The sequence below is a fragment of the Telopea speciosissima genome, chromosome 11 (genome assembly GCF_018873765.1).
Source record: "Telopea speciosissima isolate NSW1024214 ecotype Mountain lineage chromosome 11, Tspe_v1, whole genome shotgun sequence".
NCBI lineage: Eukaryota > Viridiplantae > Streptophyta > Magnoliopsida > Proteales > Proteaceae > Telopea > Telopea speciosissima.
Genome location: NC_057926.1, coordinates 46,133,344 through 46,254,936, shown reverse-complemented (window position 1 = coordinate 46,254,936; position 121,593 = coordinate 46,133,344). Strand labels below are relative to the sequence as shown.

General features: G+C 37.9%; 5 protein-coding genes across 13 annotated transcripts; 4 read left to right on the top strand and 1 right to left on the bottom strand.

Annotated features, from left to right (window-relative positions):
• The first annotated feature begins 41 nt into the window (after window positions 1–41).
• LOC122645217 (MDIS1-interacting receptor like kinase 2-like) lies at window positions 42–4,118 on the top strand. The gene is made up of 3 exons (XM_043838549.1): window positions 42–1,251; window positions 1,345–1,446; window positions 3,706–4,118. The coding sequence occupies exons 1-3, from the start codon at window positions 42–44 to the stop codon at window positions 4,116–4,118; spliced, it is 1,725 nt and encodes a 574-aa protein (XP_043694484.1).
• Window positions 4,119–7,215: 3,097 nt separating this feature from the next.
• LOC122646872 (tobamovirus multiplication protein 3-like) lies at window positions 7,216–41,011 on the bottom strand. 2 transcript variants are annotated; one of them, XM_043840502.1, is made up of 12 exons: window positions 40,996–41,011; window positions 22,115–22,299; window positions 21,522–21,612; window positions 21,384–21,436; window positions 21,191–21,283; window positions 21,042–21,113; window positions 16,948–17,020; window positions 16,823–16,868; window positions 8,810–8,873; window positions 8,667–8,720; window positions 8,332–8,409; window positions 7,216–7,654 (listed from the first exon to the last, which is right to left on the bottom strand). In XM_043840502.1, exons 2-12 carry the CDS (start codon window positions 22,265–22,267, stop codon window positions 7,562–7,564), a joined length of 870 nt encoding a protein of 289 aa, XP_043696437.1. In that variant the 5' UTR covers window positions 22,268–22,299; window positions 40,996–41,011; the 3' UTR covers window positions 7,216–7,561. The 2 variants fall into 2 exon arrangements, with proteins under 2 accessions (XP_043696437.1, XP_043696436.1); XM_043840501.1 differs by lacking the exon at window positions 40,996–41,011 and having other exon boundaries at window positions 22,115–22,504.
• LOC122646870 (probable disease resistance RPP8-like protein 4) lies at window positions 29,015–52,993 on the top strand. 4 transcript variants are annotated; one of them, XM_043840495.1, is made up of 3 exons: window positions 29,015–29,231; window positions 39,927–40,217; window positions 51,778–52,993. In XM_043840495.1, exons 1-3 carry the CDS (start codon window positions 29,087–29,089, stop codon window positions 52,770–52,772), a joined length of 1,431 nt encoding a protein of 476 aa, XP_043696430.1. In that variant the 5' UTR covers window positions 29,015–29,086; the 3' UTR covers window positions 52,773–52,993. The 4 variants fall into 4 exon arrangements, with proteins under 4 accessions (XP_043696430.1, XP_043696428.1, XP_043696427.1 ...); XM_043840496.1 differs by lacking the exons at window positions 29,015–29,231; window positions 39,927–40,217; window positions 51,778–52,993 and adding exons at window positions 29,396–29,522; window positions 29,615–29,817; window positions 40,524–41,773; XM_043840493.1 differs by lacking the exon at window positions 39,927–40,217 and having other exon boundaries at window positions 29,015–29,522.
• On the top strand, window positions 37,414–66,996 carry LOC122646871. 4 transcript variants are annotated; one of them, XM_043840498.1, is made up of 7 exons: window positions 37,414–37,421; window positions 49,920–49,924; window positions 56,929–57,055; window positions 57,220–57,834; window positions 59,694–60,189; window positions 60,400–60,481; window positions 66,677–66,996. In XM_043840498.1, exons 2-7 carry the CDS (start codon window positions 49,922–49,924, stop codon window positions 66,878–66,880), a joined length of 1,527 nt encoding a protein of 508 aa, XP_043696433.1. In that variant the 5' UTR covers window positions 37,414–37,421; window positions 49,920–49,921; the 3' UTR covers window positions 66,881–66,996. The 4 variants fall into 4 exon arrangements, with proteins under 4 accessions (XP_043696433.1, XP_043696432.1, XP_043696434.1 ...); XM_043840497.1 differs by lacking the exons at window positions 37,414–37,421; window positions 49,920–49,924 and adding an exon at window positions 56,470–56,578; XM_043840499.1 differs by lacking the exons at window positions 37,414–37,421; window positions 49,920–49,924 and adding an exon at window positions 56,634–56,815 and having other exon boundaries at window positions 56,927–57,055.
• Window positions 66,997–82,875: 15,879 nt separating this feature from the next.
• On the top strand, window positions 82,876–115,987 carry LOC122646033 (auxin response factor 12-like). Of its 2 annotated transcripts, none has more exons than XR_006330554.1 (15): window positions 82,876–83,649; window positions 83,772–83,884; window positions 83,963–84,061; window positions 84,151–84,207; window positions 84,306–84,461; window positions 84,556–84,640; window positions 87,758–87,848; window positions 87,956–88,120; window positions 88,204–88,326; window positions 88,913–88,988; window positions 95,818–95,965; window positions 112,787–113,793; window positions 113,872–114,062; window positions 114,487–114,658; window positions 115,689–115,987. XR_006330554.1 is itself a non-coding variant. In XM_043839487.1 (15 exons), exons 1-14 carry the CDS (start codon window positions 83,604–83,606, stop codon window positions 114,593–114,595), a joined length of 2,466 nt encoding a protein of 821 aa, XP_043695422.1. In that variant the 5' UTR covers window positions 82,876–83,603; the 3' UTR covers window positions 114,596–114,610; window positions 115,689–115,987. The 2 variants fall into 2 exon arrangements, 1 of the variants encoding a protein (XP_043695422.1); XM_043839487.1 differs by having other exon boundaries at window positions 114,487–114,610.
• Window positions 115,988–121,593: the final 5,606 nt, after the last annotated feature.

Here is a 121,593-nt window from a genome sequence, read left to right as displayed (position 1 = left end):
CATCAAATTGGAGAAAGTGCCCAAATCTTACAAGCCTACGGATGTCAAACAATGACATTACTGGTAGGATACCTCTAGAGCTTGCAAGGAAGTCATCTCCACTACAACGACTTGACCTTTCTTCCAACCGTTTAATTGGAGAGATTCCAAAGGAATTATGGAGAATGAAGGCTTTGTCAATCCTGAATTTGAGTCATAACCATTTGTCAGGTAGGTTGTCATCGGAATTTGGAAAGTTGTCTAACTTAGAATATCTTGACCTGTCAACCAACAATCTAACCGGACCTATTCCGGAGCAGCTAGGAGATTGCTTCAAAATGATTTACCTACACTTGGGTAAGAATAGATTTAATGGAAGCATTCCAAGACAAATGGGTAACTTGATTTCACTACAAATTCTAATGGATCTTAGTCATAATCAACTCTTGGGTGAGATACCATCAGAGATTGGGCAATTGCGTAGTCTGGAAACTTTAAATCTCTCATACAATATGCTCTCGGGTTTCATTCCCTCATCTTTGGAACAAATGTTGAGTTTGACATCCATTGACATATCATACAATGAATTGGAAGGTCCGATTCCCAAAATTAAAGCCTTCGAAAATGCTCCTAGAGAGGCTTTCACAAACAATAAAGCATTGTGTGGCAATGCTTCAAAAGGTTTGCCCTCTTGCAATTCCTCAATGATAGAAAAGAGGAATACTGGAAAGAAACACGCGCTTATCATTTGTATCTTACTTCCTATTTTGAGTGCAATGTTTCTATTATCCATAGTTATAGGAATTGCTTTTGTTTTTCAAAAAAAAGCAAAGAAAAAGATAGAAATGGGACAAACAGAAAGAACTGATCATGGAAATCTATTTGCCATATGTAGCTATGATGGTAGAATTGTGCATGAAAATATCGTTGAAGCCACTGAAAACTTTGATGACAAGCATTGCATTGGGAAGGGAGGATATGGAAGTGTTTACAAAGCAACTTTATCAACTGGTCAAGTGGTAGATGTGAAGAAGCTTCATCCATTACCAGAAGATGCTGAAAAGGTCAATAAAAAACATTTTACAAATGAAGTCCGTGCATTAACTGAAATACGACACCGGAACATTGTGAAATTTTATGGTTTTTGTTCACATGCGCGGCACTCATTTTTGGTTTATGAGTATTTGGAAAGGGGAAGTTTGGCGAATATCCTAGGAGATGTGGAGAGGGCAACAAAGTTGGATTGGAGCAAGAGAATAAGTGTAATTAAAGGTGTAGCCGACGCGCTATCTTACATGCACCATGATTGTTCACCACCAATTATTCATAGAGATATATCAGGTAGCAATATTTTGTTGGATTTAGAGTATGAGGCTCGTGTGTCAGACTTTGGCATTGCAAGGCTTCTAATGCCTGATTCAAGTAATTGGACTTCTCTTGCAGGCACTTATGGCTATCTTGCTCCAAGTAATACATTTCTTTCCTTTACTTACAGCACAAAACATTGTATGTCTCAATAATGAGCTCTTAATTAATAGTGTTATAGTTGTATTCCTTGGTTTTCTTTACTAAGGTTATCATAATTTAATCAATTATGAAAAAATAGAACTTTTATTTTAAATTTATCTATATGAATAGTTTTATTGAGAAATTTAACATTGATATGTTATAACACATTGTTTTTAAAACAACTTTTATTATTTATCTGAATTTTTTTTGTAATACTTTTTTTTAATGTGCACATTTTTTATAGAAAAATGTTTGAGTTAAAATAAAACAACAAGCGTACGGGTCAATCGTAGCTACGGGTCGAACACGAGGAGATATACGCCACTCTATTTAACTAATCTTAAAAGTAATGCAAAGTGAACCAAATTACTTAAATTACTAAATTAATGGTAATTAAATTAACGGATCCTAACTCACAAGGATCTAACAAATTACGCATCTATAGGATTAAGTTGGCGTCCTAACACATGAACATCTAACCTATCAAACTAACGCAAATTGGGAGTAATTAAAAATAAAATCCTTTACTACCAAGTTGGAAGTAATAAAAATGCAGCCACACATCCACATCCACATAAACAAAATAACCACATAAACAAAGTAATCCATAAGAAAAATAAAAGAAATAGAGGGAGAAGAAGAGACTGAGAGTGAGAGTTTAGAGAATGCAAACCTAGGTGTGCTTGAACCGGATTAATTGAAGAAGCTTGAATGAATACTTGCATGAACTTACCATGGCCTCCTCTTCTAAATCTCCTAGTCTTGTCATCAATATAGAAGCTTAGACTAGGAAGCTTTACACTAAAACTATTACAATCATATTAAAGACATTAAAGCATAAACTAATCCTATTACAACCATTAACTAATCTTTTGAAAGCAAAATTAAGAACTTGAAAGAGCTAATCTTATGAGATCAAACTAAGAACTAAAGCAAAAAATAGGAGTAGAAGAGAAAATTTCACTAAGTGAATGAACAATTTTTACAAGAGAGGTAGGGGGTATTTATAGGGGGGAGAGAAGAGAAGAGAGAAAATGGAAGTGCAGGAGAAATATTCCCTAAGAAAAGAGAATAATTCTCTTCTCTTTACTTTACAATGCCTTGAATCCTAAGAAAAAGAAAAAAATAGAAAGAAGAAGAAGAGAAGATTGTTTCATAGGCACCTTCATTTACAGAAAAGTAAACTTCGATTCTAACAAGTCTTCCTTTTCTTTGTAGATATCTTTTCAAGCAATAAAATCAAAGCATCTTTGATTTTTCAACCTTTCATAGATGAGAAAATATAAATCTATCCCAAGTAGAATTTCAGAAGTGCCCTTGAGAAGTTGGAGGAGAGAGAGAGTAAGGGTGATGACTAGGATTCCTTCAAGAATAAATAAAATACCCATTCTATCCTTCAGAAAACGTGGAGCATGGGATGCTTATATATGCCTCACCATTGTGTTCCTTGTGAAAAATCACCCAAAATAGACCCAATTTTTGTCCAATTCGGAGTTGGGGAGCCCAAGGTATCTCAAGTTGAAGTTGGACTGTCCAGAGCCTTCCAAATGGAATCTTTCAGGTATAGTAAAGTAACTTCTGATAATTGCATTAAGGCCCCTGGAATCCGAACTTCCGCTTCACTTTGTTCCCATCCGATTGTCAATAATTATAAATAAACCCCTATAGACCATTTTCGCGCGTCGTTACGGAAACGGCCATAACTTCTTCGTTTCAACTCGAAATCAAGTGTCGTTTGAACCGTTGCGAAGCTGACTCGATGGGCTATGCATCCATACTATTAACACCTCTAAAAAGCTTAAAGTCATCTTCTTAGCATCATCTCCTCCATTTGCACAATAATTCACCTAAACCCTGAAAAGCACAAGAATGCACCGAGTAACTCTGTCCAATGTGATAAAATGTATGTTTTATGTCCGAAGATTTCACACATAAATGTGCTCATCAAAAAGATTTAGCATTGATTTATTATAATACTAGTTTTTTTTTTTTTTTTTTTTTTTTTTTTAGTGTTATAATGATATAAGATATCTTGTAATTTTTGTAGTTTATTTTCAAAAGGTTCATCGATGTATTACAAGTCTAACAAATGTGACTATCTTCAATCATTTATTCCAAGTAATCAACTAATGTACTCTCCAAAAATGTATTTTACAATTCAAATATAATGTCTAAGAAACATCCACAACAAAGCTGACGAACTCTATTTTTTTGCAGAATTCGCTTATACAATGAGGGTGACAGAAAAGTGTGATGTGTATAGCTTTGGCATGGTAACAATAGAAACATTAATGGGAAGGCACCCTGGTGAGCTCCTTTCATCTTTATCACTATCATCCTCATCATCGTTGGCATCATCGTCATCATTGACATCATCATCATCAGTTGTACAAAGTATGATGTTGAAAGATGTTTTAGATCAACGACTCCCTCCTCTCACAGCTGAAGCTTATGGAGCAGTGGTTGCAATTTTTAAAATGGCATTTACATGCTTGAATGTTAATCCCCAATCTCGGCCATCCACGAAACAAGTGTCTCAAGAGCTGTCATCTCACAAGCCATTTTCTATTGAGGCATTTCATACAGTCACATTAGGAGAATTTTTGCATGGAGGGAGAGTACTCAGGTAGATGCAAGCTCGTGTATTTTTGTTCCAATACCGAAGTAGAGTTGAGGGCTCTCCTCGATGGCCTTCGTCTATGTGCTAGCAAGGGCCACATGGTTTGCCATGTTAACTCGAATTCCAAAACAACTGTTCGGCTTATCTCTTTGCGAGTGTGCCCGTTATGGAACTGTTGGTGGTGGTCCCATGAAGCTGTTTAGTTGATTGATAACCTGGAAGTGAACATGTTTTTATCATATAGAGAGAGTAACTGCATTGCTGATTTTCTGGGCCTGCAAGTCAGAGCGTAGTACATTATTCCGGTTGCAAAGGGAGCTTCCTACTGATCTTTCCCGAATCCTCAGAGAAGATAAGGCTGGCTTACCAATGTTTTGTTTTTAGTTGTTTTTTTCCTATTTGGGGTTTGGGTTACAGGTTTTTTGGAAAAGCTTGAGCAGTGAGAGTGTTCTGTTTGTCTCCTTGGGTAGAGGTAAGGCGGGTTATGTCCCCCCCTTGTATTTTGATATTTTTTTTTTTTTTTATGTTTAATAAAGCTTTAGGGGCTTCCCCGGGTCCTAGATAATATTCGGGTTTAAAAAAAAAAAGATTAATATATCAAATATAATCTCAGTTATGTTTTTGCTTTTTTTTTTAATCCTATAATCTTAGCATATTTTTCATGAAGTTATGTGCTAAGTGGATTTAAGTTCTTGTTGTTTTCTTTATAATTTCACATGCTACTGATAAAAAAGTTGCAAAATCTTTCCAATGAGTCTTTTATATTCATTCATTTTGTTTCTTTTTCCCTCTTCATGTAATGTTTCATATCATTGAAGTGTTTTTGTTTTTCCATTTGGTATTGGACTTGGGAGTTGCCAATTGGCACAGATGGAAAATCTTCTGTCATCTCCTCTATTTGGACTGAGGGAGAATGGAAAATGCAATAACTAATTTTCCTTTTCCCTTTTAAATAAAGTCTTTATTAATTTCTCTGTCTTGCTTTGATCATGTAGGCTCTATATGGATGATAACATTATTCGCATTTTCCATTGACATGGTGTACAAATTCCTCCCCATGCTAGCATTGTAGGGAACACTCTCCGGCCACCTCGAGCTTCAAATAGAACTGCTCATCAAACTTGCTTACAATAGTTAATATTTCAATATTAACTTTCAAAAGAAGAGTTTAGCTTAGCAGAAGACTCAATTCTTAGAAGTCAGTTGTCCATATGATGCCATGTTAAGCACACCCAGTGTGATTTGTTGTGGCGGACCCAAAATGAATTATTGGAGTCTCCTTTGGTAGCCATGTTTTTATTTGATGTTCGTAGTCTAGTAATGTTGCATATCCATATAGGTATGTGGCCGGATCAGCTTCCCGTATGTGGAGTGTAAGGACTCTTCACATATAATTCTATCACAACATGTCCTTTTTCTTCTATAAATGCCCTTTTAAACACTCCTAATGGCAGTACGGAGTGACATTTATGGAACCAAAAGAATGTGTGTCACCAGAAAACTTCATGTACGGGGAGTCGATCCAACCTTTGTTGTTGGCTTAAGGTAGCTTACCAGGACCCTTATCAATGTGTCCGTCGCCGCATGATATGAAGTGAACCGACCTAATCTGGCTTTATCATGCGTCACCAAAACCCCAAATTTATTAACTCAGCCATCAAAGCCATGAATAAGTGGGCTTGGATGTGGGTGTGTGTGTGAGAAAAACAACTCTCTGTCAGCCCAGCCCAATTTATAAGAGCAATCAAAAACATTACGCACAACTACTAAGACATCCTTCGGTTAACCTTTTGGGTTTGGTGTGTGGTTTGTGTGATTATACTTTCATAAAAAGAAAAAACTACTAAGACATCCTTTATTTATTGAGGAAAGACATCTCTTGAAAAAATCTGTCCAAAATGGGTCGAAAGATCCAACTCTCTTTTAGATAAAAAAAAAAACATAAAACTAGTCGTTAGCAACATCTACCAAATTTTATTCGACGTTCAATGAAATCTGCCGATGTCGGATACCCATCAGAGGAGAAAATTATCCTCTCAAGTACAATAAACTGTCTAGTACACCTACGTGACGCATCAGACGGTGCACCACACAAAAAAAGTGATATAAATGGCAGGGCCTACAGCTTATACGTGTATTGTTTGAAAATCCGTTATAAAAAAAATTACTGTTTGAAAATCATATAAAAATAAAGTATCTATAACCAATTTAAGGAAAAAGCTATCAAGCCATGCGTCTGCCTCTCTCTCTCCCCCTCTTGGTGAAAACCCCCCTTCCCATAGCTGTCCCCCCTCACTTGTATCTGCCACACGCTAGCTTACCTAGAGCGAGCAACGTTCTCAACGCTCTCCCATTAATTAAACATGAATTGCTCCACACTTCCATGACAAGATACAGGGTCAATCTAAGTCAATACCGACTCTGCTGTAATTGCATTAGGAAAGTTGATCAAGTACCAAAAAAAAAAATTTGAAAATGAAATAAAAGCTACCATTCAAGAACACGGGGAGAATGTTAGGTAAACGAAGACTGGTAGAATAGGAGAAGATCCAAACCAGTGTATTTCCTCAACCATCTATCTCCCTCTCCCCACTCCATCCTCCCTATCTCTATTAAGCCGGTTCTTCCTCTGATTTGATTTGCCTGGAAAACTACACAGATCAGTGAATCAGCGAGACCCTTTTCTGTAAAGCAGGTCTTTCTCCATCTCTGTCCTTCGTTTTACCTAAAAAATTGCAAAGGGGGGGGAGCTAGGAGAGGAAAGAGAATCAACCCTAAACAGATGACATCCTCATTCTGTTTAACTAACAAAGCACAAGGTATGAATCTTCTTTCTGCCTATTATCATAGCTGCAACCATTTGATTATGCACGCTCTGACTATGATTAAAGTTGCAATTCCTCAGTAATATTATGTTGCATGGCATAGAATTCCTCTTTTTTTTCCTGGCCTTTTGGATTGCTCGGTTTTTGTTTACAAAAGACATTTAAAGAATACTTTGAAATGATTTCAAGAAGCATTGATTATTGACTATTATGCTGTATTTAAACGCGGTTTAACAAGAGGAAAACATCTTGCTGGTTTGTATCATTGCATAGAACAAAAGATTAGCAGAATATATAGGGACCCAACACAGTATGCCATCGTATAACATCTATTATATAAACAAAAACCAAGCAACAGTTACACTAAAATGGGTCATCAGAATTCACAACACTTCTTACCAAGATATTTCTTTTTCACAAATCTACAGTGCTTAAAAGAAACAGACCAGACCCCTTGTTTAGATGCTAGAAGTTGAGCACGGTGTCTGATATATGCACAGAAGTTATGTCTTGATACCCTTAATTGCATCTCCATTTTAGAGGACAGATGAGCTTTTCCAAGACCAAGCCATCCATTAGTCCCTGCTTCGCAGGTTCTCCCATGTATCAAATAACCTCTTCAATCATGTCAGCGGATGGGGTGATACTGAGTGATACCGCGCTTGGGAGGAAGCTTCCTCAAAATGAAGAGGACCAGAATAGAGGGTAGAATCTCCACCAACTGTAGACAGTGGCACAGAAAAAAGAAAAAAAAATCCCTCTTTAATCCTGCTGCCAACAAAGTTGCAAAGAGCAAGGTCATATCCATAACCTAGGAAGAGTCTGCATCATATGTTTTCAACTATTCAACCTCCCTCAAGAGGAATAAATGACAGCTACATATTCCTCCAAGGATAAATTGTACTCCAAAAACATTTTGAAAAAGAATGGGTTAATTAATGTTACCAACTAACATAAGCATCAGTTACTTGACAAATCCTAGCACCTATTTCCTAGAGAAACAAAATAGGAGATTTCCTTCCAGAATAACAAATCTGCTCATATAGTTGACATAAGCCATTAAGGAGTCATGTTTGTTATTCTAATTTTTTCAGAAAATGAATATTAAATTGAAAATAAGAGAGAGAACAAAGCTAGTTTTGGAGCCCACCAATCCACAGTTCCATTGCTCTTCTAGTAACCTGACCTGACCTGATCTGATCTGAAGATTCACTAACTAGTTCAAGGGCTTTCATTTTTTTTCATATTTTCAAGGGCAAGTTTGCCAATATGGAAGCTTGCCACTAGTTGACAGCCTGCGTAAGGGGTTAAGAAGTCACATTTCCTAATCTCAACCTTCCCAATGCTACTTTAACATCATTTCACATAACCAATTGTCCAAAGATAAACCAAACTTACGAGGTAGTATATGAAGTTTAGTACTGGATGATTCAAAACATCAAGATCAGCAGCTTTATCGAATGCACTGAAGCATACCTGTCACATATGAAGATTGGAATCAGTGTGCAAGTTAGATACATTCATTGGTACCGTACTTAATGGTATTGATATGTTGCCATAGCCATTGATCAGTTGAAATCAAAGCATGCGAGATGGTTTCAACTAATCAGAAGCAATAGATACCGTCTTTTTTGTACAACACCAAAAACCATTCCTATCATGAGTGAGTCATTAAAAATAGTAAGCATTATACAATACTACTGAAAAATGCCAGTAGAACACAGAACACTCACCACGATACATCTTACTACGAAACATGTGAAACATATGGTGGTCACATAGCCAACCTGTACAAACCAGAAAACAAAGAATAAATAAATAAATGGGTAGCTAGAAGATATAGAGTGCCTGCAAAAGTTAAACAGTCTAAAAATACCTCCTGTAACTTCTTTCTTCGACCTTTTGACTCAACAGGGAAGCGTTGAAGCATTAAGAAGAGTCTGGCAGAATGCGAAAGCCAAAAATTCAAGGGCCATCAGTACAATGCAGGACAATGTAAGTAGAAAATTTAAACACAAATTAAGTCAGCTAAGGGAGGCAATTCTCAGCTTGGCCAGCTAATAAAAAGCCTGCTATTAGGTGTGGCCCGCCAGCTCCATTATTAAATAGTCACAAACACCCACACCCTATTCATGTTTCAACACTAATAACATGTTGACCTTCATATAATATTAGGTTAAAATATTATTCACTACTCAGGATTATGCTAAGCTGATGCTCTGTCAGATGATGCACAGCTAGGATCTCCACCGTGCAGTGGGCCAAATGTCCCAATTTTTCTATTGGCATGGGGCCAACTGCACAGCTGAGATCCGTGGCACGCCTCATCAGTGTGCACATCGAGGTAGGAATTCCTTTACTTCTTATTTTAAAAAATCCATGCAGGCCCAAAACCCACACTACCACTCACATGGGCTTGGGCATGCCTATCCCTTCCCATTTAATAACTGAGTGGACTCAGGATTCAAGTCAAACTTATTGCCCAAGGCACCCAACTTAAACCATCAAAACCTACCTGATTGTCACCCATAGCCCAAAAAGAACGCTAGCATAATCAAACAATATACAATTGGGAGTGAAATATGTCAGTAGCCTAATAAATATGGTATGCTTGGGGAGAATTAGCTGTGTCCAGTGTATACCAGAATTCCTGTCTAGGGCCCCCTTGAAAATTGTATGTGTCCAACTCTCTGATCAGCCTAGAAAATAAACATGTGAATCTTTTGTACAGATCTGGACATGTGGCAGCTCCAAATAGGACATGGTCATCTCTACACTACCCACTTAACAATGGAAATTAAGGACCTATTTCTCCCACTCGTATTCACTAGACATGTTAAAGGTTAAGCAAATTGAAGGACCATTCACCATTCATTCTTCAAATGTACCAAGCACAATGGCATCTGGCCTTGCATGAACAAGAGCTTCAGTGCAAGTTGCTATTGTACAGAGTACATCACAAGGACACTTTGGAATCAAGATGTGTCATGTCAATAATAGTCAAGATGACACATATCAAAATTCCATAACCAATCTCAACTCTCTCAGATTTCACCTTATTCCTCGTAATTTCAGCCATCAATATATTACTTTTTGGGTAGTTATCCATGTAACAATGGAAGGTGATTTTTCCGAAAATCACAAGATAAATATGAGCCATCAATTTTTTATGATTTTTTATAATCTAAACCGTCTATTCCCACTCAAAGTTGGGAGAGTGCACAGTAACATCTAGAGTACTGGTACACATGCCTGAACACACACAGAATGTGTGCCAATACAAAAGGGAATATTGATTGAATTAGAGTCTGAAATTTGACATGTGGCTAATCTAGACCATGTCCTCTCTATCCAACGGTTGGAATGGACATATCATCTTATCCACGTGACAGAATAGATGCCTAGTGACAGTTGGAAAAATAACAGACCTCTATGATAATAATAATAAGGGGGAAGTTTTCATACACGGCCGTGTAAGCATATGCATGGCCCCTCTCACAAAGAGTTGTAATAGTCATAAACCCCCAACCATTAATTAATGCCTTGAAACTCCCACCCTCTCACATACATGGCTTACACAGCCGTGTATGAAAACTTTTCCCTAATAATAATAATAATTCTCCTATTTCTTTTTAGGTCAAACAGACTCAAAACAGTGTCAAAAAGAGGGCTTTATTTTCACCATGTGGCAATACTTACCATGAGAATAGATGATGGCAAGGGCAATATGGGGACCTTTCAGGATTCCACAAAAGCTGCCATGTACATATATCAATCTATTCAACAAGCTTAATTTGGCACCCCAAGAAGTGTCATGCACGAAAAAAAATTTGGTGATTCACCCTAAAATTGCAAAATTTTTTTAGAGCTAAAATTGAAAGGGTAAACATGGTAAGGGCATATAGCTAAGTTGGCCCACAAAATTGGACATGAACATACCATTGGGTCCCTATTATCCAGCAAATAGAATGGATAAAATCATCCTTCCATGTGCCTCAAATCAAGGGGTAACACACACATAGAAAGGAACCATCTGTGCCAAAGCCAAACGCCCTTCTGCTAATATCAATTTACTTGCTACATGGTAGTGTAAGTTGGTGCTCAAATTACAAGGACTTCTTGTTCACATTATAATCTAGTAGTCGTGGATCTTTTCTCCATATAGTCAAAAATGATTTTACCACATGCCACCACAACAACTACTCAGCCTTATCCCAAATAAATGGGGTCGGCTACATGGATCCCAGTAGAAACAGAATATTAATATAAAAAGGAATGGCGAAGGGGAACACAACAACGACACAAACTCTAGGGCATCAACCCAACTTAACTACGAATCACATCTTAACTCCTCAACATCCTGCTCCTGACCTCAAGAAACGTGTGTATTACAACAACAGCGTCCCAACATTATAGCCCAACTAAATGGGGTCAGCCACGTGGATCTTTGCTCTCCAATCAGCTCTATTTGAAGTCATAGAAGGAGCAGGTCTAAGCTAAGCATGTCTTTCTTCACTTCTTCTATGGTTATCTTAGGCCTGCCTCTAACTCTTTTGGTTCCTCAATCTGAATCAGGTCGTTCCTTCGAACTGGGGCATCCGAAGGCCTCCATTGAACCTGGCCGTGCCACCTCAACCGACCCTCTCTAAGCTTATCATGAATCAGAGCTACTCCCAGCCAGATCTAATAGGGTCATTCCTTACTTTATCCTTCCTAGTTATCCCAAAGATCCATCTCAACATCCTCATCTTTGCAACGCCAAGTTTATTTATATGACACTTCTTCGTAGCCCAGCATTCTGCACCATACATCATAGCTGCTCTAAGCTTTAAAGGGATACGCTGATCACACACAACTCCGATGCACTTCTCCACTTCATCTACCCTATTTTAATCCTCTAGGCGACGTCGTCTTCAATGTCATCATCCTTAGTTACGATTGATCCCAGATATTTGATGTAGTCACTTTGCAGGATCTCCCTCTCACCAATAATCACCGCCTCATTATATGTCCTAGATTTGCTAAAGTTGCACACCATATATTTGGTGTTAGTTCTACTTATCTTCAGACCTTTTGATTCCAAGGTTGATCTCCATAGTTCCACTTTGGCATTAATCCCTGCTTGTGTCTCATCCACCAAAACAATATCATCTGCAAAGATCATACATCAAGGGACCTCATCTTGCATGTTTCTGGTTAAGTGGTCTATGATAAGAGCAAACAAATATGGGCTTAAGGCTGATCCTTGGTGTAACCAAATTGAAATTGGGAATTCACTGCCTTGGAACCCCTGCTATTCTAACACTATTCACCATATCAGCATACATATCTTTAGTTATGTCTTTTTCTAGGTCAATGAAGACAATAAGGAGATCCTTTTTGCCCTGGCTATATCTTTCCATTAGTCTCCTAAGTAAGAAAATTGCCTCCATCGAGGATCTTCCAAGCATAAAACCGAATTGGTTTTCCAAAATAGTAGTTTCCTTTCTCAAGTGGGTTTCAATAACCCTCTCCCATAACTTCATTATATGACTCATCAACTTTATGCCTCTATACTTATTATAGATTGAATATCTCCTTTGTTTTTATAAATTGGGACCACAATGCTTCTCCTCCATTCATCAGGCATTTTCCCAGTGGTCATAATCTTGTTAAACAGCTTGGTTAGCCAAGATAGAACACAAAAGCTTGCGTTCTTCCACACCTCAATTGGGATCTCGTCTGGGCCTGGAGCCTTGCCTACTTTCATCTTTCTTTTTACTTCTTTTACTTCAGACATTTTAACTGCGTATTATATTCTACACGAAGAGGTGTCCCTATGAATAATGTCATTTTCCGCAGCCTACATCACAGCTTTACTACGCATCACCAAAGAAGCTTTCACTAAGAAAACCGTAGAAGTACCCTTTCCACCTCTCTTCAATGTCCTCATCCTTTATTAGTACTCAGCAATCCTCACTTTTAATACATCTAACATGGTATAAATCTCTGTTCATCCTTTCTCTCACTTTAGCTATCTTATAGATAGCTTTTCACCCATCCTTTGAATTCAGATTGTTATAGAGATCGTCATATTTCTTCGCCCTTGCTTTCACAACAATCTTTTTAGTTACGTTTCTAGCAAGCTTGTATCTTGTTAGATCCTCTACCTCTTTAGACCTTTGCCATGATTTAAAACAAGCTTGCTTGGTCTTAATGGCCTCTAGGACCTCATCATCTCACCACTAAGTTTCCCTAGGAGCATGCCATATACCTTTCGTTTCCCCTAGAACCTCTTTAGCAACCTTCTTTATACATGCCAACATCTCATCCCACATCGTACTGGGGTCTCCCTCAAGGTCCCACTTACATTGTTTGACCACTTTATCTGTAAATGCGATCAAGGACTCTCCTTTTATTCTTCACCACTTTATCTTAAGGTGAATAGGCCCACATATTCTACACTTCACTACTTGAGTAGTAAAGCACATGTCTAGGACCGCCATTCTATGTTGAGTAGTTAGGCTCTCCCTAGGAAGAACCTTACAATCTTTACAGAACCGTCTGTCGGACCTTTTGTTAGAAAGAAATCTATTTGGCCGGTATGATGCCCACTTTTGTAGGTAACTAGGTGTTCCTCTCTCTTTTTGAAGAGAGTTACAACGGAAAGATCAAGGTTACTGCGAAGTCTAAAACTGAAACTCCCTCTTCATGCCTTCTCCAAGCCCATAGCCTCCATGCACAACTTCATATCCTCTACGATCTCTCCCAACATGCCCATTAGAATCACCCCCATACCACATGCCACTATAATGCTTAGGAAATTGTTCAAAAAGTAAATTTTATTCAAAGCATAGTTGTCATGGCGTCTAGGCACCCAAGGCATTGGAGGAGCCTAGACACAAGGCGACACCAACCAAGCTGAACAACCCCATCAATTGTAGGCAAAATTTGAGGTTGACCACGAAATCTGACATGTGTCCTATCCAGAACGGAATCTCCAACCATCCAATAGTCAGAATGACCAACTCATCACACCAAGTTGCAGAAATAGGCACCAAGCTAGACAAGCTTCCAGAAGTGCCTCACATATTTAATCATGAAAAGCTAAATGTGTCTCCCAGGTGAGTGACCTTATTGTTAACTAATAAATAGACCTAGGTGGGTCCATGTAATAGAGGATAAAAGGCAAATCTCCTTAACAAAGTTCCAGGTTCCAATTTCTAAGTCCCAATCAATAGGAAAGATGGCTCGACTTAAGTCCAAAGTTTCATAAAATGTTGTTTCTTTGTAATGAAATCCATTTTTTAAATTGTAGTTAGTCTGCACTCACTTTTGAGCCACTTACCCTGCTTACAGGAGATTGAAACTTTAGTGAAATGATTTTGTATCATCTACCACATGGGCATCAGCCCATATGTTGGGTGGTGAAAATAAATCCACGAGTGTGAAATTTAACAAAAATATTTAATACTTCATTTTTTGTTTTTTGTTTTTTTTTTTAATACATATGAAAGAAGAAATAAAAAGGATATGACCTAGAATCACCACTAGACCTGCGGGAAGGGCATCAGCACCAATCCCAACCTATTGGTTCACCGCAACAGGGCTGGAGTTGCATCACCACAGTCCAAAGAACATCATCACCACTACTAACCCAAAGAGGTAAATGCCAAAGTTTCTCAATCACTCAAAATTGTTGGAGGCTGTAACTGCTTTGATTTATTTATAATATGTGTTGTATTACAAAATAAGTAAATCTTGCTCTTACACTTTTTTTTTTAACATACGAAAGAAGAAATAAAAGGGATATGACCTAGAATCCCCACTATGACTGCATGAAGGTGATGAAGATAAGCCACTTAGGGCTTATTTTAGTGGAAATAAGCCTTGGGATGGGTTATGTATGTATTGGGCCTTTGATTCTATGTGTTTACTTTGTAATTGGTCAATTTAATGAGCCTAAAATATGGGTAGAAAGTAGAAACTAGGAAAACAGGATTTACTTCATCAGTTTAGTTAGAGTCCTATTTTGAATCTGTTTTCTTCATTATTTCACTTTCCTAATAAATTTAGGATACCTTATTAGTTAAGGATTGGGTTAGGCCTTTCCTTTTTAGTGTCTCAAGTCTATTTTTGAGTCTTCTATATAAGTTTGTAAGGGAGGTCAGCATTGTACACGAATTTGAATGAATAGAAAAGTTGCTTACGCAATGTTGAAATTCTGAGATAGGATAGGTGAGATGCCCATTCTGTTCCCCCATCCCCTTCATCGGTTCTTGATTCCAACCCCTAATTCAGTCCAGTCGATCTCAAGAAGTCCTTCAAGTTTGCTGGAAATTCTCTGCAAGTTGTTCACATCAATCATCAATTTCAAGTTGCTGCCAAGTCCGAATTCGATTCTTGGATGGAATCTTGGGTTTCAAAACCCTAAAGTGCTGATCGGTCTTCTTTTCTTTCTACCGATTGTGATCTTCTGATTTGAGGTTTCATTCCACAACTTTATGATCTTCAACTCCAATTGCAGCTTCAACAGGTTATTAACTTTGTGGGATTATTTCTCTTTGGTTATCCTTTTGAAGTCTCATCATTCTTCTCCCACCAATTTGAGATCCCATTGTTCCCTTTGGGATCACCACAAACCCAAAGAGGCAAAAGCCAAGCTTCTCAATAGCTCAAAATCGTTGGAGCTTGTGCCTGCTTTACTTTATTTACAATATGTGCTGTATTACAAAATAAGTCACTCTAAAAACCAACAACTCTTCTAGAAAGAAGATCTAATTGCTATTATACAAAATAAAACCAAAGTAATAAGTCCTACATTGCTATTGACTAAGCAACTAACAGAGGAGATCGTCCCAGTGCACAAGGCTCCCGCTACTGCAGGGTCTGGGAGGGGCAAATGTATGCAGCCTACAGTTACCCACGCAAATCACATGGAGACCACGCAATCTTCTAGATAATGCAATTCTTGATTCGATCTTCAAGAATAACCTCCATGCAATTCTCCTCCAAATCTTCTAAAACAAAAAAATAAACACCAAAACAGAAACTAACCATATAATCCCGCATAGGACTCAAATCCCTAATATTTGGGCTTATATGATTGGCACATTACAATAGTAAACCCAAAAATATTAAGCCCATGGCCCATATAACCCATTGGGCACTCAATTTAAGCCTAACTTACACAAAACTTAAACCATAGGTTCAGTTGGACCCAAAACAAGAAGCCCATCTTCTCTTGTTGTTGGATGTCTGCATCAATGGATATGGTACACTAGCCACTTGTCCAATCTCTTGGCTCACCATGTACTTACTTTTTCAATTCTCTTTCCATAACAACATTATGTCTGCATAATTGTTGGCTTTTCAACAATTTCCTGAATTCTTGTACAGCCACACGGTGAAATACATCTGCGATGACATCTCCCACAAGTAGATTACCATGTGGATCACATCCCACCAATATAGGAGCGCCAACCAAACAACCATTTGGCAGATATTAAGCCCCGATGGAAAACTTGTGTAGGTAGGATGTCATTTTGCCAAGGAAAAAAATGCATTATTTGCAGTCTTAGAAGTCCTTAATTTTAGCCTAGGTTTCTCAATTATTCAGTATCTTATGTGCGCTTGCGAGCTAGAGCCTGGATCAACAATGGACCAAAGGGCCTGCTTTATAGGATGAAATTGATATCACATGTCATGCGTAACATGTGTGGAGTTTCTCTCCAGAATGTACATGTTCAATGCCCGTTGTGTGTGCGTGAAATCTTCTTTCAAAGAGTGAAGTTTCCATAAATAGGGTGTGCATGCAAGCTCCAATAAACAAGCCTCAAAATATGCATGCTATCTATGCATTTTCAAATATAGTAAAAGTAGTTGAGTCTCCAAGAAAAAAAACCCTCACCTTCCTCCATAGAGAAGAAACCCAAGGGCTGCAAACAATGAGACACCTGCAAAACACATGTTAGTAAGAATTAGAATTGAGTTAGAAATGCTACTGAATTAATCACTATTGTGATACTGGCAAACCTGCAAAGAAGATCTTGGACAGGACGAGGACAAGACGGATGGGCTTCAACCACAAAATTAACCATAACACTATCTGTAATAAATTCAAAGAAAAAAAGGTTAACAAACTAATTTATTTCACACTCGGCAACAACCACAATTTTTTTCTTAATATTAATAGCCATGTCTGTCCAACAAATTTATTTGTACAAGCAGTATGACAATGACATTATAAAATCCCCACACACACACCCCCCCCCTTCCCACAAACACAAAAGAAAATCAAAACAAAAAGTGTTGATAATTGCATTGTTCTAGCTTGTATTCAGAATTTACATGAACCTTAGTTAAATTACACATATTAGACTAAACATATGCCTAAATATGTCAACAAGAACCAAGAAGTGATTAGTCTTATTAGTCAGGGCACTGCAAGCTGTGAAGTGGCTCTGTCGCTCCACTCATCTGCCCTTGTGGTTGGTGCCCGTAATATTCTAGTGCTAGTTGGTGTTTGCCTCAAACCATAAATCCATAACTGACTTCTGCCTCATCAAATTACCTATCCCTTCTCTTTTACTCCATAATTTAGTATAAGCTCGTGATTTTGTGTAGGCTCCATTTGTTTCCGAGTAAAATTCATGCAAAAGGAAAATATTCAAGAAAAATATTAATTTTTAATATTGATTTCACCAGCAAATTTTCCTTTTATGTGGTTTTTACCTGGAAACAAATGGAGCATAGTAAACTTTATCTCAAGTAAATCCCTAGAATCAACAGGAAAGTTCTTGGGCATGTTAACTCTAGGAAATTTTCTTGCTTTTGTACGTCAACATGATTGACCTGGGCACCTTTGTTAGCAAAAGCAACAAGGAGCACCACTGAACCCACTTATGTATTCATCTATTTTTATTTAACATAAAATCCGTGGCCAACTCCCAGACCCGGACAATTCACTGTGACCCACTCAAATGATTCAGATAACAAACCTGCCAATTTGGACAGTTTAGTTCCATTTGGGTACCATTTTGGTCAATTCTCAAGACAACCCAAAGAGGTTCTAGCACTGACTCAATTAGCCAAATTGTCTAGGTTGGTACTCATGCAGAAAATAGATAAATAACTGCTCAGGAATATCTGGATTTTATAATATTGGCAACAGTTCAGGAGAAAAGATAAAATCAAAAGGTGTTAAAAAATTATTTATCCACCCGTGTCCTCCTTTGGATAATCCGCCGTGTTATTGCTCCTGTATGATATACATATTGTTTCCTCCCTTTCCTAAAAAGTCGGCCTTTTAGAGGAAGCGGTTCCAACAAAAGGGATACTTGTTCAGCCTATTTTCTATTACAAAACATCTAGAAGAAAGATGTCTTCTTTCCACAAATGATCTAGAGGATAGAAATAGTAAGCCAAAAAATTTATAAAGATAAATCATTACCCAAAGTAGTCATGTAAATGATATGACAAATCTGTGTGGGGGAAAAAAAAAAACTAATGAAAAATGTCTAAAGAGACAACCTCCAGTACTGTTAAACAATGGATCTCTTTTAGTTTTCTTAACCCAAAAAACCTAGTAAACATTGAATAATTTCCACGATTCCTCTCTCCTTGTCAGAGACATGGGCCATACTTGCAAGTTGGTAAGATGTGATTTGAGAATCTGATGCAATGGCACTAGCCTGGTTGAACCAACATGTTTCAGTTTGGAAACCCATGCCAAGGAGAACCAGCCTCAAATGTGGCCATTGATTACAGTAGGATAGGTTGAGAATTTTATTAAACATTACGGTAAGCGTTGTAAATAGGAATCAATTATGCCCAAAGGAACTGTCGTAAGGGGTTGAGATTAGAGATAAAAGAGTTTTGAGTCAACATACAAGAGTTTATACTCTGGCGGTAGTAGTGGATGAGTCCAAGTGAGTTTTGAATATTTTTTTAGTAGAGTCCATGTATGAGTTGATGTCAGCTTGCTAACTAAGTGATAACAGCTACAAATAAGTGTAATCACCCACCCAATCGATATAATTGAGTTTTACTTGCTGTTTTGATGGACATGTGTCCTGGTTATTTCTCTCTCCCCTCTGACCCTGCTCCAACCTGACTGTGTTCTTTCTACAAGTGTGATCTTCCTTCTTTCCTCCTTACTCCACCCCCCTTCTGCTTCTCTATTCTTTCGCTGTTACTCCTCTGTTATTCTTTTCTGCTACTAGCAGTACTGCCATACTGACAAGAAGGCCTACAGACACACCATTTCAAATAGGTTTGGCCAGAGAGTCTGGGCATGAGTTACCCTTCCTTGGGCTATCAAAATCCTAGTATCTTACCTCCTAAAGTCCTCTCTGCTGTGAGATACAAACCTGCAACCATGGCTAACCGTGCAACTTCCGCCTGGTTCAACTTGCAGGAATGTCGTTTATTATTTATTTTTTTACTATTTTGACCTGGGTAATTGCCGATTGAACTCAAGAATCCTAAAAGTTTGCAATCTCCTTGTGAAATCTGAGTCTGAACAGAGTTATTCTGAGAATGATCACTCACCCGGAATCAATCCAGCTCTACCATAAGAACAGCTTCCTTATTTACACATAAGGACAGGTTCTTCGATTATTTTTACTTAAAAGGGCCTCCTTCCTAAGTTCTGTTTTAATTTAGCCCAGTCCTGATTTAAAATTTCAAAGAATTCCACTGTCCAGATTTAATTATTACCTTCTCATTCCAGAATATATTGACCCTTACAAAAAGGGTGCGTTATTGTCCAGAAATTACATATTCATCCCTATTTCTCAAATCCTTCCAAACAGATCCTGCTTAGAGTGTGGTCTCCACTTCTATGGTTCCCTAGATCCTATTCTAGGCCCAGGACTCCACCAGAATCACTCAAAACACATTTAAGAGTTTCACATCAGTCGATTTACCTTAATTTCAATTACTAATCCACTAATCAGAAATGATATCATAAAAGAATATAATCAAACATAATTTATTAATCCTACTAATACTCATCATTTGCACCATTTTGAAAACAATTTCCTGCCACAAATTGGAAGGAACTCATATTTTAATTCACTCCCCAACAATCTTTAAAATAAATCACAACACTATACGAGTAAATAAAGGAAACTGTGATTAGAATCCTAACAACAATAATGAATAATTAATTATCAAGCATTTATCCCAAGTCTCCATTCATCTAATACAAAGTAACCCAATAACCCTTGATGATCCTCGTTTTACTGAAACACAATTCAATAGAAAACAAACGAGATAGTCATAAGATGCCATAATTAGCATTTTCAATCATACATAAATCTAAAAAGGGTAACTCAAATGATTAACTCAATCTAATTTATTTAACTCAAAACTAATTGTAGCTTAAAATTTTAGATATACTTGAAATGATGCTCAATAATATATTAAAAAAGATAATCCAACGCTGAAAAACAGGACCATTCAAATCTATCCTTGTCAGATCACTAGGTCCATTGAATAATTAATTATCAAGCATTTATCCCAAGTCTCCATTCATCTAATACAAAGTAACCCAATAACCCTTGATGATCCTCGTTTTACTGAAACACAATTCAATAGAAAACAAACGAGATAGTCATAAGATGCCATAATTAGCATTTTCAATCATACATAAATCTAAAAAGGGTAACTCAAATGATTAACTCAATCTAATTTATTTAACTCACAACTAATTGTAGCTTAAAATTTTAGATATACTTGAAATGATGCTCAATAATATATTAAAAAAGATAATCCAACGCTGAAAAACAGGACCATTCAAATCTATCCTTGTCAGATCACTAGGTCCATTGGAAATTTTTATTTTTCCCATGTTTCGCCGATTGCTTTGGTTGATTAACATGCCAAAAGACCTCAGGAATGCAATATCCTCCACAAAAACAACCACTAACACATTTCTCCTTTTGCCAAAATCAACAAATTTAGAAATCATAACAAAAGGGAAAACAAATATATAGGTAATACAGGACTCCAACTCCCTTATCCCACACATCTGGAAACTTAGATGATTCATTCACAGTTTACTCATTAAAACCTTTCCATTGGCTGAGACTGAGATTCATGAACACAAGAAACTCAGATTTTACCTGGATGCCATACACAACAGCATTCACAGTGTAGAAACTTGGCCTAAGCCCATCAGTTGATACAGCCCGTGCCTGGCAAATATCAAGAGTCAAATAAAAAGAAAACAAACCAACATAAGTTAATTAACCATATTCGAAGAAGTTCCAACCTGATAGTATATCTCTGCCCAGAACAGAACTAACAGTGCATATGTTGTGAAGAAAGCAAGACTTGGCATATCAAGCAAGACATGTTGGAAAATCTGACAATAAGCCATACCAAACTATTAGAAACAAAATGGAGGCTAGCAAAGTCCACATATGATCACATAAAGCTTCAATCCATGAAATAATAATCCAGACCTCAGGTTTTATATGTTGCACATTCCGACGGAGTGCAAAGACCAACGACCGAACTGTGAAACACAATCAAGTACATTGAACAATCAAAATGCAACATATATAAAACAGAAAATGAACAATACACAAAAAGATACGAACCCGCATTCACCAAGAAGTTAAGAAAGTGGAAAACCTTCTGTGTCGTCCAACCATACTCAGGAACTCTCAATTCTATTCGAATAAGTTGGATCTGCAAACAAAGCTCCCCCAATCTTAAACCCACAGACTACGAAAAATTAAAGCAACCCAAACAAAAATTCACAAGCTCTAACAACAATTTGATGGAACAAGAACACAAAACCCATCATCACAGAGGCCTCCATTATAAATTCATAATGAAACCCAATAATTTATGACCTAACCCTAGAAAAACGATATTGACAAGCCAAAATCCCAACATATGAAACTTCAACTACTCTTCCCTCCAATTAAAGAAACCCAAAAACCCTAGCTTACAAATTCATATAAAATCAATAGATAACAAACCAAGCAACCCATTATGAAATCATAACGAACCGAATAGTTCCATGTTCTGAGACCTACCCCAAAGAAATCATAAAACACATGAAATATCTCAAAAATTGGAACTTCAACTACTATTCCATCCAATTCAAAAACCCGAAACCCTAGCTTACAAATTCAATAATATCAGCAGATACACAAATCCTATACAATTAAAACCAAATTTTTACCAGAGCAATGGCGCCAACAAAGGCATACAGTCCCGCGAGGACATGAAAGATACGATCCTGCCAAACAGGTGAATTATTGATATTATCCCACCAATTAGAGGCGTCATTGAGGGCATAAGAAATCACCGATGACGGAACATCGGTGGAACCCATTGGTTTTTCTCGCCGGAAAATTCAGAAAAAAAAATTCCCGGCAATCACACAGCGAGAGATTCTAAAGAAGGAAATCTCCGAAAAGGAAAATTGAAACGTAGAAGGTTATAAATTTTTTTTAAAAAAAATAGAGCGAATTAATAGCCGAAAAATCAGAGAGATGTATATGAGGGTTTTTTATTCTTAATCCAATTGAGTGTCCAACAAAATCCCGACCGACTAGAAAGAAAAGGGTTTCTTGATTTCTTGATTTATTTTTCAAAAACGGTACACGACAACGCAGCACGAGAAAACCGGCAATAGCAGGTGGTTTTGTGGATTGACCGACACGTGTCAAACGTGTGGACAAACAACTCAACTTGACGTCTAGGGTTTCTTCTGGACGTGTGGGAGAGGGTTTCTACTTTCAACTCATATGCCAGCTCAAGACACATCTTAAAAGACATCATACCGCCACGTCATGCAACTGTTTTTATTTGGACAAGGGATGTCGTGGTTTGGAACCATGGTTGTTAACTGGCAGCCAGAATTCATGGCCGTTGGATTTGGGGATTGAATCATGGCCAATTGTGATGAATTAAAATCCTCCGTAGTACCGACAGAGCGGCAGTGCACATCCGACGGCACAGTAGAGGCCATGTGTGCCACCTGGCCTCTGTTGTGCCGTTGGATGTGCAATGCCATCCCGCCGGTACTGCAGAGGATCCTAATTTAAATTTAATATATAAAAAAAGGGATAAAGTTCTCTGTCTGGGAGTGTGGCCTATGCCAGCACTCCCATGAGTCTATCTCTCTCCTCCCCATGTGAAAAGACACCTCTGCCCCCTTGTTTTAATGAGGAGAGAGATAGACACATGGGAGTGCTGGCGTAGGCCACACTCCCGTACAGAAAACTACTTCCCATTAAAAAATAATAATTTAATATAACTAATACCACACACCACATTGAAAAGATTAATCGACTTTTAGAACAGTAGAATGGCAGATATACACAACACACACCACACTCACACACCCGATGTGGGACTAAACCCACACATTTCTTTTTTTTTTTGATGAAAGTATAATCACACAAACCACACACCAATCCCAAGAGGTTAAGTGACTTTTAGGACCGTAGAATCGCGGATATACACAACACACATGTACACGACACTCACACACCCGATGTGGGACTAAACGCACACACTCCTTTCTCTTTTTGATGAAAGTGTATTGTTTGGAGAACTTATTCCACCACCTAGTAATGTTAGGAATTCTTTGCATCAAATCCTTTCCCAATGTTTGTATGATAAACACAAAAGAGAGTATCTTTCACAATCACTACTCCAAGGTCCAAGGGTTCCTACCTTGAATCTCATATCACAAAAGGGAGAAGAGAAATTTTCTACAACTAGGGAGTAAACCCTAATCACGTAATGAAGGAGTGAAAGAGGAGAGAGAGTCAAAAACGAAAGAAAGAGAGAAAATGGGGAGTAAACCCTAATGTTTGAGGAGAAATTTCTGTCTCAAACGCTTGCTCTCACTCTCTCTTGCTTTCTATTGAATAATAAACCCTTTATAAGATGTAATTCTTATCTTACTAAAAGGATTTATTTTTTTTTTAATAAAATAAATACTATTAAGGAAACTTAACAAAATTACATAAGGTTTGATTTGACATAATTCTCATAATCAAACCAGTTAAAAGAGATACTAGTAAAATTAGCAATAGCTTCTGCTAATTCTAAGAAAAGCCCAAATAGGTTCCATGGTAATTTAAGAAACATTGTGTTGTTCCATAGTCCCACATCGGATATGTGTATGTGGTATTCTCTCTCTCTCTCTCTCTCTCTTTCTCTCTCTTGCATAGAATCATTATTCTGCAAATAGATTAGGTTGCTATAGATAGGGAAGAGGATTCCATTAGGATATCTACCTACCCAGCGCATGGCCTGTGCATCACATGGAAGCCAATAAGGGGGATGCGCAAAGGGCATCGACCAATGAGGATTTTTCATTTTGAAGGGGGTGGGGCAATCATTTTAGGGGGGCTGTGTCAGGATGCAGGGGCCAAGCGATAGGCTGCATTTTTTTTCCCATTAGATAAATATCTAAAATTCACAAGTAAAAATATATGCAAATATAGATAGCTTAAGTAAAATAATTCTTATTTTTCTCAAGTCAATAGTCAATTATGGCCATGTCCCCTCTAGTTTAATAGTATCATGTAACAATCCTCAGGGCATTAGTAATAAATATTTTTCGCCACCCTAAACTATCGTAATTCTGCATTCAGAGAATCTGTACCGTTGATTGGACCAATAAAATATTTATTAAATAAATTTTAATATTTGATATTTTCTGAATATTTTGTAACCTATTTACAAACATGCTATTAGATCCGGATTTCATCCAAATATGCAAAGACATTCTCTCTTTGATATTCTCCTTTATCAGAAGTGAATTCCGTGTCGAGCAACTCTTTTGATACACAACTTACCACTACACATCCAACGTGACGATACACAATCCAAAAGACATCAATCATGAGTAAACCATAACTCATAATGTCTAATTGCTCTGATAAGGAGTACCCTTCAAGTTGGGGGACTAATTGTAAACTACTGATGCGAATCTTGTTCCATAAAAACATTTTATTCAAGATTCTCAAGTGATCCTGTCCAATATATACACATGTATACTCACACTTGTGTCTTGAAATTGTCATTCCAAAGATTATACAATGTGATGATCGTATAAACAAAATGCCCAATTCAGTGTCGTTGACACTTTTTGGTGAAAACCCAAGGACAATCATAACCATAGCCTATTAATATTATGCATAATACCTAGCAAAAAATTGAAGTAAACTCCAGAGGGTAAGGATTTGTGCTTCAGGATCTTCCTCAAAAACCAAGAGGCGTATTGGGGACCTTTGACAATCTAGATGGAATCCTTTTTGAGATAACGACTATAGATCTATTCCACCCAAACTCCTTTGCACTAAGAGGCTAGCTTCCAAATAAGTTTCAGAATCCCAAAATAATCATCTCTTTAACTCTTCTTAATCCAAGCCCCCCTCTCGCTTGGGATGACAAACAATTTCCCAACTAGTACTATGGAGAAAATTGTTGTTATTAGATCCCTTTCACAAGAAAGCACTCATCAATCATTCGACTTTCTGAAAAATAGATTTGAGGCAATCCAAAAATACCGGTCCAAGAAATGTAAAAACTTTGCATAACTGACCTCACCAACTCCAATCTACCCAGGAAAGTAATCTTTTACTCCTTGAATTGCAATGGTTTTTTAGTGTGGTTAACATTCCTTCTTACTTTATTTGACTACACTAAATCCTAAAATGGATTGGGGATTTGTTTTTGCTTCCTTATGGCTCTGTATCATCTAGGTTGTTATTAACATTTGGTTGCTCTTGGATAATCATGTGGAGGGTCCTCTAGTGAAATTTTGTGTTAACTATTGTGATAATGTTTCAAAGGATTCTAGATGGGCGGTATTTATCATCTTTCAAAAACAATTTACCTTCACAAAATTTGGATGTGAAATACTAGGTGATAGGACTCTTATTCAAGGAACTGCACCAAGAGTAAAAAGAGGATATGAGGAGATCGAGGTGTGGACGAGGTCAGAAAGTTCGGCTTGTATCTATGGTTCCCAAATCTAAAGATGCACCTTGGCCATGGGAAAATTTTAAAATTTCACTAGATATTTACTTGGATTGTAATAATTTTAAGAATTTGACTATTAAATGTTTTGGGGGTTCTCTTCAAATCCCTCCCTCAAATTATCCATACGTACAAATGCATCCCTAAAACTTTACTAATTTCAAATGCACTCCTATTTTCCAAACTTTGTAACAATCTAGTCCAGTCCGTTAGTCTAGTTTGTTATGTTCAAACGTCTGGCTTTTTTTGTACATGATTAGATTATTCTGTTTTTGATCGTGTAATGTGACAAAAATGCCTTTACCTAGAAGAAAAAAAAATTTGTAAATCATCTTCCCCAAATCGTATAGGGTTTGAAAAAAGAGAAAAATTGCAGGTTTTTTTTTTTTGTTTGAAGATTGATTAGATTTGCATTGTGCTTTCTTCTTTTCTATATATATATTTTTTTTTTCGTTCTTCTTCATATGGCAAACATTTGATCACTTGCGAATTGCGATGAGTCTCCAAGCCATGGATTGTAGGTATTTACAACCTTCTGCTATATAATATTTGTCTACATTGAATCTAGGGTTAGATTCTTCTCCTGCTGGTCTTAAAATTGAGGCATTTGCAACTTTTGATTAGTTCTATATTAAATTTGTTGAGTATTAAGTAATTATTGCCACACTTGAATCTAGGGTTTTGGTGATTCCATGACATTGGAGAGGTTCTGATCAGTTGGAACCTTAAAATTAGAGAATGCAAACTGTGCTTCACTGGGGACACTATGTACCATCTGCATTGGCAGTCCTTAGATTTTTCCATTTGCAACTGAATCCATCGTTGTTCCACTCTTTTTACTCTCCTTTCAAATCGAGATGTAAGTAGTTCCCCTTCTAAAACTCTAGAATCCCCTTCCTTCCCTCGGACCAAAAAGAAATCTCTGAATGAACAAAGATTTTTTGTTCTTCTAATGAAATAGATGCTCTTTCTACCCTTATTTATTGGATCGCACCTTGCAGAATCTCATATTTTTACGATTAAAACCTGGATCTGATTTGTAAACTAAGTTGAATGATGGTTAATCGTTATAACCTGAGGACATGTCTGTGTGTATGCGTATGGTCTAATCTAGCAAAAATTTCAATTCTCGTCATTTTTATATTCGCTTGTTTAATCTTCTTTAATGAAGATCCTTATTTTTTTTTCTTCATTTTCTTGAGATCCATTAGCATCTGTTTCATGCAACTGGTACATAGTGTCCCCCAATGAAGCACAATTTGCAAATCTAACCAATCTTCAAACAGAAAAGCCCTGCAATTTTCTCATTTTTCCAAATCGCAAACGATTTGGGGAAGATGAGTTGTACATTTTTAATTTTTTTTTAGACAAGGGCATTTTTGTCACTTTATCCTATCAAGGCAATATGGTATGTGTATAACCATGTTCAAAAAATGTCAGACGTTAGAACATAACGTCCTAGACTAACGGGGAGGACTAGAATGTTACATGGTTTGGAAAGTAGGGGTGCATATGGAATTAATGAAAGTTCTAGGGGCATTTGTACGTTTAAGTAATTTGATAGGGGCATTTGAAGAAAACCCAATTTTTTGAGAATGATATGGTTAGATTATCCCATTTTTTAGTTTGGGAAGCTTAGAAGAACAAATGGAGCTTTGAAGCCAAGGGGGTGTTGGAATTTTAAATGATTTTAAAATATTAAGATTCAAAATAAAAGTCAATGGGTATGTCTATTGAAAGACTTGTTTAAATGGTTAACAAACAAATTCGGGCGACGATAGTTTTCTTCTAATCAACAAATTCTTTTCAGAGAGGCTTCTAATATAAACCACATTCTTTATTCATCCCAAACAAAAAAAACAAGTCTTGTGGAAAAAGCATGATTTGGGGCATATCTTTTGGAGACATCCCTTCGTAGTGTCTCTTTCTCTTTAATATATAAAGAAGAGGTCTCGCTCATTTGATCTAACACTGTTTGAAGAAATCTTAAATCTATTTTCTGCTCTATCATAGTGTGTTAGTGTCAATGAGTTAGTGAGTATAGTGTTTGGATTTCCCTATGTAATCACATTTCGGGGTGCACCGTATGGGATTAGAGAGTTGTTTTGTCTTCGAGGTATAAATGCATAGTCAACTCAAATTGCACAATTTGGACGTTTAAAAACCTTAAGGAAAGTATCCTATACGACTCAATTCTATAGTTTTATTTTGGTGTTACAAGAGGACATATTTTAATGCTGACAATCCCTATTTCAACTTCTACAAAAATATTTCGGAGACGTATAAACTACCATATAAACTGATGAATCTTACACTACTGCCTGTTACATTATATTATTACACACATGCTCATGACCTAGATAGACCCTAGGTGATGCCTAAAATATTCCAAAAATTACCAAATAGTGTAGGAAGTCATTAGCGTGAAAAAAGGCCAAAACTGCACAACCGGATCCGATTTTGCCAAATTCGGAAAGTCCGGATTTTTGTCTGACAGCAACCGGCGTAGTCTGTTGTCATCATCTGGCGTGTCCGAATTGCTTACTAAGAGTAACCGGCGCTGTCCGGTTAATATCCGGTGAGTCCAAATGTCCTTAGATTTCTCTAACAACTAGGTCTCAACGATCAATAGAAAGATCCGACGAGTCCGGTCGGGAAAAGTTCTATCTGTTGAACATTTTCTATCATCTCCCTCAACAAAGAACTCAAGCATTCAAATCTCCGTTCTCTCCAACCTATTATGTCAAGAGGAGTGTACTAAGGAGCTCAAGTGCCTCATCATCATCAGTCATATCGTCATTGCAGTCACAAACAAGGAGTAGTGTCACACTCTTTCTTAGGTAACAATTCAATTTGAATTGAAGATTTTTGTCTTCTATAAGTCTTCAAGCACCGGTCCTTTTCGCAGAAAAAATAACAACCTTGGCTTGAAGACTTTATCTTCTATAACAGCTAAATTTTCCATACCACTTTAATTGGGGAAGGACTGAAGGAGATTTCCTTCTTAAATTTCCATGGTGGGCTTGACTTTGTGAGTGTGAAAGGAACTGAAAATAAACCCAATGAATATTTGTCCCCAAAAATCTCCGTCTCTTCACATCGACCAAAGAAAGCTTTTCTTGTTTGTCATCCTAATTCACATCGATAGGAGATGGCAGAAGCCCTAGTGAAATCCTTTCTGCAAAGATTGAGTTCTCTGATATTGGAAGAGAGTGAAGCTTCTACAGATCTGCAAGATCAATTCCAAAGGCTCAAGAACAGACTCGAGGAGATTGGAAGCTTTCCTGGAGAATCAGGTAGGAAGAAACACGAGGATAAATTGGTTTGCTATTGGGAGAGCGATTTTGTAGAAGCATTACATGACGCGGGCAATTGTATCAATGAGTATGTCACTAAGACTCGGAATCGAGATGGGTCTGATCAGGCACTGACAATTGTGCAGTTTTGTAATGAATTAGAGAAGATCGATGCACGCCTTGCCGAGAGTTCACGTCGAAGGTCTCAACTCAAAATGCCGCCGACATCGGAAGCAAAAGAGGAAATTGGGGAAAGTTCTTCTACTATGACTGATGGTGTTGATGTAGAAGGTGAGGAATCTCTTGCCCCCTTTGCATTGGAATATAGAAACTTACCTTCTTACCTTAGATCTTGCTTACTCCTTCCCTGAGAAAATAAGTAGAGGAAGATTGGTTCGGCATTTAGTGGCTGAAGGTATTTTACAAGAAAGACCTGCAGGGGAAGTCATGGAGGATATTGCTGAAGAAAATATCAACGAATTGGTTGGCCAAGGAATGCTTCGAGTTGAAATTGGCTTAAAAAATGAACTCGAAGTTGTTGAACCTTTTCATCAAATCTGTCTACTTAAGCGGCAGCAAGGAGAAGGTATCACTAGGTTTCTGATTTCTGATTCTAATAATTTTCCTCATAGTTCCCACCTTATTTTCATCAACTACCATGGTGAGACTATCACTACAAGCTTGAATGATCAGCCGATTGGATCATTATATGTCTTTTCGGACTATTCACAAGGATTAATTCCCCATGAGTATTGGTTTGAAGGCATTCCTGACGATCACTGGGCCTGCTTAAGAAATGCCTTGTATACCTTAAATTTTCTGAGGGTTTTAGAGTTAGAGAATCTTAAAATTAAGAGCTTACCAGAAGAAATAGGAGATCTGATACATTTGAGGTATCTAGGCTTAAAACATTCAGCACTGGATGGGATTCCAGAGAGCATAGGCAATCTTCAAAATCTACAAACTTTGGATATTAGATGGCCTAGAAGGCTGAGGGTATTGCCAAGTGGAGTTCTGAATCTTCTCCAGTTGAGGCACCTTATGTTGCCTAAGAATGAGATAAAAATCCCCTCAGATATAGGCATATTAACAAACCTCCAGAGTTTAACTGGTTTATTCCTAAGACCTGGCATCATCGAAGAATTACGAAGTTTGACTAAACTCAGGAAACTGGAATTGATGGATGTATCCGAAGAACATGCCAGTGAGCTCTCTACTTGTATTATGAAGATGAGAGGACTTCTGTGTTTATCTCTCGATACAAGAGTTCGTGATAAGGATGAACTGTTGCCCACATTGGACTCGTTTTCGCCACCTCCGTTTATTAGAAAACTCTGCTTAAGCGGGCATCTAGTTGATCTTCCTGATTGGGTCTGTTCCATGGAGAGCCTCACAAAGTTAAGCTTAACCTATTCCTTTCTCCCTGAGGAAGCAATTTCTGTACTTCAGTTTCTTCCTAACTTGAAGCGTCTAAATTTGGGTGGAGCATGCAACACCAAACAAATAAACAAGGAGTTTTGTCGGGTGGGTGGATTTCCAAAGCTAGAGATACTCAGAATCTGTTCAAAACATCTAGTAGAATGGACTGAGATCGAAAAGGGGGCATTGCCAAGCTTAGCATTCCTCTGCTTCCACAGTTGTCCACAGTTGATGAATCTTCCAGAAGGACTGCAATATTTAAGCACGCTAAAAGTACTGGAGATTTTTCCATTGCACCCAGACCTTGGACGGAGGTTGAAACATGATGGAGGCAAAGAGAATTACAAGATCAAACACATTCCACGAAAACATTTTTTCTCTTCATTTCTACGCAAGTGGATTGCAATATGATGCCATATTCTATCAACTGGATGAAAAGAAAATTAAAAGGTCAAGCACATCCCCTGAGGTACAAATTTTCTTTAGAATGTAAATTGCTTTTCCTTGTCATGCATTTTTTTCTTTTTAAGATGATTAAACAAAAGGCTTATTGGATTAGGCCAAACTTAATATGCTATGTATGTTGTGTACTGATTGTTGTGATATGATCTACTTTTGACCTCTGCAAATGGATTCATATCTAAAATGGTGGCTCCCGTGCTTATAATTCCTTCATTTCCATTGTTCATGGTTGATAAGACTTCTCAAAGACCTTGTTGCTTTGTGATCCTAGTTGTTATAGCTAACATATCTATCATGTACAGCAATGAGATATCTATCCTGTTTTATAATGTTATAGATGCAAAATGTTTAAGCAAATGAAATGTATCAAATAAGTTGGAGAAAATCTTCAAGGCCACCAACAATCATCTTGCTTTGTCAACCATCACACCATCTCTTGAGAATCTGTTCAAATCTCTAAGTGCTCTTAGTGCTTGCTTCCTACCTGCATTACTCCATCACTTCCTTCTTGTAGTTCCCAGATCTCTGCCTCTTGTCGGCTTCCTGCATATCAACAATCCAGTAATGACCTTAAGAAAAATAACAACCGCTTAACCCACCTCCTTTGTTTGAGAATCAATACTTATATAAGTGATAATAAGTAGATAATCACTGGTACATTGCAGAGATGATTAGCTAGAAGATTTTACATCTAGGAAAAGCATTACTCGGTTGTGAAACCTGAACATGAGGCAATATACAAAGACCCCGTTCTTAATTTAAGATAAAGTTAATGAAAGTAGATGAGTTAAGTGGTTTCTGTTGGAAAATGAATTAATTCCTAGTATGTGTAAGAAATAAAAAGGAAGAAAAGTCACCAAGTGGAAAAGAGAATTTTTTTTATGGTATTTTTTGCGCAGAGCCCTAATATTCGAGCAGCACAAATATGTTTGGAGAATTGACAAGATAGGAACAGACGCCTATGTTTGGAGAACTCCGCTTATCTGGTCGTCTCGCTGATCTTCCTGATTGGGTCTGTTCAATGGAGAGAGCCTTACCAAGTTAAGCTTAGGCTATTCCTTTCTACCTGAGGAAGCAATTTCTGTACTTCAGTTTCTTCCTAACTTGAAGCATCTAATTTTGGGTGGAGCCTGCAACACCAAACAAATAAACAAGGAGTTTTGTCGGGTGGGTGGATTTTCAAAGCTAGAGACACTCAGGATCTCTGCAGGAGATCTTGTAGATCGGTAACCAAGCATTCTTTCCCCCATTATTCTTTGCCCCAATAACTTTTCACTCATTAGAATCTTGAAACGTTATTTGTAATATTGTCTACCTTGGGGTTATAAAAGGGGAAAAGATAAGATATGATGAAGAGTACGTAATTTTCAATTTGGCCTTAGTCACAAGCAAGTCATTAGATACTTGAGAATGGTTCGGTAAGCAAGCCTTCTTTCCCCCCTTTATTCTTTGCCTCATAACTTCTTCACTCATTAGAATCTTGAAACGTTATTTGTAATGTTGTCTACCTTGGGGTTATAAAAGGGGGAAAAGATAAGATATGATGAAGAGTACGTAATTTTCAATTTGGCCTTAGTCACAAGCAAGTCATTAGATACTTGAGAATGGTTCGGTATGCAAGCCTTCTTTCCCCCCTTTATTCTTTGCCTCATAACTTCTTCACTCATTAGAATCTTGAAACGTTATTTGTAATGTTGTCTACCTTGGGGTTATAAAAAGGGAAAAGATAAGATATGATGAAGAGTATGTAATTTTCAATTTGGCCTTAGTCACAAGCAAATCATTAGATACTTGAGAATGGTTCGGTAAGCAAGCCTTCTTCCCCCTTTATTCTTTGTCCCATAACTTCTTCACTCATTAAAATCTTGAAATGATATTTGTAATGTTGTCTACCTTGGGGTTATAAAAGGGGAAAAAGATAAAATATGATGAAGAGTACGTGATTTTCAATTTGGCCTTAGTAAAGATAGAGAGTGGTGTGAGCGCTGTGGAGTAAGGAATCGGCCGGTCCGATATGGATGCATCAAAAGCAGGTGTCGTCGTCGGTTGTCTACCTTCAGATACAGGATCTGAGGAGAAGAGAAACGATGATCTACTTTATCAGACACAGGAGGGAAACAATCGGCTACACATAGCAGCGAGGTTTGGATATGAAGAGTTCGTGGAGAGAGTTGTTAATAATCTTTGGGATTGCCCTTCCCTTCTATTATTATTATTACGTCATCAAAACAAGAAAAGAGACAACCCACTTCATGTCGCTGCAAGGGCTGGTCACCTTCGAATCGTCCAACTCCTTACTGATTCCTATAAGCGTCTCCAACTGCTTCCTCATCAGAGTTCTGCCGATCAAGCTGAGGAAGTAAATATGATAACATCAGAATGGCGGCTGCCTTCATTGTCAATTTGGAGAACTCGAAACCATGATGGCAAACACAGCTCTTCATGAAGCGTTACGGAGCAAACACGAGGATGTGGCTTTGCAACTACTGGATCTGGAAAGTGAACTGGTCGTTCTTGTTGTGAATGCCAAAGATGAGAGTCCCTTGTACCTAGCTGCTCAAGCAGGGTTTGTTCATGTTTTGATTAAAATCCTTTTTGCTGGGGGAGGGAAAAACACTGTTGGCCCAATGGGTCAGAATCCCTTACATGCCGCAGTTTTGGCTGGAAGCCCAGGTATGTATGAACCTTAAGTTTAAAAATCCAGATCATCTGAAAGACAGATGTGAGTTCCAAGGATCAAAATCCAGGTATCGGATTTAGGATTGGTCATGACCAATACCGATAAATGGAGGGACAGATAAATGGAGACGATAAAGATCCAAATTTAAATGGGTCTTGTCTTGTTGGAATTTTTATCCTCTCATGCGCGTTGCAAGTGCACCTCACTTTTGCATCTGACGGTGGCCATGAGAGTGAGAGGATGAACTTTAAAAATGCATTGCCCGGTGCACCGTCAGATGCACAAATGGGGTGCACTAGATAGTGCATCGCACTTGGTCCAATTCCCCTCACTTGAGAGGATAAAGATCCATCTTGTTGGTGGTGGTTAGGGGTGAAAGTTTGGCCCTGTCAGCCCGAACCCGCCTTGAGTCTGAACAAAGCTTGGGTTGAGATACCTGGCCCTGAGGGTGGGTCAGGACTAGAAATTTTATGCCTTGAGTTAGGGTCAGGTTGGGCCAGGGTTGAGGCCTCGGGCTGAGCCTGGCCAAGCCCAACCTGACCCTGTTTTAAGTTATACTATAAAATCTTTTGGCCCTGCCAGCCCGAACAAAGAACTACATCCCATATTATTATTTTTTGATAGAACACTGTAAAACATTATATGACATGTGAAGTAAGACTGCCTTAGAATCTAACCTATGACTTAGTTGTGCCGATCTGTAATGTGTTAAAACAGGCAACGTGGAAATCAATTGAGATAATTTTTGGGTTTGGTGGTCACAGAAAAGAGGCCTCCGAAACACAAACTTTGGAATCCAGAATTGAAAAAGACAAGGTTGTAAATGAACACATGAACGGGTTGTCAGTGGTAGCAGGACTCCTTGCTACAATAACATTTGCAGCAGCTTTCACAATACCGGGCGGGTACAAGTCTGATGGCCCTAATGTGGGTTCTCCATTACTCATACACAAACCAGCTTTAAAAGTCTTCTTGTTTTCAGATACAATTGCCGTGGTTTCAGTCTCATATTATGCCAAGACGAAAAGGAGAAATACAGACTTTTCTATGTTTTATCGTGTTGTAATCTTGGTTGACTATGCACTCAACGCAACTATAATTGCCTTTTTTTCTGGTGTATATGCGGTGATATCAATGGAGTGTGGATGGCAATTCTTGTCTGCGTCATTGGCTCCACCATTGTATGCTCCATCAGTTGGTGGAATTGTGCAGAAGCTCGTATGAAAATGAGGGACCTCTTTAAACGAAGGACAGACCTCATTAAAGAAAGTTTGTTACTTCAAGACAAAATAGGACGGCCAGGTGATGATCTCGAGTCCGGAGGAGTCCGCCCGCCGAATTCATTAAGGCTCTCTTTGGTATAATTTTTATTTGTATTTGTTACGTGCACACATGGTAGAAGGAACTCTATATATTGACGATTCAAAACACTAATTAATTGGGGATTGGACAAGACATTTGAGTGTTAAAATTGGCTTTCTGAGGCATCGTGTACAATTTTAATTAGGACAACAAAATGAAATGTCTACACTTACAACTTCCACATTTGTAGCATATAATGGTCATCTTCTTCCTCTTCTTCATCTTAACTTAAACCATGCGAATCTTTATGAAATTCTCCTCTACATCAACTGGTTGTAGAAATAAAGTATCCTCCACCTCAGCCACGCCAAGTTCAGTTCTACCCATCCTAATCATCATCAACTTCTTCTTCTTCTTAGTCCACACTGATGGTGCTTAATTGGGGTACGTGGTCAAAATTACCAAGGTGGCAGGGGTTTGGTGATCAAGGATCCTAGACATGGGCTTATTGCTGCCCAGTGCAAAGTTGGTCTATCTTTCTCGGCATTTGCTGCGGAAGCTGATGCTATTCGTGATAGTCTGCAATTGACTCAGTTCTTGGGCTTCAATTCCCTTTCTGTTTCAATTTTCTGATTGTCTTGTTTTTGTAAATGCCCTTGTGGGCAAGCCTAGCTTCTTCTTTAGATTGGGCTTCTAGGATTGTTTTGTTAGTTTCTAGTTTTGACTCTATTGTGTTTTCACACACTCCTCACTCCATTAATGGAGAAGCTCATTTGCTTGCAAATGGAACTTTGCGGTTAATTGGGAATCTCACGATCTTGGTGGGGCTCTCCCCAGCCCCCTCTGCTATTTGATCAGGCTGTACCTGGTAGGAGGCGATCCACGCACAATTAATCGGTGGAGCTTTAGCAAATAACACAATTAACCGGTGGAGCTTTAGCAGATAGCTAGCTAGTCGTGTGGTTCCTACGCCTAGACACAAGACTGTGCAAAATTACTGTTCAGCCCCTTGTGAATTATAAAATCTCATTCAATCAAATGCTCTTGCACATGCTCTTATTGGCCCCCCACGCTGGTGCATGCACTATACAGCTGGATAGAGATCTCTTGCCCTCAAGTTATCCATTCATCACCTTGTGATCAAAGCGGTCAAAGCAGATATCCAAAAGAGTCTCTATTGTAGGTGATGAGAATATAAAACAATGTAGAAAAAAATGGAAATAGTAAACAAACAATCACACAATGCACGTAAGGATTTATATGGTTTGTCAAGATTGCCTACGTCCATGGTAAGATGAGATCTGCTTCTCTGCCAATAGAAAATGGGGTTACAACCACTTGTCCTCACACATCTCTCAAATTGCTTACAAATAAAGAACACTCTTGCTACAAATTGCTAGCAAAACTCTATACAGAAAATTTATCAAAATACTCGTATAGCCTTAAAAATAATTTTCTCGGTGGTTATTGCCCTTGAATACCAGCCATCAATCCATTAGCTTGCCAAGATTCCAAAAACAAATTAAGATTAATGCACAAGGTGAACCAATTTCTCTGGGCCTCGAGGCCTTCGACTAAACGGCCCTCGGAATCAGCCCAATTATGCATTCAACGAAATCTAAAACCTTGTACCCCAACACCTACCCTTCCTCCTACGTACTCCCACATCCCATGGAAATTATTGCCCCAAGACTATGGGGGTGTTGTGCCCATCGTGCAGCGCAAGACTGCCCATGTGTGCACAAGGGCCCCACCATGCACACATGGGCGGTGCTGCGCCGCACATGCGCACACAGCACCCCAGTAGTACTAGGGGCGATAAAGGTCCACATCCAATGCCTAAGATTCTTTGTATGAATGTGCCACCAGCATGAAAGACCAACATCTTTATTTTCATAGTCTTGTTTTTTAACAAAATTGAAGCTTTTTGACTTTCGTGCAAAGTATTTATTGTTTTCCAAGCTTGAAGAAGCTTGTTAGTCTAATTATTTTTTGGGAAAATGTTCTGTGTCGGGATGCAGCCTTCGCCCAGACACATGAGGAGTGGGCAAAATGATCATCCTGTCCCCCTAAATGGTGGAAATGCTGTCCCATGTATTTGGGCGCAGCCTGCTTTCTGCACAAAGAACATTGACCCATATTTTTTTGACGTGACCGCAACGAATTCTTACTCTCTGGACCTTCAACGTGAAAGGACGTTTAATTTGATTGAAGCAAAGAGATTAATAGACCAACCACATCTCACATTTTTATTTCTTCATATGATTATATCTCAAATGGCACAGCCAACTAATGGATGATTGCATTTCAGAAGATTTCTTCTACTGGTTTGGAGTAAATACAGAGGAGATTTTTGCTGATTCACTTGGGATCCATTACCCTTATCCTCTCCATTTTAGTTAGGCAGCAATGAATTCTTCATGTCAGGCTAGGATTTAACATCCAATATATGGTCTTCCCACCAGCGTCTTTTTTCTTAAGAACCACCTCAAAATTCACACTGAAAATTTGAGAAAAATCCCTAACAGAAGAAAAAGAGTTATTGTTGTTTCTTGAGTCCTGGTTTCTTTTACATGTTTTCTATATTTTATGCTTTTGCTTTCTGATTCTACCCTGTTTCAAAACATTTTGCAACCTAATCAGAATTTTTGGGACAAAAATTTAAATGTTAAGTTCTCTATTAAATTGGCATATTTGATGTTGAAATTAAATAATAATTTGTTATGACTTTATCATGGCAGAAAATGTGGAGAATTGGGTGTCCTGAAAAAAATAAAGCAATTTTTGTGGTAACTCCCTGCTATTAAACTCAGAGATTAGGCTGTAATTATTACTCTTTACAATCAATATAACCAAATCTGGGTGCAGTAGAACTTTTCACTGGCAGATTACATTAAACTGAATGCCTTGGCTGGAAATCCTGGTCCAACTGCTTTGGAGGGGGTGATGTTAAGAAAACAACGTCCAGAATGGCGATTTGCAGAAGAGAAATGAAAATAGAGAGAGCACACACAACGCACAACATAGAGATTTACGTGGTTCACCTCCAAGATGGAAGCTACGTCCACGGTCGAACAGTAGAACAGATTTTACTATTTTCTCTGAAAATGTTACAAACCCTCATAACCCTATCTCAAAGAGATAAGAACAATATTTAAGAAAACCCTAACCCCAGAAAGTACACAAATGCCCCTAGCCTAAAAATTGCCAAAAAACCTAAGCCAGACCAAGATATAACACATGGTTCAAAAGTACTCATTTTCGAAGTTCTCGACGAGCCCAACACAATTGGTGCCTTGTCATTTTTCGGCATTCCGAGATCGTTTTGAGGTCGAAATGGCACTCCAAAGGTCTCAACCACATTTTCTGGACCAAATTAGGCTTCACCAACAACAGGTGATAAAGATGTTATATTAAAATGGTATTCCGCGGTTGTTTCGAGGCCGAAATGGCCCTCCAAAGGTCTCACCAACAATAGGTGATAAAGACTCTCTCTCTCTGTCTCCGTCTGTGTGTGTATCTGTGAAAAAAGGAACTTCAGCCCTGATCTTATCATTTCTCCTTGGCAGGTAAGACCACTTATAAAAGTGATTGTACCTATTTACTAAAAGAACTTTAAAAATGTTATACATAAGTATACTACATCTAGGTCGTAAGGGTGAAGTCCTAACTCCTAATCCTTATTATTGAGGCAGGGAATATCTGCAGATGCACTAGTAGCAGCATTTGCTCTAGGTTCACACTCTAATCATGTATGTGTAGAAAAACGAGAACCCTAAAACAATGTAGAAAATCGAAAAGGAATTGGAAACAAAAAATCTCACAATGCACAGGATTTACATTGTTTGGCAAGATTGCCTACATCCACGGTGAGATGAGATCTGCTTCACGATCAATGGAAAATAGGGTTACAACTGCTCGTCCTCAAACCTCATAAACACCAAGAAATAACAATCATGCCATTTTGCATGATTTCAAGTAAACCCCATGCTGAACTATGCTACTATCCATACCATCATCAATTCGACCTATGCAAAATTACCGGAACATCCTTGGGCTTTCCAAATATGCCACCAACCATAACAAAGCCATGGAAAAATTACGAAAAACGCTCCTAGGCCATAAAACTCACCGAATACATATCGAATCATTCCAAAAGCATCCGGAACACACAAAACATTGTCCAAAATACCTCAAACACAACCCAATACATTGTTGCCAACAATGACAACATATACATCTCGAACACACTAAGCAGTAAGCACTGCCAAAGTCCAACATATGTTTGATGTCTCTTTTAACAGGCAATGAAGGAGACATTAGTCTTTTAACCTTCCAATTCTGTTTTATTTGCTATCTCTAACCATTTCATGGATGGGCGGTTTGATGGAACTAGATGGTTGGACCACCAGACCTTCCAATTGACGGCTTCAGGCACTGGTCCAATTTCGCAGAAAAAATAACCAACCACCTTGCCTTGAAGACTAAATATCTTCTATAACACCTAAATTTTCCATACCACTTTAATTGGGGAAGGACTGAAAGAGATTTTCTTTTCAATTTTCCATGGTGGGCCGTGAGCTTGACTTTGTGAGTGATGAATATTTGTCCCCAAAAATCTTCGTCTCTTCATATCGACCAAAGAAAGCTTTTTCTTGTTTGTCATCCTAATTCACATCGATAGGAGATGGCAGAAGCCTTAGTGAAATCCTTTCTTCAAAGATTGAGTTCTCTGATACTGCAAGAGAGTGAAACTTCTACAGGTCTGCAAGATCAATTCCAAAGGCTCAAGAACAGACTCGAGGAGATTGGTAGCTTTTCTGGAGAAGCAGGTAGGAGGAAACACGAGGATAGATTGTTTTGCGGTTGGACGAGCGATTTTGTAGAAACATTACATGACGCAGACAATTGTATCAATCAGTATGTCACTAAGACTCGGAATCGAGATGGGTCTGATCAAGCACAGACAATTGTGCAGATTTGTAATGAATTAGAGAAGATCGATGCACGCCTTGCCGAGAGTTCATGCCGAAGGTCTCAACTCAAAATGACGCCGACATCGGAAGCAAAAGAGGAAATTGGGGAAAGTTCTTCTACTACTACTGATGATGTTGATGTAGAAGGTGAGGAATCTCTTGCCCCCTTTGAATTGAAATATAGAAACTTACCTTCTTACCTTAGATCCTGCTTACTCTACTGTTCTCTCTTCCCTGAGAAAATAAGTAGAGGAAGATTGGTTCGGCTATTGGTGGCTGAAGGTATTTTACAAGAAAGACCTGCAGGGGAAGTCATGGAGGATATTGCTGAAGAAAATATCAACGAATTGGTTGGCCAAGGAATTCTTCGAATTGTAATTGGCTTCGAAGATGAACTCGAAGTTGTTGACCCATATCATAGAATCTGTATACTTAAGCGGCAGCAAGGAGAAGGTATCACTAGGTATCTGGTTTCTGATTCTACTAATTTTCCTGAGAGTTCCCACCTTATTTTCATCCAATACCATGGTGATACTATCACTACTACAAGCTTCAATGATCACCCGATTGGATCATTACATGTCATTCCAGACTATTCACAAGGATTAATTCCCAGTGAGTATTGGTATGAAGGCATTCCTGATGACCACTGGGCCTGTGTAAGAAGTGCCCTGTATACCTTAACTTTTTTGCAAGTTTTGGACTTAGAGAATCTTTGTATTAAGAGCTTACCAGAAGAAATAGGAGATCTGATACACTTGAGGTATCTGGGCTTAAAACATTCAGTACTGGATGAGATTTCAGAGAGCATAGGCAATCTTCAAAATCTACAAACTTTAGACATTAGAGGGCATAGATTGCCGAGGGGATTGCCAAGTGGAGTTCTGAATCTTCTACAGTTGAGGCACCTTATGTTGCCAATGAATAAAATAAAAGTCCCCTCAGGTATAGGCATATTAACAAACCTCCAGAGTTTAACTGGTTTATTCTTAAGACCTGGCATCATCGAAGAATTAAGAAGTTTGACTAAACTCAGGAAACTAGAACTGAAGGATGTATCCGAAGAACATGGCAGTGAGCTCTCTGCTTCTATTATGAAGATGAGAGGACTTCTCTCTTTATCTCTACGTGCAACATTTCTTGATAAGGATGAACTGTTGCCCACATTGGAGCCATTTTCGCCACCTCCCTTTATTAGAAAACTCTGCTTAAGCGGGCGTCTAGTTGATCTTCCTGATTGGGTCTGTTCCATGGAGAGCCTCACGAAATTATCATTAGGTTTTTCCTTTCTACCTGAGGAAGCAGTTTCTGTACTTCAAGATCTTCCCAACTTGAAACATCTAATTCTGTCGAGAGCTTGCGAGGTCAAAGTAATAACCAAAGAATTTTGCCGGGTGGGTGGGTTTCCTAAGCTAGAGGTACTTATTATTGCTTCTCGGACTCTACTGGAATGGACTGAGATTGAAGAAGGGGCATTACCATGCTTAGCACTCCTCCGCTTCCACAATTGCCTACGGTTGATGAATCTTCCAGAAGGACTGCAATATGTCACCACCCTAAAGGTACTAGAGATGATTCCCTTGCACCCAGATCTTGAACGGAGGTTGAAACATGATGGAGGCAAAGAGAATTACAAGATCAAACACATCCCAAAAAAACAGTTTTTCTCTTCATCTCTACGCAAGTGGATTGAAATATGATGCCATATTCTATCAACTGAAGGAAAAGAAAATTACAAGGTCAAGCACATCCCTAGGGGTACAAATTTTCTTTAGAAGGTAAATTTTTTTTTTTTTTTTTTTTTTTTCATGCTTTTCATGTAATGATATGAGTTATTTTATAGCGATGCCATTTAGAAAGTTCCCAATGAATAAATAAACCTCATATATGATGTATGTATCTAGAACTCATAATTAATGGTTGGGGCTTGCACCAGGTTATGGCCAGGCTGGGCTGGGCTGGGCCGAATCTGACCTGAGCCAAAATTCGCAGGCCACAGACGTGGACAATAATAATAATAATAGCAATATTCAAGCAGAAATCAATAATCTGACTCAACAAATGACCATGATGAGCGTGGTGGGAATGCTCATTGCTGCAATAACATTTACGGCAGCTTTTACAATACCAGGCGGTACCCAGACCGATGGTTGCAAGGATCTGGCCTCTGCTGTGCCGTTGGATGTGCACTGTCGTCCACCCAATACTGCAGAGGATTTTAATACATGGTCCCAATGTGGGTTCTCCAAGACTCATTAACAAGCCCGCACTATACTACTTTTTTTACTCAGATGCAGTTTCCTTCTTTTGCTCCATGAAGATGGTACTTATCCTCTCCCTCTATGATGCTAATAATAATACCAATGATGCGAAGACGTTGCTGCGCAGTTACAAATATAGGTTAAGTCGAGGCACATATTTACTTGGCGGAGCAGTCATCGGAGCCATTCTTACCTTTATTTGGGGTTTATACGTGGTGATATCTATAGAAAATATGTATTTGGTAGTTTATATCTGCCTCATCGGAGGCACCATCTTCACTTATCCATATCTCAAGTCATTTATCAATGTTATTGTTCCATTTTTGCATGCTTCTTTCATTCCTTACAAGAATCTTATCATGGGTCTAGTGAAATTTTAATTTTTAACATTTAATCTGTATTAATCATTAAATGCAATTTAATGAAATTTTTTTATTATTATGTACTTATTATAATTTTTTTTTTGGATAAATTACACTTCATCTCCTGATTTTCAAACGAAACTCAGATCACCCCTTTGTTTTTGAAAAAACTCAAATCACCCCCTCTACAATAACGGTGTTACTCTTTTGTTAGTTATTTATTGGTGTGAAAGGACTATTTTACCCATATACTCAAGCATTAGAATTAAATTTACAATACTACCCTTCCTTCATCTTCAACATTGGTCAAAGGTAGTTTAGGAATTTAAATTTATTTAACTGACTGACATCATCACTTAACAGCATAAAACTAACGGTAGAAACTAATTTTCATATTGGGGTCTAAATCAGGGGGTGATTTGAGTTTTTTTTAAAACCAAGGGGTGATCTAAGTTTTGTTTGAAAATCAAGGGGTGACATGTAATTTACCTTCTGTTTTTTTTTATGTGAAATCAACTAATATCAGAATTATATTTTTGTTCTCAACTATAGATAGACATGAACACTCTGTTCTAGGGTTATCATATTATATATTTTTCCCAATGCGGCTTGATGTGAAAATATAAATAGGGACACATTATTGTTCCATAGAAATTCTTGAATGGTTCACTGCCAGTTGTTGTTGAAAACATGAATTTTTGATAGTTTCTTTTTCATGTACTTGAGAAGCACTTATTAATGTTGCATTCCCGTTTTGTGTGTCTATGGAATGTTAATGGTTGATGTCTATTGGTAAGATTGACTACACATCGATCACTCGACGAATTTGATATAAATGTGACACACAATAAGGTTTCCACTTCCCTTTTAGAAAGAACATTCAAGTGAGATATATAGTTGTCAAACTGTGACTGATCAAAATCTGGAACCGATAATTGTTTTGTAAAGTGTTTGTAAAATATTATATTAAGGGAGAGAGTATACCACCAGCTTTCGGTAAGCTAGCAGCATACACCAATCACATGGCTGGACACAGGAGGGTAAACATGTCTTTTTCAAAGTAGTAGTAGAGTACATTGAACAGAATACGGATTTCACAGAGTACATTGGCAGAAATTTTTTCTCTTGGGTTCGGCCATTACCTGCGTGCAACCAACACCCGCATCAGCGCCGACACCACTGCAACTTTGCGATTCTTTCCTCCGCTGTCTAAATCCAGGGTTCTCCATCTCAGGTGTGACTATTCCTTGAGCATTTATTTTTTATTTAAAATTTTTTTTTTCTTGGGCATATAAACAAATCACTTAACAATGGCCAAACATGCTGTTCCAATTGAGATGATCAAATTGGAAAGCTTTAGTGGCTCTGAGTTCAGTTCTTAGAAAAAGAGGACTCAGTTTGGACTACAGTACCTCGATATTTTTGACACTGTAGTAAATAAATTTTTTGATCGCACGGACCTAACTGAAGCCTAATGGATAAGTGATGAAGACTTTTGCAAAGACTACCTATTGAACTGCCTGTCAGATAGGCTGACAGAGACATATAGTAAATATGAGACTGCAAAAGATATTTGGGAAAACCTAGAAGCCCAATTCAAAAAGGAGGAAGACCTATCAAAGACTCATTTGGTTGACAAGTTTATGGATTTCAAGTTTCAAAAAGACAAGGAAATACTTCCTCAAGTAACAGACTTTGAGAACTTGAGAACAAAACTGAACCAAGAAAATATCTCTGTTGTTGATCCATTCTTAGTGGGTGCAATTATTTTTAAGTTACCCTCTACCTGGCATGCCTTTAAAACTGAGATGCATAGGAAGAAAACACAAGTGGGGCTGAATGATCTCAAACGGTTCATTAGAATCGAAGATGAGAACAGAGCCAGGAACAACTTGAAGATGGTGAAACAACAACAGGCATCTGCCAATTTAGTTTCACAATCCAAGAAAAATCCTAGGCAGTCTAAGCCACCTAAGAAAGAACCCCAACAGTTGAAACCCAAAAAGACCAACTTTAAAAGGAAGGGCAAGTGCCACAACTGTGAAAAGTGGGGTCACTATGCATCTAAGTGTAAGGGTCCTAAGAAAGGGAACACTGACACACCACAAAAGAAAGTTCACATGTTGGTGGACAAGACTGAGCCTACTAATTTTGTTGTCATGGTTGGCAAGGGTAAAGGGTTGGTCAGTACATCTTCAGATTGGTGGTTAGATTCTGGAACGACTTGTCATGTTTACAATAGCAAGAACCTGCTCACTGATGTTGTTCAAGTAGCAGAGACTGTCACTGTTGCAAATGGAGACGTCGTGGATGTGATTCAACAAGGGACAGCGAACTTGGTCCTATCATCAGGTAAAATACTAACTTTGAAAAATGTTAAAATTTTTTCTGATTTTGAAAAGAATATAATTTCAATTGGAATTTTGCTTCATGCTGGTATATCTATTACTTTTAGTAATGGTAGAGTAACACTGTCTGTTAACTCTTTTTATTTTGGATGTGCTTATAATCTGAATGGTATGTTTAGGTTGAGTTTAGCTAATAATACAATAAATTAGGTTAACCATATTTTACTTGATCCCAAAATACTACACTGTAGGTTAGGACATGTGAACTATAGGAAAATGCTCAAATTGACAAAAACTCATAATTTACCATTAGACACTTCAATCAGATTTAACAAATGTGAAGTGTGTGCTCAAACCAAAAGAACTAGAAAACCTTTTAGATCGGTTTCTAGGAGCACTCAACTTCTTGAACTTATACATTCTGACATTTGTGACTTTGAAAGCTACATAATTAGAGGAGGTCGGAAGTATTTGATAACATTTATAGACGATTTTTCTAGATATTGTCATTTATACCTGTTAAAATCTAAAGATAAAGCATTTTAAAATTTTTCAAGAATAGGGTAGAAATTAGTTGAACTTAAAAATTAAAAGTTTTAGAAGTGATAGGAGAGGAGAATACAAATTGCCAGAGTTCAAGGAATTATGTACCTCTGCAGGCATAATCCTTGAAACTAGTACTCCTTACTCACCTCAATCAAATGGCATAGCTGAAAGAAAGAACAAGACGTTAACAGAAATGTTAAACTCCATGTTAATGACAGCTGGCATGCCCTCTTGCCATTGGGGAGAAGTAGTGTTGACTGCAAATCACATTCTAAATTGACTACCACATTCAATACTGACTTCTACACCTTATGAACTATGGCATAACCATCCCTGTAGATATGACACTCTTAAGGTTTGGGGCTGTATAGCTTATGTTAGGATACAAGACCTTAGGAGACCTAAGGTGGGAACTAGAACAAACACTTGTGTGTATCTAGGTTGTGCAGAAGATAGCGCTGCAGACCGGTTTTTGGATCTATCAACCAATGTGGTGATAGAATCTAGGGATGCTATATTCTTTAAAGATAAATTCCTCAGAGATAAAGGCTTGACCCTGCCTAGTCTGACTGAAATGGTTACAGAATCACCTTTGAAATCTGAACCAATTGTTTCTGACACTTCTTCCACAATGTTCCCTGAATCAGAACCTAGAAGAATATCTCCTAGAGATAGAGTACCCAAAGTTTTTGGTGAGGATTTTGTGACCTACCATTTAGAGGCTGATCCATCCACCTATAAGGAAGTAATGAGATCTAGGGACTCACTGCTATGGAAAGAAGCCATTAATGAGAAAATGAGCTCTTTAATGCAAAATGAGACCTGTCACCTTGTTGATCTGCCTAGAGGGGTCAAGACAATAGGGTGTAAGTGGGTACTGAAGAAGAAACTTAATCCGGATGGGTCTATAGCCAGGTATAAAGCACGATTAGTAGCTAAGGGCTATACCCAGGTGAGAGGGATAGATTATTTTGACATCTACTCCCCGGTCTGCCATTTGGCAACGATAAGGATTCTTCTTGCCATAGCATCTATTGAGCACTATATTGTGCATCAAATGGATGTAAAAACTACTTTCCTAAATAAAAACCTAACAGAAGAAATCTACATGAACCAACCTGAAGGTTTGTCATGGAAGATTCTGAAAAAAGAGTTTGTAAATTAAACAAATCTCTCTATGGTCTTAATCAAGCACCTAAATTGTGGCATGAGAAGTTTGACAAGACAGTAAAAAGCCTTGGTTTTCGGACCAGCAACTCGAATAAGTGTCTTTATTTTTTGTCTGAGTCAAACAAGGTCGCGATTATTTGCTTGTATGTAGACGACATGTTGATTCCAAGTTTTGATCTCTCTGTAGTGAGTGACATTAAAGAAACCTTGTCCAAAGAATTCGACATGAAAGATCTTGGTATGGTGGACACCATTCTTGGAATGAGAGTAAGCTTCGATGAGCAAGGGATCACCCTTAGTCAGTCTCATTATATTGAGAGGCTACTTTCTAGTTAGGAATACAGTGATTGTAAATCGATTGAAACACCCTATGACTATAACAAACGGTTGAAACCTAACACAGGCAACACCGTGACTCAGTTAGAATATTCTAAACTGATTGGTAGTCTCATGTATGCAATATGTTGTACTAGGCCAGACATAGCCTTTATGGTAGCCATGCTAAGTCGTTTCACTAGTAATCCTGGAACAGAGCATTGGGATGCCCTGACGAGGCTGATGAGATACCTTAAGGGTACTCTAGGTTTTGCTCTATGTTATACTGGACATCCTCCAACTTTGGAAGGCTGATGCATCTTGGTGCTCAGATTTGGGAGACAACAGATCCACCAGTAGTTATGTATTTACACTAGGAGGAGCAGTTGTAGCATGAAAATCAAAGAGACTGACTAGTATTGCTCTGTCATCTATGGAATCAAAATTTTTTGCTTTAGCTTCTGCAGGAGATGAAGCAGAGTGGATAAAGGATCTGATCATGAATATTCCATTGAGGAGTTTTAAGTTAAACTTTATATCTATATTCTATGATAACCAAGCAACAAAGACGATAGTGAATAACTCACTCTTTAATGGTAAGAGGAGACACATCAGGCTGAAACAGGTAATGCTGAATGATCGAACAAAACAAGGGATTATCACTTTGATTGATGTGAGATCGAAGAATAATACGGCAGATGCCCTTACAAAAGGATTGAACAAAGATCGAACATTCAAAACTACGGGGGAGATGGGGTTAAAGTGTTATATCCGCATCCCGGATCATAATTAATTATTTTTCTTTTCCGTGACGTGTAGGTATCACTGCCACATATGCTGGTGAGCTGTTCTCACTGGTGGTCAAACTCAGCTACAAAATTATTGACCACAGTACGAGTTTGCCTGTGGAGGAAACTATTCGGGGTCATGGGGGACAAACCATGACAAGAAAATAGTAAGTGCTAGCCCTTAATTTTATTTATTTATCCTTTTTCTCGATGCCCTCGAAGTACGGGTCAAGGTTTGGACCGCCCGAGCTATTTTAGTTGAGTTGGGAATAATTCACTTATGGGCTCCACTTGCCTTGGGGAAACATATGAAGAGTAATTATACCCATATCATGTGAGCTCATCTTTTAATTAGGTTCTTTCCTAATTATAACTAGTGGGCATGCCCATTAGCTTAAGAGGCCCATTGGGCTTAAGTGGCAATTTAACCTAAGGGTCCATCTAACTCTATTTGACCCAAGGTTGGGTATTCCTTTTTCTTACCCAAATAGAACTAATGGGTCAACCCATTAAGCCCTCTTGACCCATTTAACTTAAAGTACCCATTTGACTTAATGACCCATTTGTCTTGGATCGACCCATTTAGCTCTTGACCCATTTGACTTAAGGGACCCAAGTCACTTTCTATAAATAAGACAAAAGGGGGGGAGAAGCATTCTTTCTCTTTACTTCTCCCATCTAACCTAAATCGTGGAGGAGAGAAAGAGGAGAGAAAGGAGAAAGAAGAAAGAAGAAAAAAGGAAAGAGGAAGGATAGAAAGGAGAAGAGGTGTGGAGGAGCTTGAAAGGGGAGGCTTGAGGATCTTGCTTCTTGGAGCCTCAACGTGGGTGCTACTTCCTTGAAGTAGGTAAGCCTTTAAGGCCCTCCCTTCCTTCTTTATTTGGTTTTTTGGGGTTGGGAGATGGTGGAGAATTGATCTAGGGTTTACTTTGGAACCTAAAAATCGATGAAAACTCATGGTCTTGATTTTGTGGAGCTATTTGACTCCATTGGCTAACCCCAAAGCTCTCAATCACTACCCAATCGATAGACATAGGGTTTCTACCCTATTATGCCCTAAATGAAGTTCTCCTTGCTTTCCTTTATTGAATCCATGGGTTGTATAGGCCTAATGGGGTCTTAGGACCCTAATGTGCCAAGGAGAAAGCCCTCTAGGTGATTCCTTTCCTCCAATCTACTTGGAAATGGAAGCTTTGGTGAAGAATGCTTTGATTTTGGGGTTTGAAGACACGCGGTTTTACCTGCGATTTCAAGACCTACGAGAAATCGCCCTTGCAACTACCCTGAGACCATCCTCTTAAGAAGCTCTCTGTTGAAGTCGATTTTACCTGCGGTTTCATATCTGAGGTAAAACCGCACGTAAAATCGCACCCAACAGAACCTTTCCTAAGCCTCTGTTAAGGTTGGTTTTACATGTGGTTTTAGGTTTGGGCATGAAATCACCCATAAAATCACCCTACCTTTAAAATCTACACCTTAGGTAATTTGTGGGGGGACCTTTTTGGGAACCCTCCCCTTTGACATAATTAACCCTATTCTCACTCTTTCACTAGGTATAATCTTCCATTCTTGCAACGTGCTACTTAACCGCGGCGGCAACTCATAACTACGGGACATAACACATAAAGTGATTGGGTTTGGTTGTTTGGGCTTGATATTATTATTGTATTGTATATTATGTCATCATTATAAATTATTAAGCATGCTTGCGCATATTGCATACTTTTATATATGATTGTTATGATGTTGATTGGAGATGCTTTACTTTGATGGGTCTCGGTGCCGGTGGGTGCCGGTGCCGGAACCCTGGATACTATATACATTCATGAAGTAATTATGTTGAATGTCATGTTGAACTGTATGCGTCGTGCCGTGCTGGTAACCGGACACTAAATTAGATGAAAAATTGATGCGCCCGGATTACCTCTCGGGACGATAGGACTTGCATGTAGTATATCTGCGGTTAGAATTTTACACCCTTATGCTACAACCCTTACCAACAGGGGTTTAGGTGTTGGGTAATCAGTGCACCGGATTCTGTGGAGGTGGGAGAGGCCAGTCATGGTAGTATTGGTTATCAGGGGTCTGCCACTGAGTGGTCTTGGAGGCTTCGATCAGTGTAGGTCACAGGTGACAATTGAGGTTTTATTGTGGCGATAAGTTAAGTGACCCACAGTGTCTCTCGAGTTGTCACAGTAGCATATACCTCTGACTTAGTTGTGATGTTAGGTGAAAAATTTATTTAACATATGCATGCATCATTGGACTATGTGAATTGTGTGTTTGTGCATCTCCATCCCCTCACTGGCTCAGTGGAGCTAACCCCCTCGTGTACACATTTTTTTAGATTATGATGCAGGTACGGAGGAGAATGAAGCTGTGTTAGAGGAACATGACAACGGGTGTCCTTGTGATGATTGTGCCTACGGGCCGTGAGAATTCTAGGGACTTGTTCCCCTTTTGTTTATTTTAGGGCGTAGGCCCATGTATAAACATTTATTGTTATACCCTTGTTGATAGTTATTAGATGGTAATGGAAAATGGATTAATTACAGTATTTATCATCTAGACTTTGATCATCTTATAACTATTTGATTTTATACGCTTCCGCAAAACTATTGATCTTTTGGAATGTAATATTCCCCTTTCCGCACTCTGATATTATATTGTTTTAATATTGGTTATGACTGTGCGTTGGGACACTGTGTCAGTGATCCTGACAGATTAGTTGGATGACACGCGTCGTCCTAGTCACCCCTTGTATTGTATTTTATTCTTTGTTGGGATGGGGGCGTGACATAAAGACCATTTAGTCAGGTCTTAACCTCACCCAGTATTATTTTGAATTATTCGAATCTCATCTAGCCTTGGTAAGCATTCAGGACAGTTTACATGTTTCAGATAATTTAGTTAGGTTACTAAGTATGGGGGTTTGTGAAACCATTCCAAACTTGATGGTGTAATAAATTTTCATGTGAAGTTTTCTTACTTTGTTATTCCACAAAGGAACATGAAAAATGTCTGATATGTTTCAATGATATTGTGCTAGTCTTTATGTCATTCCAAATTTGATGACATGTCTTTCATAGTATGGTGTATCATTCCAAATTTGATGACACAATACAAATCTATGATTGATATGACGAACATAGTATTCCAAAAGGAAACATGGTATGGTCCTTGTGATAGAGACTATATAGGATCGAGTTCTTTTAAAGAAACTTGATGATGATGCTTATTATTTTTTATCTACCTTCTGTCATAAATGGAACGTACTAAGTTCTTATTGTTGAACTAGATACTATTGTGCAAATGATTGAATTCATATTATCTTATGAAATTCATAATTGATAAATTACAAAGAATGACGAAGATGGAGGAGAACGGTTGAATCTGAATCTCGATGAAGATGACTTACTTAATGAGTAAAATCACATGGATTGCATGGACTTTTCTTTATTTTAGTCACCTGCATGTGGAACTTCAGATTTATTGTTAGGTTTAGTTTTGATCTAAAATCCTAGTTTTATTTCTTGAAGTTCACTTATTTGATTTATTGGATTATTGATACTCAATTTATTCAATTTATATTGATTCAATTACTGATTGAACAATGGTTTCTATACATGTGTGGTGGATATATGTAGAACATAGGAGGAGATTGTAAGGGTATTTGTATAATATCCCTTCATATTTTCTAATATAATCCTACTTGTATTAATACTCAGGCTGTGAGGGGCAATCTAGTAATTAGCCAATCTGATCTAAACCCTAGTTCTCCTATAAATACTAGCTGGAGGCAACAGTCTGGGTATTCCAAACTCGATACTCAGGGTGTAATGCTTTAAGCAACCTTGTGCTTAAACCCTAAACCCTAACAAGTTCTTCTACTACTACTGATGGTATTGATGGAGGAGGTGAGGAATCTCTTGCCCCCTTTGAATTGAATTATAGAAACTTACCTTCTTACCTTAGATCCTGCTTACTCTACTGTTCTCTCTTCCCTGAGAAAATAAGTAGAGGAAGATTGGTTCGGCTATTGGTGGCTGGAGGTATTTTACAAGAAAGACCTGCAGGGGAAGTCATGGAGGATATTGCTGAAGAAAATATCAACGAATTGGTTGGCCAAGGAATGCTTCGAGTTGAAATTGGCTTAAAAAATAAACTCAAAGTTGTTGACCCTTTTCATCAAATCTGTCTACTTAAGCCGCAGCAAGGAGAAGGTATCACTAGGTTTCTGGTTTCTGATTCTAATAATTTTCCTCAGAGTTCCCATCTTATTTTCATCCAATACCATGGCGATACTATCACTACAAGCTTGAATGATCAGCCGATTGGATCATTATTTGTCATTCCAGAATATTCACAAAGATTAATTCCCCATGAGTATTGGTATGAAGGCATTCCTGACAACCACTGGGCCTGCATAAGAAGTGCCTTGTATACCTTAACTTTTTTGCAAGTTCTGGACTTAGAGAATCTTTGTATTAAGAGCTTACCAGAAGAAATAGGAGATCTGATACACTTGAGGTATCTGGGCTTAAAACATTCAGTACTGGATGAGATTCCAGAGAGCATAGGCAATCTTCAAAATCTACAAACTTTGGACATTAGAGGGCATAGATTGCCGAGGGTATTGCCAAGTGGAGTTCTGAAACTTCTACAGTTGAGGCACCTTATGTTGCCAATGAATGAAATAAAAGTCCCCTCAGGTATAGGCATATTAACAAACCTCCAGAGTTTAACTGGTTTATTCTTAAGACCTGGCATCATCGAAGAATTAAGAAGTTTGACTAAACTCAGGAAACTAGAACTGAATGATGTATCCGAAGAACATGGCAGTGAGCTCTCTGCTTCTATTATGAAGATGAGAGGACTTCTCTCTTTATCTCTAGATACAAGAGTTCTGTGATAAGGATGAACCGCTGCCCACATTGGAGCCATTTTCACCACCACCATTTATCAGAAAACTTTGCCTAGACGGGCATCTAATGGATCTATCAAACTGGGTCTGCTCAATGGAGAACCTCACTAAGCTAAGATTAGGTTTTTCCTTTCTACCTGAGGAAGCAATTTCTGTACTTCAAGATCTTCCCAACTTGAAACATCTAACTCTGTGGAGAGCTTGCGAGGTCAAAGTAATAACCAAAGAATTTTGCCAGGTGGGTGGGTTTCATAAGCTAGAGGTACTTATTATTGCTTCTTGGACTCTACTGCAATTGACTGAGATTGAAGAAGGGGGATTACCATGCTTAGCACTCCTCAGCTTCAACAATTGCCTACGGTTGATGAATCTTCCAAAAGGACTGCAATATGTCACCACCCTAAAAGTACTGCAGATGTTTCCCTTGCACCCAGATCTTGAACGGAGGTTGAAACATGATGGAGGCAAAGAAAATTACAAGATCAAACACATCCCACTAGTAAGTTTTTTTCCAGCCTTTTCAGATATAAGAGATTGATAACTCTGTTCTGGAATGTTGTACGCTCTGATTTGAAAGTCATTCAAAACTTGACGGTTTATTGAAGAAGAAAAAGAGTCAAATTACAAAAAGTACTATTTTGAAAGGCTCTTTGGAAATGATTTGCAATGGGTTTTGCATACTTTTCTGTTCCCAACCTTCAAAAATTGAAGGAGAAGAGGATTTAGAGGTCGAACACATCCAATAGGTATAATTTTCTTCAGAATGTAAACAGAGTTTTTTCATTTTTTTTTTTTGGTTTAAGATAACTAAGTTTGCCATACTAAGCTTACCATGAGATATAATTTAGTATGGATTCTAGTACTGCTAGGCATTTTTTTTTTTTCTTCTGAAAAGTAATCATCATTAGATTCATGGAAGAGATATAAATACACAGTCTTCAAACAGGACTGATAATAAAGATGGTGGTGGTAGGATCCAAAACATTCCTGGATTACAACTTTCCTCACCATTTAATTTGAACAGGCTTTAAAAGTTCTGAAATTTGTTTTTGAAAAAGCAAGTGCATGAATTGATTTAGTTTTTGGCTCTGTCAGACAGGCAAAAGTAATGGTAAATCTACAACAATTGTACTTCAAAGTTTGTATGTTTTACACCTTCTGATTTGCATTTAAATATTCTTTTTTAACTACTTCTATCTTTGATTTAGAAAACTACTAAAGGAACAGACATTGAAATAATGAAATCAATAATAAGAAACCTTCATCTATAGGATCAAATCAATTTTTTAAAAACCTTGTCTACCAAAATCAAAACTAAATAAAACCATCTAAGAAGATTCTCATCACATGCATCACAGAGAAAAAAAATCCAAACCTAGTCTTAGAGTAACAAGAATGAAAATATGTTAAAAGAAAGAGGGAGGATTATTTAACTATTATCTTGCTTTTTCACATCCTATAGTATATATTCAACTATTAATGTTAATCGGATCCTTGTATTGGACCTGGTCCATGGCGCCCATGTGGGATGGCCTGACCCAGCCCGTGAGCAAGGGGAGGGCGTTGTTCACTTTAAGTGAACGACTCTCTCTCCCCCTTTCCTATTTCGAGTGAAAGAGGGGGGGGGGTTGCCTTAGGATTTTGGCTATATACTAAGGCCCCATAACATTATTATTGAAAACCAAAATTTTCCTCTCTCTCCAATTGTATTTGTGTTCTCTGTGGGATTTCATATTTTCCCAAGGATTTGTGGTGTGGAGTTCTTTTTAGTGGAGAAACCGTTCAAGATATTCGAAGATTGTGAAAGAGATTGTTCTAAGTTCGTGAAAGTTGTAACCAAACTCATACGAGATCTTCTTTCGCTGTATTCCCATCTCCATTCAAATAACACCGTTGCTGTTTTCAAATCCTATTACCTTCTTGTTCTCTTACCCCTTCAAAACAGGTGGGTGATAGGTTAGTTTTTCCTCACTCTTCAGATAACCAGCTCGTCTTCATGAATATGAGTTTGTCATTAAAGGTTGAAGTTCTCTATTTTTTATTTAAAGAGGTTTGGTAATTGGTAGTTGTTAACTTGTTACCCACTACCATCATGCATAATACAATAATCTGAAACGGGTTAGGTTGTTTTTTTTGTTAGCATTCCCAACATTTTAGTACATTAATATAAATTACTCATCACCGTTGAGCTGAAATATTGGCCAAAACACATAGCACTCAGCCGCTCACCTTTTCTACTTTTTCTCTTAGCTTCTGCATGGATGGATAGAGTGGCATTCGTCTAGATTCCACAATGATTGGGGATATAACCATCACTAAACTGTTTTTCTATAATTTTTACATAAATTGATCTTGATCAACTCAATCAAATGGTTAAAGATGCTCCATAAATTTCAAGGCTAAAGTTGGGTGTCGGTCACAACCGGTACACTGGAGAAAACTGGTTATTTTCGAGTCGCAAGTGTAGCTCTTTCACATAATGTTAGATTTTCCTCACTCGAACAATCTAAGGAAGTGTATGTAACTCTTGCATTCGTCATAAAAAACACACCGACCCTTTCTCACAATTAGGGTTTTTTTAGGGTTTCAAAAAACCCTAAATTCACGAACAAGAGAAGGAGAATAGAGGAGATAGAAATGGAGGGGAAGAAGGAATGGCCTAATTGTAGGTTGTCTCTCCCTTTTCCTCTGTTTTATAATGTTAGGTTGCCCATTTTTATTAGGGAGTGCTTTTATTAGGGAGTGTGTCTGGGATTCATAATTCATATGAAATTTTTAATCCCAACATTACTTTATTTGGTTAATCCTTTTAATGACAAGTGTTTAAGTCAATCCTTTCAAAGACAAGTGTTTTTATCAATAACAAGTATCCTTGTTTGCTAAAAAAAGAAGTAGATTCTCACTAGGTATCTTACCTAATCCAAATATCATATAAGAAAAAAAAAACGCTAACCAATGTTGTGCCTGAGTGTATACCTACGCCCAGACGCAACCCAACATAAAAAGACCAATATGTCCCTAAATCTTTCTGTCTTTTCTGGAGATGCATCGATCTTTTCGCATTGAGCTATGTCTCAATGCAAATACACGCCCATACGCAATACCGGTTACCATTCATTTCCCCATCATATAATATTTATTAGTTAGTGAATACTCATAATTACATCTAGAGGGTATCAACCACATGCCTATCTATAATTCACATCTTTAAAGATTCGAATTAACACTCTAATTTCTTTACACAAAACTAGTTTTCAAAATGCGATCAGTCCCACCCACTGCTATTAAGAGTGCATGAATACCATTTAATGGAAGTAAAAAGGAACAAATGTCTGATAGGTCATGTTCCTCAAAAAATACAAAAATCTTTGGATTCTATTTTGACGGTTGACATCACTTCTTACACAAGAAACACTTTTCCAAGTCACTTCCATTTCCAAGATAAACAGTCAAGAGCATAAATAAGAATTAGTTAGTGGTCAAAGTATTGAAAACAACTATACTCCATTTGTCTTATAGAATAGCTAAAACCGTAAAATAATGTGTCTTAACGGCTAAATGATAGAGTGGCATTATCGTGAATTACATAAACAGTAATGGCATTTACCTTTCATTCCATAAATGAGTAAAGCTTTTAAACAATAAATATAAATTCTTTCCTATATCGCCTCTTCACGGTCAAAGTAAGAGTAGCAGCTAAGCACTGTGCAGAAGCAGCAGAAGCTCTTTAACCATTCGGCCATTCACTGATGAAAGAAGCTTAAATGGATTACGAAAGGATAGAGAAGCCACAGGTTCTACTTTTGTCTCTACTCTCTCTGTCTTTCTCTATTGCTTTTTCTTCTCTCAATGCCTCTGCAACTGAGCTTTCAAATTCTGTTGCGTGCCTGGATATCTCTGCGAAGTCTCTTTAAATTGTCGTTTTCAGTGACTAATTTTGAGGACCTGGGATGGGTAACCCCGGAAATGGAGTTTGCAGAGGAATTTAGTTCAAGATCTGAGAGATAACTAGTGGATTTCTTGCACAATCAGGTTGATCTCATATTGTGGGAATTTCGTGGAATAACAAGCTTACGGAAACTGGGAACTGAATTTTGTTTTGTTTTTTTTTTATGCTGTTAGATAATGTGTTTGTTCTCTGCAGGGGGGAGGATTTTCTCCTGGTAAGCTGCGGAACATGCTTTTAGGGATTGAGAAGAAGAGAAAGGAAGAGGAAGAGCTGGAATCGAGTTGCTCTTTGAGATCTGAAGTTAGTGAGATGGATAACAGAGGTTAGAATTTGGAAATTCTTCTATTCTTTGTTTTTATTCTGTTAGAGAGTTAGGTTTGAGGAGAAGAAGTTAGGGTTAAGACTATCAGTGCCTTCTTGTTCCCTTTTTTTCAATGTCTTTTAGTCTATTAGGTTGATGGATTTGCGGTAAATTTTTTTCTCTAGGTGCTAGTACTTCAGAGAATTGCAAAGATGTAGATGTTCTTCCTGAATGCACAATCTCAATAACGACAGCAGACACTTTAGCTTCTGATATGGCTAGTGATCGTAGATTAAAGGAACATTCTTTAGCAAATTCGAGAATTAGATCTCAAGATGATAGTTGTCCAGACTACGAAAGTGGGCACGAGAGTGTGAGTGTGTCCTCTAATTTTGAGTTTCAGAAAGCTGAGAGAGCCTCTCACAGAGTGACCTTGGCGCCATTCTCCAAACCTGCTCCTTCAAAGTGGGATGACGCACAGAAATGGATTGCAAGCCCAACTTCAAACAGGCCTAAGAGTGGACAATCTCTAGTGGCCGGTGTGCAGGTGGTTGGTTCTCGGAAAACTGGTTTGCTCGGGTATGGAAGTCGGCAAGCAGCTACAAAGGTTGTCCATGAAGTTCCAGAGCAAAGATCAATTGCTTTCGAAGATGCAGATACCAAACGTATTGATTCGAGTGAATCTAAGAAGGAAGTGTGGGCACAGAAGTCTGTTAGTTGGATGCCGGACACATGTCCAGTTGCAGATTCGTATTCTAAGCCCGCACTTATAATGGAGAACTGTGTGTCAGACTCGGCGAGTAAGCAAGTTTTTTTAATTTGTATAAAGATATGTGTATTTTCTGCTCATTTCAATGCTACTTAATTTCAAAGGAAGATTTCCTGACACATCAATCACTGCTATCAAAATTACCTAAATTTACTCTTGGCACATACCATTATTATTGTACTAATTTTGCTCATGCTTCATTATTCTGTATTGGTGTTATTTTTGTAGGGTTATCTATTTGAATTATGATAGGGTAAATTTGAACATTTGATTATTGTGATACTATCAGATTAAGATGTTACTGCATCACGTTTCGTTTGATTGTTGTCAGTGGCCCTTGTGTCCTTACCTGATTGCATTTATTTGTATTAACTATATAGGAATACCCTACTACCTTCAATTTTATTTTTGTCTGCTACTATCTAATAAAATTAGGATGTTCTTTTCCCTAGAAAGCAAGATTTTGGAACATCCATTTTGCCCCAAATATGCAAATAATATGGACAAGGGGGTTGACTCTAGCAGATTTTGTTATCTTTATCAACAAGCCAAGGGAAAAAAAGAGGAAATAGGAATTGTGAGTATCAAGTAAGATGGTGGTGTAAATTATGTCAAAGTGCTTGTTGATGTTTTGTTAGTCAGAAGTGTTCAATGAGAATTGGTTTTGTGAAGTGAAAACTTGAACCATTTTTCTTCTTTGATGAAAAAACAAAGGATTTTTTTTTTGGGGGGGGGGGGGTTTCTACACGCAATTTGGGTTTGCTCGAGAAGGACAACCAACCTCCATGGTTATTGTTCCTTGTAACTATTCGGGAAGCCAGAGTTAGAAGCAGGGGAAAGCATGAAGGGTAGGGATGACACATACGGTTGGGTAATGGCCTAACCTGGACCTTCTAAGGGATGTAAGGGTTTTTCACCCTTTCCCTATCTGGTCAAATAAGTCTTTGTCTTTATCCTTGCCATATAGGGCATGGATAAGTTTCGCATTACCTGATGGGGAACATTTACCTAAGCTTCAACTCTGCCCTCCCCCCCCCCCCCCTTCCCACCCCAAATACTAACCTAATGTTTTTGTGTCTTAATTAGACATAAATTTAGATGCATGAGGCAAAATAAACGAAATAATCATTCTTTAATTAACTATGTAAGTATCGTGTATGAGTCTGTCCATTTGGGTGATGCTACAGACCCATGATTCATAGCTAAAGTGATAGAACCTTGCAATAGCCACTATTTAGAGTCATTTTCTTTGGATCTGGGAAAATAAAGGAAGGTTCTACAGTTTCATCGTAAATCATTCGAATCAATTTATGAATTTTTAATCATGATTTCTCTTAGATCACTGCTATTATTTTTTATGTGGAGTATTGCAGTTCTAAGCCTATCCTGGCGTGCCAAGTTTTTTCATGCCATGTACTGATGACAAGAGGCCACATCAAGACAGATGCCACTGCCCATCCCCTATCAATTTTAGACTTTTAGGGCTTTGTACAAGCCTGAACTTCTTCATGAGCCTACATTTTACTTTCAACTTGTGTCATCGCTGTCCTCTGCTTCCCCACCCCAAGGAAGATTCTGGCTTTTGGCCCCACCTGTCCTCAAAGTAGGTATACACCAACTGCAAGGAAAGCCAACTACAGAGGATTATGGTCCCGAAAAGAATAAAGAAATAGAGAAATTCTGTCATGGAAACTTCTATTCTAGTCAAATAGAAACCAATCCAATAACATACATTGAAAAGTTTTTGTTTGATTCAAAAAGTTGTTTACATTGAAGTAGTCTGTATAACTTATGTATGGAAATTTTAGAAAATCTGTAGTTCCTGAAATTATGAATAGTGGCAAAAATTTTGAACTTGAAAGTCTTGTGCTTATATGGCATTTTGTACAGTTAGCCTGAGCCAGCATGATTCATCCATATCTGTCCTTGGCGCCACAACATTTATTGCACCTCCTCCCACAGTTAGGTCTGTGTCTATGAGAGATATGGGTACAGAAATGACTCCTATTGCTAGCCAAGAGCCATCCAGGACTGGAACTCCTGTGAGAGCAACAACACCAACGCGAAGCCCATCTTCTTCTAGGCCCTCAACTCCTGGCCGAGTCACACCTGCTTCATCACATGTTGGTACAACTGATTGCCATCTAGATCCTAACAAAGAAGAGGTGTCTGGGAAGGAACTACAAATGAAAACTAGGAGAGAAATAATGGTTCTTGGAACTCAGCTTGGTAAGACAAATATTGCTACTTGGGCAAGCAGGGACGACGAGGACAAGGATGCATCTACTTCATTTAAGAGTGTACCCATGGATCAACAAGCCAAAAGTGACATTGAGATCCGGGCAGCTGCTTGGGAGGAAGCAGAGAAAGCCAAGTATATGGCCAGGTTAAATTACTTAATGCAAAAATTTGGCTTTTGTTTTCTTACAAGAATTCCAGTTTGATTCTTCACATAGCTGGAACTGTCGGTTCATGGGAAGTTTCTCTCAGTGAATCAAAAGGGTTGTTGCCAATAGGGGCATGTCTTCTTTTCAGTTACTGCCTCCAAGTATGGAGTTTCAGTCTCTCAGATGGGAAGTCATGGTGAACATTTCAGGTACACACGTGAAGAAATCAAAATACAAGCATGGGAAAATCACCAAAGAGCGAAGACAGAGGCTGAGATGAGTAAAATTGAGGTATTTTCAGTACTTTCGTTGTGTGGTGGCTTTCAATCTGACTGATTGTTGCATCGAAACATAGCTACCCGGTTGACAGTTGATCTTATATAATGGGTTTAGTTTGCTTTTATGCTTCTGAATAATCTCCCAAATTTCTTCTCTTAAGAATCTTTACAAAGAATCATCAAGTTATGTATACTTTGTATCAACCATATTTTTTACTCTCTTCTTAGAATTTAAATTTGGTCTCTTGCGATGCTTTCTCCAATAATAGGAGTTTAACTTCTTTATGACCCTGCATGTTATTCAAAATTTGGTGAAGGAAGATAGATGGTTCCATTTGATTATGGGTCCCTAACATTTAATGTTATAAGGAAGTCTGGAGCAGGGGCTGCATCTCAGTGGTTGGAATTTTAACTTTTTTGTGATGTACGTTGTTCAAACTTTGGTGAACCGAAATTGGTTCCATTTGATAACAGATGCCAAACATTTGTGGTTGTTTTGGTGTAAAAGGAAATCATAATTGATCCCTAGTCCTAAATAAGTTAAATCATCGAAATGATTAGCTAGGAATTTGGAGCATGGACTGTGTTTCATATTTCCTCTGAAAGTTACGGAAGGGGGAACCTTTTCTTTGACCAGAGCTTATGTCTTGACTGACCAATTCTAATAAACCAAAGGCATCAAAGCTCCCCTTCAGCCAAAGATCTATAGAAGGCTTTCCGTTCCTCCTGTGGTTATTGAAAGGTATTCCAATTATGTTCACTGTTGGGTTTCAGGTTTCTATAGAGGTGGTAGACTAGAGGTTTCCCCAGATTTTAGAACGCAACTCAACAAAGCCTTATCCAAACTCCTTAAGACCTACTAACAAACTTCTCTGACCTGAATCTTCTGCTTTCACCTTTTTCTCTCTCCATGTTGTGTACCCACCTAAAAAGTCATGATATTAGAGGAGATCGATCAAATGACTTACTTGGGAAAACCATTATCAATCTTCTACCTGTTATTTTAATTTTCTTCGTGGCATAAAACTTGCTAAACATGAGGGGCATGTCAGCAAGCACACCCTACATGCTGCAAGGCCTTACCCCCCCCCCCCTTTTATTTTAGAAAAAAAATGCAAGACAAAACGGGGAAGACCAATTCTTCCATACTCAGTTGTACAAAAGCTTTTTTCTAAAATTTGGATTGGAAATGGCAGGATTGACTGATTCGACTCGGAATCAACCGATGCCGATTTGTATTAACCCCTATTCCTAGCATATCGAGTTAGATGAAGTCAGGCCCAGTCAGACCAATTCTGAAAGAGCTCCGGCTGAGGATGATATCGGCAGATTCTGAGCTGATTTGAATTGAAATCAATGGAAACCAATCCTGTACACGATTGTGAGTTTTTAAACCTTGCACCAAAGTGGTCTTCATTTCTAAAACAAACACCCGAATCCCCTGAACGCCTACCCTGTCCATTTGAACTAAATCCACCCAGAGATGATCACAGTCATTACCCATCTCTCCTAAACCCATTCTATTGCGATTTCTTGCAATCTTTTTCAATTTTCTTTTTCGTTAAATATTTATAGTTGTGTTTTGTTTGTTACAGATGCTTCTGATTCACCAATCTGTCTGTTATATTAAGAACTATTTCTCCTTTATTTCAGCAGCATCTTAGAGAACAATTAATACCCTATATCTTCTATCCATACAAAGAACATGAAAGACTTTGCAGCTTTAAGTCTTGCTTTCCAAGAACTGAAGAAGGGATTGTAATTCTGATTCATGATGGCAGAGGACTCCATGTAGTAGCACCCACAATTGAGAATCTAAGTTATTGTGGTCCATGTGAGAAAAGAAAGCATAATTGAGGGGCAGATATGATTGCATTCTAAGGATCTGCTATAGGGAAAAACATAAAGGCTATGTTTGTTTGCCAAGAGAACGAGTCTTTCGAAGGAGGGTGGAGAATTTGCAAAATCCAAGTTTCCCTTGTCAGAGAGAGAAAGAGAGAGAGATCTACTTCCCTTTGCCCATCATTAGTCAGACTTGGGTGGGTCTCCTTCTCTTGCTTGCTGGGTCTCTAGTTCCTTGCATGGCAGTTTCAAGTCTAAAAAGCAGGGGCATGAAAACTAGGTTGGTGGGATCCAGAAAATTCCACTACTTCAATTAGAGAGATAGATAGAGCTCTACTTCCCCTTGCCCATCAATAGTCAGACTTGGGTGGGTCCATCCTTCTCTTGCTTGCTGGGTCTCTAGTTCGTTGATCAGCAGATTCAAGTTGCATGAGCAGGACACAAAAACTTAGGTTGGTGGGATCCAGAAAATTCACTAGTTCAATTCCTTCAATAGTGAAATGTTATAAATTTTATTTAGAATATTAAGATAAAAAAGTTAAAGGTGTGTTTGCTTTGTCCGTCAATTGATTCTCTCGTCACTAACTTATCAACTCTTGAGGATGGGATATGACATGTACTTGAAACACCATGATAGAGGATTTGAGTTTTCTCAAGCCTACCACATAATTCTAACAGATTTCTGGTAGAGGTTTCTATTAGTCATCTTCTGAATTTCCCAAAGAGGTTTATATTCTTATTATCATCTTTTGGATGCCTTAGTCAGGGAATTAGTTGGTGAAATTGCATTTTGAAGGTGGTTAAGAGACATTTTATTAGTGCAATGCTGATAAATGAGAAATATACTAATTGAGCCAAGGTATTGGCTTGTCACTGTATCGAGTTCTCTAAAAGGATTTCGTCCCTATTGGGGTTATTAGTGCAGTGCTGATAAATGAGAATTATGCTAATTGAGCCAAGGTATAGGCTTGTCACAGTATCGAGTTCTCGAGAAGGATTTTGTCCCTATTGGAGTGAAGGGTTCTTTACGAGTGTTATTAGGTTTCAGATAATGTTGTCATCCCTATAAACTTGGCCACCTTATCAGAGAAATTTGTGCAGAGGCAACTACTTGGACATCATACCTTGGGTGGCTTGATTCAGTACTTAGAAGTATGTACCTAAAAATGGAGTTGTGGAGCAGCATTACATCACGGTAGTGATTTTCTTTTCTAGGGTTTTTGTGAAGACATTGCGCTCTCTGTGAAAATAAAATAGGCTTATTAGCTTATATAGAAAAGAGAAAAGTCACTGTTGGTGCTTAGAATGGCAAAATTTTAAGAAAACAAGCATCTTTCTTAGAATTTTATAGTTTAGCTAGTTTTTTTTTTCATCTTGCCCTGTGTTTAGATACTATTCTTTGCTTTCCAATTGTTTCTTTTCTCTATTTTATTGGGTTAATATTGTTTGTGTTATCTTTTCTATCTTTTTTTCTTTCTTTCCTAATTAAATCTCTGCTATCAAGGAGAAAAAAAACTCTGTCGGTGCTTTAAAATAGAAACTTAACTACAAATACCTCTTTCTTTTTTTAAATCTGTAACAACAAATACCTGTTAACTTCCTAAAAATAGAATCCCATCGTTGCACCATGCCCTCTAGATAAATTAGCTAAATTTTCCCAAAGCAACTCCGATTTACAAGATCTTCACATTCCAGAAATAAAACCAAAGATGTAAAAAAATATCCACACAAGAAGTGGAATTTATGGGCCTTGCCATGCTCTCGCATCATTATGTCATGGAGATTCTATTTTATGCTTGTAATCGGGCAGCAAACGGTGAGAATATTAATTCATTTGGAGCTTAAAGATATTTACGTCTCATAATAAAATAATTAGAAAATTAAAAGAAATAGATAAAGCTAATTGGAAACATTCCTTTGCTAGGAATTCAGGAGGAATGGATCCAACAAGAGGTCCCTAGGCACATCCCCCATGGATGATAAAAAGAAATCCATCTCCAGTGGAAATAAACACTTTCTCAACCAGAAAATTCTCCATTCTTCAGAAAACATACAAACTTGTTTATAAGGGGAGGAGATAGCAATCCAACCCTATTTCTTACTTGGTAAGACTATTTTGGATTCCTATTAAATAATCTCTAAAAAACAGAACATTTATCAAATCATATAATTCTGTCCATATTTTGGCCATCAACTATGATGAAGTCGGATTCAAGAAATTATGTTCTGATTGGATATATAACTGAATAACCTTTTACATGGCACTGTTTTAAAAACCAAAAAGGACCACAAAAAAAAAAGGAAAAATTAAATTTGTTCGCATCAACACTTGGTGGTAGTTCTGGCTCAGTCTTTTTTGCAGTGATCTCGGAACTTATGTGCTCATAATGATGCTCTTTCTTGTCGTACAATAAAGGCACTCTAATCGTGTGTCTAGCTTTCATGAGAATAGTGTTGAACTTAAAAATATCAGAATGACCAGTTTTGGGACATGATAACAAAACATTGAGTTCTTAACAGGATAGAAATGTCACTTCTGAAGTACCCCCCCCCCCCCCCAAACAAAAAAAAAGCAGGGTAGAAATGCCATCTAGCATCCCATCAAATCCAACTGGAAAAAAAATGGAAAACACGGTGTGGAGACTCTCAAGCTTAAAGTTCTGTAATGCTGCTACATTTCTGTCACTGCTTATCAGTTCAATCAATTTATGGTGGAGTATGTTGGTGAGCAAACTTTTTCTTTACAATGAATCTCTGTTTCCAATCAGAGGTAATCCAGTTACTGTGAAGCTACATTTGTGCTGCTATCACCATCCATTAAAATAGAAAATTCTTAGCTCTAACAATCAGTTATAGTATGGAATGAGTGTAGACCATCCTTCTTTTTCTTTCAAAGCTGCTAAAATTTCTGAATAAGAAGAGATCAGAACCATCAAGTTGGAAGTGATGTAATCTTTCTCTCACATCCATTTGTTTGAGCTGGCTGCGGAAGATGAGTGTTGATCCTTGTCATGTAATATTGAAGCTAACAGTTTCACAAGTGTTCAGAATTGCAGTGAAGCCGATAGCACTTTAACTCAACATCCAAAGAAATAAATTCTGTCAAAAGTCTCCAAGTTGACTATTCAATGTTTGTCATGATTTACGATATGAGTTATTTAACATGTTTATGTATTTTTGAAGTGTTCACCCCAGCATTGCTGTTTTACAATCACCAATTACTTGGGTGTCAAAACAGGTTGCAAAAGTGCAACCATCCATGTGACTGTTGGATTAATTGCCACTAAAGTATAATTGAGAGTTGAAAATAAAAGTTAATTATCCTTAAAAGTTTCCAAAATGTTGAAGAAATTTCCTCTGAAGGGCCATCGCTCTTTGGGAGTCCCAGATTAGGGAACCAGATCAGGACTGTGAATCAGGATATTCAAAAAACTTCAAATCGAGATTTTCATTTCATCTTAAGTCACATATCATGTGATTTTGAAGAGTACAGGTATAATTCATTTTTACTCATAATCAAGATTTCAACATCAATTCAATGAAGATCTTCTGTGATGTAGCAGTGCCTTGGCTATAAAACTGCAAAGAAGTTTGTAATATAACCATATTTCTTGTAATTGAACACTTCCCTAAGAGAAATTGAGACCTGGGAGACCACATGGGTCTGAAACATCCAATTACTGTGAGTTCAATTGGTGCAGTTCTGAAAGTGTTATGTTTTTTATTTTTCTTTTTCTTCTTTATTTCAGTCTACTTATCTAAAATTAATTATCTAGAACAGACATGACCAATCTGAATTGTAAATGCAAATTACAAAAATGACTGAATACATATGCTGCTTTTTCAATGGAGACTTCACAAATACGACAATCATTTTCTGAGGTTTGCTCTCCTTATCGAGTGTCTTTTGGTCTGTATGTCCAACTTTGGCAGTAGTTGATTAATTAAATTAATAAAACATCATTATTATCTAGGTAACATGAAGGATGATTGATCAAGTGACAGAAGTCATTCCAATGGTTCAGAAAAATTTCACTGTTTTTTTACTTATCTAGGTAACATGAGCTGTCTCCTGTGCTCTGTTTTGACTTTAGTCTCATGTCAGGAAATGATTCTATGGTATATGTTTCTATTGTTAAGAAATAAAAACTGTTTTACTTTTTGTTTGATTCATTTTGTGAGATGTGATTAACTAATTTTTTTTGTGTTGTGCTGCTCAACGAAAACATACTTAGAGCTCTGATTCAGGAGTTATAAACTTCTCGAGTTTTCATCCCCACAGTGGGAGGGATGTAAACTTTAAATCTGTAGTTTCAGAAATTATGCATCATTTCACAGTACAGTGCTAATGTTAATAATTTTTCAGGTTGAAGTGGAAAGGATGAGGGGCCGAGCACATGATAAGTTGATGAACAAGCTTGCAGCAGCAAGGCACAAAGCAGAAGAGAATCGAGCAGCTGCTGAAGCGAAGAGAAGCCAACAAGCAGCAAAAACTGAGCAGCAAGCAGAGTACATACGTAGAACTGGCCTTATCCCATCCTCTTTTTCCTGCTGTAATTGGTGCGCTTGAAATTCCTACCCTTATTATTCCTTGGAGCAGCCTTGGTCACTTTCACTAATTTTTTTTCTTTTCTTTTGTATTTTGTATTTAACATGCATATATTAATATGAGCATCATAATTATAATAGGGCTGTTTGGAATGTTCATTGAAAATGGTCTCATAAATTGTTCAGGCAATCTAGGTTTCAAATTTGCTGTGGAAAATACCTAGACTTGATTCTGCCAAAGTACTTATCATGCTTGGAGTGAGATCAATGGACCCCAAGCCAGAAACTAGAGTTTTAGAAAATGGGGAGTTTAGCAGTCCTTCAATCAAGCCAGATGGAGTTTACTATTGCAAAACCTAATCCTAACTCAATTTATTTCTAAAGCTGGAATTAGCTACTAGATCTGTTGAGGTGGGATGTGCGGTTAAATATGGGGGTGTTCTTGTGGAAATGATTGTGACAATGGCTGTCCATGTGGTTGCAAGAAGATTTTCCCTTAGTTAAATTATTAAATCTATACCTACCATATATATAATCACAATACTAAAATAACTATGTTAACAAAACATATTAGAGATCAATAACAGTTCTAAGAAGACAAAAACAAGTTATTACATTCAGACTTCCATATTCCATCAACCATTCCCAACTCAATTAGCCAATCCCTGCTATACATGACTAATGTATCATACATAATATACATTTCCCTGCTATACATGACTAATGTATCATGCATAATATACATATACACATACATGGAAAATGTGTATGTCACGCCTCGACTTCGAAGTGTTCATATCATTACCTATATTCAGCAACATGGAGTCATGGACTAGTGATTTGCCAGGTGCACTGTTGGATAGGTTTAGGATTCCTTTCATAGATCATCTGTCACAGTTCTTGTAAGTTTCTATTGAATTCCCTTCCTAGATTTGTTAAATTTTATGAAACGTGCAGTTATTCAGATCATGACAGAAAGACCTTTGGTTGTCACACAACAGAACTTTTCTCCAAGAAAAACCAAAGGCCATATGATTGTTGGTACTATTTGTGCAGCAAACTTGCAATAATAATGAGTTAATGAGTAGTCAATTTGGCTTATTTTCCACACGAGACATTTGGTATAAAAGAACATCTTATCGGCCTTTAAGCCTAGAACAAAGAGTGCAAGTTTGGCCTGGATAGCCCAAGTGTACCCAAGCCTGCCCAAAATGTCATGGTTCACACTGGGCTAGGGTTAGGATCTTGAGGCTTGGGCTGAGCCAGACCCAGCCCTTCGCTATATTTATACAGCAGAGAACGACTGCATGAATCAGAATCAACTTAACTTATTAAAACAGACGACCGAGAAAGAAAGGCTCCACGTTCTCCAGTCACGCTGCAATCGCTTGGTGTGATTGTTTGGTGAGAAGAGGAGAAACTCTACCGAAGGTTAAGATGTGCCCTAGTTAAGTCCTCTTCAAGGGTCCCATCAACAACCACCCCAGAGATCTATGAAGTACGGCCTTCAGTGCACATAATGAATATACTTGAGGAAAATGGATCTATCTGTCAAAGGCCTGTTAGACAGAAGAACTAACTCCTTTTGAACTCCATTCAAGAGGAATCTGTATGAGAATGTACTAACACATTGATGAGAAAGACGCACCCATTTGTCAAACAATCCTAACCTAACTAAGATATTTGAAAGAAAGCTCCACTCAATTCTATCATATGCCTTCCTCATATGACGGAAGGAGATGCACCCAATACTCAATCTAGATCGCACAATTGGCATCTTATGGAATCTAATCAAGACCCTTAACAGAGTGGATCCATCTTATTTTTCATGCCAAAAGGAGATAGGATTACCTAAACACGTTTTCCATATTGTGAATTCCATACCATAGATGTGCTAATATGATGTGAAAGTAGCCCATACCCTGTTGCTTAAGTTTTCCATAAAATTGAGTTATTGCAAGACTGGCCCCCTATCACCATGTATTAGATAAGATAGTAACTTCCTCTCAGTCCCCCCAAGGCAATTTCAAGTCTTACATTGTTTACCCTTTTCAAGTTGTATCTTATTGGGTTGTCCACTTTGTGGGCCTATGACCTCTTAATTTTCTGCAATTCTTCACTCACCACTTTTGAACAAAAGTAAAATGACTAACTAAATGAACCAAATGGAGTATAGCCTAGTGTGAATTATTTATGACATATATAAGGGTGTCTTGGATAAAACAAGCATCTCATGATAGTGCTCTTTATGTAACCCTAAATATCTATCAATTCTTTTTAGTCATGCAATGATGCTAAGTAGACAACTCTTTAGCACAATTAATGGCACCTCATCATCCCTAATCTTGACTCTCTTTTGGGTTCATTGCCTCCTTAAATCCATGTCACTAATGCTTTAACCAACCTTCTTCACCTTTGTCTAAGCTGAAGTAAAAATTTCTTATCGGATACTCTTTTCTTTTTCTTTGAATTTATTGATTCAAACTGACCTGCCCACTAACTTTTATTTGATTTTTCTTTTGGGAAAAACATCACCAAGCTGTTTGAGTACAATTTTCTTGTCTATAGGTTTCTTGTGAATATGTGGTCCTCATATGAATGATATTTTTTTCAAGACAACCGTTGGTGTTGGTGTGCAAATTCCTCTCACACCGGCAGCGTAGGAATTCCTCTCTTTTTATCTTTTTTACAATTTCCTCTTATACAAAGGAAACTTGTTGGAGGTGATAACTCATAAATGGATTTCCTTCGTCTTCTATAGTGTTATGCTCTAATGGAAAATAAGGGATAGGGATCACTCCGACATTTGTGTGCAGTTTTGGATGAAAAAAGAGAGATATTTAGGAAAAACCCGTCAAATAACAGAGATATTTAAGATATTTCTTAGGAGGGGCTATAGTGTTTAGGGTGGGGTCATGCAGTTTTGGTTTCAAGCGGGCATCGTGAAAAACATTAAGCTAGAAAATAAATATTTTCACTGATCTTTGAAGAGAAATCTAGATAATGTTCCAATTGGATTTTTAGAAAACACATGTCATTTTCCTCCAAATAAGAAGTTTAGCCAAATGTCCATTAAATGGGTCCTTATGTTAACATTGCTTTTAGGGGTTTTTTTATAAGTGTGATATGAATCTTAATTGTAGGGTAATTATGAGAACAATTCCACTTTTCCATTAAAGCAAATTTGCCCCAACTTGAAATAATGGTTGAATGATTTAGGAGGGACCCATAGTGTTCATTATGTCTTTCAATGTGATTTGGCTAAGGAGTAGAGGATTCTTTTCTTACTTGAGTCCTGAATGGGGTAAACATTCTTAGAAATGAATGATTGAGGAGTGGCTCCTTTTCTTGGCATGTGACCTAATGGCTTTTCTCTGTCATCCACATGATGCTCTCTTCTATGAGGAAATTAATGTCACCTTGTCCCCACTTAGTAAATTGACATTCCTAAAGAGTTATGGAAGTGGGCAAGTTGCTTGCACAATCCTTGTCGCCTTTTGTGGATACTACCATGTCATCTTACACTTGTTTGTGACCTGTGCTATACGGTGGCTTCACTCTTTTAGAGTCAGAGAACAAGTAGGACATAATGGTGGAGCACTATGTTGGCTTCACTTTTTTGGACCTCTTATCCTACTTAATTAGAAAAGCATATTTGCACACGCAGGAATCGGACTTGGCTCTTGTGCAGCCGTGGAGGGGTCTAGGTGGGATCCATCTATGAAATGATTATCTTATTTCTGTTTTTGTTGTTGTTTAGCAGTATTGCACCTGTGCAGCTCCTGCCACGGCTGCACAAGATCTTTTTCCCGTAAGAATCACAAGTAAAGAAAGATATTTTTTTTTTATTTTATTTTTTTTTTTTTTTGAGGGGGGAAGCCTATCAAGGGCACAGTGGCCACTAGGTGGGTGCCTGTGGAAGCCCGAGGTATCAGGGGGTGAGGGTGGAGGTGGAGGGGCGTGGCAGTGCATGCGAGTACCAAATGCAAATCAAAAGACTCAATCAAATAACCAAAACCTCGCGCATGCTTCGACAAGACATTGCCAAACTACCTAACCAAGTCATGGACCACGGATGTAATACTAGTCATGTGGTCATCTCAAAAAAACTTTGGCTGTGTTTAGTTGTCTAGAAAATATAAGTTTCCATCCAAACCATTTGAAAATATGAAGTTCCAAATGAAATATAAAATGCTGATTGTGGGGTTTGACAAAAGAACATGAGTGGCCCTACTCATTATTTATGATATTTTTTTTCATTAAAAAATTAAAACATGAGTGGCCCACTTCAATCTTGACACCAATTTTTTTTTTGGACTGAGTTTTCCTTAATCCATCACTGCAGGGCTTCACATGCACGTGAGAGTGTATCGGAAAAGCATTTTGAAGAACATACTAAAACCCTATAGGAGTTTGTGAAACCTAGAATGGTGTGGGGAAAGGAAAAAAATTCTCTTTCATTTTTTTTAATAAAAAAAATTAATTAAGTAAATAAGAAAGAATTCACTTAAGTACATATCTTCTTACATATTTTACCCAACGAAGCACGTCTAACTAGGTTATCAACAACAGATAAAACATCTATAATAAGAAAGAATTCACATCAATACATATCATCCGACATATTTTATCCAATGAAGCACGCCTAACTAGGCTATCAACAAGAGATAAAACACCCACCCTTCTTAATAAGATTAAATTGAACTAAATGTTTAGATAAGCTTATAAATATCATATAAAAGAGGAAAAAACAACAAAAGGATTCGTCTTAGATAGAGAATATCAACTTGTTTCAAGTAATCCATACAAAGTACGAAGTGATGGCAAAGACAGAGAGAATAACCTTACTCTCTCTTAGCTTTCGAAACAAAAGCATTATTAATGAATGACTTAAATCAGAAGGCAATAGGGGGGGCCGAAGGAATTCCGTATGCATACCCAATGGTCTTGTGCCCGTAAACATTTAGCAATTTCACAAGATAGAAACAAATGCCATTCTTATTTATAATTAAAACCACTAGCAAGAGATAAAGAGGGCATGGAAGTAATAGTCTAGGGAATCTTAAATTCAGCTATGTTGGGAATCTACGGATCAGTCCATATAGAGAAGGACCTACCATCCTAAACCCACTAGCACACTATTGACTTATGATCTTAGCAATACTGTTCTAAATTAGAGATCCCTCTCTTTCGAGAAACACAATCATCCAATAAATATCTCTTGGAAAATATTTAGATTTTAAGACTTTAGCCCACAGCTCATTTGGTCCAGCAAGAAGCCTCCAAGCCAATTTGAGCAAAAGAGAGTTATTGTGAATGTTAATCAAACGAAACCCTAATCCACCCCCATATACTTAGGTCTACAAACAGCCAGCCGCATACGAAAAAGGGCTCCATTTACGACTACCATATTCACCCCCTTTCCAAAATGTAAAAGAAATAAAATCAAGAGTCTCTAAAACTTTATGAGGATGTAAAAAAGCATGACATCAAATAAGTTGGAATCGAAGTTAAAACAGATTAACCAAAACAACACGACCAGATTGACTTAAGAGGTTTATTTTACACAAGTCAAGTTTAAATTTAACTCTTTTTTACCATGTGCTAAAGCGCTAAAGCAGCAAGAGTTCCAAGATACAATGCATACTCCTTAAGAGAGTGAACCCCTAGTTTGTTAAACACAAACCTCTGAAGGCAAGAGCATCAGACACACTAAAAACCACCCCAACCACTTAGAAAAAATAATGTTGAGCTGACAAATACTAAAAGACATTAACAATAGCCTACACAATCAACACACACTCTTTAGCCGCTTGACAGAAGACGAATGTGTCATCAACAAATAAAAGGTGAGTTAAACAAGGACACAATATGCACATTTGAAGATCTCTCAACAAACCTAGATCCCTATAAATATCTAATAATTTGTATAGACCTTTCATATCAATTATGAATAAATAAGGGCTAGAGGACACCCCTGCCTCGGGCCCCTAAAAGGCTCAATCAACCTAAAACAACTACCCTCCATCTTAATGAAGTAAGTACAAAAAGACATCAAATAGCAAACCATATCATACCACTTCTGATTAAACACTAAGAATTCCAACACTGCTTTGACACAACCTTATTCAACTCTATTGTAAGCCTTTGACATATCTAATTTGAGAGCTAAACTCCCAATTTACACTTAGACACACGAAGATAATGAAAATGTTCATGAGCCACAACAATATTACTAGTTATTTGCCTCTTACTAACAAAAATTGTTTGGAAAGGGAAAATGAAAACAGATAACAAAAGGCTTAAGTCTATTGGCCAACAATTTAGCAATGTTTTTACAATTCATAGACTCACAACGCACAAACTAATAGGCCTAAAGTCCTCAATAATCACATGTTTTCTCTTTCTTGGGAATAATAGTAATTAAAGTATGATTAGTTCCAAAAAGAAGATTTTCAAAGAATTCAAACACAAACTTAATAACATCCGTTTTAATTGCATCCGAACATTATGATAAAAGACAGCTAAAAACCCATCATGTCCTGGGGTCTTATAGACCCCAATGCTAAACATAGCATGTTTAATTTCATCATCTGTGGGATGGGAAATTAGGGCATTATTCTCATTTTCAGATATAATAGGTCCAAACAAACTATCCACAAAAGATGGGTGCCAGGGATTAGAAGTATTGTAAATATGATCAAAATGAACAACAAAGAATGAAGCCTTAGAAGGGGTGTTTTAGTGTTTACCTAGAATGAAAGGAATAGACTATTTCCTAAGTAGATTTTTAGACATCGAATGAAAATACTTCATGTTTCTATCACCCTCAGTAACAAGGGAACACCTAGACTTCTATATCCAAAAAAATTCTTCAGCCTCCAAAAATCAATAAATTTTATTATTTACCTCCTCTATACAATTAAGAACCAAATTAAGGAGTAAGTTCCAAAGATTATAGATAGCTAAAGTATTGAATAAACTATATTTTAGATTCTCAATGTTACCAAAAACATCATAGTTTCATTTTCTTAGGAGTCTCATTAACTCTTATGGACTTACATAGAACCTTAATAATATGCCATTTAAGCATGGTGGAGCTAATGCCCCAAGAATGGTCTTCCATAGAAATCAAAGGATTTAACCATGTCTCAAAAATAATAGAATAAATACACCCAACACAAAAGAAAAATAGAAACACAAAAGAAAAATAGAAACACAAGAACAAGATAGAAAAACTTAAACATAAGAGCAAGAAAAGGAAAAATATACATTGCATTACATTGAGTCAAAACATTACATTCATAAGAAACAAAGACAAAATACATTCACATGATGAGTTGTCCACTTAGAGGTCATTTCAACAAACAAAATTTTCCATAGGGCTTACATTCAACAAGCTACAAACATGGACTAAAATGTCCACAAAAACAGTAAAAATGACTGAAACTTGGAATACTAAGGATTCCGTTAAGACCAGCTGTAGACATCGAATTTTTTCACCTTGGGAAATGTATCAACAATGATGTTCTCTTAGAATCTCATCAGAAATCTCAGTCAAGAAAATATTTAGGGTTTTTTTAGCTAAATTGCCTTTGTGTTGGATTTTTCTAGGAAAATGTTAGTTTTTCTCCTTGTATTACTTGAGTGCACCTACATTTTTAAAAATAGAAAAAAAATGTCAGGCAAGATAAGGTTTTTATTTTTTGATCATGTTAAGCCCGAATCTGGAATATGGTACGAAGACGACGCTGTTTGCCATTATTTTATTGAATTACTATTTTACGGGTCCCCGCTTTGAGCACATGTTTGGCTATGTACCCGGAAAAAGTTGTCTCTAATCTCCACATCATTAGATAGCATTCGGAAAATCTTTCCAACAATGTATGGTTCTAATGTTCTATAGGTTATTATGGTCTATAGGTTATTCATAGGTTTTCCCAAAGATTACCTGTATCCTCTCTCTTGAGGTATGCAGGTCAGGATTAGCGTCTCAAGAGAGAGCGCTCTCTTTCTATCTAAGAGAGCCACCACATAGATAAGGGTCTAGGACCCCTAAATTTCTCCCCCCCCCCTTTGGGAGATGAAAATGTTCAAAGTTAATAGGTAGGAAGGTGTTAGGCACCCAACCACGACCAACTGATGGCCCGTCTCTTTCTAATTGGACCATTCCTAATAATCTTACTAATCCTATTAACTAGTCCTACTAACTAGCAGGTATATTGAAAGCAGTAAAAACATAGTTTAGGTATCTAAGCCAAAAGTAGTAAATCATAGGAAAAAGTACAACATAACAGCATAACCGAGGGTATTTTTGATAAAATTAACATTATAACAATTTGAAAACAAGGATATTTTGGGAAAATCAGCATTATAATGGCGTGTCGGGGATTTTAAATTCAATATATAGGTCTAATATAATGCAATAATGCATGCATAATTATAATCTAAACATAGCCATAGATTAGGGCAAAAGCCCTAATCCGGACACAATTTACAATAAATATCTACATACTTTTAATCAGTATATAAAACTATATTAGAATAACCAAAAAGGGAGGAGAGAGAAAAATACATTTTGTGGGTCCAACACGTGCTTACTAGGTGAATTCTATGAGAACCATCATCTTTGGATAAAGAAACCTTAATAGCAAGATTTTTGCTCAATGAGGGATTCTTAATTTGCTTCAATACCATCTCGTGTGTGATGACTGAACCAATCAGCTCATCCATGGATATGGTTTGCATATCTTTAGTCTTTTGGATGACTGTTACTTTAAGATCTAAGAACCTTAGGGGCTAGGTCACAAGTTCTATATGTTCTTCCCAAGTATGATAGCTCATTGATAATTTTGGTGATCCTAGTATACATCTCACTTTTGGTCTCATTATCGTGCATTTTAAATATTTTATCGGAATGCATAAAGAGATTTACTTTTGATTCTTTTTCTTGGTTGGTTCCTGCATGAGCTACTTCAAGGCATCTCTAGATTTCCTTAGCAATTTTATAAATACATACACAATTATATTTATCATATCCAAATGCACAATATAATGTTCATTGCCTTGAAATTGTGATGCCCATCCTTATTTTATTATGTCGTCCACTTTGCCTTGTTAACTAGAAGTTTTTCTCTAAGTTCATTGGCTATTGAAGGAGGCTCAAAACCACTCCTCTACAATATCCCACACCTCGAGTTCGGTAGTTTGCAAATAGATTTTCATCCTCTGTTTCCAAAAACTATACAATTGGCCATCAAATAGGGATGACGAGTTGCATAAGCTCCTTCCGATAAACACAATTCAGTTGTCATTACTCTTTAGCATATTACATCTTTTTTAAAATGACCCTGCTTTGATACCACTAATAGGATCGTATAGGCAACCCAAGAGGGGTGAATTGGGTAATGCAGAATCTTAGCCCAATTTGATTTCTTTCCGCTCTATCTAATAACTCTAACGACTCGTTAAATACATAGTAAAGTAAATATATCGGATATGGAGAAAGAAGATAGAGCCATCAATTTTATAGTGGTTTGGCATGACCTCAACACCATCCTACATCCACTGCTAAAGCCCTTGCTAACTTGGAATTCTACTAATACAACCTCCTTATAGGGTAGGAGAAACATCTCACACATTGATCTCCCTGAGATCAAACACACTCTCCTTATAAAGTAAAGAAACACCTCACATGGATCACTACCAAGATCAATCACTCAAAGATCAGGGCCTCAACACCCTTCACCACACAATCACTATAAAAGTGATAAACAATGGCTCATAACCAAAATGTAAGTTACCTCTTATGTAGGAAGATAAGCAAGTTGAAGCTCAATTCTAATCTCTTTGCTCATATGCTCATGCTCAAAATGTTCATATGAGATTCCTTTTGAAGCTCAATAGCTTTTGATCAATCACTCATATGATTTGCAAGTTTTAATTCACTTGGATTGAAGATTTTCCAATTTTATTCTAGTAACGTTTCTCCACAATTTGTCTGAGGTCTCTCTTGTGAAATCCCAGTTGTTCTTCTATTTAAAGAAAATGTTCCAACAATAAAAAAAAACTAGCTAGCCTTTATCTTTCTTAACGAACTAATTTTTCAAATGATGTTTGGATGCTTGAAGAGAGATATTCGCCTTTTGTTAAAAAAAGGGAAGATAACAAAAGGGAAGAACTAAAAGAGGAAGGTTGGCTAGAATTTTTTTAGACAAATGGAGTTGACCAAGGATTAACAAGTTTATCTCCCGCAGCCTTCACAATTGTTAGCTCCTTTGAATAGGCTTTCAAACCCTTCCTAGAGGCTAGTTCTAGAGGCATGAATCCCTTTATCGTAGAAGTCTTCGAGAACTAAGTTTTAGAAGCAAACTATTAGGAATAACTACTTGAGCTTCAATGGGTAGTAGGATCATTTGGGAAAATTCTCCGCAACCAATTAGAAACTATATTGGATTTGAAAATTAAAACTTTTGAGTAAATAATGAAGTGAACAAAATGACCACAAAGTTTGATCTCCAAATAATAATATCATATGTTAAATAAGTAACAATGTTAGTATAGGAAAACCTTCCCTTCAAATGAAAGTGATTGTTAATGGCATTCATTGTCAACATAAAATAAGGTAAAATTTGATAAAAGATTGTTTCAGCAACCAAACAAATCCTAATCATTCAAGAAACTTTCAATTCTTTGCCATGTATTAACATGGCTCACTCACATGCACTTAGGACCTCTTAATATATATGTTTAATCAAAATAGTAATAAAAAAATTGAAGTGTGACTTTATCAAATAATCAAGACTATTAAATCGTGATTCATTGACCTCAAGGGGGTAGCTCAGTTGGTAAGGACCTACACCTCGCAATGAGAAGGTAAGGAGTTCAACTCTCCTTGGGACTTATATGTCAAAAAAAAAATCATGATTTATTGCAACTTTTCACATCGTAGTAGAATGTGGCAATCTCTATCCATGCAAACAATTGTATATCGTCAATATTCGGTCTTGCACCAACAACTGCCTAGCTCAGTTGGTGAGCCGTGGTGCGCTTCATGCCCATGCTCACCAGGAGGTCTCGAGTTCGAGTCTCCTGGCTGGTACCTTATCCCCTCCCCGGTCTTGCAAGTTTGTGCATTTTCTCTTTTTTAACTGTAGTTATCTTCCTAACCCTTTTTTAGTTAAGTTTGCACTAAATAGAGAGATTTTTTTTTTTTTTTTTTAAAGGGAAAAAACCTTAATTGATCTCATGATTCTTATGCCTAGACTCAGGAGCATGCAAAATTACCGCCCGATCTCTTTTGAAATAAAAAATCTTATTCATATTGATACCCATGTGCGCTCTCTGATTGGCCCACGTGTTGGCGCAAGGCTACACATACGACCAAGCTGCGATCTCTTACCCAAAAAAATATTTTTTACATTATTATTAAGTTATTAAGAGTTGACTTAGGAAATATTTACACAAATGCCAATAGATTCTTATCACTGTTGACAACTTGACAACAGATGCATATGAGTTCATTCTTATAACAAACTACCCTTGGACAAATCCTTAGTTAGAAAATCTAATTAGAACCATTGTTAAGTATTACCTGGGGCTAACAATCTTTTTCAGAGTTTCCAACATGTAGTAAATGTGAAATATATTTTGGGTGGGTACCTAGTACTCTATCTTATTTTACTAGGTAGAGAAGATGAGAACCAACAAATTTGAAACCAAGACCTCCTAGTAGGATGGGCATTCATACTTCACACTCTACCAATTGTACTAGGCAGTTGTGATGATTTATTTGCCACTTACCAAAAGTTCGACATCATATCGTATTTTTACATCCATCACCATATGTCACCTACCAAAAATGGATGGATTTAAGCAAATGAGAACCACAAAAATGTGGAAAAAATGTCTTGCAAGTTATCTTAAAATTAATTAGATTATTAAAATACCCTTAAATATCTTTATAAATGAAATACAATCTTATAATTTTATGAAAGTTTGGAAAAAAATGTCTTAAAATACCCTTAAATATCTTTATAAATGAAATAACAATCTTATAATTTTATGAAAGTTTGGACTCACTTACTAACTCATTATCATACTTACTTCAAATTGAGATTTTGACTGCTATGGTGGAATATTGTTCTCTATTATACCCATCTCAACCATCCAATTAGGTCTGGATAAGAAAAACATAACTTTGTGACCAGACATCACCAACATAATTTCAATGCATATTAAAAGTCCAACCTCTTGGGCGGTCGGCGTAATTTGAAAAATTGAATTGGAATCGGTGGAATTGGCCAATTTGAATTGGAATCGGTTTAATTGAATCAGAATCAAAGCGGAATTAGTCGTCTTTGATTCCGATTAATTCCAATTAACATAACCAATTTTTATATTTTTTCTTCTTCTTTTAATCAACAAACTAACATAAAATCAATGAAATGTGTTTCTTGTAGTTAGATCTACAAACCTTAGAAAATAAAATAAAAAAACTCCAAAAGATCCGAAGATATCAAAGATATTTGGAAATGTTTGCATCTTCTTAATTTGTAATTCTAATTGGTAAAAACAAATCTTAAGATGCTGTCGTGTTTTATACACCTCTCAAATACAACCATGAATCACGCCTCTCACTCTCTTCTCTATTAAAAACTCCCTATTTTAATGTTTGAAATCGTTCCCTCCCATTCATTTCAAATTGCACACAAACGTCGGAGGAAACCTTCGCCCGTCCAATTCCAATCGATTCAAATTTGCTTCGAATCGAATCAATTGGCACCAATTCCATGTCTGATTCTAGATTTTAAAACCCTTGGCCGTTGAAGCATAGTAGACTGCTAAGCCTATCATTTCCAAAACATTCCCCCAATACACTGAATTATCAAAATGAAAAACCGGATTATATCGGGTTGGTACTGGAATTGTTTGATCTTAACAAAAAAGAACCGATTAAAACCCAACCCAGATTCTAAATTGAGTTAACATTTCAACACGTAACCGGGTTCAGAAGGTTTCAGCAACATGTCATCAAGTCCTCGGCGGAACAAAATCAGAATTTTCAAAATTGAACCAAATTTGATTAATTGGGGTCGGAATTGGGTCACTAAATAACTCTACCCGTCGGCAGTCTTGAACCAAACCAAATATTGATCGTATGGACCATATCCCAACTTAGACGGGATAAGTTCCTAGGAAACAGATCCTCTACGGTGCTGGTGCCTCTTCATTGTGCATCCGACGACTGGGTTGACATGATGCACATTGGGATGTATGCTGAGATGAGCATTATGCCAACCCAGCCATCAAAGGCACGTTGGAGCATGGTTCGTAATCTCGGTATTGAATCGGTTGGATAGGATCGAGATCGTCCAAACTCGGGCCAAATATGACACTTTTGCCCCTATTATTTTAGTAACAAATTCATTTTTTTACCTTTTTACCCTTCTTTGTACAGGTGATCGGATCGTATTGATCATATGGACCATATCCCAACTTAGACAGGATAAGTTCCTGGGAAACAGATCCTCTCTGGTGCCGATGCCTCTCCAATGTGCATCCGACGACTGGGTTGACATGATGCACATTGGGATGTATGCTGAGATGAGCATTATGCCAGCCCAGCCATCAAAGGCACACTGGAGCATGGTTTGTAATCTCAATACTGAATCAGTTAGATCGGATCGAGATCGTCCAAACTCGGGCCAAATATGACATTTTTGCCCCTGTTTTTTTGTAAAAAAATATTCTTTTACCTTTTTACCCTTCTCTGTACAGGTGATCGGATTGTATTGGGATCGGTCTCAACTGATACCAATTGATCCGGCCAAAACCGGCCGATCCAATCCGAAATTACAAATTATGCGTTGGAGAGACACCCACGCCGGAGAAGATCTGAATCTAAGCTGTGGTTGGTTCAAGAATAGCTGCCCTTGAGTCGTTGGTTGGTCAGAGTCACTCACACAAAGGGCCCTCGATACTCGATAGTCTTACGTCAAAGACGCACAAGAAATATGGGGACCACAGGAAGTCTCGTACACCCTGTCAGAGGAGCCCATGAAAATCTTAATAGCGTAGTGATGGATCGGAGTGAAAACGACGTTCCCCCTTTCACACTTCCTTTCTTTTTCCCCTCTTTTTATAAAGAAAAAATTCATTATACCTTTTGGAATTCGTATAGTTTGAGATGTAAATACCATAGCTTAAGTGAGAAGATCCTTATCTAAAGCCGTTCTTTTGGAATCTTTTTGTAGTTAGAATTATTACTACATTAAGTTTTATTTTTAGGCTACATAATACAAAGAGAGAGATGTTTCACTATGATGCTAGAGTGTACTTTTCCACCAATGAGGGATGAGAAATTGATTCATCCAATAGAGCGGTTTTTAATAAAGACAATGTGTAGGGTCTTCACGTAAGAATCTGCACATTGACGTCATAAAATATTTTTCCTAGAATACAGAAGGCAAAAAGTTTCGTACACGATCATGCAGGATGCACAACCGTATTTACAATCATTGGATGAGGATGAGGGACCATATACTATACAAAATCATACTCATCCAATGGTTGAAAGTATGACTATGTACCATGCATGGTCATGTACGAAACTTCTCCCCAATACAAAAATTCTAAAGAGGATCTATATTTTACATAAGTGGAGGAGATGCTCAATGGTGCTTTTCTACTAGTGTTTGAAACCAAACTAGTGTAAACTCTTCAGTAAACCTATATTAATTACTTAGTAGATTGACTAGTATAGATGATACTTATTAATTGGTGTATATCAATCTCAATTTAAATTTAGGGAAAAGAAGGCTGCTAAGCTACATAACTCTTGCGCCGAGACATAGTAAGGGTGAAATGATCACCATATCTCTCATGAAATGAAAACTTCCACCTCAGTCCAATGCCCTTGTGCGTGCTCTCATTGGCTTTGTCTTGGTATAGGGCCACACAACCTTGTAGCGATCCCCTACCTTAACTTTATTATTGAATGATTTTTTTTGTTTGTTCTTTCTTAATTAGGTTTCAATGTTGAAATCTTTTCACAATGAATTCAAGTTGTTCCATTGAAACACTAATTGCTAAACTAAACATTTTCTTACTAAAAAAAAAAAAACATTCTCTCTCTCTCTCTCTAATTTCAATGGCTAAGCTTGAACAATGTGATATCTAGTCCTTTGACAAAAATGATGCTCAACTCAAGTCGTTTATATTTAATCTATGGGAAAAGGTAGACGCGCTATCAGGGTGCCCAACAAGTGTCTTTTTCTCTCCTCTTTTTGAAAAGACCTAGTTGCCCTCTTGCGTCCATCCCTAACATTGGTATATATATCTATCTCATCGAAAACTGATGACATGCCCAACCTTCTCCCTTGGTCTTATACTTGGAAGGTATTTACAATGGTCAAACTTAATCTATGGGAAAAAGTTAGACACACCATCAGGGTACTCAACATGTGTCTTTTTCTCTCATCCTTTTGAAAAGTCTTAGTTACCCCCTTGTGTCCATCTCTATCTAATCCAAAACTGACGACATGCTGAACCCTCTCCCTTTGTCTTATGCTTGGAAGGTATTTACAATGGTCAAACTTGATTCAACCATCCAAATGCATCTGATTTATAGACGACGTATCATTTTGATGTGGAGTATGGTCTACATTTGCACATCTCACGATCAAAGAGAGGTATATGATTAAGGTATATGGTCGTGAGTGTGTCCCTTATACGTACCCTTTTATTTTCAAAATTTCTGAAAAATTTTACACTGTCATTCCGTACTCTGACAATGACCACTAATGAATCAGCGGCACATGCCTCGCGTCACGTCAGTCAGAGCATCAGCACCAACTAACGGATGAGATCCTCCGAGTACGGAACAAATGAACGGTCAAGATTGAACTTTCCCGAACTTACAACGTCCCGTCCCTCTTTTCCTTTTCTTTTTCATCTATGTGCTTATAAAAGCCTGCTCTCACTACAGTCCGAGTTTCGTCTGTTTGAGAGGATAGCGATTGGGCTTTAAAGGGTTAGCAAAGCTTATAGCTTTTTCTCTCTCTTGCAGAGGAGAAAAAAGCTCTTTCATGGCGATCTCGGATGACGAGCTTCGCTCAGAATTCGGATGATGTCTCTCTCTATTTCAATGCTTACTTTTACGGTTTCGGAGTTGGTGAAGAAATGCACGATCTCTGAGTGTGACAAAGATTAATTTCTTTCGATTTTTGATTTCTGTTCGTCAAGTTAGGTTATAGTGGAAGCAATTGAAAGTTGAAGACATCAGTTTAAAAAAGCTCCGAGATTTTGCAATTCAGTTTCGGTGATTGTAAAGTTGATTGTTTCTGTTTGGGATCTCCAGCTGTGGTGCTTTAAGCGATTAAGAGATAGTTGGAAATGGAAATTTAAATTTGATGCTTTGTATTTAGTCGAGGGAGTTTTGGATATTATCTAGCTTTGGATGCGCTCACAGGAGTCTGCTACTGGTTAAGTTCTGGTTTAGCTTGTTTGCGGGATTGATAGAGATCTGTCTGGTTTGTGAAATGCGAATGTTATAGCGAAGAATTGGAGTCTATTACCATGGATTAAGGGGTTCTGAGGGGTAAAATAGTTGCGGAGAGAATCTTCTGATTTCGGGAGTGGGTAGAATTGCAGTGGAGCAGGCTTGGGAGTTTGCTTAAGCTATCGATGTCTTCTAGTCAGTTCTGTTGAATCTAGAGATTTATTTATTTATTTATTTTTTGAAAATGAAGCTTTCGGCTACGGGGATTTGTCAGCCAGGTCAAGAAGGCGGTATACTTCTTCCTCTTCTTCTTCTTATGCAGAAATTACTTCTTGTTGAAGTAGGTTGATGGTAACGTGATTTCCTGACTTAAACGTATAATTTGTTTCAAATTTTCTTTGTTCTTGGATAGGGGAGAAGAGGTGCTTGAATTCGGAGCTTTGGCATGCTTGCGCTGGCCCTCTTGTGTCCCTACCAGCGGTCGGCAGCCGAATTGTCTACTTTCCTCAGGGTCACAGTGAACAGGTACGCATAAGAATCGGTGTTTCTTTTCTGTCTTTGTCTTCAATTGTGCTGTTTTTGTTCACTCTTTTTTGCACTCAGGTTGCTGCTTCGACTAACAAAGAAGTTGATGGGCATATACCCAATTATCCGAGCTTGCCTGCACAACTTATCTGTCAACTCCATGATGTTACGATGCATGTAAGTTCTGGACGTTGGTTCTAAAGATAGTTCAATACTGGTTAAGGTTAATGAGAGTTTGATGGAAGCTTGTTGATATGGACTTTCAGGCCGACGTGGAAACAGACGAAGTTTACGCTCAGATGACATTGCAGCCCTTGACACCGGTAGTCCCAAGTTGGGCTTTTTAATTATTAGATTTCATATTTTCAATGAATTGGTGATTTGTTCTAAATTGAAATTCTTAAAAATATTGCTCCTCCAGCAAGAGCAGAAGGATGCTTATCTACCTGCGGACCTGGGAATTCCAAGCAAGCAGCCAACCAATTATTTCTGCAAGACATTAACTGCAAGTGATACCAGTACTCATGGAGGATTCTCCGTTCCTCGTCGCGCTGCTGAGAAAGTGTTTCCTCCTCTGGTAGGCCTTCAGCGTGAGAATTTAATTACATTGAATTGTAAATGGTTCTATGCAATGTGTTATTTATTATTATTATTTCAAAAATTTCTTTCAGGACTTCTCCCAGCAGCCCCCAGCTCAAGAACTTGTTGCAAGAGATCTTCATGATGTTGAGTGGAAATTTAGACATATTTTTCGTGGTAAGTTGAGATTATTTATTCATCTATGACTCCTATCGGCCCATGAACCTTCTCTTCATTTCTTTCAGCCTGCGAGAGTACTTGCCTGTTGATATCCAACTACCAACTAATTTACACTTTAGTCCTTTGGCATATTGACGAACTGAAGGAATAAATTTTGTCCATTTTGTCCATTTGGACAAGACGGTAATCCATGGAGCTTAGGGCTTCCTACACTCCCTGGAATGAACATGTAGCTTTAATATCCATACCCCGTTTTCTTCTCTGGTACTTACTACTGTCTTCTCTTCCATAATTCTGTTTCCTATAAATTGTCAGGAAAAAAAATTTATGTTTCGTACTGTATTAACAGTTGCAATAAACATGTTTAAGTATGTTAGAAGTCTGTACAATCTAAATTGACGTTAGTATCCAAGCCTTGTCCCTAAGATTCTGGAGTTCGTCCTAGCAGGGTTATAGCCTCCAATATTAGGTGTTTTTAGTTGAAGTAATAAATGTCCTACGAGCCTCCACTCTATTTAAAGCCTTTGGCTTGCATTGTTTTGCTTTTTGTTGTGCAAAATTCTCAAAGGTATTCATATCTTCATGTCACAGATGGACAGCTGTAGAAATCTTGGTGTGCTTTTAGCTGTTCTACTTTGATGTTTTGATTAGGGTAACTGCTGCCTACAGTTGCCTGGCCTGAACGCAACACAACTCAAGTTAGTGGAGGCCATGTACTAGTCTGCAAAAGTGTCATGGCTATGATTGATGATTTCAAAACTCAATAATAGTATCTAAGTTGATTCTTGGATTTGGATATCACACTAGCCAATGCTTTTCCACTATTTATGTCATAGTTGTCACAGCGTCTAGGCGACCCGAGGCATTGGAGGGGGCCTGGACACAAGGGGACCAAAATCCCCCCTAGGCAACTGAGGCGACACTAGCTATCAAGACTCCTGGATGCCAAGGCGGTTACCTAGGCGACGCCTTGACAACTATGGTTTATGTTGTGGTCGTTGGTAAAGAAACAAAAGTGTCAATGCATGATGTAATGCAGAACCAGGGAGGGTGGTCTGCTATGGTGGGCTTCACAGAGGGAACAATAGAAGAATTAGGAGAAAGGAGGGAAAGGAAGAGGGAACTCATGTTCACACACACGCTCTCACTGAGCTTCACAGATAACGTCTATTAATCAAATCTTCAAATCTGGCTCTTCTATCGTAGTACATCAATTTAAAGGAAAATACCCTTACATAAAATAGAAACTAACCAAAAGGGAAACTACCAAAATAAGACATATCTAAGAAAAGGAAACTACCAACTAAGCTCCTACGTAATCTACCCAAGAAATAAAACAAATATTGCATCCTAAACTAAACTACCAGCCCTTGCCAGACCAGAAAACCAGTTTAGGACCAGTCCTTGGTTTGGGCTTCCAAAGTGGGTCATGCCGGTCCAGCCCGGCTGAGGCAACTGCATCATGATGGGATGGTGGAATAGATTTTGATCTCCGTCTCTCCAGTAATTACTTCAGCTTGTCTGGTTGGTAGAGAATAAACAGTTATATGTGGTTGAAGAAGACAGCAAAATATGGAACTGTGACAGTTCTGACACTTTTCAGTGAAGTCTTATTTTGACATTTGAGAGGGCAGTGGCAGCCTTCTTACATGCTATTGGTTAGAGGGTTCCATAGAAAAACTAAGTTATTTTTGAGGACAGTGATCAAGGTGAACTGCTAACCCTGTGATTTCTTAGACCTAATTAATCTCTTTTTTTGGCTAATGCTGAATTAATCCTTAATATCATGATTCTTGCACTTGAACCTTTTGATGTACGGACTGGTATGATTTAGTTGGGTCTGAGTTGGTTGATGCTGTAATTTCTTGTGACAAGTATGGAGTTGTAAAGTCCAGTACTTTGAGGTTGGTTGTGTCGTTTAATTAAATCAGTGATTTCTTGAAGTATTTGGTGGGAAGAAACAAACAGGACTTCTGAAGGGCGAGCAAAAACTAGCATATGTGGTTGCTAGATTGGAAAAGAGAAAGATCATTTACTGTTGATGTATACGTTGACGCTGCCTGTCCCTAACAGTTCGAGCTTTTAGGTGAAATGATAGCGAACATGGTATCCGAGTAGGGAGGTCAAATTTTCAACTTCTGGGAAGTGCATCAGAAGAGTTTTCCCAATATTTCTTCTCCCTCAGTGCTGCGTGAGGGAAATGCAGCATGAGCTCCACGTGTAAGGACCATGGGATCTTGGCTTGCACGTGTGGGGGACTGTTGATGTATACATTGACGCTGCCCTTCCATAACAGTTCGAGCTTTTAGGTGAAACGGTAGTGAACATTTTCATTGCTCAAGAACTCTATTAGTGCCACTGACATTAGAACAAGTTTATCCTATTGAAGGAACTTAGGTCAAGCGATTTGCAAGGATCCTTGGAGAATAATTGATTCCTTTGAGACAACTTTGATAATTTGGAATCTAAATCTTGATTTCCCCCCCTAATTTTTCAAGATCTTCTTTGTAGGAGATAAAGTAAGCATTATAAGGGGATATTCACCTATAAGACCTACACTATTGATTGACTTGACTTTAGATTATCATTGCTGACATAATATCTTTATTTTGGCGGATTTAGAGTTAGCAGGTCCTTAAGGAATGGTACTGATTGACAATGGAATTAGTTAGTTTTGAAGATGGAAAAGTCTGTAGCATACTTTGATCGCATTATATTAAAGAGTTGCTTTTTGTTCAAAAAGTTGTCTATAAAGTTCTAATTTTAATTTTTTACACTGGCAAGTGCCATACATCCGGGCTTTTTAGTTGGCCAGAGCAGTGAGATTATTATTATTAATATATTCCCTTAGATGTCTTACCCCTTCAGCCATATCTGTGAATTGTCATACATGCCTATTTTGTTCCTGTCCATAGGGTTGGATTCATTGCTAAAGTAGTGTAGAAAGGATCTATATATTCATTTTGGAACTGCTGGGAACATGGATGTAGTGGTCTGTTAGGTTAGTTTGCTTACCAGGTGCATTATATTACTCCGGAATATATTTCATAAAAACTATTGTTGCTGCATATTATTGCATATATACATCATCCTACTTGCCTGCTCATCATGCAGGACAGCCCAAAAGACATCTTCTTACCACAGGGTGGAGTGTGTTTGTCAGTGCCAAGAGACTTGTTGCTGGAGATTCTGTTCTTTTTATTTGGTAACCAGTGATCTATACTCTAATTTTGATGTGAATTTTTGACCGTTCAGACTCTGCTGATGGATGTGTCATTGATGTTCATTATCTTCTTCTGATGTCCAATTTAGGAATGAAAGGAATCAGCTGTTACTGGGGATTCGCCGTGCCAATCGACCACAAACAGTGATGCCTTCATCTGTTTTATCAAGCGATAGCATGCATATAGGTCTCCTTGCTGCCGCAGCACATGCTGCTGCCACTAATAGCCGCTTCACGATTTTTTATAATCCAAGGTAGCTAATGATTTCAAATTCCTTCTCTACTACTTTGTTTTTCCTAATATTTTGTCTTTCCTGTTTCATTGTTATTTTTCCAGGGCAAGTCCTTCGGAGTTTGTTATACCCCTCTCCAAGTATGCAAAAGCGGTGTTTCATACTCGTGTAACTGTTGGGATGCGTTTCCGGATGCTCTTTGAGACTGAAGAATCTAGTGTCCGCCGGTAGTAGCATAATCAGATCTTTTGACAACATGACTATCCCTTATGTTACTTCTGAATTTCTTGCATATGTAGATATTTGGCAGGCGACCTAAAAAACCTTGAATTTCTTGCAGCTGTTGTTGTTGTTGTTATATTATTATTTGATCGCGGTGGGGGGGGGGGGAGGGCATCATATTGTCTCCAGCTTTTCATTATGCTTTTAAAAATGATATTGACTAATTGTTCAGGCTTTTCAGTTTGAATGACAAAGCCAAGAGTCTATGTAAGAAGAAAGAGCATATAATCTTTGACACCCAGAATATAATTTTACAGTCTACTCAAATATGCTACAGCAATTGTATTACGGGGGTTACTTGATCTGGTGCTTGGTATTGTTTTTCTTTTTGTCTATCACACCCTCATGTAAATACCCTATTTCTTTCTCAGGGGAAGTAATAACCTTCCGAACTCTCTCTTCTTGATCGAATTATTTGGACTTGGCATTTGCTAATTGCTAGTGAACGTTCAGATCACTGCTTTGGGTTTGTATACATTATCAATATATTAGGATTACTTTTTTTTTTCTAATAAAGTTTCTGCAATTCAGGTACATGGGCACGATAACTGGCATAGGTGATCTTGATCCTGTTCGTTGGCCAAATTCTCATTGGCGGTCTGTCAAGGTAAATATGTGCAATCATGTCTCACTATTTTTAAAATAGCATAAAGACTAGTACTGCTTTACTCCTATTGTCCTTTATGATTTGGATTTTACCTATGTGCGGGCAGTAAGAGAGTTCATGGAGGAGAAAATGGAGGAGGAAATAATAGATGTGTTTATGTATCTGGGAGTGGTCTATGCTGAAGGATTCTATGATAATTTAAGGGCTTTGCTTACCTCTCAGAAACAACTTCACAGTCACCTCACCAGTCTTTGTTAAGTTCACATAGCATCGGAAATCCCAGAAAACAAGGTTTATAATAAATAATTAAGATTTTCTGACATGTGATTGGGCTTTGACCTCATAGTTTCTGAGGTTAGCATCATAGTTGTTAAGGCGCCTTGGCAACCCAAGGCGTTGAAGGGGTGCTGAAGTGCTTAGGTGACAAGGTGCCCTAGTGTGTATATATATGTATATATATATATATGTGTGTGTGTGTGTGTGTGTGTGTGTGTATACATATATTTTTAATGTATCCATTATATCTAGTATATCAATAATATAGTTAGACTTACAACATTGCAGCAACAATAATACAAATTGAATCTATGCACTAATTTGCCATTATATCTAGCAACATAAACTCAAGTAAACAAGAGGAGGAGGACAAGAGAACTGAACTAGTGAAGTTCGATTTCTTTCTTAAATTAATGTTTTTTTTTTGGGTACTAAATGATCCCATGCTTCTCACCTATACAAAAACTTATACACAAGCCAATAAAAATGTTTGAAACAACATTATTAGAGGGAAGAAACACAAGTGGTAAAAATTGACCACCTAGGGACCTAGGTGTCCCAAGGTGCCCTAGGTGATTCCCGGAGTCCCATGGCGCCTGCCTTGTTAAGTTAGAGTAAGGCGGGCGACTAACCAGCCCTGAGAAACCCGCTAAGACGTGCCTTGACAACTATGGTTAGCATTTTCAATATTTTAAATGAGAAACTTGTTTCCTAATCAAACTTTTCCCAGCTGTAGGTCTCTTTTCATTAAAGAGTCTGAAGCTCTTATTAATGTGTTTCAGTGTACGAGGTTCTGGCTACAGACAATGTTGCTGGAATTTTGAAATTGTTAGATTATTGTATACCAATGTTATGTTTCAGTTTCCTATAGAATCTAGATGTCTTTATTTGTTATCTACTGTGTTTACTGTTTAGACTTTAGGAGTAGTCCTACTCATGTCTTTCCCTCTTTCATTCCTATTGTAATTGTTATTACTTTTCCTTATAAATAAAGTTGCTGGTACGGTAGGAGATCATACTCTCTATAGTACAGTTTCCCTTCTTTCATTCTCTCCATTCTCTTCTCCCTCTCTCTTGCTTCTGGCTGTTAAAGTCGTTATACATCAACATACACAACGAGTACAGTAATCAGCTCACCATTCTTCTTAATGAACAGAGTATGGTCAGCATTACTCTGTTTGAAATTCACAGACACCATGGCTTTATGAAAGCGCCAAACCACTCTTGAGGTGACTGTTTCAGCCTGTATAATGCTTGTTTTAACTTGCATACCTTACCCGGAGGGACATCCATGTATACCTCCTCTTCAAGTTCCCCATGGAGGAATGCATTCTTCACATCTAGTTGCTGCAACTCCGATCCCAAGTTTACTGCACGAAAAAGAATTACTTGAATAGTGTTTAACTTGGGTACTGGAGCAAATATCTCCTCGTAGTCTATGCCAAATGTCTGGGTAACGACCTTGGCTACCAATCAAGCCTTGTATCTGTCAACTGATCCATACATCTTCTGTTTGACAGTAAACGCCCATTTGCATTTCAGTTTGGATCGACTAAAGCTTCCTGCCAGTATTTAGGAACAAAAATAGATGACAAGGGGGAAACAAAAGCACGAAAAGAAGGTGAAAGAGACTCATAAGAGACTACATTGGAAATGGAGTGTTGAGTACAAATTCTAATAAGTTTATGAATGGCAATGGGTAAATCAAGAGTAAGATCAGAAGTAAACTTACCAGATGGAGGCTATGTAGGAGAGCTTGGATCAGGAGGGCACGATTGGAATGGCACAGTGGTAGTGGTGACTTCATTTTGCTGCTGTTTAGACTTGGAGCGAACAAAGACCTTCAATGGAACCATAGGTTTACCTGGCACAGTGTGATCCCCCTGAGCTGAAGTGTCCCCCTACTCTTCCTTGGCCGGAACTGTGTCTTTTTCCAGAACCTGAACCGATTCTGGGATTGGAGCTAGAGCAATCAAAAGCACATCTTCCCGTGAAGAAGACTCCCCTTGAAAAGTTGCGGTAGAAGGAAAAAACGCCTCACTCTCATGGAGCCCCACATCCATGGAGACAAACATATGGCGAGAGGGCAGATGATAGCAGTTGTATGGTATACCCCTTCTGAGTTGCCGAATAACCAAGAAAAATACAACGGATTCCACGAGGGTCTAGTTTATCTTCTTGATGATGATTACGGGCAAAACAGACACAGCCAAAAACCTTTGGAGGGACAATAAAATGAAGGGAGCCCCAAAGCAACTCCAAGGGGCAGAGAGAGTGTAACACATGAGACGGCATCCAATTAATAAGATAGACCGCGGTGAGGTAAGCCTCACTCCAATAAGGTGCAGGCACGTTCATTTGAAACATCAAGGAACGGGCTACCTCCAACGAATGTCAATTCTTGCGTTAGGCCACATCATTTTGAGCTGGAGTGTCTACACAACTCATCTGATGGATGATTCCATTTGCACCCAAATAGTTTTGATAAGATCCATCAATATATTCGCCCATTGTCTGTGGAAGAATCTTGATCTTGGCATCAAACTGGGTTTTAACAATCTGATGGAAGAGTTGGAAGCAGTGGAAGACTTAACTCTTATGCACAACAAATAAATCCAAGTAACCCTTGTGTGATAATCAATAAATGTAACAATCCACTGGTATCCAGTAATAGAAACACATCGGGCGGGCCCCCGCACATAAGAATGAATTAAGTGAAAAAGGACCAAACTAATATTATCAGAAGGGGGGGATATATTGAACGAGTTTGCTTTGCAAAAATGCAAGCATCACCAAAAAAAAAAAAAAAAAAGGGTTCGGGTTACATTTCTTAAATAAATCAGGAAAAATCTTGGTTAAAGTCCGAAGTAGTGGATGACCCAAACAGTAATGCCACTTGTATAAATCAGCCAGGGCAACTTTAGAGGAACCAGGAGAAGCGTGAGCTGTCAATGCTGATGAAGAGGAGTTTACAGAAGTAGAATTAAGCAAGTATAAGTTATTGACGACTTTACCATTGCAAATCGTTTTCTCCGTCACCAAGTACTGTAAAATGCAATGGGAAGAAAAAAAGTTACTTTGCAATTTAAATCCCTTGTAAGGCTACTAATGGGGAGAAGGTTAGTAGCAAAATTGGGAACATGTAAAACAGAGGATAAAGAGAGTAAATGAGAGCATTTGACAGAACATTTCCCAGAAATAGAGGAGAGGGAACCATCAACAACTTTAACTTTACCCTTACCTGAACCAGGAGAATACTCGAAAAAGAAATGGGATGAACTAATCATATGATTGGTGGCCCCTGAGTCAATAATCCAAGGAGTGGATGCAACAGAGGCACAATGACCACCAATAGAAATACCTTTGTGGGCAAATTGAGAATCAAAAGTGGCGGCAAGAAAGCAGCTATAGTTGTCGATGGAGAAGAGGAACTAGGCGAAGCAAGGAGATGCCGAAAAGGGGAGGCGCTAGAAGTTGGCGGAGGCAGTGGTTGGTGAAACTGAGAGAAAGAGAAAGAGAGAGAGAGGGCGGAACCGAGAGGGGGCGGTGGTGCTAAGACCGAGGAAGAGAGGCGACGCTGGTGCTGGGTAGTGGCAGCGCCGAGAGAGAAGGTTGCTAGGGTTCTTGCATTAGGGTTCGGATCTCCATTCTCTGATACCATGAAGAAATAAAGAATAATGGCTTGTAACTTTATGTTCACAGCCCCACTTTATTTATAATGGACTAGAGAAATTTCTAGAATAGGTACAAGTACAATAAAAGGGCGTACCCAATGCACAAGGGTCCCACCACTGTGGGGTCTTGGGAGGGTCATAATGTACGCAGACCTACCCCTGCTTTCGTAGAGAGGCTGTTTCCTGACTCGAACCCGTGACCACTTGTCACAATGGAGCAACCTTTACCATTGCACCAAGGCTGGCCCTCTTTACAAGTACAATAATACCCTTAAAGGATATTATAAAACAAGTAAGACGAAACTACCATTGTACCCATATTACAACAGTTTTTTTTTTTTGGGTGGGGGGGGGGGGAGGAGGGGTTTTTTTTCAGTCAATGTTTTTGATGGGCAACTTGTACGAGGTTGTGCTGTGGTTTATTTTTATTTGATTCATTGTTTTTGCTTGATTTGAATTTTCTGTCCCTTTATTTTCATCTTTGGTATATTTCAAAAAAGTTATTTGATGCTGTAACTTTGGTAAAAAGTTCGAGGGAAAAAATGTGCCATCTGAATAAATGGGAGAGTTCCTATGGAGCCCTGAGTTAAAACAGTTGCGATATCGACAGTGCAACTACCAAGAGATTATAGATGGGGCTCCTTGTCCTTCTAACATGGATATATCTATAAAAGCCATGGTTTGAAATTTCGGCGACTTATTTCAGTTTCGACATTGATCGAAACAATATGGCATGAGGGGCCTTTGATGTTTAGGTTTTTTCCACCAAAATGAACTATATTTCAGTGCCATTTTGGTGGTATATTTCGGCCATTTTAGTACCATATCTTAGTGTCATTTTGGTGGTATCTTTCGGTTTCGACCAGGGTTGGAATCCGTGTTGGAACCAAAATCTTGAATGTTGCTGAAAGCTTATATTCTTCTTCTTCGCATTTACTATGGACATTAGGTGAGACAGGTTTGGGAAGACCTATTTTTCCCCATTTTCCTTTTTTTTGTGGGGGGGGGGGGATAACTAGGGGTGCCTTTTGCCAGCTCTGAGTTTCCTAGGCTCTATTCCCTAATCCCTTGTACGGAGCCAGAGTAGAATTCTCTCATATGTCATGAGAACTCAAGGGATTCATTTTGGATTTGAATTTTGTAGAGGGTTTAAAATGAAGGTGTGATGAATTCCTTTTACTAATAGAATCAGTAGAAAATGGATTGCATCGTAGAAACTCTTTACAACTGGGGAGTTGATTAATAACTATTTTATTCATTAGGATTTCATTGCTTGTATTTAATTCCCTTTTATTGTCAAAAAGATCAAAATATCTTTTCCTGAGCAGAAATAGCTATTGGTTCTGGAACTACTGCACTAATTTTGGCAATGGGTACCCATATACCTACCTTTCCTGCCTCTACTTTGGGGGGTAAGGGTAATGGTTCTTTATCATATAAGCAAATGAGGTGTGTAAGTGTAGGGAATATCTTATCCGCCTAATTGAATGGTTAGGTACAGGTAAGCAACTCTACCTTCTCTGCTTACTTGCCTAGCTAGGGGTATGTATGTAATTTTGTTATATATCCCCTTGTTTGGAAGATATGGTTGAGGATTCTGTACTCTATAAACAAACAGGGAGGGTAAGGGTGAGCATCTCTTACACACCTGGTTAAATGTGTAAAGGTTAAACAACTTTTAATTTTCCTGTTTACCTGCCTGCGGTAAGGTTGCTTTCATCAAGTGGTCATGGGTTCGAGTCTCTGGAAAGAGCCTCTCCGTGAAGCATGTGTAAGGTTGTGTACATTATGACCTTCCCCAGATCCTGCAGTGGCAGAAGCCTCATGCACTAGGTACACCACATGCCTGCTATGTATACACAAATTGTTTCGTGCGTATGTAGTAACCCATGCTTACGGCCAGCCTATTGCAGTCTCAGATTGCCTGGTTAACCCACAACCAAGCCCTGTTCAAAGTCCATCTCCAAATGCCTAGTTGAAAATTTTGGATTTAATGAGAATCTACAGCCTAAAATGCCACTGATTTGCTTTACCCAGCTTACCTGTTTATCAACAATGCAAAGGGAATTTTTACCATTACGCTGGGTTAGGTGCAGATCCTTGCGTGATCCTATAGGGGAAGGTCAAAGACCCCTTAAAGGCCTTAAGGGGTAAGGGTGAGGCCGTTGCGCAATGCTATACATTGCCACCCCTATCCATCACCGTTAGTGTTGGAACCCTTTTTCCATAAATTAATGCATTATTTTAAAGTAATGAACATGGTTATCCATCCCGACTGGCAGATCAACTATAAAGTTTAAACGATCTGAACCATCTAATCATCGTCCGGTCATTTGTTTTTAATGGACCTTGTCCTTGGGGGAATACAGAGTACAAACTGTTCAGGCCACATGATCAACAGTCTGACCGCCTATTCAACAATTTTTGAAAAATTTTCATCTAAAACAAAGGAGTATGTGTGGGACTTAAGTTCATTTTGAAAACATTTCTGGATGAGGGATATATTAAAGCAAGGTTTTTGAAGGATCAGGCAAAATGCATGAGAACTTCTACTTGACAGTTCTCTTTTCCTTGATTTCAGAAGTCAAAAGATTTGACTATGATTATATTATTGCTCTCCTTAGCTGCAAGCCTGTAATGGTTAAATCGGGGTTTCATCAATCTATGAATCCTAGTAAACTGTATTCCATCCAGTTGGACAATGCCACAAGTGAATGATCCTGCTCTGGGTCACGAATCAATGGCCATTAGGGTATCTTATGGAGATCTGTGTGACCTGAGAATTTTATTTTTGTGTTTAGAATTTGAATATGCTTTTGCTAAAATTTTATTTGTGGAGTAGTAATGGTCATAATTATCTTGTGACTTTAAAAATGTAGGTGGGTTGGGATGAATCAACTGCTGGTGAGAGACAGCCAAGAGTTTCTTTGTGGGAGATTGAGCCTTTAACCACATTTCCCATGTATCCATCATTATTTCCCGTAAGGCTTAAACGACCTTGGCATCCTGGGATTTCTTCTTTGCATGGTACGTGTTTAACCTTTTCTGTATTTACCTTTTGCTGTCTTCCTCGGATGCAGAGAAACGTTGATGCAGCAGTGTGTTGGCATAGTATTAACAGAAATATGAAAGGCCTTTGCCTTTTAAAAAAAAAAATGAGATAGGGTTGAGTTTCAGTTTTGGACTGAAATATTGCCATTTACCAGTTGAATAAAATTTTGGAAGGTATCCTGATCAAAACATAAATGAATAGGATTTGTAGTTAGCAAAAAGTTTTGAGATGTTTCAATGTGTTAAATATCTTTCCTTGGTGTCTATTTTAGCTAACTCTGTGCTTGTGTACATACTCATGTATGTTTTTATTTTAATTTTTAAGCATGCAGAAAAAGGCACTTCCAAGATGCAAGTATTTTAAAGTTGGATTCCTAAAGTGATAAAAAATTCTTTTTGTGATGTGATGCATTGCTTCTAAATTTTCATGTATAATGTGTTAAATCAAGGGTTAAATAATCAATCTGAGTGACCCATTAGATAGGGATCCTCTAGAATGAACATTCTAATTTTCTTACTCTACTGTAATTGGATGGTGTTGCCAAAATATGGAATCCCTAATTGTTAGTGTTTCGTGTGAGTTTTAAGATTTGCTAAATCAGAAGACCTGAGCACCCACCCCTTACCGTTCCTCGTAAAAGCCACACTTCAGCTTTGTTGGCAAATTAGCGTGGGATTGTCAGTTGTGTTTGGCATTGGTTTATGATGGTTGTGGGGCTGGTTAAACAGTTGCATTGCCTCCAGCCCGCCTCTAATCAATGGTGATATACTATAACTATCCAGTACTATGATGTGGTTGCTTGTAAAATTGATGGGTCCATGCATATTCCATAACTTGAGGCAGGTTACAGTTGAGCCATTTTTATTTAGAATGGGTTAGGGTATGGCAATATCTGCCCAATGGTGAGCAGCAGACCCCAACCAGTTCCCAACTTTTCCCTGGAAAACTTTTGGCAGGTCTTAATACCAATTCTTCTTTCCGGAAAATCTATTTTAATACTCAGAGATGTACCTTATTGAAAGGGATATGAAAGAAGGATCTTGTTGTCATGATCCGAGGTTCTTATTGCATTCTGTCGGGTTGAAAAGAAGTGTGTGAACATGTGTGAAAATTCTGATTGAGCTAGAGCAATAGTGGGATTTTCATATGGGTTGAAACAAAATTTGGTTTAGTAAATCTGAATCAGAGGTTCAACATTAGAAAGATGGTCTTAAATTTCCTTTGAATGCCATTGTTGGCAATAGTTACTTTCTGGGTTTCTGTTTGCTAAAGTCCCAATGCAATTAGAAATTAGAAAGTGGATAGTTTATTTTTGGATTCAAACATTGTAAGCCAACAAAAAGGCATGGGAATGTCAAAAGCTTGTAGTTTTTTTTAATTGACTTATGGAATTGAAGCTTGAGTTATTTAGTTATTTAGTTTAGTGGGTGGTGTTTGATGTTTCGTAGAGGAAGATGGTTCAAGCCTAGGTCTAGGGTACAAATTTTTAGGAATAATCCTACAGTGACCAACGTTGGGACCTTGGATGACTTCTTATACCAGTTGGGCGTCTTTACCAAACAGCTTTAGCTTTTAAAATTAGACCACGGGACCTCATCTTGAATGTTCTTGGTTAGGTCATCCATGATGAGCGCAAATAGATAAGGGCTTAAGGCTGATCCCTGATGTAACCATTCGTCATTGTAAATTCTTTGCCCTGACCTCCCACAGTTCTCACACTAGTCACCACGCCCTCATACATATCTTTAGTTACATCCACATATTTACTCGACACCCCTCTCTTTACTAGAACTTGCTGGATTAAATCTCTAGGGACTTTATCACTGGCTTTTTCGCAGACATTAATTTAAATTTTGAAAAATTTGGAATTCAATTTGAAGGGTTTTGCTAACATGCACCGCCGCCATTAAGAGAGTTGCTAAAATGCGCTGTCCTGGGTCTAACCCGAATATCTGACCCAAAACCTGACTAAGTGATCCAGATTGTGACAATGTTGGTCGACCCGACCCGGGGTTGCCAATTTACTGGCTCGGTCACCTATTGACTGTTTGATCGGTCTATTTTGGTTCGATATGGTTCAGTTTTGAACCTGATTCCATTAAGATTTCTTCTGGTTCAATTTTTTGTCATAAACAGTTTATAGAAATAGTTTTGGTTGCTTCTGTTTTTTAGAAATAATTTCTGACAGAATCTATTTCTATAAAATACTTCTGTTTATGGTTATTTCTGTAAATTATTTATGACAGAAATATTTAATAGAAACAACTTCAGAAAAACAATTTCTCTGGCTTCATTTTAGGCTTTTTTCGATCATTCTTGAACCGAAATTTACCCTATTTTGGAGGGTATTTTAGATCAATGGGAGTACATTTTTTTTGTTCTTATAAAGAGGTATTTTAGTGCTTCATAATGTTTAAAGAAGACATTAAATTATACCTTAAAGTAAGGATTTTAAGGCATGTTTGGTTGCATTTTTGGCTATTTAAGTAAGGAATATTGGTTTTTTTGACTTGTATATTGTTATGAGCATGTTAATATGTATTTATTATATAATGTTGAGAACTTAACCTAATTAAGAACATAATAAATCATGCACACTCATAACAATGTAATTATATTTTGTATTTACAAAATTGCCATTTAGGGGATTTGTTTGCCACATATTCCATCATTTAAATCCTATAAAGAAACATTCATAGGCAATCTTATAAATATGAAATGACATTTAAAACTTGCAACTTCTGTGCATAATGGACAAGATGCCCACAGGTAGTTTTTGTGCAAATAAGTTGAGATAGGATAGTAATGTTGAATACTAAGACAACTGATGCCCACAGGTAGACTTGTCTGATGAGATGCATTCTAGTCTTATTGTTTGGTTTTAAACTATAGTTGATTGCAGCTGATGCCCACAGGTAGGTTGATGATGAAATCTATCTTGGGAATTGGGAGAATGACTTGTGTCAATATGACACACAACCCACTTTATTTATAATATGAAGTAGAACATTCTGGAAAGAGTACAAGACTAAAATACCCCTATAACAATTCTATCTTTGTATCCACCTCCTTTCATGCTTGTTTGAGTAATAGCAATGAGATTCCCCAATATCATGCTAAGAATAGCTAGGATTTCCAGAAGATGCCATTTGTTTGATTTGTTTAGCCCAAAAATGGGAATGGGCTAGGGTTATGAACTTATAATTTGATGATCGAGTTAATTCCATGATTATAAGTTCATTCCATACCGGACCAGACCGAAATAGGGTTATGTACATTCTCATGTTAATCATGCCCAACTTCCTAACAATAGAACTAAACAACTTAGTACTCAAACCCTTGGTAAGAACATCAGCTAGTTGATCATTTGATGGAACAAAAGAGATGCAGATTTGACCATTGTCGAGCTTCTCCTTGATGAAATGATGGTCTATCTCCACATGCTTTGTTCGATCATGATTGCAGACTTACTATTAGAGTACAACTGCATTGGCATCTCAACCTGAATTCCAAGGTCTTGCAACAACCCTTGGAGCCTAAGAACCTCACAGATACCCTGGGCCGTAGCCCTAAACTCAGCCTCAGCCCTTGAACGAGCCACAACTGCTTGTTTCTTACTCCTCCAAGTGACAAGGTTACCTCCCACATAAGTACAGTAACCATAAGTAGAGCGCCTATCGTCTGGTGATCCAGCCCAATCAGCATCTGTGTAGGTTTCAACTTTCATGTGACCATGAGGAGAAACCGAAATCCCATTCCCAGGTACAGCCTTTAAATATCTTAAAATTCTGTATACAACATCCAAATGGGTAGAATAAGAATCATGCGTGAACTGGCTTACCAAACTTATAGCAAAGGCAATGTCTGGATGAGTATGAGATAGGTAAATCAGTCTTCCTACCAATCTCTGGTACTGCTCTCTATTCACTGGTTCTCCTTTTGACCGGAGATGACAGTTTGGTTCAACAGGGGTTTCAGCTGGCTTACACCCCAACATACCCGTCTCAGTTAAATATCCAAGGTGTACTTTGATGTAGAAGCCAAGCTGTTTGGCCAGCAGTACAAGAGGGGGACTCATGGGAGAAGGGCTCGTCCACTTCACCAATCGGTGGACCAACCCAATGGGCCATAGGGCCAACCAACTTAAGTAATCATGGGTGCATACTTGTCCAATCAATGGTAAGATTTTGTAATACCAGTGTGGGCCAAATTAGTAGTTGAAAGTGGTCCCCACTTTGTTAGTTAGCTAGTTTCTATTTCCTAAAATTAGTAGTTAGTATTTAGAAGCTACTATTTCTAAATAAGTTAATTTTTATTGCTAAGAAGTTAGTTTCTATTTCTGTTTAGTCAGTTTAAGTCAGTTTCTATTTTCTGTTTTTTTTCTTGAGGAGCAAGCTTTGCCCTCTATATAATGTAAAGACTGTTCTCAGCCATACCCACGATTTATTGAATGAATATTGAAGCTGTTGTGCTCAGCAACTTGGATTGTTTCTCAGGCTAGTACTGAAGGGTCGAGAGACCTGGCCGAGAGTGCCGAAATATCTTTATCCTTCTCCCCTTCTATCCCTCTATTCCTTTGCCTGTTTGAATTCTTTTACTGCAGACCCTATGAAGACTTTCTCCTTGTTCAGAAGACCATTCAAACCTTGCTGTTGCTGCCTTATTGCTGCTGCCGATTTCTAGTTCTCCTTGCTGCCTGTGTTTCCAGATTTGAAGCTGCACTTGAGGAGGCCATAATTCTCCAACCAGCCATCAACTTAGGCTGATTTTGGGAGGACACATCCACTCCACCATCAGCATCACTCGATCTCCATCTTCCCCCCCATCTCACTGTCTCAACCCTTCATTCTCACACACTTTTTAATTTCATTCCACCCATATATCCATCAATCTATCCACCAGATTTGATCCCAACTTGTTGGGAAAAGTCACCACACCAAGTACTACCCTCAGTTGCAGCTGGGAACATCTACAACCTATTTTGGAAGGTTTTTCCTTAACCTTCTATTTTGGTGTTTCCCTGATATCTCCATATCAGGCCACCAGAACTGATTCGAACTTTGAAGGCAGCTCTTCCTTAGCATTCTCTGCTTTCGATCCGAAGGAGGTGTCCATCTGTTGGCTGGTTTGACTAAACCATAATCCTTCTAATTTCTGGCCTAGTTCTATTCTGTATTTTGTGGGTTTTTTGGGATTGGTTTCAGTCTTACATTATACTTCTTTTGAGATAGAGAGATTCCTTTGTTAGAATAGGCAACCTTAATACCCAGAAAGTACCTAAGTTTACCTAGACCTTTGATCTCAAACTCAGTGCCCAAATTTTTTTTCAACAACTGGCTGCTTCCTGTGATAACTGTGTCATCCACATACACAATTAACATAGTCACATGTGTGGTGTTCTTCTTAATGAATAATGTATGATTTGCATTGCTCTACTTGAACCCAATGGAGACCATTGCTTTGTGGAACCTACCAAACCAATCCTGAGGGGATTGCTTTAACCCGTAAAGCTCGATTGAGCTTACACACTTTTCCCTGAGTCTTCTGAGAATCAAAACCTAGGGGAATGTCCATGTAGATTTCTTCAATTAGTTCTCCATGCAAGAATGCTTTTTTTACATCAAGCTGAAATAAGTCCCAAGCCTGATTTACTGCATATGACAGGAGCACTCTCACAGTATTCATCTTGGCCATTGGAGCAAATGTCTCCTGATAATCAATCCCATATGTCTGGGTGAAGCCTCTAGTAACGAGCCTAGCTTTATATCTCATAATGCTTCCATCAGCTTTATGTTTTACTGCAAATACCCACTTACATCCCACAACTCTCTTTCCTGGTGGTAGTTGAATCAAATTCCACGTGTTATTTTTACCTAGGGTTCTATTCTCTTCCTCCGCAGCTTCTTTCCAGTCCGAGTGTGCCACTACATCCTGCCAAGAGTTAGGGATAGGAATAGAGGACAGAGAAGCAAGAAATGTCTGGAAACAGGGAGATAAAGATTCATAGGAGACCATAATAGAAATAGGATGTGAGTATAGCTACGTTTTCCTTTCCTAACTGCAATAGGAAGGTCCAGAGTAGGATCACTAAGGGGAGTAGAGAATTGCTTACCCGAGGGAACAAGGTCAATAGTACTTGGAATCGTGTCAGTCAATTGAGTAGGACAGATGGTAGTAGGCTTGCTCTGCTCTTGTTTTCTCTCTCTGGCAAACACTTGAATTGGCTTATCTTCCTGAACCTTTTTTCCTTGTACTGGCTGAACTGAGGTTTTCACTGGCTCAGGAGTCTCCCCCTGAATAGGAACCACAGGAGTCTCCCCCTGAGTAGGGATCACACTTTGGCTTTGATTTTGTTCTTGACTAGTAACCCCATCCTCAGAAATATCCTCTTCTTCCCATGCTACCCCTATAGGAGGAATACACTGAAGGACCTCTTCATTTTGACCAGACTCCCCTTGAAGAGGGACAGAGTAGAAGAGAACAGATTCTTGAAAAACCACATCCATAGACACAAAAACTCTCCGGGAAGACGGATGATAACATTTATAACCCTTTTGGGTAGCAAAGTATCCCAGAAAAAATACACCGAAGACCTCGGGGATCTAATTTCCCATGGACCTGATGATTGCGAACAAAAGCAACACAACCAAAAACCTTTAGAGGAACAGGGAAAGTGATAGTTCCAAGAAGAGTTTCTTAGGGGCTTTTGTTACCTAGGACATGAGAAGGCATCCGATTAATAAGAAAAGATTCAGAGTAGTAACGATACCCCCCTCCCCCAAAAAAAAAAAAAACAAACAAACAAACATGCACATTCATAGAAAACATTATGACCTAGCAACCTCAAGAAGGTGACGGTTTTTTCTTTTGCCCCCATTTTGAGGTGGAGTATCAACATAGGAGGTTTGGTGTATAATGCCATGGGCAGAAAAATAAGCAAAAATCCCAACGGCAAGGTTCGAGAACTGCGAGATCTCGCGAAAAATCTCGAACTAGATTGCCGAGTCTCAAAATATCTCGCGAGATCTCGCGAGATCTCATCTCGTGGATCTCGGTCAACCCATTATTTTAACCCACCTTCCACTTAAATACCTTACCTAATTGGACAAAACTACATATCTCGGCGAGATCTCGGTCATCTATCCAAAGTTGAGGCTTCGAGTTGAAAAAAAATGCACCAACTCGAGATCTCGCTCTCTGGTTTTCAAGAGTCGAGTTGGCACGAGACCAATTTTAGTACCTTGCAGAGTACTTAGTGCCATTATCGACCGAAGAATTTTGATTTTGGCATCAAATTGAGTTTTAACCATATTATGAAAATGCTGAAAAATTTGGAACACATCACTTTTTGGTTGCATGAAATAAACCCAAGTAGTTTTGCTATAACAATCTATAAATGTCACAAACCAACGAAAACCAGAAGAGGAAACCACACGGGCAGGGCCCTACACATCAGAATGAATTAAACTAAAAGGAACTAAACTACGATTATCTGAAATAGGATAGGTGCTTCTAGTTTGCTTTGCAAGAATGCAAACATCAAAGTGAAAATTGTTCAAATTACAAGACTGCGAAAAATTAGGAAATAAACTAGAAAGAGTCCGTAGAGGGGGGTGTCCCAATCGTCGATGCCAAGTGTGCAAAACAGCAGGTGCTTTAGAAGAAGATCCTGGTAAAGAAGCCACAGTGGATAATGCATTAGGAGGTTGCTCTAACAGGTACAGGCCACCTTCCGTCTTACCACATGCAATCGTATTGCCCGTTTCAAGTCCTGAAACACACAATGAGAAGGAAAAATATGACATTGCAATTCAGATCACGAGTAATACTACTAATGGATAATAAATTAGTAGAAAATTTGGGACATGAAGAACGGAAGACATGGAAAGGGAAGAAGAATATTTAATAAGACCTTTCCCAAAAATAGGAGAGAAAGAACCATTAGCTACCCTAACTTTATTTTACCAGCCAATGGAGAATAATGAGAAATATATGAAGCCATGAAGGTGAACCGGTCATGTGATTTGTAGCGCCAGAGTCAATAATCCAGGGAACAGGTTGACAGAGGAGCTATGACCATAAACCAAATACCTGAAGAAGGAGGTGCAGAACTATTAGGAGAAGAGGCAGTAGTAGTAGAGGCAACACTGGCATGGGCCGAAGATGCCGAAGTTCGAGATTCGAGCCTAGACATCAAACGATGCAGGTTGGTCAGCTCATCTGAAGAGAGAGGTGCATCAGAAGAATCGTCCTCAGTAACAGTCTGATTGGTAGCATTGCCTCCAGACCGTGGCTAACCATGCCCCCGAGACTCGGGTGGGCGTCCATGTAGCTTCCAACATCGATCCTTGGTGTGATGCTCCTTGCCACAATGGTCACATTCGATCGGAGGTTTACCAGTTGTAGTAGAACCACGGACAGACCTAGAGGTAGGAGCCGAAATCCCCTTGGCGGTCCCAAAAGAAGGGGTAGTGTAAGGAGCAACACGCTCAACAGGTGGCGAATGAACCATGGCTGCCCACCGGCCCTCCTTAGAAGCCACGATAGCATAAGCCTATTCCAGGAAAGGGAATGGATCCTTATTAAGCACATGGGAACGAATCTAGTCATACTCCATATTGAGCCCAACCAGAAAATCATAAACCCGAAGGCTCTCTTCCTACTTGCGATAGGCCATAGCATCAGCCTGACAGGTAGCAGTAAATTTCCCATAAAAATACAAGGTTTGTCACATACCCTACATGGTATTATAGTACTGATTGAGAGTAAGATCCTTCTGCTCCATCGTATGAATTTTCTGGCAAAGTGCATAACACTAGGCAGCACTACCAACCTTAGAATAGGTTTCTTTGGCAATACTCCATACAACAACAACATTCTCTAGGAGAAGGTAACTCTGGGAGATGGAGGGATCAATAGAACTCAGAAGAAAGAACATCACCAAACATTCATCGATGTCCCATTTATCTTGAGCCTCACTAGAAGTAGGACTAACAAAGGTGCTAGTTAAATGGCCGGTTAAACCATGTGAACCCACCGCAAGAGAAACAGATCTTGGCCACATGCGATAATTATTCCCATCGAGTTTGACAGAATTAGTCTGGAAGGTAGGAAAGTCCCGCTCACGAGGTACTGAGGATCTACCTAGTCTAGAGGAAATAGTGAAGTTTTCTTCGTCCGACATGTCTGCTGGTTTGAAGAAGCCAAATCGCTCAACTCAAAAAGGGATACACCACATAAAAATCTCCAAAAAAGAAGGGAGATTTGAGATCATAATGGTGAGAGAAAAAGCCCTTGGTGGGATAAACTCACCACCAAGGGAAAAAGAAGGCGGAAAAGTGGTGGCTGAAAAAAAAAGGGATGCGACGGTAGGTGGTTAGTGGTGGTGTTTTGTGAGAGGGAGAGAGTCGCGAGAGGAGAGGGAGGCGGAGGTGGTGCTATGGTGGTGGTGCGATCTGGTGGAGAATGGTGGCGGCAGAAATTTCAAGCATGAAAGCTCGAATCCCTAGGTTGATTTCTCTTGGCTCTGGATACCATGATGAAATCTATCTTGGGAATTGGGAGAATGACTTATGTCAATATGACACAGAGCCCACTTTATTTATAATATGAAGTAGAACATTCTGGAAAGAATACAAGACTAAAATACCCCTATGACAATTCTACCCTTGTACCTATAGTACAACAATTGATTAACATAAGTCTAACACTGAAAATAATAATAATAATAATAATAATAATAATAATATTATTATTATTATTATTATTATTATTACAATTTTCCAGTATAAAGAAAGATAAATCAATGCAACTTGCAGCCCTAGCCCACAGGCAAGCTGTAGTGAGCTTGATTTTTTCACTAAAATTAGCATGGGTTAAATTTTAGTATTATTGAAATTTGAAGCATGCTTGTATTAATAATAGATCTTGTTTTTGTATTAGATCTTTTATTTACAATAGTTCTTGTAGAATTGCAATATATAGCAAGGCTTATCTCCCCATGTTAATAGGAGATAGATCTTCTGACTTGAATGAGAACAGTTCATCTCTGTTAGAATACATGGATCCCGAGAAAAAAGACCGTATTAAGATTCTAATGGGGAGTTTAGCTCCCTTAACTATGATTGGAATAAAGAATAAGGTCACATATGATAGGAGTGGAAGGCATTCAGACCGAACTGAAAAACTTTAGGGATGGACATTCAAGACAAAATCCTTGTGAGCTATGTCTTTCACTATCTTCCTAAGGAGTTCGTTCACTTTAAGTGTGAACATATGTCACAATAGGGATGGACATTCAAGACAAAATCCTTGTGAGCTATGTCTTTAACCATCTTCCTAAGGAGTTCGTTCACTTTAAGTGTGAACATATGTCACAATACCAACATTGGTCAATTGGTGACTTTATAACTCTATGAATTAGAGGAGAAAAGATTGAAGGTAGAAAATGAAGAAAATGAACTAGCCACCACACATGAGGAAGGGTAGTCAAACACTCAAAACCAGACTTCACAACAGAATGACAATGATATAGTGCCTATTGAGAATCAAGGAATAAAGATTACACTCGATTGTCTTTTTTTTGTAAAGTGAAAATGTATGTGGTAATAGACTGTATAAAGTTTGAGCAAGGTTTGGAGAAAGGAATGATTCAAACTTAAGTCACTTTGAATCAAATCCTTTCAATTCTCATTATAGTAACTTGCTGGATTAATTCTGATATAATAGTCCATGTTTCCATTTCAAGCAGAATTTTCTGGAGACGAAGCCCCTGACACTTAATGAGCAGCATGTCTATTCGGCTAAAGAGATGCAGTCTCAAGTCAAGGCATTAGGAATCTGCATTTTTGTTTTTCTGCATTTATTTGGAATTTGACAAAACTTTAGTACTCCATTGTTGGATCAGAACTTGAAATGATGCCAAAGTTTGCATCTTTTGGATTAATTTTGTTTTTTTTGTAGTATAGTGATTTCATTACTGGAAAACTATATTAATATAAGTTCTGATATTTAGGTGAATGGTTTATGTGGTGCATTTAAATTATATTTGAATGCATTGTTATTGTCTAATTCCGTTTAGAGTTGAAAACGAATGAAGTACTATAAATAAGACTTATTTATAGTCACATTAGGAATTAAGTCATATCCTTGAATAAATGAATTAAATTGTATGTAAACGACGGAGTCTCAGTCAATGGACTTCATTAACTCTAGAACTTATTTGTTTATATTGATAAATGTTTCAGCTAAGTCCAAAGGAGTATCAAGTATAGTGTCAAGTCTAAATAAATCATATCAATAGAAATTGTGAACTGTTTTTCATACAATATCTGAATGATGGGAGATGTTTTATCTCTTTATTGAATAATCGCATTAAGTATGTATTTCTATATCTCAGTTTATAATGATAAAGCACTAGATGCTTTTAAAGAACTATTAAGTGAGAGCAAAGAAAACAAACTGATAAAGTGATTTATATATTATGTTCAAATAGTGAAAAAGAACATTGTTTTAGATTGACAAATATGATCTAGACCAAGTCTACTAGCTTAATTCCTATTAAAGCAAGATATTATCGATCAAATATCATGCCGGGATCTTTAGGTCAAAGGCATTGCTGTAAAAGAAATAAGATATTCTGAGACATGGTAAGGAATATGGTTTGTAATTTTGACTCGTGTTATGTAACTTTGACTTTCCTTATCCTTGTAGACTGAAATCCTAATGACATCTGGGTATGTATGCACATAAGCTATGTTTCATCAAGGGCTGTGCTTAAAGCATTTTTTGAGCCTTTATTTGGGATGGAAATCTTGTTTGCATCTTGATGTCTGGGGATGTTCTGTTAAAGCAAGGATGTACCAGTAACAGGGAAAGATTTTTGAACCTTAAGATTATCAATGATATTCATTGAATATTTAGAAAGGTTACGAATTACTAACTTAATGCCTACACATACACTTAGAAAAAAGAGTCATAAAACGTTGGTTTTCTAGTGGATGTCACCAACAGTGGTGTCTGAGGACTAGAAATATAGTGTTCAAAGAACTTGATATTTCGTTAGAAACTTCCACATCAATTGATCAAATATTCACAATATTGGATTTACCCTATGTATCTAGTTCAATACCTGAGACTAAGAAAGAAATTTCTTATAAGGTTGTATTACATGAAGAACAAGTTATTGGTAAATCTAGTGTTCATCATAAGGATAATATAAATGAACAACTAATGTTGTGAAAAACTGCTAGAATAAAAAAATCTGTAATTTCTACAGATTATCATATATGCGTATGAAAAAATGAATTGATTTTGGAATTATTGCAAATCCATTATCATTTTCATATATTATGAACTACAATGTTCTATCTTTTGGCATAATGCCATGGAGGGTGAGATAGAAATAAAGGTAAAAATTTGATACAGTTCATTATGTTTTTGGTGACTTATTATGACTTAGAGTTGCACCAAATAATGGTCAAGAAAAATATTCTTGAATAAATGAAATTTAAGAAAGTATACATGAAATAAGCTAAGAATTTTCCATTAGACAATGGGAATAACCTTACATAAAGATTATACATACATACATACAGTGTGTTTATACAAGTATAGAATAAAACATACTTCGAGGCAATGATGTCTGATGTTTGATCACATGATCACTTCTTTTCAGATTTTGAAGAATCGTGTAGAAATGAAGTTGTTTCATCATTTCGATGTATTGGTAGTATTCAGTTGACAAGTAGTAATAGAAATCTGATTTGGAATTTTTATATAAGGGACAGGGGTGAGGACTTCTATGCATTAGACATGGAAATTCTCCAAGACAAGTCAAATAATTAAAAGGGTTGTCTCATAAAGAAAATGTCGATCAAAATTTGGAATCCATTCAGACAACGGATTCAGAATAAAATATAGCATCAATTGACATTTACAGACCTTGCCTGAAATATTGTCCAATGGATATTTTGGAGCTGTAAGTATACAATGAATGCTACTTATGGGCATGGTACTAAATCTCGTTTCGTTTTGGTGTTTCGGTCTGACCGAAATTTCCGAGATACCGAAATTTCGTCGAAATCTCGGTCGAAATATGGTATTTTTCTGTGGGTGTAAAATGGCAAAAATGTCCGAGATTTCCAAAATTTTTGAAACGAGATGACCGAAATTACCGAGATTTCCAAAATTTCCGAAACGAGATGACCGAAATTTCCGAAATATTCGAAATATTGCATTTTTTCATATCGGACTTGCGTTTCGTTTCGGACAGGTCGAGATACTCGAAATATTCGATATCTGGACCGAAATTTCGTGAGTTTTAGTACTATGCTTATGGGTTATGGGCAAATTAATGTAAACTTAGGTTTATGTCATTTCTGAGATTGCCTTAACAGTGGGAGTATACTAAATGGATTTAGAAATATAACATCATATTGGAGCGTACGAAGCGTATTAAAGTACCTTCAGGCGACCAAGGATCACACTATTGGAGTGTAGATCATTTAGTGTTTTGTCAACTACTCATTTAGATAATGCTAAATGTGGAAACACAAGATCTAATTCAGTTTATATCTTTTGCATACTGTTGTACGAGTATTTTGGAAAAGCATTAAGTAACCAATAATGGCTTTTTCAACTAAAGAAGCAGGAGTAGCATGCTATGAGGTTGTCTCTCATATGTTGTTTATGGCAGTATGTCATGGATTTTATGTGAATTCCCTTTATTGAAAGGGCTATATGGATACATTGTGACTATAGACTTTTGGAATAAAAGAGTAGCAATTAATCATAATGGCACAGTAAAAATGATTGTAATACTTTCACTAAGGTGTCGTACCTAAAGTGTTCATAGACCATATGGGTCATGTGGGATTGTAAAAATCTTTTAAGTGCAAACGATTATGTTTAAAGTGTGATGTATGCATTTATGTTTCACAAGATCATTTTTATGACTTGTAAATCACAGTTAAGATTCCAAATATTAAGATAATTCTGTCATATTGTTGTCATTACTTATGTATTTGGGTACACTTTAAGTTATGTAATTATAGATGCCTGTTAATTTGTAGGGCAATTTTGTTGGACCTAGAATTAACCATTGAGTTCATTCATAAAGACACATTTACCATATTAAGGTTTGACTTGAGAAGGACAATTCATGGTGATACATGAAAGGAAGTATTATTTGTATGGATATGCACCGCCATGATTCGTGGATTGAAGATCTCATTTCGAACGTGGTTATGCTCCCTAGGTTAAAGTTTAGCATGGCCATGTATCTATCGAACTTATACCATATACTTGGCATGTGGCAACATAGGTCAAGTGGGAGAATGAAAGCTGATGTGACCTTATGTGCCACGTCAGCATGTAGGTAGTGGGGATGTGCGGATTCTTCATGGTTACTGCTTTGATAGGAGGTAGTTATCAATTGGAGAGAATAAAGGAGGTTTGGGTCCCTAATTCCACCCAACTTTTGCATAATCTCTTCCACCGTGAGAGAGTGCATTGAGAGACCTTGAGGAGGAGTTAGAAGGCACCTAGCATTGTCACTGTCGATGCCGCTACTTCGCTGGAAAACGCCAAGCACAATTGGACAGAGATGGCGGACTTCGATCCGAATGATGGAGGTAAGTTCCGCATACTCCACCACTTTAGATTTCAACCTCACAACGAGTAGTAAGTTCTCCAATGGATAAGCAACACAACTTCAGAATTAAGGCTCAGACAGGTTCAGAAAAGAGTTATAGGGATAAAAGAATTAAGTGGAAGAAAAAAGTAAGAAAGGGGATATGACCAAGGCTTCGAACGTTGCTCTTGGTGAGCATCTCACCAACCTGAAACAAGGCATCTCACTCTGTTGTACTGCATTTCAAAGCATGATTCTCATCTCACAGAAGTTACAAGCCAAAGCCAAACATCAAGCTTCTTTCAATAAATCTTTAGTGTGACTTGAAGGCAAGGTTCTAGAACTTGGTCTCGACCAGGTCGAGTTTTTCGAGATTTTGACGAGACTGTGTATTCTTTTTATGTTTCGGACTTATGTTTCGGTGGTCATATGGCCACAGTTGGCTCCGAAACTTTAAGGTAAGCTTGTTTTAGGCTTAATAAACATATTTAAAGGTTCAAATTGAAAAAAAAAAACACACTTTGGTGTTTTGGATTTGCACCCTTGGTTGGCAGTAAAGGCCGAACCCTTAATGTAATATTGCCTATTCTACACATTGTTTGAATGATATGAAACATAATTGGCAAGTAAAACAAGTAAATTATGCACATAACATTGAATAATTATTTAAGAAATAGTTAAAGACTTAAAGTTTCTACTACAAACCACAAGATACAATGAAGTGTTCACAATGCATATTACATAGACACCCAACCTAAGTACAATGAATAATACATAAGTCATTGACACCTTACTAGCCTAGTCTTCCACGTCTTAACTCCCAAGTCCCAACAATACAATACTATGACTCTATGAGTATTGATGAGGTCGAGAGTCTCGAAATATTCGAAATCTCGGTTGAGTTTTTCGAGTTTTTACATTTTGTTGTTTCGTATAATAATTCGTCTCGAGAAACTCGAGTTTTCTGAGTTTTCTGAGATCTCGGCGAGATTTTGAACTATGCTTGAAGGCTTACACTTGCTTGTATGGATGTAGCTTACTTCTAGAAAATAAAAACAAACTAAAATAGAAACTAGTAAAAACTAATAGGAACCTCCCATTGTAGAGAGGGATTTCCTTTTCAAATAAGTATACATTAGAAATAGAAAGTTCCTAATCTGAAAAATACAAACAACTACTTAATCCCGTATTAGACTTAAATCCCTAATAATTGGGCTTATAGAATTGGCCTATTGTAGTAGAAAACCCAAAAATAATCAGCCTATGACCCATATAAACCATTGGGCACTCAAAATTTAGTCTATTGGACCATTCTTGGCCCAGTTTGACTCTTGTTACTGGCCTTATTGTTCTTCTGAGCTGCATCAGTTTTAGTTTTTTTATAGTTTATTAGATATTATAGTCCACTACTCTACTTAAGAGTTGATATCTGAGGATATTATATGTCATTGTTAGTAGGGTTGATAAAGGGTGTATCATTATGCACCACAGATTGTACTTCTATTGTTTAATGACATAGAAGTAGCTGTTTTGGCTTCATATCTTCTTCAAATCTGGCATTTTCTGGTCTATCATTTGTGATCTATGTAGGTATTTCTCCTTAATCCCATGACATTTTCCTTGCGTTAATTCTTGTGTAGCCCCTGGCCTGTTCTGCAAAGTATTGGAACTGCAACTAGATTCTAATAATTTATAACTGCAGAATAAGAGAGTGCCTCCAAATAAGCTCCTTATAAAAACTAACAAATTAAACTCAAAAGAATTGTCTTCATGCATGTTTTGTCCCTTACTCCCTGTTTCCTATCCAACCTCTCACATGATCTCTTGCAATATTGGTCATGCCAAATGGGAATAGTAATAGAAGTATGGGCCTGATTCTTCCTTCTACAGGCCTCGATAGGCTGTCTGCTATCCCCATCAAGTAGATAGATCAATAGATAGGGTAGATGGAATTGTAAACAATTTCTCATCAGTGGTGATAAATTTGTCAATGGCCAAGAAAATTACTGCGGTTGTTTATCCTTCACTTCCAATATCCTCTTCATTTTCTCTTGAATGCAGATATCAGAATTCCTCACTGTTCACTCGTTATCATTATTATTATAGTTTTTTTTTTTTTGTTTTTTTTTTTTTTTTTTTAATTTTTATTTCTGTTCTGTTTCAGATAGTAAAGATGATGCAACAAATGCCCTTATGTGGCTAAGAGGGAATAATGGAGAGCGAGGTATTCAATCCTTGAATTTTCAGGAACTTGGTGTGAGCCCCTGGATGCAGCAGAGGCTTGATCTGCCATTTCTGAGAAATGAACATGATCAACAGTACCAAACCATGGCAGCTGCAGCCTTGCAGGATATGAGAAGTGATCCTCTGAAACAGCAATTTCTGCAATTTCAGCAGCCTTTGCCTTTCCTATTCCAGCAACAGTCAAGTGGACCTAATCAACTGTTGCAGCAGCAAATTATGCAACAATCATTTTCTCAGCAGACTGTGCAGGCGCAAACCCAAAATTTAGCTAACCAGCATCGACACCTTGTGCAGCCACAACTGCTACGGTCACTAAATGATCAGCCGAAGCATCAGCCACAACGGCAGCAACAAACATATCAAGAAGCTTTTCAGATTGCAAATGATCACCTCCAGCAGCAACAAACAACTTTCTCTGCTCCTTTATGCCAGAAACCAGATTTTACAGATTCAAACATAACCTTCTCATCTGCAATAAACCCTTCATGTATGCAAAGTATGTTGGGTTCACTTTGTCCTGAAGGGAATGGCAATCTTCTGAATTTCTCAAGAATTGGTCAGTCCATGCTGAGTGAGCAGCAACAACAGCAGCCTTGGGTACCGAAGTTTTCTTCTTCACAAGCCAATGAATTTGGTAACTCAGTGTCTGACCCACAGTTCACTGGCAAAGATGGCTCTGTGGAGGCGGACAATTGTAGCGGAGATGCCCAGAACCATACACTTTTTGGTGTTAATATTGATTCATCTGAGCTCCTGCTTCCCACTTCAGTGCGCAATCTAGTTACCTCTTCAATTGATGCAGATGTGTCCTCCATTCCCTTTGGAGCTTCTGGCCTTCAGAGTCCTTTGTATGGTTGCATGGATGATTCTTCTGATTTGCTGCATAGTGCAGGGCAAGTTGATCCACCAACCAAAACATTTGTGAAGGTGAGCAGGAGTTTGATTCTCATTTGAGATTCCATTACTATGTCGTTGGTTTGATGGTTCTGTTTGAGATCTGTGCAGGTCTATAAGTCAGGATCAGTTGGGAGGTCACTGGACATCACCCGCTTCAGCAGCTATCATGAGCTGAGAGAGGAGCTTGGTCAGATGTTCGGTATTGAGGGCAAACTGGATGACCCTCTAAGATCAGGCTGGCAGCTTGTATTCGTTGACAGGGAGAATGATGTGCTTCTCCTTGGAGACGATCCTTGGGAGTAAGTACTTTTTAAAAGCAATCAGTAGACCTGTTTGAAATGTCGATTAAAAAAATGCTCTGTTTGTTTTCGTTTAAAATGGGTACACTTGAGAAAAGAAAAGTAAAACTTTTAAGTTCATGAGTTTTGTGAGGTGAAGGGAGAAAAATTTTACAGTTGGTCCCACTATTTTGTGCCCAGCTATTGTTATATGAAGCAGGGGAAATAAAAAATATTTCCCTTTACTGTACTTTTAGGCATTTTGACGTTGAAAGAAATGGAGCCAAAAAAGGCACTCAAATGTTCTCAACCTCTTTGATGGTTTTTTGATATTAACATGAATTTAATCTAAATATGGTGGTTCTGAAGTACTTATAGAATTTGTACCGAGGGTTTCTATCTGTATCTTTGAACTAATGGAATGTGTATATGGCTATATGTGCAGGGCATTCGTAAATAATGTTTGGTATATCAAGATACTTTCTCCTGAGGATGTGAAGAAACTAGGGAAACACGGCTCTGGGATACTGCCTGTTAGCTCTCTTGACTACTGAAATTGGGACAAGATGGTATGACCCAACATATCATTTCGTTCTTGCCTCGATGATTTTCTAGTGGTATGCTTTTAATCTTTTATGACTTTAAAATTTTTTGCTCATGATAATCTTATTCTTGATGGATAACATTGTTGTCCTTTTGACCGTCTTATTAAGCTAATACCTAAGTAAGTTCAAGCTTTTGGTGGTCTTGAGTAAAACATAAAATTTATGCAAAAGAAAGCAAGAGAAGAGGGCATTTGAAAATCTGAGGGAAAAAGAAAAATAAAAAGAAAAGCAGAATGCTAGAAGATCGAATGCATGTGGCCAGTCTGGACTCTGGGCTTCTAGTTAAATTTGGTCAATTGAGTAGTGTACTGAGCTGAAATTTTTTTTTTGTTCATTTTTCTTTTACATTGCTGCACTGCAGAATGATAAGAGATGATGGATCTTTAGATCTCATTCTAGTGGTTCTTCGTAATTGCTTAAGGTTCCATTTTTTTCATCTAGGTAGCATTGGTTACAATTATCTTTATTTGCAATTTTCTTTCTACCCATATATGTCCTATTTATGCTTGTATTTGTGTCATTACCATGATCCTTGGTCTAAGTTGCTCAAACAATATTATGTGAATTCTGTCACCGTTGTCTCTTTTGAATCCTGCTCTGTACCCATTAGGCCATAATATAGAGGAATTCCCATCTTGAAGGTGGCATTTGCTAAACCGTTTTGGTGTTTCCACCAGGTAACTTGTTTAATTTTAGGGGATCAATCATTTGCCTGCTATGTCAGGCTAATTAACCCCTTTTGAAGGGGGGGTGGGGGGTCGTACTGTTGTAGATGGTTATCGTAACTTTTTCATCTGTTCAGAATGAAAATTTGAAATTGTTGATGGCTTTATCAAGCCTTTGACATGACAATATAATCACACGATGTTTTTGACGTCTCTCTCTCTCTCTCTATGTGCGTGTGTGTGCATGTGTGTGTGTGTATGTGATTTGTTTGAGTGGTGGAGTCATTCATATTTTATGCGTCAATAACATGTTTGCCGCCTGGCCATATGGTCACTATATGTGTTTTTGAATTGAAGTTGCTTCAAAATTTATGCAGATTTTCCAGGAGAACAAGCTATCATTGCACCACTAGACTATTAGTAATAATTGTATAAGTTGAAGTTTGAGATCACGTACTCTTCGAACAGGTGATTTGATTTCCTATGTAATATAAAATATGCTCACATGCATGCTTACGTAAACTTCATACCGCAGTCCCCACGAATTTGTTTGTGTTGCAGTATTGTATTTGTTCATTAGTCTGAAAACTCAACCACTTATTTAGTAGCTTTATTAATGTTTATAAATGCTGAATTTCATTGTCTAGTTATTTTACATGGAGCACCTTACACCCCATTTGTGTATCTGGCCAAGCTCTTATTAGATATAATTCTTTATTGAAATACTCAAAACATATTGTCCTTATAAGGCACACATATTGCATGATTATCAATGGTAGTAATACTAGTACCGAAAAATGTGTATTTATCCTAATCAGTTACTGTTCTGGAATTCTACGTAAATTTTGTAAGATATCCTTTGGCTAGGTCTTGAATCAGCCTCTCTGTTAAGGGGTTAAGGCTGGCTACCATACTGTTAATTTGGCTAGGTCTTGATTTCAATTTCCATAGAACATTTCACTAAAAGTCTGGTAAAGCATGCTACTCCGAGAATATTTTGGCTGACATTTTGCTTAAAACCTACATTCATAACCCATAATGGTAATTTTGGTTGAAATCTATTTTAGAAACTTCTGGAATTTCGACTGAAATGGTTGAAGCGAATGTTTCGGAGAGGTATACATTTATGAAAGCTGGTCTGCACTAGTATTCTAGTAGGCTGTATTTGATAACATTAGTGTTTCGTAAGAACAGAAAAATGAATCAGCATTGTCAAAAGTATTTGTGAATCTATTTGTGTTCCCCTGGAACCAAGTGCCCGCTTGATAACCTTATGGGTGTTTCTGTTCTGGTTATATGTTGAGAAACAGTAAAACCGTTTTTTCATTTTCTGTGCTGAGAAACCGTTTTTGATCCGCTTGGTAAACCTGTTCTTGGAAACAAGTAAAATTTTTAAAAAAAAAAAAATAAAAAGTAACCAAAGGATATGTTTGGCACACTTTTCTAATTTTACAAAAGAGCATAGTGAACGAATATTGGAGTTTTTATCGGTCCCATTTTTTCAATTTTTAGTCAAGAAATGTTAAGTCTTCCAGGGAGCATAAATTTTGATTTATGTTTTAAAAAAGTCACAAAAAACACTTCGTTATCAAACAAGTTTTATGTGTTTTTTCGTTTCTCAGAATCAAAAAACACCAGAAACTGTTTCTCGTAAGGTTATCAAGCGGATTCCAAATAATAGTAGAAACAGTCCTCGTAAGAAACGAAGCCACTGTTGGTTATTGTCGAGTGCCTCTCTCCTTGTCCTAGAGTTCTTGGTAGTCCAAGCTCTTGGCATTTGCCGCCTTGGGAATTTTATGGCAAACTTTATTAGTCTGAAACTTAAACATGTGCAAGGGGAACTTCGGGTCGATGGTCATAAAATTTAAGTTCTATCTGAAATGCCTGCCATATGGTACAACAATGTGTCGTCAATAGATTTCGTGTATAGGGGTGTCAATTTAGAACTAGAGCTGGTAATCGGAACCGATCCGGACCGACAAAAACTGGAATCGGACTACCCAATAGCTTATTGGGACGGATCTGGTCCTAGTGATACATTATTGGTTCGGGCCGGTTCTGGTCTGGGTCTCTCAACGGGTCTAGAACTGATAGCCCATTAAGGACCCGGTAGCACCGAAACCGTTGGAATCGGATGATATGTAAATAAATTGAATGGGAAATTAGAACTCTAAAACCCTAAAAGGCTTTAAACCATAATCTATTAATAACATCACATTGTTTGGGACTGTCAATTGGCGCTCTTTTGTTGCTCTTTTAAGTCAAAAGTATATGAGTTGAGTTTGAAATGGAAATTATGAACTCTTAAAGCTAGTATATGAATCAATGTCTTTATTTTAGGCTCTACAAGACTATATCTATGTATAATGAAGCTCCTGTTTTCCTATAGAAATTCTCATTGTCCTTGTTTTAGGCTCAATAATATTTGAAACCGATTAGGAACCAGAACCGAACCACACATTAGTTAACGGTTCTGGGTCTCAGATTTGGATCCGGTTATGGTCTTGACACCTTAGAGTTGGAACCGCTAAGAATCCGAACCGATAACCCAGAACCGAACCAATTGACACCCCTATTCGTGTACAATAAGGAATAGAGTAAATTACCTAGACATCCCTTAACTTTTCTGACAATTCAGCGAATCTCCCCTACTTTCCAAACTTGGTTTTACTTAGCCCCAATCTGTCAATGGTGCTACTAAAAATCCCGTTGTGACCAAAATGCCTTACTTATAAAGGACCAACATCAACACACCGTTTCCGCTTCTTCTTCAAACCCACCTCCTCCCACCCATTTGCAACCCCATCCACGTAGGCCGCAATCCCTCTGCAAACCTCTCAACTCAGCGAAAGCTGCAACTGATGTGGATATAAATTGTGTAAATCTTTCTTTTTTTCTTCATCTTCTTCCTTTTTTGTTTGATTCTGTGATAGTTGATGAAGGGCGAGTCTGTTTATGTTATGTGCAATTAGGGATGTAAATGGATTGGATTTGGCTCGGATAGTGCTATATCTGCATCCGCATCCGCATCCGATTAGCTTTCGGACGGATTTGGATAGTGCTAAACTGATACAGACATGGATATGGATCGAATATTTTATCCGTTTACATGTAAATATAGCTTTTCGGATAGCTATAGCCTATCTGTATCCGTATCCGTTTAGCTTTCGGACGGATTCGGATAGTGCTAAACAGATATGGACACGGATACGAAAACGGATTTTGGCTATTCATTTACATTCCTATGTGCAATAGTCCCACATTGGTCCCATAAGGAATTGGATGTAGGCATATATAATATTGGGTTCCCTCCTCTTATAGACCGGTTTATGAGGGTGAGTTCTTCCAATTGTAACATTGGTGCTTTCATTGACCCGTCCTTTGCGGTTGGCTACTTGGGAGGGGCGACTTGGTGCCAGAGTGCGAACAGCTAAGAAAGGGCTATTTGCCACTGGGAAAGGGTCCTGGAGCAGAGTGGAGCCGCTTAGAAAGGACTACCTGATCCGAAGTGGGCCGATGAGGACGTCGACCGTTAAAGGGTGGGGAAATGTTATGTGCAATAGTCTCACATCGGTCCCATAAGGGATTGGATGTGGGCATATATAATATTGGGTTCCCTCCCCTTGTGGACCGGTTTATGAGGGTGAGTTCTTCCAATCGTAACAGATAATCTAGTGGAGATGGCAAAAAGGTTCGCCGAGTCTTCTCGAATTCGAATCAGAGGTAGGAGTAATGGAATAACAAGCTTTTTATTGGAGATGTAGGTTGAGAGATTTACGGAGAAGGAAAGGTAAGGGGTAGAAAGAAGAAGGGGAGTGCAGACAATATTCCTCCTCCATTACAATCTTCTCTCCCTCTCCTTTCAAAATTTTCTTCTTCTATTTTTTTTTTTTTTTTTTTTTTTTTTGGTATATTATGTGATTTATTGATTAATTGTTGGAAAGTCAATCTAGAGAATTATCTCAAACATGAATAATCTCTCTGTTCATTCTCTTTCACCATTGCTTTGTTAAGGTAAGGTTCTTTCTTTTTTTTTTCGATTTTTTTATTCTATAGATATTTTACAGTTATGAGTTAAAACGAAATTGCTGAGAATTGAGAATCCGTGAGGGAGAGAATCAACATGAGATGAGAGGGTGTTGTTGGCTCTTATCATCAGTTGCAGCTTTCTCATGGCCACGTGAAAGTAGTCTTCTTCCCCATTTGTTCTGTTTCCTTCTGATTCCTTAGCCCACCAAGCAGAAAAATCCAATCTTGGAGCTGCTTCCCCCCTCTGATTGATTAGAAACTCAAAGGACAAAACATTCTCCCAAACCAAGAAACGGAACCCTAAAATGTTGAAATGCCCAATAAATATTAAAAACCTAGAAGCAAAACAGGAAAACTATGAAAACCCATTTGAGGTTCCAATACCAAAAACTAGATCGTCCTGTCGGAAATCTCAAAAATTCTATTACGATGCTCGCTGATTGCGGAGGGGTTGCGACCTGGGTGGATAGGGTTGCAGAGGGGTAGGAGCAGGTGGGTTTGCAGGAGGAAGAAGAGGAGCAAGGGTGTAAGAGCAATAGGGTAACTTCTTAAAGGGAAAATAGGTATAATTGTTAGGTATCTTAGATTTTTCAAATTTATCCATTAACTAACGTTAAAATACTAACGAATTGGGGCTAAGTGAAATCAAGTTTGAAAAGTAAAGGAGGTCTGAGTAATTGTAAAAAATACAGGGAAAATTCCCTCAATTGTTAGAAAGGTCAGGGGAGGTCTGAGTAATTTATTCTACAGAATATTTTTTTTTCTCTGTCTAATCTATTTTAGAAAGAAAATATAATCCAAAGACCGGGTATGCAAAAGTTTTTATCTGATGATATGCAACACCAAATAAGAACCGGAGAAATGTTTCCTCAGGGATCTTTATCTTCTACAATTCCTTGTTCGTCCATTTCCTCAAATTCCTTTCATAAGAGGTGTAAATGACCACCCAAACCTCTGCCCGGATGGGGTCCACCCCCCTCGACTGGGTAGAGGTAATTGCTTCACACTTGCATGAAAAATACCAATGCGGGTGTTTCAAGCAACATCAGTGAAGAGAAATGGCTTCTTTTGCATGGGGATCAAACTCCCGGAGTGGATAAATATGGAGAAGCAAATGCCAAATCTGCAGAGGTTGTGCCATATAAGAGATTCCCCCAACAAATTAATGATAGGCCGGACATCAAGAAATTTATCACTGATTCCAAAGATATTCTGGATTTGCTAATTTTTATGATGAATTGGGGTGGTTATGACTTGTTTGTATAATTTTTTGTTGGTGGCTTGCCAGTTGGAGTGCATGCCTCTAAGAGGTCAAGGTATCGATTATCTTGGTTTGCTTATTATGCCAAAAAAGGCCCCCTCCTCCTCTTGGTAGTTGTAGGTTTTTGTTTGCTTGTCTTACCCTTTGGAGGTCATGTAATATATTGCCTACAGAAACATGTATGGAATGCCATATAAGATTTGTAAGCTCTATATGGAATGCCATAGATTTGTAAACTCTGACCGCTCTCTTAAAACTGCTTACAAAGCTTCTTCTGTTTGGCTAGACGTTCAAAGAAATGGATTGTAGGGGAGGATGATGTTGGGTAATTGTATTACAATTCCTTACAAATAATTGAAACAACACGAATTGCAATACAATAGATTAAGCAGTAGAAACTAGGCTTGACCTTTGGCTGAAATGAGAAGACCAAAGCTTGAATTTGATGTAGAACCACACTCGCAACAACTTGAACAAACTTGAGGTTGAGTCACACTTGTGGTGCTGCGCTTTAAGGTAATTGATGCCTCCTACGCCAAGGAGTGTTACGCACCACTACCCCAAGATAAAACAACCTCCAACTAGAAGATGAAGCGAGTCCTTCTAGTCCTTGAAGGAGCCAAGAGCTTCAACACAAAGAACCCTCTAACACACTTAGAAGAAAAGAGAGAGAGAGAATAATACTCTTAGTGATTGCTAAGTATGGGCATGAACATGTATCCAAAGATGTCTCTTACAAAGCAATTGGTTGGGTTTATATAGGCCCAAGACCAATCCTTGCACTCCTTTGGAATTCTCAAGAATAACCATCCACTTATGACCAAATTGAAGAATAAGATTTATGGGCATGAATATGGACATGAATTGGAGGTTAATTCCAAATTCATGGTCATTCCCCACTAAGGGTCATGAATGACCTTAAAATTCATTCATTCTCCACTAAGACCATAAAGGCCTTAAAACCCCATAAAATGGTCATTCTTCACTAAGGA

Coding starts and splice junctions, on each gene's coding strand:
- LOC122645217 (XM_043838549.1), top strand. CDS start 42: ATGTCAAACAATGACATTACTGGTAGGATACCTCTAGAGCTTGCAAGG. Junction 1,252..1,344: donor GAGAATAAGTGTAATTAAAG/GTGTAGCCGACG, acceptor TGTTGGATTTAG/AGTATGAGGCTCGTGTGTCA. Junction 1,447..3,705: donor TTATGGCTATCTTGCTCCAA/GTAATACATTTC, acceptor ATTTTTTTGCAG/AATTCGCTTATACAATGAGG.
- LOC122646872 (XM_043840502.1), bottom strand. CDS start 22,267: ATGGGTTCCACCGATGTTCCGTCATCGGTGATTTCTTATGCCCTCAAT. Junction 21,613..22,114: donor TTGTTGGCGCCATTGCTCTG/GTAAAAATTTGG, acceptor CTTTGTTTGCAG/ATCCAACTTATTCGAATAGA. Junction 7,655..8,331: donor TAAACTTCATATACTACCTC/GTAAGTTTGGTT, acceptor CACTGTCTACAG/TTGGTGGAGATTCTACCCTC.
- LOC122646870 (XM_043840492.1), top strand. CDS start 29,087: ATGGCAGAAGCCCTAGTGAAATCCTTTCTGCAAAGATTGAGTTCTCTG. Junction 29,232..39,926: donor AAGCTTTCCTGGAGAATCAG/GTAGGAAGAAAC, acceptor CTGGAGAAGCAG/GTAGGAGGAAACACGAGGAT.
- LOC122646871 (XM_043840497.1), top strand. CDS start 56,549: ATGGATTACGAAAGGATAGAGAAGCCACAG. Junction 60,190..60,399: donor AAAGCCAAGTATATGGCCAG/GTTAAATTACTT, acceptor TGAACATTTCAG/GTACACACGTGAAGAAATCA. Junction 60,482..66,676: donor CTGAGATGAGTAAAATTGAG/GTATTTTCAGTA, acceptor ATAATTTTTCAG/GTTGAAGTGGAAAGGATGAG.
- LOC122646033 (XM_043839487.1), top strand. CDS start 83,604: ATGAAGCTTTCGGCTACGGGGATTTGTCAGCCAGGTCAAGAAGGCG. Junction 84,641..87,757: donor ATTTAGACATATTTTTCGTG/GTAAGTTGAGAT, acceptor CTCATCATGCAG/GACAGCCCAAAAGACATCTT. Junction 88,121..88,203: donor ACGATTTTTTATAATCCAAG/GTAGCTAATGAT, acceptor TTATTTTTCCAG/GGCAAGTCCTTCGGAGTTTG.